This window comes from Drosophila santomea, unplaced genomic scaffold (genome assembly GCF_016746245.2).
Source record: "Drosophila santomea strain STO CAGO 1482 unplaced genomic scaffold, Prin_Dsan_1.1 Segkk83_quiver_pilon_scaf, whole genome shotgun sequence".
Lineage (NCBI taxonomy): Eukaryota > Metazoa > Arthropoda > Insecta > Diptera > Drosophilidae > Drosophila > Drosophila santomea.
This window is the reverse complement of record NW_025319019.1, coordinates 758,204-899,938: the sequence shown is the minus strand read 5'-3', so window position 1 is coordinate 899,938 and position 141,735 is coordinate 758,204. Positions and strand designations below refer to the sequence as shown.

The 141,735-nt window shown below is 40.9% G+C and overlaps 1 protein-coding gene across 12 annotated transcripts; it reads right to left on the bottom strand.

Moving 5' to 3' along the window:
- Window positions 1-30,216: 30,216 nt before the first annotated feature.
- LOC120457837 (sialin) lies at window positions 30,217-121,443 on the bottom strand. 12 transcript variants are annotated; one of them, XM_039645339.1, is made up of 9 exons: window positions 121,203-121,438; window positions 121,052-121,077; window positions 120,714-120,785; window positions 83,670-83,902; window positions 81,794-83,612; window positions 80,411-80,497; window positions 37,081-37,238; window positions 35,949-37,019; window positions 30,217-30,516 (listed from the first exon to the last, which is right to left on the bottom strand). In XM_039645339.1, the coding sequence occupies exons 6-9, from the start codon at window positions 80,490-80,492 to the stop codon at window positions 30,316-30,318; spliced, it is 1,512 nt and encodes a 503-aa protein (XP_039501273.1). In that variant the 5' UTR covers window positions 80,493-80,497; window positions 81,794-83,612; window positions 83,670-83,902; window positions 120,714-120,785; window positions 121,052-121,077; window positions 121,203-121,438; the 3' UTR covers window positions 30,217-30,315. The 12 variants fall into 12 exon arrangements, 11 of the variants coding, with proteins under 11 accessions (XP_039501273.1, XP_039501275.1, XP_039501277.1 ...); XM_039645350.1 differs by having other exon boundaries at window positions 30,459-30,516; window positions 36,901-37,019; window positions 81,794-83,902; window positions 121,203-121,443; XM_039645341.1 differs by lacking the exons at window positions 81,794-83,612; window positions 83,670-83,902.
- Between the last annotated feature and the right edge of the window lie 20,292 nt (window positions 121,444-141,735).

Sequence of the window (141,735 nt, the reverse complement as noted above, 5' to 3'; positions counted from 1 at the left end):
TTTGTCGCCCAGACTGACCCGGGGTATATCGTGCCCACTGCTCCTGGGACTGCGTGCCTAGCTCTCCTGAGTCCTCACACCTTCTACACGTGACTTGTGTCGCGGCAGGGTCTTTGTTGCGGCTGTACTTGTGCTCTTCCGCAAAGGCTTCCCGTTCCCTGCGCAGTTCCTCGTACTCATCTGCCAGGATCATGAGGGCCTCTAGGTCGTCCACGTGGTAGGATCTCAACGCTATTCGGAGGTCTGGCGTGCAGTTCTCCTTGATGAGCTCCAGCGTTTCCTTCTTCCCATACCCAAGGGGTCTTATCAGGGTCTGCATCTCGACCATGTAGTCCTTGAATGCCTCCCTAAAGCCTCGCTTCCTTTGCCTCACCTTGTCCGCGAGCTTCGTGAAGTATCCCCTGGGCAGGAAGTACGTCTGGAAACTGTCTATGAACTCGGCCCAAGTCCTCCAGTGCTTGTTGTTGGCTATGTACCATTTCAGAGTCTTTCCCTGCATTAATTCCGGCATGGCTCGGGGAATCATGTTCAGGTCCAAACCGTACGTGTTTGCAGACCACTCCACCTGCTCCAGGAATTCAAGAGGCTTTTCTTCTCCGTCAAAACAAAAAGACCATTCTCTAACTTGCTTCGCCACTTTTGCGTAGTCCGGCAGGCTGGGCCTGGGTCTTTCTGTACTTGTCCTCCTTTCTCTGCTCGTCTCCCTCCGCTGACCTTCCCGCTGCATCTCCTCCATGCTCAGACTTGCGATGAGGTTTACGCTTGGATCTGGTCTGTCTGGATATGCCGCCTCCAATTCTGTCCAGACTGCTGTGAGCTGTGGGTCGTTTTCCGTCTCTGCGTAGTACTCCGCTAGGGCCTTTCGCATGTCCTCTGTCCTTCCTGACAGCGATATCCTTTTTAAGACGGTAGATCCAACTTCTACCAATACAGCTTAATTTGTGTCTACTACCGGGATAATCACGTTATTTGGGCGCCAGATGTAACGATGTACGGAATACGTGCGACTAGCTCAGTAGAGTTTGTGAGTTCGTCCCACAAAATTTATAGAATAACGTGATCACCCGGTTACCAGCAATAACACTCGCAGTTTCGTTCTTGGATCTTTATTTGTGCTTGGACTTACAAAGGAATCTGATTATCCGGCCTTGGTGCTGGATGGATTGTCCACCGGCCTCGTTCCGCTGTCTCGCCGCTCCTGTCGTCCTGAATGTGGCGGACCTTATTTGTTGGGCGCTCGTCGCTTGGGCTGAGAGTTGTTGTCTTACGCAGACTCACGGCAGCTAACGGCTGTGGTTCCCAAGGCAAACGCCCGTGGAACAGCAACACGTCAACCCCACGTCTGGATCGGGCTGGAGGCGCCGGTATCACGCCTGTTTGGATCGGACGGACACACCTAGGCGATCGCCTGGTTCAAGTTCGCAGTCTCCTACAGAGTTCTCCGGGTCTACACCACAATCCCTGCCGCTTATCCTGTGCCCTCCTTGGTTTGGCTTCGCCTGTTGGGCGCTTCTGGGCTACTCGTGCTTCGTCGTACTGGACCTCAGCTACCTGCTGAGACCTTCTCGTCCCGAACGTCTTGACGTAGCGATCTTGCTCCTTGGTGACTATCACAGTCGTAGCTCCTCTGCTGACTTCGTTCTAACGTTGTTGACTCGTACACTTGCTTTCCTTGACTGTCCGTCCCGCTTCCAGCGCTCGGCCTGTTTATATAGGCCTCCTCTAACGGTTTATCCCTTTGGTCTTCAGTCTCCGGATCCAAAGTCCACGATTTTACCGTTGGCCCGGTCCAAAGTTTGATGTGTCCCGTTATTTGCCTTTGAGCCTGCTGACTCTACAAACTCTCTTCTCAGTAAGTCCGGAGTTTCCACCCTCTCTCTCTCCATTTCCTTAGTCTCCAAACTCTCTTCCTCTAGAGTCTCATTCTCCAGCCCGGAGTCTCCAAACTCTCTTTCTCGGGGCTTCGCACTGCCGTTACTACGCTTTGCCTTGTTGCGCAACTGGCAACGGCAGGCCCTGCTCATGCAATCACCATCCGAATTTGTGCGGAGTTTCAACTCCTCACAGTCATTTTTTCGCAACATAATTTTTCTGTCCTTATACAGGCATTCAATACATCCAAATACAGTCCACTTTTCGACGCTTCACTGTGCCCTTACATATACATGCAAGTTATCAAACGCGTAAACATAGCACTCTATCCCATTTTATAAACAAATTTGAAATTTCATTCTAGGAGGCATTTCCTTTGTCTTTGTTTTTGTCATTGCCTTCGCCAACGCTTAGCTACCCTCTAAGATAAATAATCAAACTCTAAGAAACACAGCTTCCGCTTGGAGATCAAACCATGGTCAACTTATTGCGCTTCAATCAAACTTCATCGGTCAGCATAATTGAATTTCACAACGCAGAGAAATAATTTCGGCATCAAGCTTTTATTCTAAACATAATTGAAAGTTCATGAAGTTTCAAAAGAAAAGATTCTGGCCGAGGTTGATTGGGTCAGCATTTAGAATCCAGAAGGGAGTCTGTTTCGAGTTTGGATCGAGAACGATCTAAGATAAAATCCGATATTAGTGTCTTTTAATAATGTATAAGTTTAAAAAGATTATCACCAATAAATTTACTAAAATATTAAAATAAAATATTTTTTTAAATAATCTTTTAACAACAATTTTAATTGGCGTCCAACGTGGGGCGGTGTAATTAAAAAGTTCTAAATAAATATTAACGATAATAAGTTAAATATAAAACGGAACTTGCAACGACATCTAACAACTGTGAAAGTGGAAAAACTTAATTGGAAATTAATTAATGCAATAATACAATTAAGAAGTCAAAAGAAGAGGACTGAATACTTAGTACAAATTACAAGCACAAGATACTAAACAGAACTCAACAAAAACAGAACTCAACAAACACAAGTAAAACCCAACCAAAAACTAAGACTAACTAATATTAAAAATAATAATAAAAAGTCAACACTAGGAAGGAATGCAGAGTAGAGAGCAATCCCCCGCCACAGCTGAATGCAATAAATTTTTGAAGGAAGACCCCAACAGAAAATATTCAGGACAACTAAACTAAAGGAATAGTACAACGGAAAGTATCCTGAGCAGAATAAAATAATATTAAGTCTTTAAAAAATTAAAAAAAAAAATTAATAAAACAAGATCAAGATACAAGAAATACTATAAGGTCTTAAAAAAAAATTAAAATCTATTTTAACCAGTAATAAAAGAAAACAATCTGGAAATTTATAAAAAAAAATTTTGAAGACTTAAATTTAACAATAGCAACCGGTTCAGTACCAACCCTTTCTCCGGGTGGGATATGCAATTGCCAAGCACTCCTTTTCTATTGTCGAGTAGTTCTTCTCGGCTCCGTTTAGGGTCCGGCTGAAGTATGAAATGACCCTTTCGCCCTCTTCTGTGTCCTGTGTGAGAATTGCGCCAATCCCGTAGTCACTGGCGTCCGTTTGCAAGATGAACGTTTTCCCGAAGTCGGGGCACGCCAAGACTGGGTCGGTAACCAGCAATCTGAAAATGAAATTAATTAACCGATTAATAAGTGTACAATTGAGTGAAGTGACCAGAAATATTGAAGGGATAGAAGGACAGATAACCGCCAGCAAAAATGTAGTGGAAGATTATAAAATCCAAACAATCGACCCATCTATTAAATGTGATACTACCCTAGAGGTAGTTAAATCTTTACCAAAGCTCACAGGAGAAATAACCCAATATGTAGGCTGGAGAGAAGCGGCAGAAACCGCCATGAGTCTATATAAAATTCGAAGGGAACATTATTTTATCGCATTAACAATTCTATGTAATAAAATCATGGGAGCAGCACATGATGCTCTAACTAACTAACCATGGTACAGTTTTAGACTTTCAAGGAATTCTATTTTAATTTATAACGATAAAAGACTAATCCATGTTCTCGAATCAGAATTAAGCATCCTTAGGCAGGGACGCATGACCATTACACAATTTTACAACGAAGTAAACAAGAAAATGACATTACTGATAAATAAAACCATAATGACATATGGAAAAGACAGCGAAATAACTAAAGAAACGAATAAAACAATTAGGAGCAACGCTCTTAGAATTTTTATTTCTGGATTGAACGGTTCAATCTCAGAAGCACTATTTTTTCTAAATCCACCAGACTTATCAAATGCGTTGGAAAAGTGTTAGGAATTAGAGTCTAACAACTCTCGAGCCCAATTTGCAAATAGGTATTATGGATTTAGGAATGAAAATAAAAGTCAGGGAAATTGAGCCATTTCAAGCTTGAGTCGCGAAACGCCGTTGTCATTCCATAGTTATACGTAAGGGAGCCATTGACTATTTTGACTGCTGCGATACCAGCATCTATATTAATAGATCGTGATTACGCATAAGATTTTCCATGGTTGTTCTCATAAATGTCATGAATTCGGTCATGCTTTGTTGCAAGTTAAAGATCATTGTTTCAATATTGCCTTGTGGCTGTTCTGTTGGCTGATCAGCATTTACCCTGTTTTGTTCAGCGAGTGGGAATGGAGTTGTAGGATTTGTAGATGAAAGGCCTGATTTAAGCGCACTTGCAAATGTTACGTACCTGTTGGTCAGACTGCTTAAGTGGACATCAGGTGTATGTTTTGAGGCTATAATTGTGCTCGGCGTGCTTTGCCCACGCATCATAGTCACTTTTTGATGTAGCCGATTTTTTAGATCCTTATATACAGGGCAACCTCTGTAGTTTGCAGTGTGGTTACCTCCGCAGTTACTACACTTTTTCATGCCGGGGTCAGCTTTGTTTGATGGGCAGTTAACAGAGCTGTGAAGCTCACCACAAGCTGCAGGGTACAGTTCGAAGGGTACAATTAGTTTTTGTATGACCATATTCTTGGCAATTTGCACACTGTACGGGTTCTTTGCGCTTATGCGGCTCTTCAAAAGAGACTCTACGGTGTAAGAGATTTTGCAGCTTATAAATGGGGTGACTCTCGTTTTTCTTCAATGCCCAAGAGTCTGGCTCAAGTTCGACCTTGAAAAGAGGTTATGACTTTTTATCTTTGTTAAACATATTGATAATTGATTTCGGCTTAAAACCTTGTTCTTTTGGGGATTGTTCTCTTTGTTCTCCTTGTTCTCAGGATTTATTTCAGGCTCAAGGCCTTTAATAACTATTTGTAGTCCCTTGATGCTTTTTAACTGGTACGTATAAAAGTTTTTCTTGGCATCGTTGAGGTATTTGGTAAGCGCTCTGAAGTTTAAGTACTTCCGTTTTGACTTGCACTTTTGTTTCATGAATGTTGCCCTTTGGTCAGGGTAATTATGTGGAAACTGTCTTTCCCAATAAGGTCCATTATTTTGTTTACGAGGGCGCTGGGGTCTTCTTAATGTCTTTGTCAGAATTTGGCAGATCGTCTAAATCATCGGCCAAAATGGCAAATCGGTTATCATTGTTGGGCATGTTAGTTTTTTGTCTTGTTATGTCACAATTTATTTTTGATTTATTACCCATTGAAGAATTTTGCGGTCTTAGTCTTCGCTTTATTTGTATGTATCGATCTATACCAGTCTGTAGATGACTTGCAGTCATCGTTGATCGGGCGTGTACCGGTGAAGTTGTTGTTTTTGTCACAGCAGGTGTAACAGAGCCAGTTGATAAGCAAAGATTTTTAGCTTGCTCTTGCTCGGTCATTTCAACGGTCCCTTTAAAGGTTGATGGAGAGGAAGAAAGCGCTATCTCGCTTGTTGTTGGTTGGTTGACCGTACGACTAATTACGCGTTGTTTCGTTGCAAAGAGAGGCGACGTTGGTCTTGCTTAAGTTGACGCTAGGCCCGAAGGTCTTTCTGACTCATTTTTTTTTATTATTTCTTCTTTCTTTTGTTTGGAATAAATTTATAAAAAAAGAAGAAAAGTAGTACGATATTTGTTGCTGGGAGCATCACCCCGGCGGTTTTTTTTTTGATTAGTTAGCGTCTTTTTGCACGAGATTTCTTTTGAATTTTGAAATTTTTACGATTTGCGACAAACGGATAAAGTCTGGCATCACAGTTGGTCTGGCAACGCCACTCGGTTTGTGCGCTCGGTTGGCAGCACTATCAGCTGTTCAGTTAGCCGGGCCTCCCGCAACAATTGTATATATTTATACAATTGGCCGAAAAAAAAGAAAGTGTGGAATTCACGTGCAGCAAACGGGGGATGCAACTTTGCACACTCTTTGACTATTTCTGACGGCGACGTCGTTAGAAATAGTTAAATTTCGCGCAGCGTTGAAAATCACGTCCGGTTTTAGCGGGAACTCATCAATTTTTACATGCGGAACTGGGATTGGAAATACAAGAGAGAACTCTATAGTCGAGTTCCCCGACTATCTGATACCCGTTCCTAAGCTAGTGAAAGTGCGAAGGAGAAGTTTCAGAACTGACAGTTTTTGGCTGTTTGTGGGCGTTACAGTGGCAACATTTTTTTTTGTCAAATTGATAAAAATTTACATTACTAATAAAAAAAATGAAAAAAACCAAACCAATCAAAACATTTTTCAAAAATGCGGGAGTGGCAGCTTGAGCGTTAGAGTGGGCGTTGTGTCTGTGTTTCTGGAGGCCGCATGCTTAATATAAACTTTCTAGCTTTTATAGTTCTCGTCGTTCATACGGACAGATAGACGGACAGACGGACAAACAGACAGACGGACATGGCCAGATCGACTCGGCTGATCCTGATTCTAGTCAACAATATATATACTTTATAGGGTCGGAAACGCTTTCTTCTCCATAGCCGAACCATCAGTATCGGAATATCATTTTTTTAAATTTATAAACTCTTATAATATGAGAACTATTAATAAGTTTTAAAATCTTAATACTAGTTTATTTTGTCAACAGAGAGATAAAAAGAAATGGCGATTAGTAATTGACTATCGTCAAATCAATAAAAAAAGTTTGTCTTACAAATTTTCAATCCCTAGAATTTATGATATTTTGGATCAACTAGGTCAAGCTAAATATGTGTCATGCCTTGACTTAATGTCAGTGTTTCACCAAATTGAGCTAGAAATGAGTTTAAGAAACATAACTTCATTTTCAAATACAAGCGGATAATACCGTCTTACACGATTATCGTTTTGTGTGAGGATTACGTCTAATTCCTTTCAAAGAATGATGACCATTGTATTCTCTGGGCTTGAGCCTTCACAAGCATTTCTCTATATGGACGATCTGATAGTCATAGGATGTTCCGAGTAACATATGATTAAGAACTTATCAAATGTATTTGATCAGGGCCTTACACGAAGTTTAGTGACATCCAAAATTACTCAGTGTCCCATGATGCAGATGGTCCAAGGCGTTTTGTTGCATTTTATAATAACAACAATTATAGAACCTTTTCTAAAAACTTCGCCGACTAAAAAATCGATAAAAAACAAGAGAGAACGCTATAGTCGAGTTCCCCGACTATCTGATACCCGTTATTCAGCTAGTAGAAGTGCGAAGGAGAGTCTTCCACACTGACAGTTTTTGGCGGTTTGTGGGCGTTAGAGTGGGCGTGGCAAAAAGTTTTTTGGCAAATCGATAGAAATTTACAAGACTAATACGAAAATGAAAAAATATCAAAACATTTTTCAAAAGTGTGGGCGTGGCAGCTTTTGGCTGTTTGTGGGCGTTAGAGTGGGCGTGGCACAAAGTTTTTTGGCAAATTGATAGAAATTTAGAAGACTAATACAAAAATGAAAAAATTACAAAACATTTTTCAAAAGTGTTGGCGTGGCAGTTTTGGGCGGTTTGTGGGCGTTAGAGTGGGCGTGGAAACATAAATCGACAAACTTGCGCTGCTTTTATGTCTCTGGAGTCTGTATGCTTAATCTCAACTTTCTAGCTTTTGTAGTTCCTGAGATCTCAGCGTTCATACGGACGGACAGACGGACGGACAGACGGACAGACGGACAGACGGACGGACGGACAGACGGACATGGCCAAATCGACTCGTCTATTGATCCTGATCAAGAATATATATACTTTATATGGTCGGAAGCGCTTTCTTCTGCCTGTTACATACTTTTCAACGAATCTAGTATACCCTTTTACTCTACGAGTAACGGGTATAAAAACTGAATTACTGTCAGCTTTCACCAAATATGACATGTCAAAATTTGTTAAGTTTGGCCACGTAATCGTTAGTGATGGTTTGAAAAGTATATACATGATGCTTTCAAATAATTCCCAAAATGTTCTGGTTTTTGATATACCCGTTACTCGTAGAGTAAAAGGGTATACTAGATTCGTTGAAAAGTATGTAACAGGCAGAAGAAAGCGCTTCCGACCATATAAAGTATATATATTCTTGATCAGGATCAATAGCCGAGTCGATCTGGCCATGTCCGTCTGTCCGTCTGTCCGTCCGTATGAACGTCGAGATCTCAGGAACTACAAAAGCTAGAAAGTTGAGATTAAACACACAGACTCCAGAGACATAGAAGCAGCGCAAGTTTGTCGATTCAGGTTGCCACGCCCACTCTAACGCCCACAAACCGCCCAAAACTGCCACGCCCACACTTTTGAAAAATGTTTTAATATTTTTTCATTTTTTTATTTGTCTTGTAAATTTCTATCGATTTGCAAAAAAACTTTTTGCCACGCCCACTCTAACGCGCACAAACCGCCCAAAGCTGCCACGCCCACACTTTTGCAAAATGTTTTGATATTTTTTTATTTTTGTATTAGTCTTGTAACTTTGCCAAAAAACTTTCTGCCACGCCCACTCTAACGCCCACAAACCGCCAAAAACTGTCCGTGTTGAAGACTCTCCTTTGCACTTCCACTAGCTGAGTAACGGGTATCAGATAGTCGGGGAACTCGACTATAGCGGGGGGGGTGACATTGGCACAAAGAAGTACTACTTGTAATAGGAGCAGGATTTTATTAATTTATTGGCTATTATTGTGGGAGATCAAGGGGATGTTTTCTTATTAGTCCTTTGCGGTTTTACTGTTGTCGACAAAGGGGATTCTAAGTTCCTTGTGAATTATTTGGTTTTCGTGATAGGGATGCGCGTTGGAGGCAATTCTCAAGCACTTATTCTGGAACATGTTTCCCGTAGGTCCAGATTGGCTTGAAAATTGCCTTGCAGACCAGGAGCTTGATGTTCTGCCTCAGTTTGGATCTTCTCCAATGCGCCATTGCATCTGCCTTAATCGTACATCGGCCTTTATGCGTTTGTTTACTAGATGAGGGCGCCATGTCAGACTGCGGTCCAAGGTCAGCCCTAGGTGCTTAGGCGTGGGCACGCTGCACGCTACGATGTTGATGATTTATATACAAATGGAGTTCTTGATTTAGATTAATTTTTTCAAAGGCTTGAAAAACAGACCGGTATACACAAAATCCGTCAACTCAAAGTGGCACCGTGGGGAAATATCTTTGATTACGTTTCTATTGATTATTTAAAAAATTGGGCTAAAAGATATTGAAAAAATGGAAGGTAACGCTTCCCAAGCCAGAGTTCCTAGTAAAGAATGTAAAAAAAAGCGCCTGTAAGTCATCGTCATGTAGAAGAAGCAGCTGCAACTACATTTAAAACCAAGATAACAACATTTTCCTGGATGATGGCACCAAGAAACGTCTTTACTGTTTGTCCGTATGAACGTCGAGATCTCAGGAACTATAAAAGCTAACTGCTCACCGGCAAATATTAGCCCTGTTTTTGATGCACAAAGACAAGAGCCATCAGAGCGGCGTTTGTAGTCGTAATTAACCAACAACTTTTGTTGACGTGTGCACTGTTTCCCGGTCGTAAATTCGATACCCTGCGCTAAACCAATTGTTGTCGAATTAGAAAAATGTTGTTTAAACATGTCACGTTATAGTCGAGTTTCCCGACTATCTGATACCCGTTACTCAGCTAGTAAAAAGGAGAAGTAGGCTAATACGGACGGACAGACGGACGGACAAACGGACATGGCCAGGTTGACTATAGATTTTAGCACGACTTCGCCTATAGATGCGAAACTATTAAAACTTTCATTAGCTGACGTATGTTACCAATTTTATTTTTCAAAATAGGCGTCGAAATGTTTAATTAATGTAAAATAAAGCCAAATGAAATGCAATTCCAAACTAGATATACGGTTTGTCAACGGTTATTTCGTTAATCATTTTAAAAATTGATCTCTGTTATTGCAAAGAAAGCGTTGCCTGTTTATTGCTATCGATACAAAAATAACTAAAAGTGCTTAGGCTTTAAGACAAAACTAATTAAAAACCATTTTTTTTTTTTAGCAGACCAAAGAAAAATTCATCACCCCATGGCTACACGCTATAATCACAGCTTGCCTAAGCACGGGCTATATCCCTATCCAATGGAGAACCTCTAGGATTGTTTTCCTGTCAAAAGCAGGGAAGTGCAGCCGTATGAGCTCCAAGGATTACAGGCCGATTAGTCTCACCTCTTTCTTAGTCAAGACGCTAGAAGAGCTGCTGGACATATACATCAAAAATGATGCAAGACGACTACTGTCATCCAACCAGCATGCTTACACGAAAGATAAATCAGTGGAAACGGCACTACACTCACTAGAAGCCACCATTGAGAAAGCCCTGCATAACCAAAAATATGCTCTCGGAGTGTTAGTGGATATATCCGAAGCATTCAACAACGTGACCACAGACGCTATTATAGACCGCCTAGAAGCGGCCAACACGCCCCTGCTATCAGTTTGTGGATAAGAAATCTTCTAAGCTGTAGACGGGTACAATCCGATTGGGGCACCGCCTCCATGGTGAAAGGAGCACACAGGGGCACGCCGCAAGGCGGGGTCCTGTCGCCTCTCTGATCAAGAGCTTCGAAGGGAAGGCCCCAAAGATAACAGCTTATGCTGACGACATTAGCATAATTATCACGGGAGTCTGTCCATCGACACTCAGCTCGATTATGGAATCAACGCTCAGGGAGATATGTGAGTGGGCGAAGAGGGTAGGACTCACCATAAACGCGTACATGACGGACATCATTCTCTTCACCAAGAGATACAAGGTGCCGCTATGGGTCCCCCCGAAGATTAACTCATCCAGGCTAACCCCGAAGACACAAGTCAAGTACCTTGGAATTGTTTTAGACAGCAATCTGACATGGAAGCCCAATGTACTAGAGAGGGTGAAAAAGGCCACCATAGCGCTATATGCATCCAAGAAGATGCTTAGCAGCACATGGGGCCTCTCACCCGCTCTAATGCACTGGGTTTCCATCTCTGTGGTGCGTCCAACTCTGATGCTTGGAGTCTTAGTGTGGTGGCAGGCTATGAAAAAGAAGACTTACAACAAGCTCATGGAGAAAACCCAGCGGCAGGCAGTGCTCTGCATAACAGGGGCGCTGAGGTCAACCCCCACAAAAGCACTTGAAACTATAGTTGCAGTTGATCCCCTAGACATCCGCGCGCAAATGATTGCAGGAAAGACTGCACAACGCCTAGTTGCATCAGGGAATATGTCTCTACAAGGACTCGGGTATAGTTCAATTGGTCGAGACATGAGCAGCATATCTGACTACATAGTCACCAGAACGTGACCGGATGTGAGAACAACGACATGCATGGGACCAGACGACTGGAAAACAGGTTAGGACCATGCCCAACACCTCAATATATACACGAACGGCTCCAAGATAGGAGGCGTTGGAGCGGGCATATACTGTAAAAATGAGGCTGTCGTATAAGCTACCAAGCAAATCCAGGCGGAAGTATTCGCCATAGGGAAAGCAGCAGAGCTTGCGCTGAGCATTGACCGCCCACATGAAGTGGTCAACTTGTTCCTAGACAGTCAAGCGGCGATAAGATCCATGCAATCGTCAGCGGTCAGTTCCGAAAGTGTACTGGCAAGCAGGGAGGCACTAGACATCCTTAGCACGACCACGTCAGTGAGGATCTACTGGGTTCCCAGCCACCAGGGCTTCGATGGTAATAAGACGGCAGACGAACTTGCTAAGGAAGGCGTTGGACTGGCGAAAGAAAGATCGCGAACTGAAAAGACGGGACGACGCACGAGCCAAAAGCAGATGGAGAAGAACTTCCACCACCTGAAAAATTTCAAAAATCATGTGCAAAGAGCGCAACGTAAAACTCAGTCACTACGTGCTGCATCTTCTAAGGAAAGACTGCAGACTTTTACTGGGAATTCTTACAGGTCACTGCCTAGCTGCGGCACACGCAGTCAAACTGGGCATTACCGACAACGCCAGATGCCGGAAATGTGACGGCCTTCCGACCTAACCTAACCTAAAGAAAAATTCCTGACTTGATAGAATTTGCAATTACTAAACAAGTCCCCCGCAACATGGTCACCGCCGAAGTACTAGCAGATTTAACATCATTTATATTCATTATTATCATTTATTTTTAAATATGCTATATCGCCCTCACATAGTCGACCCACCCTATACACTCACAAATTTTAGAGCAAACTGGCCAAGATATAAAAACTATATCTGTTTACACATAGAACTAACGCCGGCAAGGGAAGGGAGTGGAAGACCAACTACAAGGCACATGCTTAAAATAGCCACAAGCAGGCTTACCAATGCTCTTAAATAAGAGGAAGAAAACAGCCAACGTTCATATATCGGCTTTGACATAGTAACTCCAAAAATGCTCATTGAACTCCCAAAATGTGCTATTTTGCACATCTGCTTGATGTTCAACGCAATCGCCAAGCTTGGATACTTCCCTCAAAAATAGAAAAAGTCGACCATAGTAATGATCTCAAAGGCCGTCAGTCGGATGATGGACAAGGGGACTAACGTGTAGCTTCAAGCTTTACTAGAAGAAGGCGTCGTAGTTGTCTATACACCCGGAAATGAGACTATACTCTCCACGCGATGGCGGCTGGAAACAGGTCCCTTGGCAAGGTTATGTCTCTTCCAGAGGATGCTGGCAAATGGTAGTCGGGCGTCCCGGGCCAGACTAAGGTGTCACTCGACCCGTGCCGAGAGTCAGCCTGGCTGAGGGCCCGGGTCATAATTGTATGAGCTATTTAGCTCAGTCTCAAACGGAGTGCTCAGGGTACTTGGCGAAGCCAAGTCTTAGAAGCCTTACCCGGGCGGTGCAGATCTCCGCCTGGGTCTACCCTCCTTTCTGCGCAACTCGTGGGAATCACATGGAGTCATTAAATAAAAACAAAAAGGATTTAGGATCTCCCAAAAAACCTACCCAAACGGCCGTGACGACTGAGTCTGGCCGAACAACTTTCAAGGCAGCGAAGTTGGCGAGTGAGCCCACCTGCCTGGCCTTCACCCAAGGATCGGGTTTAGGTGAACCCCGTTTCAAATCTGAGGCGACTGAGTGCAAAGCCGCCCAAAGCCTTCGACATGGGAACATCTCCCGGCCCCAGTGCAATGATGCCCCATTCAGGCAGAGCCAAGGACGGCAAGCACTCAGTAGCTACCGGTAACGGCAATAAATTTACATATGCAGAAAAACGATCGGCTGGGCAAATCCTACGCAGCCAGGAGAAAGCGAGGACAGTGGCTCGTTCTGCAGAATGGACGAAGAAGGTGGAATGGGCACGATCCGTATGGCCAAACTTCGGCAAGGAAGCCCCAAAGCCATCCAAGCCCACAGAGGTCAAAAAGCGGCCTCCACCTAAGAGGGTCTCATCCGACGGCCGGTAAAACCTATGTTGTGTATGTGTGCATATTAGAAACGACGCGTTCTGCTTTAGGGTGAGACAACAACTGACTTTTTTATTTTGCTTTGCTGATCAGGAATGATTTTTGGTATACTAGGGTTAGTGTTGTATAACGTAGATATTAAGAGGATAAGTAGAGTAATTTCAATAGAGTGGTGAGATGTATATTTGAATTAACATATATAACACATCTCTCCCCTTAATTTAATGGCATTTTTTTGTTAGTATGGCGCTTCCTGAAGTTCGTGGTCTGATAGCGGTTGACTTCTTGGCGTGTCCGAGAGCTTCTACGAATCGGAATACCTGAACGGCGAGGCTGAGGATTCTTCTGAACGTTGGGCTGTGACTCTTCAGAAACTCGGCTTGGCTGAACATCCTGTGACGGTTCGGATATCGGATCTTCTTGTTGTGTAGCCGCTGACTGAGCTTCCAGCTGAGTTGTGGGCTGATTTGGGAGATCAGGTGCCCACCAATATGTAGTGTTTTCTTCCTTAGAATCCTTGATGGCATCTGGACCAAATCTTGGCTTGATTTGATTGATGTGACGCTTGATGACACCTGTTTTGGTACGAAGGATGAATAGCATATGTCCTACAGGCCGGTCGATGACAGCTTCTATCCACTTTTCCCCTCTTGCGTAGTTTCGAGCAAATACTTTCTGGCTTGGAAAATACTTCGTAGATGCTAGTGGCTTACTATCAGATTTCTTCTCTAATAGTTGGCTTAAAATAGTGCGAACTGGGCGACCGTGTAGAAGTTCTGCTGGAGATTTACCTTCTGCATTTGGTGTAAAACGATACGAACTTAAATATTTCGTAACGGCTGCTCTGACAGATAACCCATCTCTGATATTTTTGCCCACTGCTGTTTTGAATGATTGTACGAATCGCTCAGCAAGACCATTTGATGCTGGATGAAATGGTGCAGTGGTGATGTGGTTTATTCCAAAGTTCTTGCAAAATACCTTGAAACTTTCTGCTGTTAGCTGGGGACCATTATCGCTAACTAAGGTTTTCGGATAACCTTCTATGGCAAATATTGTTGTGAGTGCTGAAATAGTATTTTCTGTTGTGGTGGACGACATTTGCGTTATAAATGGGAACTGAGAGTAAGCGTCAACGCAAATTAACCACATTGAATTAAAAATCGGACCCGCAAAGTCGATATGTATTCTTTCCCAGGCGGATGTAGTGTTTGGCCAGCTAAAAAACTCTTTTGCAGGAGCTGGATTAGCCACTTTGCAGATGTTACAATCTTTTGCTAATTGGTTGATATCCTCGTCGATCCCTGGCCACCACACATGTTGACGTGCTAGTTGTTTCATACGTACGATTCCCCAATGACCATCGTGTAGGAAATTAAGAATCGTTTTACGTAGCTTGCTTGGAATAATAACTCGGTTTACTTCAGAATGAAGGCAAAGAAGGCTGCTGTTGAACGTGAGGGCAAATCTTCGGTTAAAATATGGCATTAATTCTCTTTCTACCTGTTCAGGCCAGCCATTGTAAACGTATTTATAAACTTCCTTTAGAATATAATCGTGTTCAATGTTTCGCTTGACTACATCGACATTTATCGGGCAAGATACTTCGACTATGTTATAGCATGCCTCCTCCTGATCAAATTTATCATCAGAGTTGACTGGAAGACGTGAGAGTGCGTCTGCATTTCCATGTGCGGTTGTCGAACGATATTTTATATCGTACTGATAGGCCATCAGAATTATAGCCCAGCGCTGGAGTCGGTTTGAAGTCATCGTTGGTAGATGCTTGCTTGGTGAAAATATCGTAACTAAAGGCTTATGATCAGTGATTAGGATAAATTTTCTACCGTATAGATACTGATGAAACTTTTGTACTCCAAATATAATAGAAAGTGCTTCCTTTTCTATTTGGCTGTACCTGACTTGGTGCACATCTAGAGTTTTAGATGCAAAAGCGATTGGCTTTTCTCTGTTACCCGGATGCAGGTGTGACAACACGACTCCTATACCGAATGAAGAAGCGTCGGTAGCTAAAACGAGCGGAAGGTCCTCGTTAAAATGTACTAGCTCTGTAGCGTTTAAAATATGTGTTTTAAGTGCTGTGAATGCCCGTTGCTGGTCTGTTCCAAACTTGAATAGTGTGTTTTTTCTGCGCAGCTGATTCAGCGGAGCTGCTACTTGTGAATAATTTGGGATAAAATTGCAATAATAGTTTACTTTACCCATAAACGCATCTAACTGTTGTAGATTAGTGGGCGGCTTCAATTCCTTGACAGCTTCTAGTCCTGAGGTATCCGGAAGGATGCCCTTACTGCTCACTCTTCTCCCCAAATATTCGATTTCTTCTTTGAGGAAGAAACATTTTTCTTTCTTACATTTTATACCATTCTCTTGTAGAATACCTAAAATTCTTTCAAGGCGAGCAAGGTGTTGCTCAGTCGTAGGCGCTGAGATAATTATGTCGTCGAGGTAATTCCCACAACCTTCTATGCCATTTAGAAGTTGCTCGAGATACCGTTGGAATATAGCTGGAGCGCTGGCTATTCCATACGGTAAACGTTGGTACTGGAAAAGTCCTAACGGCGTGTTGACAACCATAATTTTCTTCGTTGCATCATCTAGTTCCATTTGTAGGTATGCGTCCTTCAGATCGATTTTGGAAAAATGTTTTCCATGGCGAATGGCATGAAATAGAGTTTCTCGCGTTGGCAATGGGTATTGCTCGATGTCCAATTGGGAATTGACACCTTGTTTAAAGTCGCCACAAATACGTAGTGCTCCACCCGGCTTGGGTGCTAGTACTATCGGAGATGCCCAATTGCTGAATTTAATGGGTTTCCAAATACCTGCATTTGTGAGACGCTGCGCTTCCTCTTTAAATTTGTCCATTTGTGCAAACGGAATCTGTCGGCTTTTGTAGAATTTTGGAACCGAATTTGGCTTTAAGTATATGCTTGCCTTAAAGTTTTTTATAGTTCCGATAGCAGGTTCAAATACTTCCTTATATTTGGTGCAAAGGTCAGTCATTTGAGACAGCTGTGCTTCGCTTACATTTGAAATTTGCTGAATTTCGAAATTGAATGTTTTGAACAAATCCAAACCAAAAAGATTGTTTGAATTTTCCACGTTTGCCACGATGATCGTTACGTTTGCTGATTTGTTGCCACACTTTGCCTCAGTGTGCAGTTCACCCAAAACTGGAATTTCGCTTTGGCCAAACGCATGCAAAATACGAATACATTTTGCTAATTTAGGGCTGCCAACTTGGCGGTATGTTTGCAAATTCATCACCGACACAGTTGCACCTGAATCCATTTGAAACGGAACGATTGTATTTAGAATTTGAACATCAATCATGGTTTTATTGATTTCAAACCTAGCTAATTTTTCCACAGTGTATACCGTTTGGATAGTATCGGTGTTTTTGTTTTGGTTCTTTTTGTCACTATTTTCCATCTTCATTTTGCACTGTTTTGACATGCATACAACAGCTATGTGTCCCTTTCTTCCACATGTATGGCAAATGGCATCACGAAATTTACATTTTTCGCGCATGTGTGAGTTTCCACAGCCGGAGCAAGATTTGAGCGCGATCTTGCCTCCTTTTCCATCCCCACTGTTACGGTGTTTGTGATTGTTTTTGTGTACGTAAACTGCGTTCATGTCTACTGATTTCTTGTCACTTTCCTTGATAACAGCTACTGTTTTCATTGTTGCCTCGTATGTTTCGGCAATAGAAATTACATCTTCTAGCGATGGCTGAAGCTTTTGCAAAGCTGCTGTGCGAATTGCGTCGTATGGCGTATGCACTATTATTTGATCGCGGATCATCTCATTTACATAGTTTAATGTACACCCTTCTGATTGGCATACAAATTGGCATTCGCGAGCTATGCCACGTAGATCAGCTACCCACTCCTTGTGTGTTTGTGAGTCCCGCATTTGCCGTTTGAAAAATTCATAACGAGCAGCGACAACATGCCGTTTTTGCTTGAAGTGCTCCGTTAACTTTTCGGTGATTTGTACATATGTGTGTGTGTTCGGATTTTCACTCCCGAATAGATTTTTCACTAGTTCGAAAACATGTGTACCTACCCAAGAAAGAAAATAGGCTTTTTTCTTCTCTTCGGCTAGAACTGAGTACGCTTTAAAATGTTGCGTTAGCTGTTGTAAATACGTCTCCCAATTTTGGCTATCCTTACTAAAACTTGGGAACGGCGGACACACAACGATTTGTTCTCCTGCTACGGGAAAGTTACGTTCCCGTTCAAGAAATGCTTGCATCCATTGTTGTTGCTGCTGAAGTAATTGTTGCTGTTGAGCCAACAACTCTTGTAAATTACTTTGATTCTCCATTGTTTTTTCGTTCGATCTCTTGCAATAGACTACCGACACGAATTTCTGTTTTTTTTACTCGTCGCCAATAATTGTTGTGTATGTGTGCATATTAGAAACGACGCGTTCTGCTTTAGGGTGAGACAACAACTGACTTTTTTATTTTGCTTTGCTGATCAGGAATGATTTTTGGTATACTAGGGTTAGTGTTGTATAACGTAGATATTAAGAGGATAAGTAGAGTAATTTCAACAGAGTGGTGAGATGTATATTTGAATTAACATATATAACAACCTAACCTAACATAATTATCTCAAAGCCAGGAAAAAAATAAAACACAGCCATGTACCTAATGTCACTGGAGCGCCGTGATACCATCGGAACGAAGACATACACAGAGACCTAAAAATCAAATTAGTAATCGAAGTAATAACTCAGAAGAAAATGAAATAACAACAAAAGATGACCAACCATCCAAATCTCCACGCAAGAAAATTAATCCGAGTATGCCGTCAAAGCTGGCTGCAGCACAACGACCTCCCAGCCCGGCAATAAACTTATTAGGGCATTAATCAGAAACACTATCTGTTGGGCCAAACCCCAATTAAAATAATGTTGTTTATATTTGAATTCTGTGCCTTTTGAATGTTGTTAACATAATATACGTTGTATAATGCTGCCAACTCGTACTAGCGAGTGGCAGATGGGAAGAAGAAGTAGTCTCACTTCATTTCGTTTAGTGCGGGCGTGTTTTTAACAGTGCTCCAGTTAAACAATTCCAAAAATTAAAACAGTGAAGTGAACCAAACATAAAAACATAAGCGAAAAGACGCTCAGTGCAATGCCTGCACATATGGATTTTCTAACAAATCTATAAGTTATTAATCATCAACTAACTAATTACAAATATCAACAAACCAAACAAAAACAATGAGTGAAAACGAAGCTCGCGCGCAGCTTCAACGCCAGCAAAATGAGCGACGGCTCTCTTTGCAACGCTTACTTTTCCGATCGGCAACTCCCAACCCGCCAAACGAACACCTGCTTACAGCGAACGTCAAAGAACAATCTTGCTCTTCGTCTCCCTTACCAACAAAATCTGCTTACACCAAGCAAAGAGAACAGAACTTAGCTGTAACAGCAAGCACAAACTCTTCAATCGTCGCGACAACCTCAATAACTAAAACAACACCGATGCCGACTACCCGCTCAACACATACAAACACAACGAAAGCTGCGCAGACAGCAAAACAAACTGCAACAAACGAAAACGCAAAACCGGCCATACAGACTGGAATGGATAGCTACATCCAAATAAAACGAAAGCTAAGCCCCCAAAAAAATGTAAACAAACCAAAAATCTCACGCGCCAACGCCAACACAACTTTAGGCGAAGTACCGAACAATGCCAATAGGTTCCACATTTTGGCAGACACTATTGAAGACCTGCCCGTTGAAGCTGATGGAAGCGACAAAAATAAGCCAAAGCCACCACCAATATTTGTACGTGAGAAAAGCTCAAGTACATTTGTAAACAATGTAATAAAGCTCATAGGTGACGCAAATTTCCACATAATTCCCTTAGTTAGGGGCAACATTCATGAAACTAAAGTTCAGACCAAGTTTGAACAACACTTTAGAGCATAAACAAAGTATTTGGACGAAGGAGAAAAAAGCTATTACCCATACCAGCTAAAAAACTGCAAGGGTCTGCAAGTCGTAGTCTGTGGCGAGCTCCACGACAAAGCCAGCTGCAGTGCACCCAAAGAAGACTCAAGCAGAAAAAAGTGTGGCAACTGTGGAGGCAATAACACAGCCAACTACAGAGGCTGCCCAGTATACAAAGATCTCAAAAGCCGCATTAACCAGTGAAGTGGCGCTTGTCACAGTTTTGGGATAGTCCAAATGTAGCATTATCGGGGTTAGGAACTTGCTTTAAGTAGGGCCACCTACCCATTAACCTATATCTACCAATGCAGTCTGGGTTATATCGAAATTGCAAGCTTACACTGTAATAAATAAAAAACGCAACCTGGGCAACATTGGAGGTGATCAGACGTACAAGTGCGACCACCCAAAAAAAAAAAAAAAAAAAAACACACCCACGTTTTCTTGCTAATATTTTTCGTATTTCAATATTCTACGGTGAGTTACCGCCGGCTCCAAGCCGTACCACCAGAGCAGCGCGGCCAGTAGAGTAGCCGATGCACATCGATCATCAGAACATCTTTTTCGGCCAAAGCCATCGGATGACCTATATTCAAGTGTTGTGTGAATTAATCTACCCCCCCCGCAAAAGTTCAGTGAAAAATAAAACCTGTAGTGGAAAAAAAAAAAAGAGAAAAACAAAAATCATTCACATTAAGTAGTTCAATTTTTTTTTGGTTATACCACGAGGTGGCTACAAGGTGACAAAATTATGGGTTTACCGCACACCTCACAAAACATTACTAATACACTAATAAAAAGAAAAAAAAAACTAATCACCAACGATCGCCAAAACAAAAAGAATAAACTCAATTTAAAACGTTACGCAAACTACGAGTTTCTCTATACCCTTGAAAAAAAAATTATATATATAGTTTATATAGAATGAATTAAATTATAAATAAATTAAAACCGAGTGAAAGTAAGTGGTGGAAAGAATTGGCCATGCCATTTAAAAAAAAATAAAAAAAAATTTAAATAACTAGTAATATAAAAATAATCAAAATTAAAACCCTAATGGGTTAATCAAAAGTCAATAATACTCTAGCCATTCATCCAACATAATACCTCAATAATATATACATATATACATACACAAATTTTTCCGCAAACTTTTATCAAGACCAAAACATGCAACGATAAAAAGAAATTCGCCGGAGAAAGTACTTTCGCCGTGGAAGAAAATAACATGTAAGTGATATCTTAAAATTTGTCTCTCTTGCTGGCAACGCAACGATATATTGTATAAACAAGGCATTGCATTTTTTTTGTTTTGGAGGATGGCTCTTTAAGTTTTTAAATTTTGCAGTTATATATATTGAATATATTCTCTCTTTTGATCGTCTAATTCGTTGCGAAATCCAAAACCCAGGCCTGACCTACGACAACATGTTACTTCATGGTACAGTCGAGGATCGAAATATTGTGTACACCGAGCCTCTCTCGTGTATGGGTACAGTCGAGGACCGAAATATTGGGTACACCGAGCTTCTCTCGTGTATAGGTACAGTCGAGGGTAGCATCATAGTGCCAACTTAAAAACAGCATGGTACAGTGAAGCCCCAGAATATAATCATACTATAAAAAGTTAATGAATAATATCAAGAGTACATAATTTGTATAATAACTATGGTAGTAAATTGAAAATAATTTAATTTTTTTCTTCTTATTGAACTATCTTACATTTATATTATATTAGTACCTATGCGAGTGGTATAGGTTATTTTGAAACATATTTTCTTTTCAGTCACTGTATTTTCACTCATACTTACATATATACAACGACTATTACAATGAATAAATAATTTTGGAATAATTTATTTTGCATTAATAAATAAAATAGGATAAAACTATATATATATATATAATAATATATAAAAATAATAATCGCCCATAATAAGAATTAAAAGAACAAAAATAAGGTTAGGTAATTTCTTGGAGTTTAATTTTTTTTTACTTTTTCTTTCTATTATTAATATATTCCTATTTTTCATGTTATCTAATTAGGATTTTAGGTTAAAAATTTAGTTAAGCAGGAACAACAAATGGAAGGTTTTGGCTTAATTAATTTTAATGAATAAATTTATAATGAAGTCCGAATATAAGTTATTTATCTGGGATTATGAACAGCGGATTTGATGCAGTTACCTGAATTCTTAGTGGACCAATGGGATCGCCAATAAACATGACTTTGCTCGTGGCGATCATGGAAGGGTGGGGTATCGACCACTCCAGAACCTGGGGTACGCCTTAAGATCCACTAGAATATTTTGTTTGAGATTTCCTTTCTTTTTAATTCTATTTTTTTTCTTTCCGGTCTATCTTTCTCTTTTCCTTCAAGATTATTTGTTGGCTATTCGCACGCGATTTTAGTTTATTTGTTTTAACTTTTAAGAGCACGTAGTATTGCAGTATTTAAATTCTAACCCAGCCCATTGCCGACAACATAGAGCCGGAACCAGCGCGTGCCCCTGCTACCACTACGACAATTACATCTGCTCGCAGTATAACTAATCTTCGTTATATGCTACACCTGCGCGTAGCCACTGTACGCTCACAAAACGCACCGATCACAAAAATAGCCCCCAAAAACAACCCATTAGTTATACCCGTTACGCGTTGAGTAAAAGGGTATACTAGATTCGTTGAAAAGTATGTAACAGGCAGAAGGAATCGTTTCCGACCATATAAAGTATATATATTCTTGATCAGGATCAATAGCCGAGTCGATCTGGCCATGTCCGTCCGTCTGTCCGTCTGTCCGTCCGTCTGTCCGTCCGTATGAACGCTGAGATCTCAGGAACTACAAAAGCTGAGATTAAGCATACAGACTCCAGAGACATAGAAGCAGCGCAAGTTTGCCGATTCATGTTGCCACGCCCACAAACCGCACAAAACTGCCACGCCCACACTTTTGAAAAATGTTTTGATATTTTTTCATTTTTGTATTATTCTTGTAAATTTTTATCGATTTGCCAAAAAACTTTTTTCCACGCCCACTCTAACGCCCACAAGCCGCCTAAAGCTGCCACACCCACACTTTTGAAAAATGTTTTGATATTTTTTCATTTTTGTATTAGTCTTGCAAATTTCTATCAATTTGCCAAAAAACTTTTTGCCACGCCCACTCTAACGCCCACAAACCGCCAAAAACTGTCAGTGTTGAAGACTCTCCTTTGCACATCCACTAGCTGAGTAACGGGTATCAGATAGTCGGGGAACTCGACTATAGCGTTCTCTCTTGTTTTCTTCTCTACCGCAGCCAGATCCTCACGCGGTCCAGAACGCGTCATATGCAAGCGCCCTAAGATCAGTTCTAGAGCCCCCAGCCTCCAATGCGCCATGTTCACAAGCCAAATATGTGGACTTCAATTCGGTACAAGACAAAAAGCCAATGGAACAACAACAAAACAATTTCGAAGCAATGATGGCTTTTATGTCTTTTATGCGGACAACCATGCAAGATCTAATGCGAAATCAAAACATGTTGATACAACTGCTTGTATCACAACAATCAAAATAATCATCTTCATGGCCTCGCTAAGAATCTCTACGTGGAACGCCAATGGCGTTTCACAGCACAAACCTGAGCTAGCTCAATTCCTACTCGAAAAGCACATCGACGTAATGCTACTTTCGGAAACACACCTCACAAACAAATATAACTTCAACATAAGAGGATATATTTTCTACGGAACCAATCACCCTGATGGTAAGGCCCACGGCGGGACCGGGATTTTGATAAGAAGCAAGCATATCATATTGAGACTGCCAAAAACTATCTACAAGCAACATTATTAAAAATTCATTTGGATAATGGTAACCACCTTACTTTAGCCGCTGTTTACTGAAGACCAATTTATGGAATTCTTCAACTCACTTGCTATAAAATTATAGCAGCTGGGGACTGTAATGCCAAGCACACACACTTGGGGTCTCGACTCGTGAATCCAAAGGGAAAACAGCTCTACAACGCAGTTATAAAAGCAAACAACAAGCTCGACCACGTTTCTCCTGGCACACCTACATACTGGCCTACTGACCCCAAAAAACTACCTGGTCTAATTGATTTCGCAGTCACCAAAAACATTCCCCGTAATTTAATAAGCGCCGAGTGCCTCTCAGACCTATCATCTGACCACTCTCCCCTCTTAATAAATCTGCTCCGACACCCAGAACCAGCAAACCTCTCTTATAAGTTGACTTCAGAAAAAACCAACTGGCTCAAATACAAAAAATACATAAGCTCACACATTGAGCTTAACCCACCTCTTGAAGCTGAAGCTGCGATTGATAGCTTTGTTAACTCACTGGAGTCAATCATCGTTGCTGCAGCTCGCTGCTCAACGCCGCAAACAGTAAGCAAAATTACAAATCACAAAAAGACCAGCCTGCAAATCGAACAACTTGTTCTCGAAAAACGGCGCCTACGGCGAGAATGACAGTCCTCCAGATCACCGTCGGCAAAACAAAAGTTAAAAGACGCCACACGCACTTACAAAAGCTTTAAAGCAAGAAGAAGAGCTTGCCCAATGTACTTATATTGAAAAATTATCAACATCCAGTAAAAAAAACTCACTGTGGAAAGCTCACCCAACTCTTGGCTCATCCACAGTACCAGTGGTCCCTATTAGAAACCACACAGGTGTTTGGGCCCTTAGCGACAAAAAATAGAGCAAGCAAATTTGCCACTCATCTACAAAGTCTTCCAACCGAATTCTGCAACAAACACGTTCGAAATTCCGACCGCAACAGACGACTCCCAGCGTCATCATGCACCAGTTGTGTTTCGCTCAAACGAAATCTCAAAGAACATCTGCACCCAAAAAAATCTGCAGGGTGCGAGCTAATTACCCCTAAGATGATTTTCGAGCTGCCTTACTGTGCCGTATGCAGCATTACCCAGCTCTTCAACGCCATCAACAAACTTGGCTACTTTCCAGGAAGATGGAAAAAGTCAAAAATAATAATGATACCAAAGCCGGGAAAAGATCACACTGTTCCATCGTCGTACAGACCCATAAGCCTTCTATCCTGCTTATCGAAACTTTTCGAAAAATGCCTCCATTCCTGATCACGCACAACACAATACCAGGCAATAACACAATACCAACACAATAACAAGGCTAAGCAGCTTATCACGCCTACTTCGAAACAACTTGCCAACCCAGCAGTTTTTTTTTTTTTTTTTTTAACTTATTGCGTTATTTATTGGATCTTCTCTTATTATGAGACTAACAATAATTATTCAAATCTTATTATATAAATTAGTTTAAGTACAATATTAAATAGTTGTATTAGTTAGAGACGGCCCTAGGATTTCTTAGCTGGGCTGGAGAATCTTTGCGCTTTAGTCTGCTGTGACTACAAACACGCGTGAGCGACTTCGCGAGAGGATTTTCGTGTGCGGCGAGCTTTGCTTGATGTTTACACTTTCTCATCTGGATTTCCTCGAGGTTTATGTTGAGGTCTCTATGGATGCTTTCGCTGCGTAGGTACCATGGTGCCCAAGTGATAGTTCGCAGAATCGCTGACTGAGCTCGCTATATAATTCAATGTTGGTTTCGGACGCGTTTCCCCATAATTCACAGCCGTATTTTGGACGGGTTTCAGCACGGTATTGTAGAGAAGTACTTTGTATTCCAGACTAAGCGGAGAGTTGTAATTAATAAGCCAGTGGAGATTGCCTGCTTTAAGCTTCATATAAGTCCTTTTAGATTCTATATGTCGCCGCCAGGTGAGGCGTCTATCTAGGTGAACCCCGAGATATGTTACTACGTCTGATTGTCTATTCAGTGTGAATGTTACATGTCTGCTTTTGGTCTCGTTTATCTTAATGCGCCAGTCCGCAAACCATCTCTCCACTCTTTTAAGATGACAGTCAAGTTTTTCTGTTGCCTTTGATGGGCATTTGGATCGGCTGAGTATTGCGGTATCGTCAGCAAACGTAGAGGTTGTGAGCTGATAGTTTGTAGGCATGTCTGCTGTATATAAAGTGTAAAGAACGGGGCCCAGCACACTTCCTTGGGGAACTCCAGCATTGATGACGCGGTCGTGTGAAGTCGAACTGTTTCACCTGATTGAGAACACTCTTTTGAAGAGATAAGATTCGAACACTTTGTGGGTATTCTGGGGAAGTAGTTTTGTTATCTTGTACATTAGTCCTTCCAGCCAGACTTGGTCAAATGCTTGGTGCTCAAAAGCAGTACGAATTTCGTTTGTGATGCGATTGACCTGTTCGATCGTTCCATGATTTTTGCGAAAACCAAATTGATGGGATGGTATTGTGTTTCGCATTCTTAAGTAGGGAGCTAGGTGTTTTAAGAATGCCTTTTCAAACAGTTTCGAGAGACACGATAGGAGACTGATTGGTCTGTAGGATGAGGGTTGCGTTTTGTCTTTGCCTGGTTTGGGAATCATCACTATGACCGCCTTTTTCCACCTTTGGGGATAGTATCCAAGTTTCGTAATAGCGTTAAAGAGATTGCATAAGGTCAGAACCGCACACGGTGGGAGTTCTATGATCATTTTTGGTGTCACCAAGTCGTGTCCAGGTGATTTTTTGGGCTCAAGATCTTTTATTATAGATGCTATCTCACGTTGACTAAATGTTATTGGATTTATTGGTGGCTGGATTTTAATTGCTACGGGTAGGACAAATGAGTTGCTAGCAGTATTTGGTTGGAATACGCCTTGAAAGTGATCGGCGAATGCACTTGCTCTATCTTGTTCGCTGCGTATCCAGCTTCCTGAGGGGCCTCGCACGAACGACTGTTTCTGCTGGTGGCTGAATATTTTTGTGTGCTTTCCACAAAGGGTTCTTCTTGCTGGTGGGCGATAGTTGTTCGATATATAGATGCTGGGCGTTTGCTTCCTCAAGCTTAAGTGCCCTGTGCCCTTTGGGGATCTGTGATTCTGCCATTCTCTTCTTAGTCTTCGTTTTTCAAGTACTAGCTGTTCGATTTCGCGAGTTGTCTTGGTATGATTTGTCATTTTGTGTGTGTCTGGAGGGGTAGAGGCCTTGGCTGCAGCAACAAGATTTTCCTCCATCGATTCGGTCAGGCGGTCAATATCCTCATGGGTAGACACTGTTTGAGTTGGTACCATGTGAGTACAAACATATTTCGTGTACCTTGCCCAGTTGGTCCTGTTGCCTGTCAGCCTGTATGTGTGCTCAGTTGTATGTGGTCGATGCCTGAAAGCAAGTAAAACTGGTGAGTGATCTGATGATAGTTCTGCAAGTGACTCAGCCGTAATATTATTTTTAGGGATCTTTCTTGTTTTTGCGAAGTCAATGAGATCCGGGAGCTTATTTGGATCTGCTGGCCAGTATGTAGGCCTACCCGGAGTGACATAATCGAGCTTATTTCGAGGCTTAATGAGCGCGTTGTAAAGTTGTTTACCCTTTGGGTTTAAAAGGCGTGAACCCCAGTGCGTGTGCTTGGCATTGTAGTCACCAGCCGCTATAAATCGCTCACCGAGTGAGTTGAAAAATTCCAAGAATTGGTCCTCAGAAACTGCAAAACGAGGTGGGCAGTAGACTGCGGCCAGAGTGACGGGGCCGATGCTAGATTGCATGCTTATGGAAGTGGATTGCAGCTAGTCCGTCTCAGTTCTATTATGAAGGTGGTGTTTGATGCGACCTCTGATAAGTATGTCAGTGCCGTCATGGGCTTTTCCGTCCGGATGGTTAGTGGCGTAGAATAGGTATCCTGGAACATGGAAGTTGTGCTTGTCTGTTAGATGTGTCTCGGAGAGGAGCATGACGTCAATATTTTTTTCGGATAGGAACTGGGCAAGTTCGAGTTTATGCCGTGAAACGCCATTCGCGTTCCACATAGATATTTGAAGTGTTGATTTTGATGACACGAGAAGCTGTATCAGCATATTTTGGTTTCGCATAAGCTCTTGCATTGTGGTTTGCATGAATGTCATAAATTCTTTTAGGGTTTGCTGGAGTGAGATCATCATCGTTTCAATGCCAGTTGATATATGCTGCGTTTGATCGTTCGAAGTAGTTATTTGCTGTTCTTCCCGCGTAGTAGTTGACTTTTGTGTTATTGGATTCACGCTTTTAATTCCCGATCTTAAGGCAGTAGCGAAGGAAACGCTAGGATTGGTACGATGTGTAGGAAGGGGTGCCGTGTAAGAGGGGCCGTTTGTGGCGGAGTGTGACTGATGTGTGTGGCCTGAGCTCGTGTTGATTCTCCGTGTTTGTTAAGACGGTTCTTTAGTTCCTTGTATACTGCACAGCCACGCCAATTCGCTGTGTGACTTCCACCGCAGTTGCTGCACATTTTAACAGAGCTGTCTTCCTTGTTCTTATGACAGTTCGCTGTGCTGTGGGCTTCACTACAGACTACGCAGATAGAGTTCAGTGTACAGTAAGCCTTAGTGTGGCCATATTCTTGGCAGTTAGTGCACTGCACTGGGCGGTTGCGCTTGTGTGGCTCTTCTACTGTGATACGCCGATGCAATAGGAGCTGTAACTTGTAGATTGGGTGAACTTCATTTTTTTAGTACCTGACTCTCTGGCTCCAACTCGATTTTGAACATTGGTTGTGGTTCCTTATTTTTGTTAAGTATGTTCATGACCATTTTTGCATTAAAGTTCTTTTCCTTGAGCGCTTCTATGATTTCAGTGGTCGAAACAGTTGCCTCAATCCCTTTGAGAACAACCTGTAGGCCCCTTGCGCTTTTTAGTTGGTATGTATAAAAGTTTTTTCCTGTATCGTCCAGGAATTTGGTTAGGATACGATGGCTAGCCTCGGCGTGAGTTTGAACTTTTGTTTCATTAATGTTCCCTTTTCTTAGGGGGATTAACCCAGCAGTATTTTTTTTTTTTTTTAGGTCCGCTTTTATAATACAGTTCAAGAAATGTACTGGTAATTAGTATTTACACTTAAGATTTGTTAACTTGTTGTTAGTATTCGGTACAGAAAAGATACAACAAATAAAAGCTCCAAACTGGAAAAAAAAAGTTGAAGTGAGGAGAAATAATCAAGAACTGTAATTAGAATTTATACTATTAAAACTAGCACCATCCTACTCAAGAAAAAAGCTCTTGTTTTTACTTGTGCAAGTTTTTTAGTTAATTTTGGTGATAGTTGTGGTTATGCTCGCCCCCATTTTTACTTTGCTCCAAGTCTCGCACTCGCATTTACGACCTTTGCCCTGCCAAACTATCGTACATTCTCGCATCGCGTTCGCTACCGGTCTACCCAGCGTGCGCATAGAATTGTCGCTCGTGCATTTGAGCACAACTCATAGCAGCGCAGCTACCGGCTATATTCAAGGGTCTCCCGCTGCATCCCTGGACGTCGTCGGAGTGGACATACCATCCTCCAAATGTCATCGCCATAGTTGGAGTCGACATCTCGGTCCCACATCTATACATCTATAGCCCCCAGGTGCACCCACATACATAACCTGCCACAACACATCGGTTGCGCACTAGGCTTGGCGAATGTAAATTTTCCAATACATCTCGTCGTCTCTCTCGCTCGCAGCAAGGCACTGCCAGATCGAAATAAATAAATACTCGCTTCGAAATAGAAAAACTATTTATCCACGTCTAGGTTTGCGTTCAGGAACAACTTGGACCAGACGCAAACAGCACCGGCATTCATGAATCCAAGCTCCCGCTCTTATCATTGCCGGCACTTGACGGCAAATACTGTCTGTCCTTCAATTGCACAACACAAACCTGTAACGTCTGTTCACAGACAGACCACAAGACCTTTAGATGCCCAGAACTAATCAATATCGATAATCGACTCAATGCAGTAAAGCGCCACAAGCTATACATTAATGTCGTTCGCAAGGATCATCTTGTAGCCAACTGCCCGTCGACGCGAAGTGGCATGAGTGGCATCATGTGCATTACCGCATCACTCGCTGCTTAATCGGCCGTTACCAGGATCGGCCTCAGCTACCTTGTCACTCAAGCGGAGTCTATACAAGTTTCGGATGCAGTCGCACATACTCACACGGAATCTCGTTCCGATTGTGTCATCCTGGCCACGGCACTGATTCTGGTCAAGGATGTATATGGAAGCTACAAAATAGGAAGAGCGTTTCTGGATTCATGTTCTCAGGTGAATTTCATATCCGAGAAGTTTGCCGAAAGGCTTCGCAAGTAAAAGCAACTTCGAGACTCGGAGCATTGGTGAGACACAAACGCGAATCAAACAACATGCAACCACCAATATCAAGTCGAGGCACAATGAATTCGAGTTTCTCCTTGATTTTTGTGTGGCATCGCACATCAGCTATTTTTTTTTTTTGCCACGCCCAATCCAACTCTTAACTCCCACGCCCACACTTTACAAACGTTTAATTTTTTTTTTATTTCATTCTTGTTTTTCCCTATTTCTTTCAATATGCCAGAAAATTTCTCGTTATCACTCCACTAGCTGAGTAACGGGTATCCGATAGTAGGAAAACTCGACTAAATCATTCTCTGTTATTTTTAATTAATTTGTTTGATGTCAATATTAAATCATTAAAAATCAATACAATAAAATATTTGTGATATTTTATTTCAATAACAGCGAACATATAACAGTATATCAAATCTTGTATAAACAGTTTATTATTCTAAGTGCGATATTTTTAAATTGGTCCAACGGTATTATCGAAATTATCCTTTACTGTCGATAAAACCTTTCCTTCATCTGAATCATCATCATCTACTGGTATCCCTTTATTCCACGTCTGTATTTCTGCAGTCCCGAAACATTGATAGATTAGATACGTCAGTATTGAAATAATTGCGGACACCTCAAACACTCTTCGCCATTGATCAATAGAGTCCTAAAATACAGAAAAATAATAAATTAATTTAAATAAGAAATCAGAAAGGAAGCACACGGATTTTAAGACGCTGACAATAAGTACATTGCAAGGATATGTTAAAAAAATACCACGGTCCCTTTAACTATTTTTATTTAATCATGGCCAGATCAACAAGATTTGTTAGTAGGGTAATTCTATTCAACATATACTTCCCAGAACGCTTTCGTCTTTTTAAAGCCTACTACAAACAAGTATACATAGGAGAATAAATTAATGTTAATGGACACAAAATGAAAATAAAAAAGGCTATTTCAACCATTTTCTTTCCATTTTTTAGACTCGATATGACTAAAAAAACAACCAGTCCAAATTCACGATGGTATATTTTGTTTATTCTTTTTTTTTTTATTATTCCACAAGGGTTTCGACCTACATATGGACTATACATATATATAGAAAGAATATTTTAGCAAATAAGACTACTCGGAGCTTTAAGTAGAAACTGACAAACGATCATTGCTGTTGATACTGAACAAAAATATATGTGTACTTTATATGCTCCAAAATGTCTTTCTTACCTCTTTGTTAATTGACTGAAATCAATATATCCTCCACAAGGGAAGGTAAAGCATACATTTTTTGTTGTTTCTTTTAATCGAAACACTGTCAGCGTCCGACTATTGAAATATAATGCACTCCAGTGAGTTTTAGGCTAATCTAGTATTGCTGTTCACAAAAAATTATATTCAAAAGTGGTTTTTGAAAGCTGGTACGAAAGAAAAAGTCTATAACAATTGCATGCGTTTTTGAATTATTTTTGAAATTCATTTAAATTTTATTTGTTATAAAAAGGGTACAAATGTTTCTGTACTTATTAGAACCGTATTATGTTCGTACTCTTTGCGACTTAGTGGAGTTACTAATTTTTCCCATAAAAAAATGTCGGTAATATTTAATTTTATTGATCATTATGAACAGTGAAAACTCGCAGTTACTCGCAAGATTCGTTGACGTGTAGGAAACAAGTAGAGGAAGACGCTTCCGACCGTATAAAGTATAAATCAATTTAGGAATAACGACTACGAAACGCCCAAAACTGTGAGGCCCACACTTTTATTTTATTTTATAATTTGTCTTGCTAGTTTCATTTCAAACCAATTTGTTCATGCAAAATCGTAAACCCACATACCACAAAAAGTGCTAGCTTCTTCCCATTTTTATTGGTTTTATTTCCTCGCTAGCGCCAACTGTTCCTGATATTTCCGCAGCCACTCGACAAACGAGACCCGTGGCCTCCTGTTATTTGCTTCCTAATGTCAGGAAAACGGTCGGACGGGCATACCTCAAGAAACCTTCATCTCTCCGATCTTGTGGAGTCGTCCTAAATGACCTCCTAATCAAGCTCATACACATGACATGCAGATGTACGGCCTACGCAGATGACTCAGTTTTCCTGATTATAAGTTTCTACAGTCCGGGTCTTGATGCAAATCTACCTGGCTTATATAGTGTTCAACTAGACTGGTAGCAAAATATCTTGGCGTTATCCAGGGATAAGGAACTCCGAGAGAAGCATGAAAAAAGCGTGTGCGGCCTTCTACATCTGCAAAGAAAATTCGAATGAAGAGCAAGAGTGCAACCTTACATCTTTTACTGGTTGTACACAGCTGTCGTCCGCCCGATTCTTACCTATGCTTTGCTTGTTTGGTAGGATGCAAGCAATAACAAAATAACGCAATTAAAATCTTTACGGGTGTCTTTATAAACTAACACACCGAGCTGGTGGATATCAAGGCAATCTGTCTGGACCTATGCTCATTTTTGGGGTCAACTTAAACTCTGCAAAAACATCATTTAACTGGTACGTCTAGCTACTTGTTCCGCAGACAAAACCTTCCCACAAGCTACCTATTAAAAAATTGTAGAACTTATATATTAATTACTAAAAGCCTACCATTGATTCTTTAAAGTTTTTTTTTTAATTTAAACCTAATTAATGTTAATCTCTCCAAAAACTGTTTGTCCTATCTAACAAATATCTCATTACTTTTGGGATAGGGTTCCAAAGAAACTTGTATCGCTTTTATTCTTATTTTCTGCATTGTTATACTCTCAGTTTATAAAAACAAGTATAATTATTGATAGGAGTAATCCGTTTTTATTTATATATTGATTTAACTAAAACATAAATTTCGTCGCTTATTTTTCTGTTCACAATTACTTTGTTGACCCCTACAGAATCATGAAAAATCTACGAGTATTGCATATGTTGTTTTCAATTCTATTGGTCACCTGAGAAACTAACTGGCCTAACGGTGTTGTGAGGAGAGGTACTTTATATTAACAAATCATGGAAAAATCAATTCTTTAAAAAGCCTTTGGAAAATCTTTTTTGTTATAATTTAACAGTCAAATAACATGGGTAATCGTTAAGAGAAATGTAATTCTTGGTACATGGAATTTCATTATTCTTTTATGTATGTAACACGTTAATGCCAGTTGGCTTTTAATTAACAAAAACATTCGAAAACTAATTATAAGGATGCTAATTACGGGCAGGAATAGAGCTCATTCAGGATAGGGTCCTCTACAGAATCCTTTATAAATGTGGCCCGATAATTTTGCGTACCTGCGGTCATCATTTGTCTAGCCGAACCACTGGAGAACAGAACCACAGTGATACGGTGTCCCTCATTCGTGATCGTTATTGTTTTTTACGCTGCTTGCCATTCTCTTTCCAATCGGCTGCTTCTGTCCTTCTGCCTTTTTTCGGTCAGCGGTTTCTTCAATTCGGCTCTCGTTATTGTTTTTGTATGCTTATTTGGTTTCCTTCGGTGCTTAAAAATAGTCTTAAAACTGGTGTCGCTTACGTACTACATAATCCATTATATACTACTGCCACGTCTCGCATCCGCCAGCAGTTCCTAAATTTTTTACTGTAGATATGCCAACTTTGTTCACACAAAAAAGCGTCATACATATTAACGGAAAAGCTGCCGGAGCATCTAAACTCGCCTTCGGTAACCTATGCATATGCACATCGATGCCAATTATCACCCTAACAAACTAAAATAAATTACATTGTTTCGAAAATTTAGTCTTATTATTAAAAATACCTAATATAAAAGTCTATTATCTCAGCATTAGAAAATCGCTTGGATATTACCAAATCGGAGAAATTGTTCAGTGGTTATGAAGCATGCTGATAACCGTAATTAAGGGTTTCAGAAGTGCATTAAATTAATATTCTATAACAATTAGCTAAATTATTTTGATTTGTTTTGTATTTTACTATTCAGGTGTACAGATATCCCACATGCATATTATTGTGCGCTTCTCTTTGATGTAGGCTTCTCCTTGGTGAAGTGTTTCTTGGATTAGCGATTTACGCATCACACATTATTTTTGCATTTGACTGATGGTCTGTTCTGCTATCGCAAATTCAGTGTTGAAATTCCGCTGATAATCTATTAGAGGATCTCATTAAATACATTGTAATGCGATTTACAGCTTTTCTTTTAACATGATTAGCTGCTAAAGACGGCAATCTGCTTGTTTCCATATAGATTTACATTTTTTGACAGCCAGTGTTATTCACTCATTGCGCATAAATTATAAACCTTTTTATTGGCTTACATGTGTGTAACTCACAAAGCGATGCTCACAAGGATATATGCCCCACCAACTTTGTTGACACTTGGGGTCGTCTTTAGGACATAGACACAAGGTTTTCCGTAAAAAGATATCATTGTTCTATTTTATAGCGGGTAACATCGAGTTTACCACGCGAAACATGGATCATTTCAACAAAAAGGTTGACTATTCACAACTAAAAACGGGGAATTTTTGCGTGTGTTTTTACATAAAACAAAAAAACTTAATCAAAACTAAAAGTTTTAATTAATTACTTATATTTGTACCCGCCATATACCTTTTTGTACCATAGTAGTTAAACGCAGAGTAAGTTTGTTGCCACGCCCACTCTAACACCCACAAACCACCTGTAACTGACACGACCACACTTTTGAAAAATGTTATAATTATACCCGTTACTCGTAGATTCGTTGAAAAGTATGTAACAGGCAGAAGGAAGCGTTTCCGACCATATAAAGTATATATATTCTTGATCAGGATCAATAGCCGAGTCGATCTGGCCATGTCCGTCCGTCTGTCCGTCTGTCCGTCCGTCTGTCCGTCCGTATGAACGCTGAGATCTCAGGAACTACAAAAGCTGAGATTAAGCATACAGACTCCAGAGACATAGAAGCAGCGCAAGTTTGCCGATTCATGTTGCAACGCCCACAAACCGCCCAAAGCTGCCACGCCCACACTTTTGAAAAATGTTTTGATATTTTTTCATTTTTGTATCAGTTTTGTAAATTTCTATCGACTTGCCAAAAAACTTTTTGACACGCCCACTCTAACGCCCACAAACCGCCAAAAAATGTCAGTGTTGAAGACTCTCCTTCGCACTTTCACTAGCTGAGTAACGGGTATCAGATAGTCGAAGAACTCGACTATAGCGTTCTCTCTTGTTTTAATTTCTATTGGTATGACACAAATTCTTTCGGGATCGGGATATATTAGAAGAGGCGTGGAAAAATGTTTTGGTTTACCGATGGAAAATGGGTAAATAAATAATAAAACGAAAAACACTAACACATTTTTCCATTCAGTTTGGGCGGTACATAAACCAGTACATTGGCATAACAATTTATGCCCTCCTTGTTGTTAAGCTGCGAATAAATATTTTTTTAGTTTAAGGCAGTTGGTTCAATGCAGCGCCAGCTTTGAAGAAGAGTTATTAGCACTGGTACGTCCGATAGCGTTTTTGTTTTTATTAAATCGCGAAGGATATTTTTTGTAGAGCATAGTCCAGATTTGCATGATTTTTAGAAGTACATAAATTGGTGTTTGTAGATTGTAAACCCTGCCTTACATTAGACATTTTCTTTGCATTACCTCCACTTTCACGATGTCCATATACAAAGGCCCCAAACTCTATAAATACTTAAATTAAACTTAAAATAAATTAAAAGGTTATGGGATTCTAATATAATCCATAGGTCCACCCTGTACGCAATTTAAAAAGCAGATGCGTTCTAATTTAACTGTGAACTGAAATATTGGGATTTTTCGAAAGTGTGGGCGTGATAGTTTTTTATACGGTATGTTTTGTCTTCTGAAACACGATTACGATGCATCGTTGTCAACTATCGAGTTTTTTGGTTCCCGAGCTTTCGGTAATCATACAGGCAGAAGGACATTGATTTTGATCACTATAGGGTCAGCCAATCTCATTGTTAAATTGAAGCGAATATAGTATACGTTTTTACTCTAGGAGTATAAAGTGAAATAAATAGCATTACCCTTTGACTGCGTTGTCTTACATCGTTAGAATACTTATTGTGTTTTGTGATTACAATTTTAAATAATATTCTATACTTTACCTCTTGTGTGACGATAAATCCAGCCGTCAGTGGAGATATAAAGGACGCAGACATATGAATTGTTTGGCAAAATGCTAAAACAGCGGCGGAATGACCATGATTTGGCGCTAAGTCAATTATATTGGCCATAGCTCCAGCATAAGATGCAGTAATAAATATCACCGCTATAAACCATACCGTTAACAAAATGTACACATTGTCTATATAACCGATACAGTATATTAACACCCCTGGAATAATTTGTGATAGAGCAGTAAATACTTTTCTTACATTAGAAAGACTTAAAACCTTATACAATACTATTTTGTCGGCAATATAACAAAAAAAAACTGATGATATATATGAGCAAATAAATGGAACTCCAGAAAGAAAACCATTTGTTTCAAAATTAAATTTTAAAACACTTCCCATAAATGTCGGACCATTAACAATAAAAATGTAATGAAGAAATATTCGACCAAAAGTTGTTACAGCAATTGCCCAAGCAGGTATGGATTTGAATATTTGCAGCCAAGGGACTTTAATTTTGACATTGCTGTTTACCTCGTTTCTTACGTTAAGTTCTATATAATTTAATTCATCTTCAGCAATACGAGGGTGCTCGCGTGGTGTATTAAAAGCAAGTAAATACCATAGTATACACCATCCAAGCCCTAAAGTACCAGTAGTATAAAAAATATAAGGCCAACCCCATTCTGATAAAATAAATCCGCACAACGGATACGTTAAACCAATACCAATGCTAAAACCTTGAAAGCTTGACATAAAACGTGAACGTTCCGTAAGGGGTATCCAATATCCAACTATTGCATACATGGCAGGCCACGTCAAACCGGAGGCAAATCCCTGAATAGACCGTAACACAATAACAGCTATGTAATGTAATTGTCCGGCTGACGGCATCATAAAACTACATAAAGCTGTTGCTAACTGTGACCATCCAAATACGCACTTGGTTCCAAACAATTCTGTGGCAACCCCTCCAACCACCTGGGATAACACATAGCACCAATAGAAAGAACTTATAATAACAGATTTCACTATTGTTCTTTGGTCATCAGTGCCACTACCCTAAAAATGTTAATTATTATATTTTGCTGTATGTACAAATATAATATTTTTTTTATATTACCAGAATTTGCTGCGATTCGTTAACAGATTGCTTTTTTGTTGAATTGTCGTTCGACATCATTGCTACCAATGCAAAATTCATATCATTGCGCATCATAAAAGAGACCAGAAAGCCAGACCACGACAGGAAATAAAGCACCAAACGCGCTGGAATTTTGTCTGAAATTAAATAAATTAAGTATACACATATTTATACCAGTTACTCGTAAAGTAAGGTGTATACTAGATTCGTTAAAACGTATGTAACAGGCAGAAGGAAGCAATTCCGATTAAATAAAGTATGTACCCTCTATATAAATCAGAATCAATAGCCGAGTCGATCTGGTCTATCCGTATGAGCGTCGAGGAACTAAAGCTAGAAGGTTGAGATTAAGCATACAGATTCTAGAGACATAGATGCAGCGCAAGTTTGTTCACCCATGTTGCCACACCCACAAACCGTCTAAAACTGCCACGCTCACACTTTTAAAAAAAGTTTTGATATTTTTTAATTTCTTTGGTAGTCTTGTAAATTTCTATCGATTTGCTGAAAAACTTTTTGCCGCTCCCAAAACTTTCACGCCCACACTTTTGAAAAATGCTTTGATATTTCTTTATATTTCTATTAGTTTTGTAAATTTGAATCGATTTGCAGTGAAAATACTTGCACCGCCCACCCCAACGCCCACATACCGCCCAAAACAGCTACGCCCACACTTTTAAAAATGTTTTTATATTTTTCACTTTTTCTCTGTATAGCAAAACATGACGTTATTGACGAGTGGCTCGACATATCGTTGTCGCTAATAAATCATACTCGAAATTCTCTTGGTCGTTTTACCATGTGGTTGCTTTTTGGACAGAATACCATTGGCTTGATGTTCTTCTGAACCCTAAAACTAAATTTTCAGATCATATTTCGTCTACTAGGTCAAAGGAATTTTATGATCCCTTTATAACTTGTCCGTCCGGTTCTTGAGTATGGATAACCTATTTGGAGTCCACAATACGGAGTTCACTCGGACTGCATTTCATCGTTTCAAAAAAACTTCTTACTGTTTGACTTACGACGCCTAAATTGGGATGCAATTTTTTATTACCTTCTTATTCCAGTAGACTAATGCTAATAAATTTATCTTCCCTAGCTGACCGTAGAAAGACGCTTGGAACAGTGTTTATCTGCAATCATATTTGTGGTGAAGTTAATAGTTCCCACTCGATTGATCGGCTAAACTTTTCAGATTCAAGCAGATTCTCTAGAAATTACGAAACCCTAATTTTAAATCAATTTAGATCTAACAATGAGTGCATGACCCCTACAAAGAATTATGTTCTGACTTTAAAATTGTATCATATTATCTCTAATTATGACTCTCTGCCGCTCTGAAAGGGATTATTATAAACTTATTTGAACCATAATTAGATCTAGCTTAGATTTAATATTTTCTCGATTCTTCTTCTAAAGTTGGGTGGCGTGACCCGTTACTTGGTTAATAAAAGTGCGAAAGATGAGCAATAAAAAATTAAATGCTTTAGCTTGCAGTATGGAGCTAGTTTTATAATATTAAAGCAACCTATTAACTTTTTCCATATTTTTTGCACTGCGTAAGCATCACTGAAATCTACATGCTTTAATCCATAGAGCTGATACTGGTATGGGTAATTATTTTTCTATGCCTAATGCAAACGGATAGCGTTTGCCAGAGAAAGGAATTCCATCCTTCACCCTACTAAAGGAGGTACACATATCTTTTCCAAAAACGTACAGCAGCTTGACAAGCGTCGGTTGTATGGATTCGGCCATATCGCACCCTCCTTCTTGTAAGCTTTCCGATCATTGAGCTAGTCTGGATTCAGCTAGGTATTTAATTTAGTTGCCTTGACTTGCATGAAAATGTCAGACAATCGCAAGCTTATATGACGGTTGATGGACGCAAACGAAGGGTTGTCGGGGGCACACTGGATTTTCCTTGGGGAGGGTCCTAATGTAAATTACTCGGCCAACAGCTCCTATTTACTCACCTGCCAGACTCCCAAACTATAGAGCTTATTACTAAAGCTGTTTGTCCGGCCTCCCTGACACTCCCCATAGGCATACTCGTATGTATCATAAGCATTTGGTGTGAATGAAGCTTTGGTATCCAATGGTCATGTTGTACGCTGATGTAATGAAGAACACAAAGGAATAGTTTTTTGACCATTAAAAGCAAACGAAATGCATTTTGAAGCCACGGCCTTTACACATTAATTGTAGTAATATATTTACGCCCAGAGGATAATTATTTTAATGGTTTGATTGCAGTGACTGTCGAAGAAAAATAATTATGGTAATTTGATAGTGTGGGGGTGGCATTTGAGAATTTGGCAACAAAGTGCTTCTATGCAAATCGATTGTGGTCACCCTCATTCTACATCCGATACAACGATCGCCCCACAGTTTACATTACAGCACCTGGCAGCCTGCTTGGCTAACCCGATGACCAGAAGACGGCTTAAGCGAAGACACCATGGCGATCTCTGGACAAGAAAACCCAATGTCTCTAAAGTCCTAAAGCACTAAATCATCAATTGTAATAAAAATTGTTTTCTCTGTTTCTGTATTCGCGTCATATTTTCTTAATTATTTATTATAGCATTAAGTTGGTTGATTGATATATATTAATAAAAAAAAAAACAAAAAGTCGGTTAGGGTCAGGGCTTGGAATGGTGGATTATGGTGAATTGAATTTTTTTGAACACTAAATGCGAAGTCAAAAGAGTGCTATCTTTTGTCTTCGACGTTGGTCTGTAGTACCCAGCATGATCTGATGCAGCGATCTCCCAAGAACTGTGAACGCCGTGTATTCCTTGCTCTTGTCATCCAATTTGATCTGCAAGAACGCAAACTTCAGATACACACTGGCGATATAGTGCTGGTCGATCCTGAAGAGGATCACCATCAACACTGCGTAGAGGGTATCCGTCCTTCACCCTCAAAGTGTTCAGCTTGCGGACATCCAGACAAAACAGGTCTTTCCCTGATTTGGACACTACTGTCGTGCGATTGCTCCACGGATTCTTGCTTACCTCGTGGACTCCCAACACCAGAATCTAGTCCACTTCATTCTCAACGACCTTTTGGAGCCTTTTTTCATTCTATTTGATGTTCTCTGGACTGTTAAATACTTATTGCTATCATCACTGTCTATTGAATTAACTTCATCCATGTCATTCAGTTCGTTTGTATTAGCGCTCTCCTCATCATAATCTTCATTTTTATTTATATCACCACTTTCATTACCATTCCGTTTGTTTTTCTCTAGGCAAATTAGTTTGGTTTTTCCTTCACCAACTCGAACATGTCTTCCGTTATTATTAATTTTTTTGTTTAGTAAAACCCTATTTCCGATTTGTTATCCCATTTGCTCTTTCTGGGTACTTCTGAACCTCTAACAAAAACTCAACTTCCGTATATTTTTAAATTTTATACATTTGGTTGTATACCAAAAAATATTTCGCACGGGCTTTTATTTACTGCAGTGTTTGCAATTGTTCGTTTTTTTAAATAAGCTACTGTGTTCATAAGTTCTGGCCAATATCGCCTATGTATGTTTGCCTCCCACATCAAGCACCTACCAATGTCCATTGCCGATCTATTGTATCTTTCTGATACGACTTTTAATTTATGTACATACGGTGGACATGTAAGTAGTTAACTAAATTCCCATATATTTTACAAAGTTTTATATATCTCTATTTATATATTCTTTACCGTTATCGCATTGAATTTCTTTTATTTTTTTATAACTTAACTTATTATACCCGTTACTCCTAGAGTAAAAGGGTATACTAGATTCGTTGAAAAGTATGTAACAGGCAGAAGGAAGCGTTTCCGACCATATAAAGTATATATATTCCTGATCAGGATCAGTAGCCGAGTCGATCTGGCCATGTCCGTCTGTCCGTCCGTCTGTCTGTCCGTATGAACGTCGAGATCTCAGGAACTACAAAAGCTAGAAAGTTGAGATTAAGTATACAGACTCCAGGGACATAGACGCAGCGCAAGTTTGTCGATTTAGGTTGCCACGCCCACTCTAACGCCTACAAACCGCCCAAAACTGCCACGCCCACATTTTTGAAAAATGTTTTAATATTTTTTCATTTTTGTATTGGTCTTGTAAATTTCTATCGATTTGCAAAAAAACTTTTTGCCACGCCCACTATAACGCCCACAAACCGCCCAAAGCTGCCACGCCCACACCTTTGAAAACTGTTTTGATATTTTTTCATTTTTGTATTAGTCTTGTAAATTTCTATCTATTTGCCAAAAAACTTTTGGCCCACAAACGCCCACAACGCCCACAAACCGCCAAAAACTGTCCTTCGCACTTTCACTAGCTGAGTAACGGGTATCATATAGTCGGGGAACTCGACTATAGCGTTCTCTCTTGTTTTTAACATAATTTACATATTATTTTAAGCAGCTCCCATTTTTAGATCTATTTTTAAAACAATAAATTCTCGCGCATTTACTAAAGTCGTCAACATTTGTCAAAAAATATTTTTCTTCACAAAAACCCACTTCATTTCGTTTAGTGCGGACGTGTTTTTAACAGTGCTCAAGTTAAACAATTTCAAAAATCGAAACTGTGAAGTGAACCAAATATAAAACCATAAGCGAAAAGATGCTCAGTGCAATGCCTGCACATATAGATTTTCTAACAAATCTATAAGTTATTAATCATCAACTAACTAATTACAAATATAAACAAACCAACCAAAAACAATGAGTGAAAACGAAGGTCGCGCGCAACGTCAACGCCAGCAAGATGAGCGACGGCTCTTTTTGCCACGCAACAACGCTTACTTTTCCGTCGTCTCTGCGGAATCGAACCGCGAGCGGTCAATCACCCCCAACCCGACAGCTGATCCTTCTCTCTTAACACGCGACAGTGAACGCTCTTGCTCCCCGTCGCCGTCGCTACTATCTATCGGGCCGACGCAATCCGACCGCCCGCGATCGGCAACTCCCAACCCGCCAAACGAACACCTGCTTACAGCGAACGTCAAAGAACAATCTTGCTCTTCGTCTCCCTTACCAACAAAATCTGCTTACAGAATCTGCGACAACCTCAATAACTAAAACAACACCGATGCCGACTGCCCGTTCAACACATACTGTAGTATGCGCATATGTAATATTAAGAACATTAAAATACAATAAGCATACAAACGCATAGCAGCACTTTGTTTCTATGTTTATGTCAATAAACTCCAGCATTCCCACGCCGACCAAATGCACAATACATATGTGCATAACGAACTCTCGCGATAAGCATAGATATATAAGATATACATAAGAGAGCCGCTCCGCTGCTGGCGTATCCGGCAGCGCAGCTACGCGGTTTAGGCTTAGCCGAAATATACTTAAGATTGAATATGCAGATACTTGTGAACCGTTGAACGGGCAGAACCATTTCTGCCCTAAAAAGAAATCTTAATAAAGAATCAAAACTTATCACAACACCAAACCTATTAATTGTGGCATTCACTACATGGCGACCGTGACAGTCGTCCAACGTTGGATAAACTAATGGAAGAGCACAAATACGTTGGACACTGATGAAACTGATGGAACCGCAATTCAACTGAGAACGAATCTGAGTGAGTAGATTTGTATTGAGATATGGGAAAACACCGTGGCGGTCTAAAGACCAAGTTAAACAAACGTATAGCTCACGTAAGGTGTCTAATATACGGTCAACAAACGCCACCGGTTTGGTCGAAAGCTCTAAAGCTACATGCAGAGCTAGACCACTTCCTGCAATACCAGCAAGAATTGAAAACCCAAAAACTCGAGAAAACTCACTCAGAAAATACATAAAAATATAACAGTCATTAATGAAGTTCCAAAACCGACAGCATGTCCAGCACCAGCACCGGCACTAACAAAGCCTAAGAAGACCTGCCCACAGGACTGCGAAGGAGTCTGGAGTCCTCACTGCCTGGGGACTTGTGAGCAGCCCTCAACATCATCAGCAGCCCAGATATAGACAGCAGCGAGGGAGTGTCAGCGTGCCACCCCCGGCGACGCCCAGCTGACACCAGCAGATTAACAACATCAGCAGCAGTAAAAAACTAAAATATATTAATTATATAAAAAAAAATTTGTAAGACACATTGTAAAATGGAGCATATACTATTATGCCCTGTTAACCCAATATGGCCCGTGAAGCCATAGCTAGCATCAGGCAGGCAATGATGTAAAACATAATCAATTTTGCTAACACGCTAAAATTTGGGAAGGAAATAATTACAAATATAAATGTCCATAGAGACAAATAGAATAAGCAAAACTGAAATAATATATAAAAATAAAAAAAATTTTTTACAAAACTTTGAAAATAGTATACCCAAAATGGGTTTGATAAGCACTAAAACTGTTGACTCCACAGCAAATGTTATAAATAAAGTGAAAGTCCAAAATGCAGACTTGTTCTGGATAACCATATTACTAATTGTAGTTGCTCTAATTATGGTATCCAATGCATTAATAAAAATATACAAACTACATAACAAGTGTCTCAGAAAACAATACAGTAGCGCTGCAAACGGCTTAGATAATATTTAAGGAAAGTTCACTCATACGTCGCACTCAATTATGATGAAATATAGAAGTTTAAAAAAAAAACGTAAAATTGCTTTTATCTAAATTAGAACACAGAAATATATATCAATAGCCAACCATAAGTGTAGCTCAAACACAGCGCACTATAGATAAAGTCTATGAACATGACCCAGATTTTATAAATAAAGCATTGAATATTATAAGTAATATTCAAATGTCTATAAATGATTTCGAAAATTTATATATGAGTACATACGAATTAGCATACACCTCCCCGTTATACCCTTGTAATAGTTACACAAGAGATATGTTGGGTCAAAACCCAATTAGAATAATCTTGTATATTTAAATTCCGCGCTTTTTGAATGATGTTAACATAACAGCTGTTGCGCACGGCTGCCAACTCGTACTAGCGAACGATTGGCAGATAGGAATTAGTAAAAAGAGAGAATAGAACAAAAACAGATAAAAAATTGAAGTTGAAGATATAGCCACGAGGAGTTTAAGTGAGGAGAAATAATCAAGAATTGTCATTAAAATTTAACTATTATACTAGCACCATCCGACTTATCATTTATACTCAAGAAAAAGCTCTTGTTTTTACATTTTGGCGACCGTGACAGGACTTGTGCTACGTTTTAGTTAATTTTGGTGATGATTGTGGTTACGTACGTTCGCCCCCATTTTTACTTTGCTCTAAGTCTCGCACGCGCATTTACGACTTTTGCCCTGCCAAACTCTCGTACATTCGCGCATCGCGTTCGCTGCCGGTCTACCCAGCGTCCGCATAGGATTTTCGCTAGTGCATTTGCGCACAATTACACGCAGCGCAGCTGCCGGCTATACTCAAGGGTCTTCCGCCGCATCATTGGACATCGTTGGACATCCTCCAAGTGTCATCGCCATAGTTGGAGTCGACATCTCGGTCCTTCATCTATACATATTGCCCCCAGGAGCACCCCCATACATAACCTCATTCTGTCGCAACACTCTAGGTTGCACTCTAGGCTTGGCGAGCGAAAATTTTCCACTATATCTCGTCGTCTCGCTCGCTCTCACAGACCTTGTCAGGCAAGGAATTGCCAGATCGAAATTAAATGAAGTAAACAAACATCTGCAAAAATGTCTTCGCTGGAGCAACTTAAAGCTCAACGAACGAGTGCTCGAAAAAACCTTACACGTATGAGCAAATCAGTGGAACCTGGTTTGAATTTATCTCCGTTGGAATTATCTTGCCGTTTGTCGATTTTGGAATCGTATTTTAAACTTGCTTTATCTACCCAGGAAGCCATAGAACAGATGGAGCCTGCTGAGGCGCAGCGCAATACTCGCTTCGAAATAGAGGAACTGTTTATCCACGCCAAGGTTTGCGTTCAGGAGCAACTTGGACCAGACGCTAACAGCACCGGCATTCATGAATCTACGGTTAATTTTGGGCACACATTTGCAGTTAAGCTCCCGCGCTTATCATTGCCGACATTTGACGGCAAATACTGCGAGTACCAAAACTTTATCTTGTCGTTTAACCAAGTTATTGGCCACCAGCCATCCATGTCTAAGATCGAGAAGTTCAACCAGTTGTTAAACTGTCTTCGAGGACCAGCCCTTGAAACGGTTCGAGCTTTCCAGGTGACCGCAGACAACTACACAAAGGCTCTGGACCGCTTAAAGCAGCGCTATGACAACCCGACTCTCGTATTTTTGGATAACATATCGTCACTCTTCGCATTGCCAACTGTCGCCAAGTCAAATGGTCAGCAGTTGCGCAGCCTAATCGATAATGCATCCGCATTATACAACTCGTTGCGTTCGTTGAGCACCGAGCCACAGATTTGCGAGGCCATGCTCATCTCCATAGTTATGGGCAAAGTGGACCAGGAGACTAAGAGGAAGTGGAATGAGTCGCGTTGCCTTCGTGGGACAAATGCGTTGGAGTCGTTGAACGTCATTGTCAATATTTGGAATCGGATAAGAAGCCTCCTGCTGAAGCCCCTATGAGTCAACCAGGTGCCCATAGGTCGCGCTCGCAGAGGAATCAGGCAAGTCTGTCCTTCAATTGCACCACACAAACTTGTAACATCGGTTCACAGACAGACCACAAGACCTTTAGATGCCCAGAACTAATCAATCTCGCCCTAGATAATCGCCTCAATGCAGTAAAGCGCCACAAGCTATGCATTAATTGCCTTGGCAGGGGTCATCTTGTAGCCAACTGCCCGTCGACGCGGAGGTGCCACTCATGTGCACTACCGCATCACTCGCTGCTTCATCGGCCATCGCCAGGATCGGCCGCAGCTCCCTTGCCACTCCCTCAAGCGGAGCCTGTACAAGTTTCGGACGCAGTCGCGCATACTCACACGGAGTCTCGTCAAGGATTCTGGTCAAGGATGCATCTGGAAGCTATATACAAAATAGGAAGAGCGCTTCTGGATTCATGTTCTCAGGTGAATTTCATATCCGAGGAGTCTGCCCAAAGACTTCGACTGCCACGGAGCAAGCTCAACCTCGAGATTCGTAGCATTGGTGAGACACAAACGCGAATTAAACACCATGCAACCACCAATATCAAGTCGAGGCACAATGGATTCGAGTTGCTCCTTGAATTTTGCGCGACATCCCACATCGCTTATCATCCAGAATCGTAAATTGACATTTCTGCGTGGAACCTTCCGCAGCACTCAACTCTTGCTGACGAGAGCTTCAACAAGTCTCGTCGGATCGATCTGCTTTTGGGGACGGAAACCTTCTTCGATATATTGGCAGTCGGCCAAGTTAAATTAGGAAAGGATCTGCCCGTACTACAAAAAACACTACTTGGATGGATAGTGTCTGGTCGATGTCGAGCTCATCCCAGAACACTCCATCAGTACTCATCTATCGCATTAACAGAAATTGACCAAAAAATGGAACGGCTATGGCGCATCGATCATGTGGAGCCTCCTGAGATCAAACTTACGCCAGAGCAGCGAAACTGTGAGGAGTTCTACACCAAAACGGTACGACGTAATTCAGATGGTCGATTGGAAGTACGACTTCCATTTAAAGATGAACCTACCGTTCTCGGAGCCTCATTGCCAAAAGGAGATTCCTCTCCCTCGAACGCAGCCTATGCAAAAGGCCTGAGGTAGGGGCCAAATATGTTGAATTTATGCAGGAGTTTCAAAATCTGGGACACATGAGTCCCGTGAGCCATCCACAGTTAAACACTCCGCATTATTATATTCCGCACCACTGCGTGCTCAAGCCTAATAGCACATCAACAAAGCTCAGAGTGGTTTTCGACGCATCTTGCAAGACGACGTCCCAGAAATCGCTCAACGACATTCTGATGGTCGGACCGACCATTCAGCCAGATCTTTATACACTACTCCTGCGTTTTCGGATACATCGCTATGCCATCACTGCTGATGTGGTCAAGATGTTCCGCCAAGTCAACATGTTTGCTGAGGATCGCAGATTCCAATACATTCTTTGGAGAACGTCGCCATCGCAACCATTGAGCACCTTCGAATTGAATACTGTAACTTATGGCACAGCGGCTGCACCGTATCTAGCCATACGCAGTTTGTCATATCTAGCCGACAAATTCATGGACAAATTGGAGATTGGAGCTAAAGCCATCAAATCGTCTTTCTATGTGGATGACTTCCTAGGTGGAGCGGATACGGTAGAGGAGCTACATCAAATCAAAAGGGAAGTTACAGCGATTCTACAGGATGGCCAATTAGAACTCGCAAAATGGCATTCAAATCACTGCAAGTTTGTCGATGACGCTACAGTCAAACATTTGCAGTTGGACGACGAAATGCTAACCAGCACGCTTGGCCTAAAATGGGACCAAGTACGGGACACATTCATGTTCTCGTTCTCGCCAAGATTCGATTCGAACCACGTCACCAAGCGCTCGGTTTTGTCCATAGCCTCTTCGCTGTTTGATCTGTTGGGATTAGTTACTCCCATCATCATAGTGGCAAAAATTATCCTCCAGGAGCTGTGGCTCCTAAAACTACAGTGGGACGAGTCAGTACCCCAAGGCATTCATACAGCTTGGATGTCCTTGCTTGCATCGCTTTCGACGTTGGAGTCTGTAGCAATACCACGATATTGCCTCCAATCAGCGATACATACCTTTCAAATACACGGCATTTGTGACGCCTCCATTCGAGCGTATGGATGCTGCATCTACGCTCGCACAATCGGATCAGATGGGCTGACCAAGGTACAGCTAATCACATCGAAGTCCAGAGTTGCTCCCACCAAGAAGCTATCTCTGCCGAAATTAGAACTGTGTGGAGCACATTTGTTAGCACAGCTCTACAAAAAAATCATTAGAATCTTCGCTGACAGAAAGCCGACTTCGTTCTTATGGTGCGATTCTCAAATTGTTCTACATTGGAATCGCCAACACTCGGCCACCTTATCAACCTTTGTCGGCAATCGAATTGCCGAAATTCAAGAACTCACGTCAGATTGCCACTGGAGACATGTTCCTACTCACTGCAACCCGGCTGATATCTTGTCCAGGGGCTGCACTATCACCGAGTTGGAACAATCGATATGGTTCGAGGGACCTGAGTTCCTAGGCCAAGATCATCAACATTGGCCAAAGGACAGTCGAGACAACAGTGACATTGATATGGAAACTGTCCAACTGGAGAAGAGAAAATCAGCCTTTGCCGTACACACGACTAGTAATCAACTGCTTGAAGGAATCTACAAGACCAGTTCGCATCATCGCTGCCTACTAGTTATCGCTTGGATGTACAGATTTACTCAGCGCTGCCGTAAACTAACGCCATTCCAATCACCTTCGCCGACGCCAGCAGAACTGATGCGGGCGCTACATTGCATCGTCTGGAATATTCAAACTATTCACTTCGCTCAAGAGATGTCCTCGGTCCTGAAGGGCCATCCGATTCGCACTAACCTTAAAAATCTTAGTCTCTTCCTCCAGGTTACAGATGGCTTCCAAATGCTAAAGGTCGGAGGGCGCCTGGAGCTAGACTACCCAGAAACCCAAAAGCATCCTGTGCTGCTCCCAGCTAAGGATCCATTTGTGTCACAGTTCGCTCGCCATCTTCATCTACAGAACTATCACGCCGGGCCACGGACGCTCGTCGCTTTAATTAGAAAACAATTCTGGATAGTGAATGCAAGGGACTTGACGCGACAAGTCGTTCGCTCATGTATACATTGTCGCCGCTATCGACCAACTCTCGAAAGGCAGCTAATGGGCCAACTGCCTAAAGAGCGGATCACACCATCTAGACCATTTTCAAGATGCGGAATAGACTTTTGCGGACCAATCAACGTCTATTTGCGCATCCGGGGTAAGCCGCCTACCAAGGCCTACCTAGCCGTCTTCGTTTGCTTTGCCACGAAGGCGATACATGTCGAAGTGGTATCGGATCTCACGACGGATAGCTTCATTGCATCACTAAAGCGTTTTATTGCGGACTTCCCTCGGACATATTCTGTGACAACGCTACAAATTTCGCAGGAGCTAACAACAAGCTCGAATCGTTGAAGCAGTTTCTGTTTAAAGACGAAACAACAAAAACAATCCACTATTTCTGTCGCTCAGAGTTCATTAACTTACACTTTATTCCACCCAGGGCTCCACACTTCGGGGGCATATGGGAAGCTGCAGTAAAAAGTGTCAAGGGACTACTCAATCGCACTCTTCGAGACACCAGGTTAACCTTCGAGGAGTTAGCCACTGCAGCTGCTGACGTCGAGGCGATCCTGAACTCTCGCCCGTTAACGCCGCTCTCATCAGACCCAAACGACCTGGCCGCTCTCACGCCTGGCCACTTCTTAGTGGGTGACGCACTCCGAGCTCTACCTGAACTTCCACCAATCGACGACAATCTGGACAAGTTGGATCGATGGAAAAGCGTCAGCGCACTAAAGCATGACATCTAGAGTCGCTGGAGCCACGTGTATATAAACGAGCTCCAAGTCCGCACAACCTGGACGAAGACTTCACCAAATTTGGCTGTCAACGACATGGTCATCGTTCACGAGGATAATCTTCCCCCACAACGGTGGCCTCTTGGGCGCATAGTCAGCACGATCGCAGGAGCGGACAACATCGCGCGTGTAGCCGACGTACGCACTGCCAAGGGAATCATCCGCCGCCCTATATGGAAACTCGCCTTATTACCTGTCTCTTGAAAGTCAATCGCATACTTTCAAGGCGGCCGGTATGTTGGGTCAAAACCCAATTAGAATAATCTTGTATATTTGAATTCCGCGCTTTTTGAATGACATAAAATCAATAATTGTCATTAAAATTTAACTATTAAACTAGCACCATCCGACTTATCATTTATACTCAAGAAAAAGCTCTTGTTTTTACAAGATATATATCAAGAGATATAACATCTTTCTTAACCAACAATGGCTCATATCGTTTCACGCGATTGCCATTTGATTTAAAAATAGCGCCTAATTCATTCCAAAGAATGATGACTATAGCATTCTCCGGAATAGAACTGTCTCAGGCATTCCTTTATATGGATGACTTAATAGTCATCGGTTGTTCCGAAAAGCATATGCTTAGAAACCTCACTGAAGTTTTTGATAAATGCAGGGAATTCAACCTAAAGTTACATCCCGAAAAATGTTAATTTTCATGCATGAAGTCACATTTTTAGGACATAAATGCACAGACAATGGAATTTTGCCGGATGACAAAAAATATGATGTCATTCAGAACTACCCAGTTCCACATGATGCGGACAGCGCTAGACGTTTTGTAGCATTTTGCAATTACTACAGTCGTTTTATCAAAAACTTCGCCGACTATTCGAGGCACATAACAAGATTATGTAAAAAGAATGTTCCATTCGAGTTTACAGATGAATGCCAAAATGCATTCATACATTTAAAATCGCAGCTAATAAACCCAACAGTCTTGCAGTACCCAGACTTCAGCAAAGAATTTTGAATAATAACAGATGCAAGCAAGCATGTGGCGCAGTTTTAACTCAAAACCGCAATGGCCACCAACTCCCAGTTGTTTATGCATTAAGAGCTTTTACGAAAGGTGAAAGCAATAGGAGTACAACAGAACAAGAGTTAACAGCAATTTATTGGGCAATAGTACATTTTAGACCGTACATTTACGGAAAACACTTCACTGTAAAAACGGATCATAGACTATTGACATATTTATTCTCAATGGTCAACCCCAGTTCTAAATTAACAAGAATAAGGTTTGAATTAGAGGAATATAATTTTACGGTAGAGTATCTAAAGGGCAAAGATAATCATGTAGCTGATGCGTTATCAAGAATAACCATCAAAGAGCTAAGGGAAATTACTGGAAATATATTAAAAGTCACTACAAGATTTCAAAGTAGACAAAAATCCTGCGCAGGAAAAGAACAATTGGATTTGCATGAGCAAACCAAAGAAAAAGCTTCAGAGCCCAACGTATACGTAGTCATAACAAATGACGAGGTACGAAAAGTAGTGACATTGCAATTGAATGATGCGATATGTTTATTTAAACATGGAAAGAAAATCATTGCAAGATGTGATGTTGGTGATCTTTATACTAATGGAGTTCTTGATCTAGATCAATTTTTCCAAAGGCTTGAATCGCAAGCCGGTATATACGATATCAGCCAACTCAAAATGGCACCGTGGGAAAAAATCTTTGAACACGTTTCAATAGATGAATTTAAAAATATGGGCAATAAAATATTAAAGAATTTAAAAGTAGCGCTACTTATCCCGGTGACCAAAATAAATAATGAAAAAGAAAAAGAAGCTATATTGTCTACACTACATGATGATCCAATACAAGGAGGTCATACAGGCATTATAAAAACCTTGGCCAAGGTCAAAAGACATTTTTACTGGAAAAATATGAGTAGATACATAAAAGAGAACGTAAGAAAATGTCAAAAATGCCAAAAAGCAAAAACAACAAAGCATACAAAGACCCCAATGACTATAACAGACACACCAGAACATGCTTTCGATAGAGTTGTCGTGGACACAATTGGTCCACTACCTAAGTCAGAAAATGGTAACGAGTACGCAGTCACTCTCATATGTGATTTAACCAAGTACTTAGTTACCATTCCAATAGCAAATAAAAGCGCAAAAACAGTCGCTAAAGCTATATTTGAATCTTTTATTCTAAAGTACGGTCCAATGAAGACGTTCATAACGGACATGGGAACAGAGTATAAGAATTCAATAATTACTGACCTATGTAAATATTTGAAAATCAAAAATATAACATCAACAGCCCATCACCACCAGACAGTTGGAGTGGTCGAACGAAGTCATAAAACTTTGAACGAGTATATACGGTCCTATATATCGGCGGACAAAACCGATTGGGACGTATGGTTTCAATATTTCGTATACTGCTTCAACACGACCCCATCTATGGTACATAATTACTGTCCATAAGAATTAGTTTTCGGTTGAACAAGTAATTTACCAAAACATTTTAATAAGTTACATAGCATAGAACCAATAGAAGCAAGAAAGTAAATATAGGTTAGAAGTAGCATATGCTCGAGCAAGAAAACTGCTTGAAGCACATAAAGAGAAAAATAAGGGAAATTACGACCTAAAAGTAAAAAATATAGAGTTAGAAGTAGGAGTTAAAGTTTTATTAAGAAATGAGGTAGGCCATAAATTGGACTTTAAATACACAGAGCCCTATAAGATAGATAGCATAGGAGATACTAATAATATTACGTTACTTACAAATAAAAACAAGAAACAAATAGTTCATAAAGATCGATTAAAGAAATTTCATTCATAACTGATTTTACACTTATATTTTTCTTAATCATTTATACAAAATTTTTATTTCTTATTACAAAATTCACTTTTATAATACGATTGTTCAAGCTAAGCAAAAATATATAAAAAAAAAATAATAATAAAAAAAAAGATATAATATGCATTCATTAAATAAAATAACTGCACAAGGTTACGTTCTTTTTCAAAAGGAAGGAGATGTAGTATGCGCATATGTAATATTAAGAACATTAAAATACAATAAGCATACAAACGCATAGCAGCACTTTGTTACTATGTTTATGTCAATAAACTCCAAGACGGATGTAACATGATCGTCCACTTGAAGGCTACAAAGTATAAGTGCATGGTCAGCATTAGGCTTAGCCGAAATATACTTAAGATTGAATATGCAGATACTTGTGAACCGTTGAACGGGCAGAACCATTTCTGCCCTAAAAAGAAATCTTAATAAAGAATCAAAACTTATCTCAACACCAAACCTATTACTTGTGGCATTAGTAAAACCCTATTTCCTATTTGTTATCACATTTGCTCTTTCTGGGTACTTCTGAACCTCTAACATAAACTCAACTTCCGTATATTTTTAAATTTTATAAATTTGGTTGTATACCAAAAAATATTTCGCACGGGCTTTTATTTACTGCAGTGTTTGCAATTGTTGTTTTTTAAATAAGCTACTGTGTTCATAACTTCTGGCCAGTATCGCCTATGTATGTTTGCCTCCCACATCAAGCACCTACCAATGTCCATTGCCGATCTATTGTATCTTTCTGATACGACTTTTAATGTATGTACATACGGTGGACATGTAAGTAGTTAACTAAATTCCCATATATTTTACAAAGTTTTATATATCTCTATTTATATATTCTTTACCGTTATCGCATTGAATTTCTTTTACTTTTTTAATTTTATTTAACTTATTTTTAACATAATTTACATATTATTTTAAGCAGCTCCCATTTTTAGATCTATTTTTAAAACAATAAATTCTCGCGCATTTACTAAAGTCGTCAACAAATGTCAACAAATATTTTTCTTCACAATAACCCACTTTATTTCATTTAGTACGGATGTGTTTTTAACAGTGCTCAAGTTAAACAATTCCAAAAATCGAAACAGTGAAAAGAACCAAATATAAAACCATAAGCGAAAAGACGCTCAGTGCAATGCCTGCACATATAGATTTTCTAACAAATCTATAAGTTATTAATCATCAACTAACTAATTACAAATATAAACAAACCAACCAAAAACAATGAGTGAAAACGAAGGTCGCGCGCAGCGTCAACGCCAGCAAGATGAACGACGGCTCTTTTTGCCACGCAACAACGCTTACTTTTCCGTCGTCTCTGCGGAATCGAACCGCGAGCGGTCAATCACCCCCACCCGACAGCTGATCCTTCTCTCTTAACACGCGACAGTGAACGCTCTTGCTCCCCGTCGCCGTCGCTACTATCTATCGGGCCGACGCAATACGACCGCCCGCGATCGGCAACTCCCAACCCGCCAAACGAACACCTGCTTACAGCGAACGTCAAAGAACAATCTTGCTCTTCGTCTCCCGTACCAACAAAATCTGCTTACACCAAGCAAAGAGAACAGAACTTAGCTGTAACAGCAAGCACAAACTCTTCAATCATCGCGACAACCTCAATAACTAAAACAACACCGATGCCGACTGCCCGCTCAACACATACAAACATAACGAAAGCTGCGCAGACAGCAAAACAAACTGCAACAAACGAAAACGCAAAGCCGGCCATACAGACAGGAATGGATCGCTACATCCAAATAAATCGAAAGCTAAGCCCCCAAAAAAATGTAAACAAACCAAAAATCTCACGCGCCAACGCCAACAAAACTTTAGGCGAAGTACCGAACAATGCCAATAGGTTCCACATTTTGGCAGACACTATTGAAGACCTGCCCGTTGAAGCTGATGGAAGCGACAAAAATAAGCCAAAGCCACCACCAATATTTGTACGTGAGAAAAGCTCAAGTACATTTGTAAACAATGTAATAAAGCTCATAGGTGACGCAAATTTCCACATTATTCCCTTAGTTAGGGGCAACATTCATGAAACTAAAGTTCAGACCAAGTCTGAAGAACACTTTAGAGCCCTAACAAAGTATTTGGACGAAGGAGAAAAAAGCTATTACACATACCAGCTAAAAAGCTGCAAGGGTCTGCAAGTCGTACTAAAGAGCATAGAGCCTGATGTAACACCAGACGAAATAAAGCTTGCGCTACAGTATAAAGGATTTACCGCAAAATCAGTCTTCAACATCTTAAACAAAAATAAACAGCCGCAACCACTCTTCAAGGTGGAACTTGCACCAGAAGCAAAGATGCCGAAAAGAAACGATGTGCATCCAATCTACAAACTCCAATTTTTACTACATCGTAGAATCACTGTAGAAGAACCTCACAAACGTAACAATCTGGTACAATGTATAAACTGCCAAGAATACGGCCATACAAAGTCTTACTGAAAGCTGCGCCCAGTGTGCGCAGTCTGTGGCGAGCTCCACGACAAAGCCAGCTGCAGTGCACCCAAAGAAGACTCAAGCAGAAAAAAGTGTGGCAACTGTGGAGGCAATCACACAGCCAACTACAGAGGCTGCCCAGGGAGAGTGTATGTGAAGTGTTTGATGACGGACGCGTCGCGTTAGCGCTCCCGGAAAAACCTAAAAATTTCCGCGTTGAGCCAGCGTGGACGCGCCAATGGGTGACAGCGTGCATTGGCGTCACGGCCCCGCGGAAGACTGCTCTCCAGAGGTCCATGGACTGCCAGCCGGACCCAATCTCCAGGCCCATGGGACAGGTCAGGGTGAGAAAATTCGAAGCTTTCTCTTCCGGTTTTTCTCTTTCGTCTGCTTTTCCATGTGTGCAATTAGAGATGCACTGTCACACCAGCTGATCTCACTCTCAGCTGCTAAACCAGTGTTGGAAAACGGCTCAGGCTACCGGTCTGGCAGCGCTGCACAGCCGAAGGCGACCCCAACCACAGGTGGTGCTTCTAGGGAAATGCTACTGATCAGAAGCAAATTGCTACATAACTAGCCAAACGATCTCGTCTCTAAACGTAGCATACTTTCCTGGGCTGCTGACGAGAATCCTTGCCAGCAACGCATGGAATCCTTGCGAAAATAGCACCAACAAGATGGGGCTAGGTATAAGAGGTGTCAAAGGTCAAGGAGCGGACCAACAGCCAACCCCGCCGCTAACGCGGTACACCGAAAAACGGGGCTCTGGCGACCGAGCAGGAGCGGTATAACTCCCACCGAATAAAACCCTTTCCCCTTCACACCCCTCTCACCAAAAATCCACGGAGCGTCTGACCCAGAGTGGGCGGCTACGTGGTCTGCGTCTGCGCCATAGTGGCCGGCAGTAAATCCAACCCTGGCAGAAGGGATAAATCTGCAACATAAACCTGGCAGTAGGGATAAAATGCATCCAAGTGAGGAATGTCGGTAACTAACATTACTACTCCAGGTGGCAACCACTTAGTTGGAAATCCACCCGTGGTTAATCCCACGGCAGGGGCACGGATTCTGGAGGCCCCAAACCACGTTCTAAACCAACCTGGCGAGGTGGTGGCAAGCTTGGCCGCCTCGACAGTGATCGCAACAAGCAAACACTATAGCGAAATGGACAACGCGGGAGCTTTTCAAAGCAGTAAAAAGATCTTGCGTTCGCCGATCCTACCAAGATCACCTGGGCCACCACAGACTGGTGGGTCAGTCCTGGCCGAGATGGGAGATGGTCAGGACACGCCGAAGCGGGCAAGGACCCCGAGAAGCCCCTCCGGCTCGAGCCGCAGTACACCTCCAAAGAGTACGAAGGCGGATGGGCAAATCCGCTGCGCCGACAAGCTATCGGAAATCGGACGGGTCCTGGATCAGCTGATAAACCTGACCAACGTGAAGCAGGTGAGGCACATAAACGTGCAGATGAAGGCGATGTTCGCCAGGATGAAGGCCCTCCAAGAAGACGCCAGCCGGGGGCTGGACATGGAGGACGAACAGCGCCACGCCCTCCCAGGGTGCCCCAAGTGTGGGGACAAACGAATGAAGACCGAGCAAAAGTCGCAGCAGACCACCCCCAGGCGAAAAAGGGACAGTTTCGTGCAAACGGACCAAACGGCAAAGGGAAAGAAGCCGGTGGATAAGAGAGCGAGCCCCCCAAGACAGCAGGCGAAAGCAGCGGAGCAAATCCCGGCGCAGCCAGCGGGAGTCCCAAGCCGTGGGAAGCCGGACACGTGGACGAAGGCGGAGACTAGGAAGAAGGCACGCCTAGCGCGGAGACCCGACGCTGTCATAGTCGAAGCGAAGGGAAAAACCTACAGCGAGGTCTTGGCTTTGGTCACCAGGCGAAGCGACGGACAACTGCAGGAGTTGGGAAGGAACGTGCACAAGGTTCGCTGCACAGCAAGTGGTAACCTCCTGCTCGAGCTAAGCAGGGATGGAGAGAAGAGCGCATCGCTAATGAAGAGCGATCTGGAGGCGGTGCTGGATGGAGTCGCATCTGTGCGAGCTCTGACGCAAGACTCGAGGTTGCAATTCCTCTCGATCTGCGACTTGGACCCATTAGTCGCTAAAGAGGACCTGTCAACGGCGTTGGTGGACCAGTTCCAAGTTGAGGCAAGCTCGATTAAGCTGAAAAGCCTCCGACCTTCCTTCAGGGACACCCAAACGGCAGTAGTGGGCCTGCCGTGCAGCGAGGCACAGGCGGTCCTTGCCAAGGGTAAGCTGAAGGTGGGATGGACAGTCTGTAGAGTCAAGGAGAGCGACTCCAGACCCAGGTGCTTCAAGTGCCTTGAGCTCGGCCATATTGCAGCGCGTTGCAAGAGCACTGCAAATCGCAGCGACTGCTGTCTCAAGTGCGGACAAACCGGGCACAAGATTGCTAGCTGCACTCAAGAGGCCAAGTGCTTCCTATGCACCAGTGCCAGGAGAGCCGACGCTAGGCATATTGCGGGTAGCAGGAGATGTCCTATGAGCACCAAGCCACCGAGGAAATGAAGATCGTCCAGATTAACCCAAAATCACTGCGAAGCGGCGCACCATCTGTTGAGCCAAACCATGCGCGAAGTCCAAGCCGACGTAGCGCTAATAAGCGAGCCGTATAGAAAAACCCCCGGGTCTGACTACATATTGGACGGTACAGGAAGCGCCGCGATCCTAATCAACGGGACAAGCCGGCCAAGAAACATGCGCATTGGCTCATTCTTTGTAAGGGGGCTGGTTGGCGACCTGTGCCTGTACAGCTGTTATCTACCGCCACGCCTTTCCCTTCCGGAATTTTCGGCAGTTATTGATGAGCTGGCTAACGACGCAAGAGGAGAGCGAAACGTGGTCATCGCTGGGGACTTCAACGCAAGAGGGCGTACCCTTCAGGAAGCCTTCGCGTCTATGGACGTAGCTCTTCTGAACACGGGAACGGAGCACACCTTCAGCCGAGCTGGAGCAGGATCGGTAGTAGACCTGACCTACTGCAGTGGCTCGCTTTTCCAGCGCGCACAATGGTCCATCAGCGATGCCTATACGGCAAGTGACCACAAGGCGATTATCTGCGACATCACCAGCAGAGGATCTTTCACAGCCCCACCAGCGAAGAGGCACTTCAACCCAAAGACGCTCCAGCGGGACGCGTTCCTGAGGGAATTTGGGAGCCCCGACATCGGTGAGAACGCAGCGGCAAGCGCAATCAGCCTGACTAGAGCAGTCGAGAGGGCATGCACAGCAAGCATGAGGGTGTCAAGGAGCCACCACCGCCACCGGGAACCAGTCTATTGGTGGACCGACGAGATCGCGGAGGCTCGCAGAACCTGCCTTCGGGCAAGACGGCGGCAGCAAAGGGAGCACGGCCACCCCAACAACGAGACTCTGAGGCAAGAATACGCCGACAATCGAAGGGCCTTAAAGAGACTCATCAAGCAGTCGAAGAGGAGATGCTTCTTGGAGCTATGCGACTCAGCCGAGCAGGACCCTTGGGGCTCAGCATATAAAATAGTGGTTAAAAAGCTAAGCCAGGCGAAACCTCTAAAAGCAGGCGACGCGGCCACGATGACAGCGATCGTGGAACACCTGTTTCCAATGGTGCCCTCGGATCCGCAACCTCCTCACGCGGCTCCAGGCGACTTGTCGCAGATAGCGCTCCGACCGGAGGAAATACGCGAGGTCGCAAAGGAAATGCCTTCGGGGAAGGCGCCAGGGCCGGACGGTATCCCTGATATCGCCGTCAAGCTTGGAATGTACGAGCACCCGGAAGCATTCGCAGCCGTCTTCAACCAGTGTCTCACGGAAGGCTTCTTTCCAGAGCGCTGGAAGAGACAGAAGCTGGTACTGCTCCCAAGCCCAACAAGCCGCCCGAGGACCCATCCTCATACAGACCGATATGCCTGATCGACCACATCGGCAAGGCTTTCGAACGCTGTATCAGCCTCAGACTGCACGAGGCCATCTCCGCTGCAGGGGACCTCTCAGAAATGCATTTCGGCTTTAGGAAGGCGAGATCGACAGTGGAGGCCATAGCAACGGTCAAGGAGATCGCCTCGAAGGCAATTGAAGGCACAAGATGGCACGGAGGCAGCAAGGAGTACTGCTTGGTGGTAACATTGGATATAAAAAATGCGTTCAACACAGCGAGATGGGGCGTCACCATAAGAGCATTACAGCACCTAGGGGTACCGGACGCTCTGGTGGGCATAGTCAAGGCCTACTTCAGCGACAGAGTGCTACTGTACGACACAGACGGAGGCACACTTGAGCACAGGGTGACCTGCGCGGTTCCCCAAGGTTCGGTTCTCGGGCCGCTGCTGTGGAACGCAATGTACGATGGTGTGCTACGGCTGCCACTACCAGGGAGAACCAAAGTGATTGGCTTCGCTGACGATATTGCCGTGGTAATCGTGGCAAAAAACGTTAATGAAGCCGAGAGCCTCGCGAATGCAGCAATCGGCATCATAGTGGAGTGGCTCCAAGCGGTCGGCCTGGACATTGCTCACCACAAAACGGAGGCAGTGCTTATATCTAGCCGCAAGCAGGTAGAGACAGCCACCATCCGAGTCGGAGACACCACGGTCACGTCGGCGCGAGCAATTCGATACCTAGGGGTCTTGATAGACACTAGGCTAACGTTCAAGGAGCATCTGGCGGAAGCGAACAGGAAGGCGTCGAGCGTCGCTAGGGCTCTAGCGCGAATAATGCTCAACTGCAGGGGCCCAAGACAGGGACGCAGAATACTCCTACAGTCCGTCTGCAGGGCAACAGCCCTGTACGCAGCCCCAATATGGGCGGAAGCTGCGGAGAAGAGGTCCTACATAAGGGGCCTTGAATCGACGCACAGGCTGTGCGCCCTAAGGGGGTGCTCCGGCTTTCGGACAATCTCAGACGACGCAGCCCAAGTCATAGCGGGAACTCTGCCCATAGACTTGCTGGCCTTAGAGGCGAAGGAGATACACCACGAGGTGAAGAAGATTGTGGGACAGTGCAGCTCGGCCCAGAAGCGAGCCATAAAAGCCAACGCCAGAACCAACAGCTTGGAAAGGTGGCAAAGACGGTGGCAGCAGTCGACGAAAGGAAGATGGACCCTTAGGATCATCCCGGATGTGGTCGCATGGACGCGAAGACGGCATGGCGAGGTGAACTTTTGGCTCACCCAAATGCTTAGCGGGCATGGATGCTTCAGGAGCTACCTGGGTAGGTTTGGCCACGACGACGACAGCCACTGCTCAGAATGCGGCGTCGACGAGACGGCTGAGCACATCATCTTTAATTGCCAGCGATTCGACCGCGACAGGGAAGGCTTCATGGAGGACGTAACGGACCCTTCTACCCTAGGGGAGCGCATGATATCGGATCAGACGTTCTGGGATCAGATCAGCAACTTCGCTGCAGTGGCGATGAAGAGGCTGCGGGCAGCGGAAAGAGAGAGAGCCGCTCGGAGTCAACAGGATCCTAGCTAGGGAAAAATGAGCGCATCCTGGCCCTGCGAAGCATAGCCTCGCGGTAGTACCGCAGGGACTCCAGGATTTATCGCACCTCACAACACCTTCCAACCCCCCCCCCCCCCCTACACACAACACCCTCCAACCCCCCAACACCATTACTACTTGTACATATAAATATCCACCCACAACAATAAACATGATATATAAAAAAAAAAAAAAAAAAAAAAAAGAGACTGCCCAGTATACAAAGATCTCAAAAGCCGTATTAACAAGCGCGTAGCCACTGTACGCTCACAAAACGCACCGATCAGAAAAATACCCCCCAAAAACAACCCATTAGTTTTCTTCTCTACCGCAGCCAGATCCTCACAGGATTCGTTACCAAAAACGCGTCATATGCAAGCGCTCTAAGATCAGTTCTAGAGCCCCCAGCCTCCAATGCGCCATGTTCACAAGCCAAATGTGTGGACTTCAATTCGGTACAAGACAAAAAGCCAATGGAACAACAACAAAATAATTTCGAAGCAATGATACTTACCTTGCAGCAGAGCATGGCGGAGTTTATGGCGTTTATGCGGACAACCGTGCAAGATCTAATGCGCAATCAAAAATGTTGATACAACTGCTGGTATCACAACAATCAAAATAATCATCTTCATGGCCTCGCTAAGAATCTTTACGTGGAACGCCAATGGCGTTTCACAGCACAAACCTGAGCTAGCTCAATTCCTACTCGAAAAGCACATCGACGTAATGCTACTTTCGGAAACACACCTCACAAACAAATATAACTTCAACATACCAGGATATACTTTCTACGGAACCAATCACCCTGATGGTAAGGCCCACGTCGGGATTGGGATTTTGATAAGAAGCCGTCTCAAGCACCACTGTCATATTGAGACTGCCAAAAACTATCTACAAGCAACATCATTCAAAATTCATTTGGATAATGGTAACCAACTTACTTTAGCCGCTGTTTACTACCCACCACTTTATCTGAAGACCAATTTATGGAATTCTTCAACTCACTGGGAGAACATTTTATAGCAGCTGGGGACTATAATGCCAAGCACACACACTCGGGGTCTTGACTCGTGAATCCAAAAGGAAAACAGCTCTACAACGCAGTTATAAAAGCAAACAACAAGCTCGACCACGTTTCTCCTGGCACACCTACATACTGGCCTACTGACCCCAAAAAAACTACCTGATCTAATCGCAGTCACCAAAAACATTTCCCGTAATTTGATAAGCGCCGAGTGCCTCTCAGACCTATCATCTGACCAATCGCCCCTCCTAATAAATCTGCTCCGACACTCAGACCCAGCAAACCTCTCTTATAAGTTGACTTCAGAAAAAACCTACTGGCTCAAATACAAAAAATACATAAGCTCACACATTGAGCTTAACCCACCTCTTGAAGCTGAAGCTGCGATTGATAGCTTTGTTAACTCACTGGAGTCAATCATCGTTGCTGCAGCTCGCTGCTCAACGCCGCAAACAGTAAGCAAAATTACAAATCACAAAAAGACCAGCCTGCAAATCGAACAACTTGTTCTCGAAAAACGGCGCCTACGGCGAGAATGACAGTCCTCCAGATCACCGTCGGCAAAACAAAAGTTAAAAGACGCCACACGCAAACTTACAAAAGCTTTAAAGCAAGAAGAAGAGCTTGCCCAATGTACTTATATTGAAAAATTATCAACATCCAGTAAAAAAAACTCACTGTGGAAAGCTCACCCAACTCTTGGCTCATCCACAGTACCAGTGGTCCCTATTAGAAACCACACAGGTGTTTGGGCCCTTAGCGACAAAAAATAGAGCAAGCAATTTGCCACTCATCTACAAAGTCTTCCAACCGAATTCTGCAACAAACACGTTCGAAATTCCGACCGCAACAGACGACTCCCAGCGTCATCATGCACCAGTTGTGTTTCGCTCAAACGAAATCTCAAAAATCATCAAAGAACATCTGAACCCAAAAAAATCTGCAGGGTGCGACCTAATTACCCCTAAGATGATAATCGAGCTGCCTTACTGTGCCGTATGCAGCATTACCCAGCTCTTCAACGCCATCAACAAACTTGGCTACTTTCCAGAAAGATGGAAAAAGTCAACAATAATAATGATACCAAAGCCGGGAAAAGACTCATAAGCTTTCTATCCTGGTTATCGAAACTTTTCGAAAAATGCCTACTGTCTCTGACTATTACTCCATTCCTGAACACGCACAACACAATACCAGCACACCAATTTGGCTTTCGTGAAAAACACGGAACTATTGAGCAAGTTTACCGCATAACATCAGAGGTACGCATTTGAAAAACGGGAATACTGCTCTGCGATATTTCTAGATGTTTCGCAGGCATTCGACAGAGTTTGGCTTGACGGTCTGATGTACAAAATCAAAACAACGCTTCCAAACAACACACATAAACTGCTAGAATCGTACCTCTACAACAGGAAGTTTGTAGTGAGGTGCAACACTGCGATATCCGATGTCCCACAAGGCAGCGTACTAGGCCCAACACTATACGTCCTATTCACAGCAGACATCCCTACAAGCAGCAACCTGACAGTTTCAACATTTGCGGATGACACAGCTATTCTCAGCCGCTTCAGATGCCCAATCAAAGCATCATCTCAGCTACCCATTTACCTGGTCGACGTGGAAAAGTGGTTATCCGACTGGCGTATAAAGGTGAACGAACAAAAATGCAAGCAAGTAACTTTCACCCTTAACAGGCAAGATTGTCCACCGCTCACGTTGAACAACGTCGTACTTCCAACAGCAAACGAAGTGACGTATCTGGGAGTACACATCGATAGAAGACTAACTTGGCGCCGACACAACGAAGCCAAGAGAACTCACTTAAAACTGAAGGCCAACAGCCTTCATTGGCTTATCAACTCCCGCTCACCACTCAGTTTGGACTTCAAGATGCTGCTCTACAACTCAGTGCTAAAACCCATCTTGACTATCGGCTGCCAGCTATGGGGAAATGCCAGCAACATCGATATCGTTCAGAGAGCCCAGACGAAGATATTGAGAACTATCACCGGGGCACCGTGGTATGTTCGAAACGCCAGCATTCACAAAGATCTAAACGTGCCACCTGTAAAAGACGAAATTGCGGAAAAAAAGGAAAAGTACCTTAACAAGTTATCAACGCATCCTAACCAGCTCGCGAGGAGTCTAACAAGGCTAAGAAGCCGATCACGCCTGCGTCGAAACGACTTGCCAACCCAGCAGTGGCCGTGCTGCTAGCTCAGACTTTTCAGGCGTAGTTTAACCCGTACCACACACAAATACATATATTTTAAATGTACGATGAAAACCTTAAGTTCTGGTGGCCGCAGATGTTGTAAAGATCTACTTGTATGTTCTTGTAAGTTCTCTTGTTTTAATAGACACTAACATAATTATGGACTATTTCTTACATTAATCACATTTTTTTATCAATCCCTCATCAGCGATGACCCTTGATCGTCGACTACTTTAGGAAGGGTCATAGCGAAACGTCTAGGAAGCCTCTGAGGTCCACAAAACACTGCGGAAACGTGCCCCGCAAATGGGTGGTGCTTAATAAGACGGAACTACAATGGACGTATTTAAACACATAGGGTCACCTAATCCTAAGGAGCTCCAAGGGATAAGACGACTATTCGTATTCATGGAACGGACTCACTGGAGGTATTGGGATCGCATCGGGAAAGATAGTAGATTGAGATCCTGACTCCAGAATGCCTTATGGCGAGTAAGTTCCCAAAGATGGCTTTATTCTTAGCGGCGAGGTTATGGCAGACTTGCCCAAAGAAATATGATTTTCCGACTTCCAACGTAAATTTATCCGGTGTTGGCACCCCGATATTTTAGGGACCGATATAGAAATAATTGTCTTTACGCGAAACTAATCTTTTAAACTCACTGTTTATTAATTTCACACACGGATAAAAAAAATTAAAGTTGCCCGAGCTGCAACTTAATGGCTCGTTAGTAGGGCTGCGATTGAACTATGATTTGCATTTCATGCTGCCCGCTATATTCCCAATCCTCTCCTTGGGTCATTGGTCATAATCCAGGCAATTTAAGATAAATCCCGGAGCGAATCGGGATTATTCAAGCAGTCGATCGCCGAACGGCATTCCCAAAGGGTGGCGCCACCAAAATCATCAGCCCTATCGTGCTACCTATCGAGAAGGCCCTATTAATCAAATGCAACATGTTTCTTTAGTTTTCTTTCTCTTGTTCTCTGGGTACTTTCTCATTTCACTTTGTATACAATCTCACATTTCATTTCTGTATTTTCGATTTTATCAGGCAGACCACCTAGCATTTTATTCATAGAAATTCTATTAAAAATTTTGAATATTTACGCGGCCTTGTTCCCTTTGCCATTTTTCTTTTTCAGCTAATTTAGTTAAATTTTTATATAGTTCATTAGTTTAATTTTTTAGCATGAAGCTTTTTACATTATATAAACTATTTGCAAGTGACAACAACTCTCTTTTTTCGTTATATATTTTTGCATCATTATTTCTAGCTACGACTGTACATTTTCAGTTATCTTTGATATGCTTAGCGAATTTTGATGTATGCCTTATACAAAGTATATGTACATTTTCTTTGTTGTTTGTTCTAAACTGTGTTTGTACATTTCCAATCTTGGTCGCTTGTAATTGTTTGCCTTCGTCTACTTTAACAATAATCGTATTTTTCAAATTTACACAGTGCCTAAATAATCTACAATTGTTTATAATGTGATCAGTGCATCCACTATCTAATATCCATTTTACTTCAACTTCGTTGCTACTTTCGCTGTTATTCGATTTTTATAATTTTTTTATCATTCTTATTGTCCATGACTGTACGCCGTCGCTGTTTTCTTGTTGTTCCTGAGTAATGTCCACGTACAGTTCCACGTCCGCAACCACTTCCATGATGTTTACCTCTGCCTCGACCGCCTCTTTGATTCGTATTCTGATATCGCCTACAGTCTTGTTTTTGTTTTCTGTTTTCGCCTATCGCATTTTGCTCAGCATGCCAGCAGTCTCTCTGAATCTGGTCTGTTTTGCAACATAGCAGTCTGTTTTAGTTTTGGTGTTAAATGTGCTTACGTTATTTCGCCTCTCCACTGGACATCAGGTCGAGCCTTTTTCTTTCACTTTTGATTTTACATACTCTACAGTTCGTTTTCGTTTTAACATATGGTGCTTTTAACCCACTCTAACGCCCACAATCCTCCAAAAACAGTCAGTGCTGAAATTTCTCCCTCGCACTTCTACTAGCTGAGAAACGGGTATCAAATATTCGGGTAACTCGACTATAGCGTTCTCTCTTGTTTGACTTTTAATCTGCTGCCTTTGACTAGTTAGTTTATGTTTTAAAATTTTTTTTTTGTTTAATATTTATCAAAAGTTTTCTTATGGCATTAGTATTTCTTAACAGTTCGCAATTTTAATATGGTTATTCATTTTTCTATGTCTTTTACACTTTTTCTTTTGGTCGCTTCACTTGGCTTCACTTGAACAACATTTATTTTTGTGAAACTTGGATTTAGTTATAGACCTAGGATTAATTTTATAAACCTTCCTCTGCTACCATGTTTAGAAACTTCACCAATTGTTCGGAAATAAAACACACAAACGACGGAGAAACATGCTCTATAAAAAAACAAGAGAGAACGCTATAGTCGAGTTCCCCGACTATCTGATACCCATTACTCAGCTAGTGGAAGGGAGAAGGAGAGTCTTAAACACAATTTTTGGCGGTTTGTATGCGTTATAGTGGGCGTGGCAGAAAGTTTTTTGGCAAATCGATAGAAATTTACAAGACCAATATAAAAATGAAAAAATATCAAAACATTTTTCAAAAGTGTGGGCGTAGCAGCTTTGGGCGGTTTGAGGGCGTTAGAGTGGGCGTGGCAAAAAGTTTTTTGGCAAATCGATAGAAAATTACAAGACTAATACAAAAATGAAAAAATTTCAAAACATTTTTCAAAAGTGTGGGCGTGGCAGTTTTGGGCGGTTTGTGGGCGTTAGAGTGGGCGTGGCAACATGAATCGATAAACTTGCGCTGCTTCTATGTCTCTGGAGTCTGTATGCTTTATCTCAACTTTCTAGCTTTTGTAGTTCCTGAGATCTCGACGTTCATACGGACGGACATGGCCAGATCGACTCGGCTATTGATCCTGATCAAAAATATATATACTTTATATGGTCGGAAACGCTTCCTTCTGCCTGTTACATACTTTTCAACGAATCTAGTATACCCTTTTACTCTACGAGTAACGGGTATAAAAATGCTTAAATTGCGGAAACAATCCAGACATTAACCATCAGCTTTCATAAAAAATCAGGAATTAACAGCCATTAAAACCACAGAAAAAGTTGACCATAAAAATGCCCAACGCATATGTTTCGAACAACACGCCCAAGTCAATAGAATTATTCTTTATAGCGCAAACCTTTCCATCCCCCAAACCTCACCCAACTCAAATCCATACAGGGTTCCATGGTGGTATAAACACCTCGAACAATTACGAAAACAAAAACAACTTTCCTGGAAAAAATTAAAATTAAAATTAAACATTATCGACTATAGTCGCAAAAATGCAAAATTTAGGTTCGAATTAAAAAAAAGGAAGCTTCTAACTCTTTCACCTCAACCATCCAACCCACCACCCCCTCATCCAAAGTATGGGCCAACATAAGACACTTCTGCGGTATTAACCCAATAAAAACAAGAGAGAACGGTATAGTCGAGTCCCCCGGCTATCTGATACCCGTTACTCAGCTAGTGAAAGTGCGAAGGAGAGTCTTCAACACTGACAGATTTTGGCGGTTTGCAGGCGTTAGAGTAGGCGTGCAAAAAGTTTTTTGACACATCGATAGAAATTTAGAAGACTACTACAAAAATGAAAAAATATCAAAACATTTTTCAAAAGTGTGGGCGTGGCAGCTTTGGGCGGTTTGTGGGCGTTAGAGTGGGCGTGGCAAAAAGTTTTTTTGCAAATCGATAGAAAATTACAAGACTAATACAAAAATGAAAAAATTTCAAAACATTTTTCAAAAGTGTGGGCGTGGCAGTTTTGGGCGGTTTGTGGGCGTTAGAGTGGGCGTGGCAACATGACTTGCGCTGCGTCTATGTCTCTGGATTCTGTATGCTTAATCTCAACTTTCTAGCTTTTGTAGTTACTGCGATCTCGACGTTCATACGGACGAAAGTTTCGAAAAAATAAATATCGAAATAACCTACATAACTATACGCCCTCCCCAATAGCCCAAGCTATAGAAGAAAAGAAAACATATCTTGAACTTATCTCAGCCTTACAAACATTAAAAGGATTTGATTTAGGACTAGAATTTCACACAAATGAGCATAAATAGCTCCCACACAACAAAAAACAGAATAACAAAACTATTTTATCTAATTTTCAACAGCCACATACCACAAATCTTCAAAACAAGCCTAATCATCCCAATCCTCAAGCCGAACACCGACAAAACTAAAACTTCCTCATAGCGACCCATTTCTCTAAACTGTTGTATAGCAAAAACGCTAAATTAAATAATAGCGAAAAGACTATGGTAGCTGGAGACACATAACAACCTTCTTCATAAAAATCAATTCTGATTTAAAAAAGGCAAATCGACTTTGGACTGTCTACTTTATGTAGACTATCTCATAAAGAAGTCAAAACTGCATACCTCCCTCATCACTCATGATTTTTCAAGAGCCTTCGATCGAGTAGGTGTGCACTCCATAATCCACCAATTGCAGGAATGGAAAACAGGCCCGAAAATCCTACATAAAAAATTTCATGAGTAACAGGAAAATAACGATCCGCGTCGGTCCGCATACATTGAACCCACTACCCCTATGCAACAGAATCCCCCAAGGTTCACCCATATCCGTAATATTATTCCTCATAGCTTTCAATAAACTATCTAACACCATATCCCTACACAAAGAAATAAAATTTAATGCATACGCCGACAATTTCTTCCTTATAATAAATTTCAATAAAAACACAAATACAAAAATCAGCTTAGACATCCTATTAAACGATATAGAAAATTGGGGCTCCTACTCAGGAGCATTGCTATCCCTATCCAAATGCAAACACCTCCACATATGTAAAAAGCACCACTGTACTTGCAAGATTAGCTGCAACAACATCCAAATTCCTACAGATACTTCCTTAAAAATTCTAGTAATGACCATAAACAACAAATATAAATGGAACACACACATAAACTTACTTCTACCCAAACTCTACAATAAGCTAAATAATAATAAGCTACTAGATGTCGCGAAGGCAACGGTCATAGCCAAATTAGAGTATGGTTAGTTTCTATACGGTCACGTACCCAAAAGTATTATAAACGAAATAAAAACACCATTCAACTCCGCAATCCGTCTAGCCCTCGGAGCCTATCGCTCCACCCCAACAAATAACTTACTCTACGAATAAAATATTCCCTCTTTAGAAATGAAACGAGACCTTCAAATAGACTAGCTATCACAAAAACTAATTTCTTCCAAAAACACACCAATTTACAAGTTCGTTAAACATAAAAAATCAAAAAAGAAAATAACACCAATATTAGACATATTACCCTACAAACCAGTAAAACTTTATAAACACAGGCCATCATGGACCCTCCCCAATCTAAAAGGCACATCACTCAGAATCCATAAGAAACAAGAAACATCTCCAGACCAAACTATATGAACACACAAACAATAACCTTAAACCTCATAATTTCATATTCACTGACGGTTCAAAAATTAACTGCACAATAACATTCACCATTACAACGGAAACAAACATCTTGAAATACGGTATACTGCCTCCATATTCATGTTTCGACTCCCTATCAGCAAAAGACTCAATCCTAAATACCCATAATAACAAATTTTACCACAACAGAATACGACCACTAATAAGGCAACATGCACCTTAAATTAAAATAATGTGGATTCCCGGTTATTCAGGTATTACAGGAAATGAACTAGCTGATCGAGCTGCAAAATCAGCAAGCAATATGCTACTTATCCTCACCCCAAACATAAATAACACAGACATAAAAACATCTTTAAGATGAACTTGCGACAAAAAAGAAAGAAACCCTAATAAACTGCAGTCAATGGTACCAATCAATTAATATGAAGAACTCACACACCTGCTATTACCTTAAACCATCCTACAAACCAAAAAAACCATATTTGGCAACACTAACCCTCTAGATCTTCTTAGCAAACCCAACCCGGATAACATACAAAAACTCATACTTTTCCTCAAATCAACCAAATTATACAAAAAAAACTCTGAAACTAATAAGACAAATGTACATACCAAGCACAGCAATTATTTAGCCATTAACTAGATTAAGGTACAAACCCATCGTAAACCAACATAGCCATAGGCCCCTGCAGCAAGTGCTATACCATTAAAGTTATTTTAGTTTTGTAAACTACTCTATCTAATATAATAAATAAATAAATAAAATGTAATTTAAAATTACATTATGCTTTATCAGAACAGCTGATCAAGACATACACATTTATTCCAACAAATATGTCGCAGATCATTTGAATTTAACGACATTTTTAGCAATTGCGTCTTTCTGCTTGGCACGCACCATGCAGGCGCCTTTTCTATTCTTTTAATGCGCGGCAGACAACCGTTAGAGTTTCTGCCGAACGTAGTCTGGTCGCGGGAGTGAGCGGGGGGAAGTAGAAGTCTGCACGAAAACGAGAAGCATACAGAAATATGCAGTGTGCATTAGTATTGGTGTATGCGGACTGGAATAAGTCTCCAAAATGTGTTGGTATTGCATGTAGAGTTAAGAACAACGCAAAATTCTGATTTTGTAAAGAGAGAATTGGGTCAGTCAGTCTTCGATCATTACGCCTAACAGACATGCCTCGCTCACGCAACAACAACAAATTTAGTATACCCTTTTACTCTACGAGTAACAGGTATAATTACAAGATCAAAACCAAATAATTTGTATTAAACTGAACAAACTTAAAACGAAAATTTTAATTTTGAACAAAAAAAAAACAATATATGAAAAGTAGCCAAGTTAGTAAATTATTAATTAGTGCAAAATGTTGGTTCACAAGAAAACGTACAATATATACAAAATACATTTACAAAAATGGTCCATTTACATAGATACTACTTATTTCTTTTCAAATGTCATAAATAAAGTAGAAAAAACTAATATTTACTTTAAAATTATATATATACTATTATTAATAATGATTGGTTTTTGTGCTAAAATTTGTTTTATAGTTGATTAAGAATGCGAAGGCGAGAGGTATAACTAATTCTCGACACTCGCTGTACCCAATCAATTGGTGATTTGGGATCTTACTCTTCTACAAAGTTAGGAATAATGAAACTTGGTTTTAAGGAAAATTATTGGGAGTTTGTCTGCCGGTTTCCCTCCGAGGAGGTTTTCATTCCAATGCGGGAACAGATCACGTGATATCTATTTGCACAGATCGGGCAATGCTAGTCAGTAGTCGTAACCTTGAACTCTATTAAGAGGACTTACAAAAAAATCTAGCAGAAATTTTTTCCGGTTGTTAAGAAGAAGGTTAATGTAGCCGCGTGGTTAATGTAGCCGAAGGTTAATGTAGCTGTGCTTTTATTGGAAATTTGGAAAACTATTTCTATCTCCATTTTTCGAATGTATTTCGAATGGTACGTTCCTACCTCTTTTCGTTGTAAATTTTTATGCTGACAATAACAATTTCCAAGTTTCTTTTTAATTCCGAACTTAACAAATCCTAATTTTGAAATTCTGCGCTAGTTTGCTTTGGACAAAATTTCAACGGAATGTATCATGTCCTTGCTTAAAGGAAATGGGCTTCGCGCGCAGGTTAAAGTGGCTCACATTGCGATCGTAGGCACGACCAATATTGGCCTGGATGTCTTTTCAAATAATGGCTAAACTACCCGCTTGGGAAACATGATATACTAGTAAAGTTCCTGTCACACTCGGCCGTATTTTTCTGTGGTGAGTTTAAAGTGGTATATATGTATATATATATTAGGCGTAAACCCCAATTCAGTAAGAAAGGCGTTGCATTCCGAAGCTTTGAATTGTGCTATATTGTCGCTTATTGTCGTTTCGTGAACTGTTTTGAAAAGGTAATCTATAATTGTCGTTGAAGTACATTTTTTTAGGGGGTGTAACCAATGATATTTGTTAAAGTGTTCTACTACTATTAACAACCCATCGTTTCCTTGCTTCCCGGGGATACGGTCCGAGCAGTTCATTCAAATGGTCGATACGATGGACAATGCTCACCCATAGGTGGGCGTAAAGCCCCAGGGGAACATCTAAACTGCGATGGATTCCAGATAGTGGCCGGAGTAAGAATCGGAGAACAAGTGTCCAGTTATGGACACAGAAGCATCACGAAGCAAAATCCAGAACCGAGATCTAAGGGAGCAGGGAAAGTGGACCGAAACCAGGAAATAGATTACGCTCGCCAATGGATCTAGGGACGATGGGAATGTTCGACGCAAAAATCCGTTTTGGGGGAAGGTTGTTTACAATATAGTTCATGATACTGGAAAGGGTAACGGGTGGAATCCTGCTAGGAATGGATTTCCTATCAAGAGCTCACAGCTTACTAAGGTACGGAAATCTGGAGCTGGAGATAACAACGGCAGGCAAGGACAAATACAGGGAGGACCGAAAAGAAGGAAGCATACCGGAGAACATGGAAGAAGAGCCGTCCGAGGAAGAAGTACAGACCATCCTAGACAAGCTTTGTTCTCTTAACATGCGTCACGGGAACCCGGGCCGAAATAGATTACGGTGTAGCTTCGCTATGATCTTCAGCATTCCGTGTGCCTGACAAAGCACTTTTGCTCTAAATGTTTCAAGAACCTAGAGTTGCCAGGCCTGTTTATCGTGAAACTCCGTTCCGCCCGCATGTTCTGTACGAATTTACAAAAATATATCTTATTTAATTTTGGGTAATCTTCGCTATACGTAAATTTAGCTTTTAATGCAGTGTATGTGTCCTATATATCTGTGCTGTACGATCTGCAATTGAATTAACTTTCGCTTTCGAGAGTTATGCATCGATGTTAGACTTTGCTAATATAAATAAACCATTATCGTTCAAAATCACTACATAAAAATAAAATTTCTTTGCTCGAAAAAAGCTAATAGAAAAGCTTTTTTGCTCAACATTTGGTGACCCCGACGTAATTTGTGCATAAACAATACATAGTGCAAATCATACAAAGCTGTTTGGATCTTTAACTATAATTGACTCGATGTTGAGTGTATATTTCATATATATATATATATATGATTATATATTATATATATATATATGATTATATATTATATATATATATGAAATGGAGTGGGCGGAATTAATTGTTGTTGCTGCGGCTGCTGCTGCTAAATCCTCCAGAAATTAAACGCCCGGGATCGACTTCAATTATGCACTTTATTGTAACACTTGTAAATTAAGACTAACTTAAAACTAACATTGGAAATGCCGCGGGACCGCGGAGTGGTGAATACCTTGCGGGAAGGAGGGAGAGCGAGATGAGAGAAGGAGAGCGCGAGCAGCGGTGCTTGCGAGCCGTGGAGGAGCTTTGAGTACAAGCATTGGCCGCTTACACTGCCGCTCAACTGTTTGCGCCCTTCTGGCGTGAACAATATATATGATTATATATTATATATAATATATATTATATATTATATATATTATATATTATATATATATTATATATTATATTATATATTATATATTATATATATTATATATTATATATATATATATAATATATATTATATATTATATATATTATATATATATATTATATATTATATATATATATATATAATATATATATTTTATATGGTCGGAAACGCTTCCTTCTGCCTGTTACATACTTTTCATCGAATTTAGTATACCCTATTTCCTCTACGAGTAACGGGTATAATAACCGAAGCTTCCGCTATTTCTTTTTTGCGCTCATCTTCCCGCTTGAATTTAGTGTCAGTGTTTCTGCCGCTTTTTTCTTGTTGCTGTTCCCGCTGATGCGACATTTTTAAGGCTCAATGCGACTGATATTTATAATAGATCTGCATTAATTTCCGTTGACGAGTCCGTTTTTCATGTGAGGTTGGAGGTGATCGATGAGCTTTAGCAAATTCTCAACGAGCTCAAAGAACTTTATTTTGAGGAAATTGAAAGTGACTTGTCGTGACTCTTAAATCCTCGGGGCAGGGAGAGATTTTAAAGCGCGCCTCGCAAATGCATTCGCACTCTATCTTTGCTGACGGCATTTCTCCGTGTAATTGTAGCCATCAGCAGCGTTCAATCCGACAATCGTCGTTTGGTATTTCAGGCACACATCACTGAGATTCTGGGGACATGGGCAGTGCAGAGTGCTTCCGTTTCAATGCTTCTCGAACTGTCTGATAAATTCGACGGTCATATTCGTGAGCTAAATGGAATGGGCTCAACGGGACAAATCGCTGGATGCATTATCGCCCAAGTAAATGTCCGAATGCTGGATCCATCGAGTCTAGCGAAATGGGAGGAGCATTTAGAATACCCAAAATCTTCAAACATTTAATTCCAACATGGGAATCCATGACATCGTTTCTGGAGCAGCGACGTCATGGCAAGCTATGAGCCAGGCAATCAGGTGGGAAGCAACAGAGCATCTGATTTACGTAGGTCTGTCCTTCTATCCAATACTAGGCTCAGCCCTGCGACCTGAGCCTTCCGCAATGCTTCCCCAGCTAATCGATTTCAAGACTGACTTTTTGTTTAATTTGCCTTAAGTGTGGTCATCAACTGAGGAAGTGCAACTTCAGCACACTCTCCTTCATCTGGGAAACTTGGCCTCGCCTTTATCACATGAAAGTTCAAAGCCTAGAGAAAAGCTTGCTTCTGAATTACACCATGCAGTACAACCCTCTGCGTTGCTTGGAACTGCTGCTGCGCCTCTTGCACAGGATCTCAGTAAAGATTTTGTGCTTGTAGCCACTGCCATCGTATTAGTGAAGAACTGTTTAGGAATCTGCGTTCCTTGCCGTGCTCTGCTCAACTCTGGATTCGCAGATCAGCTTCAACTTAATAGGACAAAATTGGCAGCATGTGTTACCGGAATAGGCGATTCTAGTTTTGAGACAATTGGTTAAATATTTTAATTCGATTTTGAACGTCTAACTACTCAACCTACATCACTGCTGTTATTGCTTTCAATATCCTCGAAAGTCAGCCGTGCTTGAGCATTGACTGCAAGAAATCCCCTTACTTGCTTCAGATTTAGGGAGCTGGCTGGCTTATTTAGTACACACGAGATGTTTGCTGGGTCGGTACAAATACCTCCACTACTAATGACGTACCCCAAATAATTGATGCTTGTTACTCGAAACTGGCTTTTGTCCACGTTAAGAGTAAGATTGGCAAATGTTATAGTTCATGTAATAAATGTTCTTCTTGTCTTAATGATAATGGTTAGTTCTTTCTCGTTTTAACTCCTAAGACAAACTATCCATAAGGTTAGGATTGTTTTTAATATTAAGGTAATGCTAGGCCAGATGAGGTCGCTATATTTATATTTTAAGTTAATATTTCGTTATGGATTCGTCTAGTATTTTAACTACGGTTAATGGCCTATTTTTTAATTATATTTTTTTTCAATCAGCCTCCCATAGGGTCTAGAAACAACCACTTTCACTAGCTAATTTTACTAATCCTTTCCGATGACGGTCCTATTGTTTTTTTTTCATAATTTATCCTAGCAAAAATCAAGGAGTGGCGAAAATGTGAAATCAGCTTCAGTCTCCTTGTTTGATTCGATCAGCACGAAAGCAACAGCGAACAAAATCAAAAGTAGAGGAAGCCGACTTATAACGCTGAGACTACCAACGCCGCAGTATCGAATGCAACACCTCATTTTGCGACTTTTGATTTTCGCAATTAGCAGGTAATGCTTTAAAAAGCTAAAATACTGCGAATATTCCTAGTTTGACTGCAGATTTTTAAACACTGCTTGAAAGGCACTGATATACATCCAAATTTTTGATTAGACTTCGACCAAATTTGATATTTTTAAAAGCAATTGGTTAAAGGAGGCCTCTAAAAGCAGGCCGATCTAGACAGACGAGGAGAATCAGAACGCAAGTGAACAACGTGAAGCACTTAATCAGCAAGAGAGATAGGGCCGTTAAAGTCAGCAAAGCAAGTCGGCGAATTGAGACTCAAGAACCTGAGTTCCTCTAAGGCAAAACAATAGAGTTGAAACGCCTTGCTACAACACCAATCAAGATCAGACCCTGGTGTTGATCCATCGAGTCCGTGCCTCGCTATAGGCGCTGCGGCGTAAGCTTGGCGAATGGCTGGATTGTCAGTGGGAATTATACAGGCGTCTGGCGGGACCGGCCGCGACAGAGCAAGGGACAGGAGGTTGCGGCCAGCACAGGGGAGGCCTAAGGACAACAGCCCATCTTTTACCCCAGTCCAGTACCCACGGCAGTACCTGGGGAAGTTACCATCAACCATCAGAGGAAAATCCCGCAGCACACATATAAATCCAATTGGACTAGGAGAAAGATTAATGTACATTGGAATTACAAAACTACAAACGAGTTACTGGTAACCATGCAAACATGTTTTTAAATGCGGTAGGACAAACAAACAAAATCTTTTGAGCGAACCGCACGTACTACATAGCGAGCAGACCAGCAAAATCGGTTCGATACGGTATTTAATGGGGCCTCGTGGTGTAGTGGATAGCGCAACTACCTGTCAAACACGAGGTCGTGGGTTCAAACCCCACCCATGACGAGAGCATGGCCACACAAACTTTCCTCTCAAAAAAAGATACTTTTCTAGTTTTTTTCTTCCATCCATAATGCCTAATACAACAACCTTCGGCAGCTTACTTTTGCCCAACCGCCTCACCCCCTTTCCACGCTATATGGAGTAAAACGGAGTCACCAAGTGCACTCTGTGTTCTGCGAGCAGAAACAACACGCAGCCGGGCCTGACGGGCGTTACCAGACTGTTCTCTTTTCTACGACTAGCAACATCACCGTAGACGCCACTCCCCGATGACGTTAGGTGGCAGCCCCACCACTGGGATAAGCCGCATCTGACCAATCACCAGATCGGTCGAAAAACTTAATCGATTACCGAAACAAATACGAGAGAATTAAACATAAACGGCCCCCCAAATTCGATGACGACCAAAAGCATATCAAAACGGACACGAATTGGACAATGGAACGTTAGAACTCTAAGAGAACCATCTAGGTTAGCACAGTTCGAGGCGGAGATGGAAAAACTCCACATTGCAATAGCTGGAATCAGCGAGATGAGGTGGGCTGGCAGTGGGGAAACAACAACATCAGATAGCAATCTAGTCCTACACAGTGGCAACAGCGACGGCAGCAGATATGGAGTGGGAATTTTCGTGTCCAAGCGCATAAAGAAGGCACTGGTTTCCTGGGAACCCATCTCTGATAGAATCATAACCGCTAGGTTCAGATGTAGAGCTAGATACATAAACATTACTCAATGCTATGCCCCGGCGGAAGACGCAAACGACGACACCAAGGACGACTTCTATGCTGCCCTTACAGCAACCCTCAACAAGCTACGGCAAGGTGACATTAACATCCTCATGGGTGACTTCAATGCAAAAATTGGCCCCAACAACACCGGACTAGGATCTGTCATGGGCCAGCATGGAACTGGGAGTATCAGGATACCCTCTGCACCCCAGAATGTAAGAGAAATCGTGAATGCAATAAAGAAGCTGAAGCACAACATGGCAGCTGGCGAAGACAACATACCAGCCGAATTGCTTCAAGTTGACACCCAACTGATGGCTGAAATATTGCATCCACATTTCTCATGCATATGGGAAGGCGAGACGGTGCCAGCCTCCTGGAAAAGCGGAATCATTGTGAAGCTTCCCAAAAAAGGCGACCTTAGTGACTGAAACAACTGGAGAGGGATAACACTGCTCAACACCAGCTACAAGATCTTAGCTACACTTCTGAACGAACGCCTCCAGGAAAAAATTGAGCCAACAATTCGAGACGAAGAGGCAGGCTTCAGACCACACAGGAGTTGCGAAGACCAGGCAAATACACTACGCATAATAACCGAGCAAGCTGTGGAATGGAGAGCCCCGCTTTACCTCCTGTTCATCGACTTCAAGAAGGCAATTGACTCAGTTGAAAGAGCAGCAATATGGCGAGCACGTGCAAGAAAACGAGTACCTGCAAATCTCATCGCCATCATCAAATCGATGTATGAGGATGCCAATCTGGCGGTACTCAACAATGGAAAAACTAGTGCACCTTTCGGCAAGGATGCCCGCTGTCACCACTCCTCTTCAACAACGTAGTCGACGAGTTAATGAGCGAAGTATGCTCTTCCAAGCGCGGAATTACGTGGAACCTCACCAGACACCTTGAGGACTTGGACTACGCAGACGACATCTGTCTCATAACGCACAGACTCGACGACATACAGAGGAAAAGTGACGACCTCGTCAGGATAGCCAGCAGCGTAGGGCTCGAGATAAACATAGCGAAAACAAAAGCTATGCGCTTCCACCACTCTAGGAAACATCAACATAAATGGGAACCCAATCGAGTTCATTACCAGTTTCCCATACCTCGGCACCATCATATCCAACAGTGGTGGAGTGGATGATGATGTCTCCAGTCGTTTTGGCAAAGCCCGCTCAGCATTTGGGAGATCATACCGCATATGGAGAGACCGACAAATCAGCCGACGAACAAAGCTCAGGATCTACAATGCGTGTGTGAAATCCATACTGCACCATAATACTATAGTGAGACATGGCTCGCCACGAAGAAAATAACGCAGAAGCTACAGGCTTTCAGCAACAAATGTCTGAGAGTCATATGTTGGGTATTTTGGCCAAACAGAATAGCCAATAGGCGCGTTACAGACGAGTCCCGATTCACATACAAATAAGGAAGAAAAAATGGATGTGGATAGGGCACGCTCTCAGAAGAAACCCGAGTAGCATAGTGAGGATGGCACTAGACTGGAACCCCCAAGGAAGCAGGCGAGTAGGAAGGCCAAGAGCAACCTGGAGAAGAACCGCTCACTAAGAACTAGCCCAAATAAACACCACATGGGCAAGTGCTAAACAGAAACAGGAATTAAAAAAAAAAAAAAAAAAAAACGGTATTTAACGAGTGGGAGGAAGCGTTTCTGATCCTATTAAGTTTGTTTAGCCACAGCAATATGAGAACTTCAGTTCGACGTAGTATCATCTATGAAGTCATGCGTTCAGAAGCGCTTTATTGTGAACTGTCTTACGCGCACACATTAAATTCCTTAAGCCTTTAGCTATCATAAGCTAAACATTTTTAAGTCCATATGAAATACGTTTCGGACACAGGCCGACTTACTCCAATCAGATCGCCATGTCGCGCACTGCCCTTAGCTCATCCCTTATTATTTATTAATTAATATTTATTTATTTATTTATTAATTAATTATTATTAATTAAGACAATTATCAAGTAGTCTCTAAGAATTGCCCTTGATTTTATTGGACGCCACAATGGTAAATATATGCGCAATGGTATTGTAAGCATTTTTACCTGCAGCGAGAATATCTTGGCTACCATGCTAAAAAATTCATAAGTGCAACCCTCTGGGCTCATAATACATAAACCTCAAGAAGGAAGACGCCTGTGTAGCCAGCACTGCTCTCGTTGGGCGCTCCAGGCCCGACACGATTAGTCACCTGTGACGATCTTATAAACGTCTTTTGAAGCACCGCAATCATATTTTTCACCATTTCTTTACACCAATCCACACGATCCTTTTTTTGAGCGATTGTCAAATTGTGCGGCATCCAACGAGAACAAACCTTTTTTACGGCCAGGTGTTCATGCAATATCGAATGTATGCTGGTGGGAGAAATGCATAGGCATGCCTCTATCTGTAGGTATGTTACATGACGGTCTTGCATTATCAGTTCCGTACGGCATCGATGTTTTCTGGCACAACTGTTGTTTTTGGACGACCTTCATGGAACTCGTATTTGAGCGAGCGTCGGCCACGATTAAATTCGTTGTACCAGCTTTTCACAATGCTATAGGATGGTGCTTCATAGCCAAACAAATTTTAGTTAATCGATACACTCTTGTCGTGATAATCCACGTCGAAAGTTGTGAAAAATGAACGCACGAAAATGTTCACGAGTTAATTTCATATTTTGGCCCAGATGAATTTTTTTCCCAGTAAATAAAACCATTCTCGATTAAATGGTATTATTTTCTTATTTCTTCAGTCTACCTTTTGAATAATTTACTCATATTGTTGTTGTTATTGAAAATACAATAACACTTTTTTTCATCGAAAAGAGAATAAAATTCTCTCTTTAAAAAAATATATTGCTGTTCGAATTAATAGTGGTTTGGGCTTAAAGACTAGTTGATTTGTCCGTCGGTAAGAACATCGGAAACTATTAAAACGAGAAAATTGAAATTAAACATGCAGACTCTAGTGATACTAATGCTGCGCAAGTTTGTTATATAACCTTGCCACTCTACCGGCCACAAACAGCGCAAAACTACGACACCTGCAGTTTTTATAGTGTTTTAATATTTTCTCATTTTTTAATACTTTTCTAATTTTTTACAAAAAAACGGCCGCATCCGCACTTTTAAAAAATGTTTCGATTTTTTTTCGTTTTACTATTTGTCTAGCCAATTTGTATCGGTATTCCGAAAACATTTTGGCCTGAAACGCAGCGGCTAAAAACCATCGAAAACATAAAAAAAAATTTTGATTTTTTTTCCTATATGGCCAATAAATTTCCTAATAGTTTAGTTATGGTTATTTGATAGTCGAGGAACTCGTCTATAGCGGTCTCTTGATTTTTATTGATTAATACATTTAAAATTTATTAAAAGGCTTACCACGAAGTTGCCTGGATGGGGGAGCTCTTTCAGACAGAACATCATCTTGCGGCGAAGTATATGATCCACTCAAATTGTACATTTTACCTTTAGATAAAAAAAATTTGTTTATTACATACATACATACCAGGAATATAATTATAAATTAAATGGATTTTATTTAAGCAAAGGACCGAGATAGAAATGTTTGGTATTATCGATGAGCTCCTGCGCTAATTTTTATTTATAATACCTATACAAAGGGTATACCATGTTAATCAGATGTTTTCTACGCAATGGAGAACAAAATTGGCAGCCATATATGTATGCATTACGAGATTTTATTGTTGTAATTTTAAAAACAATATTTATATTATATTATATAATAATAATTCGGCTTTGAGTCGACACCGCGCACGGCGGCGCTTATGTTCTTATCTCTGAAGCTTGATCGACATAACAAAGTACAACAATATTTGTATTTCTAAAGCTTGCCCTACTACCCAAGACTAATGACCTAGGCTTACGGCTATATTTTCTGTTTCATAAATTTCTGCTGTGTGATTGTAACTACGCCCCTTCTAAGCCGAAGGCTTTCCACAGACTTTTTATAGTTGACAAATCTATTTGAAAGCGGATCTTAAGTAATAAATAAAGTTCGATATTTTGCCAACTTGGTCTTGCGTTAAACCATCGAAGGAATGTTAGATCTGTGCATCTGGATGATCCATGAATTTCGTTAACCCTGTTGATTCTCCTTGTCATGGGTTCGCAGCAAGGTTCCGGAAATGATCGTAGCTAACTTAGAAAACATCTTATCTTTATTGTAGCCGACTACTTGTTGACGATGATGTTGGCTTAACTGATTGACCATCCAAATGGCGTGTGATTGCAGATATTATTCCGTTCTTCGTTTTATTAACCAAGTACAAAAATAGTTAGTAGTTAATACATTTATATATTTTAATTCCCTCTTCTATGCTACATAGGATGTAGTTTCAGTTTTAATACAAAAATTAAGTCTAAAAATTTCTTTTAGTGATATTAGTAAAAGGCTTATTGATTGCAAGTATTAATGTTATTTAGTTGAACATATTGAGAAAAGGGTTAAGATAACTTTAGTAATTTTTTTTATCAGGAATTCGAATTCAAATCTAACTAGAGTGCACTCACTAAATACAACACTCACTCGCTATACTGAGATCATGTTGTTTTGTTTTGGCTTTTTTTTTTATGGTACTTCAAGGAAATATTTCTGGTTGCGTGGATCTTAACTTTTTAAAACCATTCGTGTCTAGCATTTCATCACGTACTTTAAACTGTTAAAAAAAAAAGGTCGCGGAAATAATAAAATATTTTTAAAAGATAAATGTAATGATAATGTCATGTTTGTATTCTGCTTACCTGGCGATGGTCACACAAGGAAAGGTAGTATCACTTAAAAAGTAAAGATAATGATATTCGACGAACATAGCGTAGATTATCTGTATAAACGACCCTCCATTTTATGAGGACCGTTGTCCCGAGGTCTGCTTTCATTATTTCTTTCTTATACCGTGGGGTTGGTTTATTTCCCAAGCGATTGTTTTGTTTTACCAAGACGGTTTCTCCTACCTCAAAGGTTCTGTGTCGTCTTGTCATGTTTTCTCTTCATAGCTGTTTTTCTTGAGCTTCATTAACTATTTCTACTATTTCGCTTGTCATTTAGGGAGGAGTTCAATAAATAGTGTCGATCGGTCTGTTATTAGTGACTGAATGCACAGTTTTATTTAGTAGTATTGTATTTTATTGTTGCCTAAAGATTTAGGTTGATGCCACTTTCAAGTTTCAGGCATCGAGCTATTTTTAAAAGCGTGCTGTGTGTGTGTTTCCACCTGTCCGTTTGACAAACTATGAAGTGGTGGTGTGTTCGCTATCTCAACATTGAAACGACTTATTAAAAGTGACTTGATCGACTCGGAGTTTATCGACGGCTCATTGTTACAAAATACTGTCTTTAAATGGGGAAGTTCATTAATTGCATAATTTCAGGTTCTAAATCCGTTATCGAGAGCCAATGGGTTGCACAATAGCGAATGGCAAGTTTATCAATACATGTCAGAAAGAAGTTCCTGTCCATGGAAAATATATCAATATGCAATGTCTCGCCTACATGCTTTTTAACAAACCAAGCAGTTAGCTACAAAACTATCGACTAATTGTGAAATTTTAGGGAAAAAGAAGTATTGAAGCATTTGTTATACATTCTCCTGTGCTGTCCTAAGCGCTCTGTTTGCTCCATAGATACTATTTCCCCTTGCTCGGCTTTATTAAAACGATTTTCATAGTGTCGGGTAGTTGTTGCTGGAAACTCAAACACAATACTATTTTGAATGATACCCTGTACAGTTAATTCGCAGTGTATTGCATTCACAACACCCGGCTTAGCCACATCACGAATTCTTCCGAGTAAAGTCTCTTTGTTTAGAAATTGTATTATATGCCTTGATATGCTCCCGAAAATAACAAAAGTTCGAGTTTAGTCTGCGGTGCCCCTTATCTATTATTATTAGGTTTCTGAGGCAATTAACCGGCTTGTCGATAGTTTCGATTGTATAAGTCGATGAAATTTCGCTATGTATTGTTGCCATGTCTGACTGGGGCTCGTTTTCTATAATATAAAAAGCCTGCCTGGATAGTGCATCGGCAACATAGTTCTCATTCTTTTTCTTATAGAAAATTGTATGCATAATGTTCGTCATTAAACACCTTCCATCTCTTGATTTTTGCATTTCGATTCCTATCTGACACGGCGTACGTTAACGGTTGATAATCTGTAAAAATGTTTAATGTCTTGCCACCATATAGATAGTTCCTAAGATATTTTAAAGCCCAAGCGATGGCCAAAAGCTCCCGTTCACTTGTTGCAAAATTAAACTGTCTATCCTGTAAAGTTCTCGAAGTTATTGGAACAGGCTTGCCATCCTGTGATAAGACTGCACCCAGACCAAAAGCCGAAGCGTCTGTAGTTATGTCAAACGGTTTTCTATAATCGGAATACAATAACATTACAATTTTTAAATAAAGAACATTTTGAAGTTTCTCAAAAGCAGAAAATTGTTTTTCATCGAAAGAAATTGGTATCTTTTTAGGCTGGCTTGCAGAAACTTTTCAGTTTTCTCCCTTCAGAATTAAAGTCAGCGGTCTAGCAATAGAGGCAAAGTATTTAATAACTTGCTAGGCCCTAGAACGATCGAACGCTAAACAGATTATTGGGTTGAATATATTTCTGAATAGTTACTTTGCTAGGACTGGTTGTGTACCTCCACTAGATACCGTAGATCCGAGATACTCGACCCTTTCCTTGATGAAAGTCGGCTAATCGGTCTCTAAGCATTGTGTGAAATTTATTAGATATTTGACTTGGTACCACGATATCCTTGTATGCAATTTTTTAAAGCCCCGGTGTCAATCAATAATTTTATGGTTCTCCCTGCTATCTTTCTTTCTATGTACGGTAGCAGCGATTTGTGGCTAAAAAATAAACATGATCGTAACTAATTAGTTCGTGGAAAAAAGTTTTTTTTGCAAATCGATAGAAAAATGATAAAATATCAAAACATTTCTCAAAAGTGTGGGCGTGGTAGTTTTGTGCGGTTTGTGGGCGTTAGAGTGGGCGTAATAATAATAATATATATTTTTTTTTATATGGTCGGAAACGCTTCCTAATGCCTGTTACATACTTTTCAACGAATCTAGTATACTCTTTTACACTACGAGTAACGGATATAACAAAACCATTAATGTACATTTGTTGTTTATATAAAATATTTTATCTAAAAGTATGTACGTTAATGTTTTCTTACATTGCCTGCTATATTTTTGATTTATGTAAAAAGGAAAGGCACACTTTAATCAAACGGTTCTTACGTAAAGCAAAAGACGTAAACGCTAGAAGTTATTTAGTTATTTCCATTTTGAAACTAGAAATTTTTTCAGATATGGGTTTGTATTTTGCAAGAATGTAACACATTATTAAAAATATTCATAAATATTTAATTTCAATTTTATTATGAATTTTTCTTTTCTTTTCGTTTCTTTTTTTTTTTTTGTTAACATTATTAACAAGAGAGAACGCTATAGTCGAGTCTCCGACTATCTGATACCCGTTACTCAGATAGTGGAAGGGAGGAGAGTCTTAAACACAGTTTTTGGCGGTTTGTAGGCGTTATAGTGGGCGTGGCAGAAAGTTTTTTGGCAAATCGATAGAAATTTACAAGACCAATACGAAAATGAAAAATTTTAAAACCTTTTTCAAAAGTGTGGGCGTAGCAGCTTTGGGCGGTTTGTGGGCGTTAGAGTGGGCGTGGCAAAAAATTTTTTTGGTAAATCGATAGAAAATTACAAGACTAATACAAAAATGAAAAAATATCAAAACATTTTTCAAAAGTGTGGCCGTGGCAGATTTGGGCGGTTTGTGGGCGTTAGAGTGGGCGTGGCAGCATGAATCGACAAACTTGCGCTGCGTCTATGTCTCTGGAGTCTGTATGCTTAATCCAACTTTCTATCTTTTGTAGTTCCTGAAATCACAGCGTTCATACGGACGGACAGACGGACATGGTCATATCGACTCGGCTATTGGTCCTGATCAAGAATATATATACTTTATATGGTCGGAAACGCTTCCTTCTGCCTGTTACATACTTTTCAACGAATCTAGTATACCCTTTTACTGTACGAGTAACGGTTATAATCTAATATAATCTAATAATCTAAAATCTAATATACATAGTTATGTTTGTACATTATCTATATATTGCAGATGGTTGCATTTCCTCCTCCAACAAGGCTACTAATACTGAAATTCAGACGTATTGTATTTTAACAAAATAAAAAATAAAATATTAATTGACTGTGGTATACTCTTCGGGAACACTTCCTTTACTTAAATTAGAATACAATAAACATTTTCCTAATAATTAATTCGGATAATTATCCAGAAACCATCCCCAGTACCGTTTACGAAAGTATTGTAATATATGTAAATGTTCTGGAATACTTGTTTCGGAATACATTTCAAATAATACATTTATTTGTTATATATTGTTATATATATATAGTGACATATTCACATAGCCAGTACATGTGACTATGCTGAATATGCAGATCCCACGATATAAACACTTGCACCCGGAGTAAGCGATGCCGCTCTCCCTACATACAAACACATACTACCACAAGCGGGAGAGCTTGCTCCCATCCTGAATAAATGTAAACTAAGGGCCTCATAAGAAATATTTTATCACCTGAATCAGTCTTAAGCTGAGAGTTAATAAATAAAGTCTTGAAAAATACTTTTCTTCGATCTTTTTATTTAATATTCTTAGCGTTGTCTTTAGTCAGCGGGACGAGACAATAATTCGGCTCAGTGTAATTAAAAACATTTTACTGGCGCAGTCGGTAGGATACAAAAAAGTATCCGAAAAAAAGAACCTCGATTGGAAAATAAATTAAATTTTATAATCCGGTTTATAATCCAATTCGGTTGTCCAAAAAACAAAGTGGAAGTGAAACAAAAACTAAACAAAACCATTAAGTCCAAAGGCAACTAGAAGTTAAAACCAATACAATAAACAAATTTAAATTTAATTTAAAAAAACGTTGACTCTTAAATAATTAAAAACAAAAATAATAAAAATAAACCAAATAAATATTATTTTTGTGTACTGAAACAAACTTAAAAAGTTACAATAAACAAATTTAAATTTAATTTAAACAACCTTTTTACTCTTCAATAAGTAAAAACAAAACAAAAAATAAGTAAGAACAAAACAAAAATAAATAAATAAAACCAAATAAATTTTTTTTTTGTTGTGTACTTAAACAAAATTAAAATTTACAATAACAATGTCGCAACCAAATATTGCCGCACCTCAAATCGTGGTACTAAGCGATAACAACCTTGCCGAAGCCCGTCGGCAACTAAAAGATGTCATGCCATTCAAAGGAGATCTAGAAACCCTCTACACCTTTGTCAGCAGAGTGGACTACGTAATTTCACTCTACCCAACTAGTGATGTGCGACAACAGAGGATCCTACTTGGAGCCATCGAAAGGAACTTGGACGGCCAAGTAACAAGATCTTTGGGGCTTCCGTACATCGAAGATTGGCCTACCCTCAAATCTAGACTCATCGCAGAATTTAAACCCCAAACACCGAACTACAAACTACTGGAGAACTTCCGGGAGACACCTTACAGAGGAAACCTAAGAACATTCTGCGAAGTAGCAGAAAGACGACGTCAATTGCTGATTTCGAAATTACACCTAGAAGGTAACCATTCGGATTTTTTAATTTATGTTCATGCTATTAGAGACTCTATCAAAATACTAATAAGAAAACTACCAATACAATTATTTACTATTTTGGTTCATCATGATATTGCAGACTTAAGATCTTTAATTACAAAATGAGGGATTTATGAAGAACTTATTAATTTTGAACTGAATAAAAATCCTGAAAATCGGAATAAAAACTCAAATCCTAATCAGAATTCTAAAACACACAAATTTAATACTAATAATACCCAAACTCAATATCGACCAAGGCATCCACAATATCCTCAACCCTTCCAACCTAATTTTAATCAATACATGCAACAATTTAGACCCACCTATACCCAGCAGATACCCAACAACCAACCTATGTGGCACGCACCTAATTATTTTGGACCAAACCCATACATGAACCCACAACCAATTATTCACAAAACCCCTTTTCCACAACATTCCAATAAAACCCAAAATCCTCAAACAGCAAATTTTAGGGGAAACACAAACCCTCAACTACAACAACCCTCCACATCTAAGACCATCGGACAGCGAACAATCGAAAATGTCGATTGACGAATCGAGATTTCAAGACGCGCACGAATACGAACAGTTTCAACCAAATTGTTATGAACAGCAGTATTATGACCTCAATCAATACCATGGGTTCGTTAATGAAGACCAAAAATATGTACAACCCGTCCAAATAAATGACAAACAAAATCCAAACGAAAATTTTCGGTTAACAGGTTGCACAGGTTGCACCTACAAATGCCTTATAGATACAGATACAGGATCCACAATAAATATGATCAATAGAAATATATTTTGTCTTCCTATTCAAAATACTAGATGTGAATTTGTAACATCAAATGGCTCAATTACGTTGAACAATTTGGTTATGTTACCCAAAAATAGTATTTTTAAAACAAATGAACAATTTTATGTACACAATTTTTCTAATAATTACGATATGTTAATTGGCAGAAAATTGTTGAAAATGCGCAATCATTTATAAATTACAAAAATGCTACAGTTACCCTTTTCGATAAAACATACAAATTAATTACTTCAGAATCAGGAAGAAACCAAAATTTTTACATTCAAAAGACACCAGAACCAATTAAAAATTCAGGTCAGGAACCAATAAATAAAATAGATTTTTCACTGTTTCGATTAGACCATCTAAATCAGGAGGAAACCTTAAAGCTGAAAGGTTTGTTAAATAAATTTAAAAGTCTTCAATATAAAGAAGGAGACAAGCTAACATTTACAAATACCATTAAACACGTATTAAACACAACACACAACTCCCCAATTTATTCAAAACAGTACCCACTTGCTCAAACGCACGAAATTGAAGTCGAAACCCAAGTACAGGAAATGCTTAATCAGGGTTTAATTAGAGAAAGTAATTCACCATACAATAGTCCTACCTGGGTAGCACCAAAAAAAACGGATGCTTCTGGCAAAATTAAATATAGAGTAGTAATTGATTACAGAAAAATCAATGAAATAACTATTCCCGACAGATACCCAATACCGAACATGGACGAAATCCTTGGTAAATTAGGAAAATGTCAATATTTACAACTATAGATTTGGCAAAAGGGTTTCATCAAATCGAAATGGACCCAGAATCAATATATGTATTGCTATATATAATAAGCAACAACTACAAAGATATTTATACCCGTTACTCGTAGAGTAATAGGGTATACTAGATTCGAAAAGTATGTAACAGGCAGAAGGAAGCCTTTCCGACCATATAAAGTATATGTATTCTTGATCAGGATTAATAGTCGAGTCGATCTGGCCATGTCCGTCTGTCTGTCTGTCCGTCCGTATGAACGCTGAGATCTCAGGAACTACAAAAGCTAGAAAGTTTAGATTAGGCATACAGACTCCATAACATAGACGTACGCGGGAATTTACAGCTCGCTGCAGCACTGATACTTGCCTGGATCTTCCGATGAAAGCTTTGATATTATTGATAAAACTGTGCGATTCACCCTTTCGATCTGTCCGTTTTCTCGGGGAACACCGCTTTCCTTCATATGCTTTGCAGTGCGCACTGGGTTGCCAAAAACTACCGACCTTTGTAGGGACAAGCCATATGAACTTCGTGAGTGAATCTACCATCGCAAATATGTATTTATATTGCTTTCCAGTTGCATCCATGGGACCAAGATGATCAACATGCAACGTATGAAGTGGCTGATCACCTTTGTCGATACAATATAGAAGTCCTATCTTTTTTCCAATCTTCTTCTTAAAAATAATGCATCTTACGCAGTTGCTTACAACCTGCTAAACCTTTTGCTCTAGATGAGGAATCCAATAGGATTGCTGAACACCATGGACCGTTTTTTGAAGAGCAAAGTGACCTGCGTTGTGGGCGTCAACAATAACATATTTTTCCCTCGCTTTCGGAATTACAAGAAGATCACTGCCTTTCACCTCCTTATATACAAGTCCACCTTTTATCTTATATCCCTCGTAAGAACCGCTGGCGAGAATTTCCGTAATTGCTTTTATCATTTCATTTTTTCCTTGCGCATTTTTAATACGAGCTGCAATTTCCATGGACGAGAGCATAACACGGTTGTGATATCGACTAAGTCAACTTGCTTTGATCGTTCGGCGATGTTCAAATGCAAACTCGAATTTCTGCAGATAAATAATCCACTGCGTTACTGCTCTTGGCACATCCGTCTTCTGGTGGGTTTGCTTGAATGCAGCGCAATCTGTTATTAATTTGAATGGTGTTCCCAGCAAATAGTGTCTGAATTTCTTATCCGCTAGATACACGGCTTTTGCTTCGAGAATGTAACTGTGTTGGCGAGACTCAACTTCGGTTGTCTTCTTGCTCCAATACTGGATTGGGTGAAGTCTGCAATCCGACTTGCATTAATACCGCTGCAAATGCGTCTTTCGATGCGTCCGTGTGTAACTCGTTTTTGGCTCCTCTGGTGTACAGTTTCGAAACAGGCTCCTTTGTCAGCGCATACTTTAGCCTCTGAAATGCTTTCATCTGAGGATCAGCCATTTCAAAACGAACATCTTTTCGCAGCAGATCCGTTAATGGGCGTGCAAACTGTGAATAGTTGAACACAAATTTTCTGAAAAATCCGCCCAATCCCAAAAAAGCTTGTACTGCTCTGACGTTCTTCGGCACCGAAAATTTGCTAACTTCTGCAGTTTTCTCTTGCCCAGGCCACAAATATACGTTTTCGATGTTATGGCCCAAGAAGGAAATCTTTGTCTGCAAGAATTGAAATTTTCGCCACTTGATCTTCAAAAAAAACTAGTGCCATCTTTTCCAAACAGTGCTTTGCAGTCTCGGCGTGAATTATTATATCATCCATATATAAGTCTAGAGCATCCTTGTTCATCAGCTCCTGAATAATGTGGTTCACATAGCGAATAAAAACAGCCGGCTAGTTTCGAAATCCAAACGGCGGTCTGTTGAATTCGTAGAGTCCTGATTTGGTGATAAATTCAGTGTATTTCTTGCTCTCTTCTTCTATAGCAACGTGAAAGAAGCCATTCTCCAAATCCATCACGGTGAAATACTTCGCTTATTGCAGTTTTTCTAGAACGTCCGGGACGGGAAAACACTGAAACAGAGTTCAGCTTCCGAAAATCAACGCAAATGCGACGTGTGCCATCCTTTTTGTTTAAAAGAACCAGGCGACTAGCAATGTTTGATGTAGACAGTCGTATAATTCCAGCAGATAACCATTCGCCAATCTGTTTTTCAACACCTTTTTCTTTGGCAATTGCGAATCGACTCGGGGGCTGACGAAATGGGATGATCTCGCCATCTGGAACAATTCGCAGCTTAACTGGGACTTCTGCAACCGAATCCGTTGCCTTATAGTTTTGGATCAGCATCGACACTTCTTTTGCGGAACATCGATTTCATCATTTGTATTAATATTATAAATACTCATCTGATTTGGTTCCTCACAAGCTCTCTCTCCCAGCGGGGAAGAAAACTTATACCCTTCTGCCGACAATGAAAAGTTGAACTTTGAAACGAAATCGAATCCAAGCAGCGCGAAATCGAATCCTTTACGACAACAAACTTTTGCTTAACATCAGCAAAAATGCATCCAACTGTGCTTGTTGTTTTCTTTCCTAATTCACGCAACTTCGAATCGCTTTTCTCCAGGACGACATTCGGGATTTTGTTGAAGATGAACTTTCTCAATATAAATACATCGGCTCCAGCACCAGGTATTCAACTTCTACGTCGTTAAGAGTGACCTTCTTCATGCGATTCGAACTTCGCACAACTTGAATACCAGCAGCTGATCCAGGACAAATCTTAGACATGTGTCCCTCTTTGTTGCAACTAAAGCATTTCTTGGCAGCCTTGCAATCTTTACCCAAAGGATCTGCGGACCCACAGTTAAAGCAATGATTCTTTCTATCGTTGAACTCGAGCTGCTTCTTCTGGTTTGGTGTCCAATTACCATTGCTTGACTGGATCGACTTATCTTCCTTTTCGGCTACGCGTTCAAAATCCTCATACTGCTCCTGCAGCTCTCTACAAAATTTACAACTATAGAGAGTGTACTTAAAGTCGCTCCTCATTTTTAGGCCATCCACTATATAGCGTATTACCGAACGTGCATCTATGCTGCCAAGTGATGCAATCTTGCTCATCTGCAAAAGATACTCGTAAAATGATTCCTGCTTTCGCTTTTTTCGATCACGGAGCTGCTCAAGAACATCTGCGCTGCAGATTCATACCAATGCTTGACTGGTGTGGATTCACCGTCAAACTCAGGAATGATTTTTCAAAGCTTTCCGCCGTAACTGAGCAACTATTATTGTTTTTATCGTCGAATCCCCTTTTTCCGTTGAGGAGCTCGACAAGATCCTTCAGCGTCCTTGTGTTTTCGACGATATAGTAATTTTCAGTAGCCCCAACTGCTGCATTGGAGGGCGCTCCACTTGCTTTTTCGAGCTTCTGATTGTCGTTATCCAAATCAGTCATTTTACGATTTTTCACTGCAGCAGCCACTGACCTTGTATAGTACGGCTGACTTCCTTTCGCAAACGGAATTCTAGAAAATTCTTGCTTTATTGTCTTCTCACTTACCGTTATTCTTCCCCGCTTCTTGTTTCTTTTAAGACCTCGGGACAGCGTGATCACTTGCACTTTTCAGACTAGGACGAGCTAAATTATTATGCTCAACTCGATTTATTATTATAACGTATAAGTAATAATTGAACAAGATTGTTCGGCTCTTTTTGCTTTCTTAACTTTTTCTGCTTCGGCGTCACTTCCCTGTCTCTGCTGATTCCTCCTTCTCCTCTTATCTCGCTTCCTCTTGCTTCCGCGTTGCTGCCCTTTTTTTCCCAATGTCATAGCGCCTTATGTACTCTTCAGCTGCTGCGGTAATGTTAATGCTAAAATGCTTAATCCTCTGCTGATATTCTGATGCTGTGCCAGTAATCTGCGGCTTTTTCTGCTGGTAATCTGCTGCTTTTCTGCTGCCTTCCTGCTGCTTTTCTGGTGACGCTCCGCTGCTTCACCATCTTACATATATGTATGTTACTTGTTTGGTCAACGGCTATATACATAATGTATCATACATATATATATCTAGATAAGATATATAATATTTATGTAATTGGTTCGGTCAACCGCTTTATATATATTTAAATAATACTTAATAAATATATAATATATACATAATATATTTAAGATATTGTGACGACCGTGGCTCGAGGTAGCACAAACACACCTGAGTCTCCACTTAACAGAGTCCCTTGTATATATTTTCTTTTGCTCCATTCAATATTATTATTATTACTTACTAGCCGTCAGTCGGGTAGTGCTAGAAGAACGTGCCGTAATTGTCCATACACCCGGAAGTGCGACTATAGTCTCCACGCGAGAGCGGCTGGAACCAAAAGTAGTCGGGCGTCCCGAGCCGGACTAAGGTGTCACGCGACCCGTGCCCAGAGTCAGCCTGACTGAGGGCCCGGGTCACAAAATAGCTCAGTCTCAAACGGAGAGCTCAGGGTACCTGGAAACCCCCTGTTCTAAGAAGCCTTACCCGGGCGTCGCGGATCCTCGCCCGGGTGGACCCTCCTTTCTGCGCAACTCGTGGGAATCACATGGAGTCATTAAATAAAAACAAAAAGGAGTCAGGATCTCCCAAAAAACATACCCAAACGGCAGTGACGACTTCTTCTGGTGAATGGATGAAGAAGGTGGAATGGGCAAGATCCGTTTTTCCAAACTTTGGCAAGGAAGCTCCCAAGCCACCCAAGCCCACAGAGGTCAAAAAGCGACCTCCACTAAGAGGGAGCGCTCCCAGGACGTTCCCTCCGACTCTCGGCAAAGCGGCAACGCGTACAGCCAGAGCGATCTTTTGCGGAGATTGCGAAAAACCGCATTCTCCTAGGCGTGGTCGACAGAAACGACCCGAGTGGCAGGATTCCACGAAATAAGTGGAAGTGGGTGGAAGCAGCCCTAGCCACAAAATGCTTTGAAATTTTAGCCAAAGAACCTGGCCCCCCTCCTGTCTTCAAAGACGTGCGATGGTGGCGGCGTCAAGGTGATCGCCTGTGACGATGAACGCTCTGCGGAGCTGTACAAAGCCGCAGTAAAAGAGTTGGGGGAGGTGTATGAGGGCGCCGGACTTGTTGCTCTGAGCTGGTCCGACGTACCTTGCCGACACCGTGCAAGGATATGGATCCCGGCATCCATCAAGGCGCCGGACCAGATCCTCAGCATGCTGCAGCGATGCAACCCGCACCTTCCCACCTCGGACTGGCGAGTGGTGCAGGTCGACGAGATGGAGGGGCCAACAACCCAGGCCATCCTCATCCTAAACAAGGAGTCCCTAGCTCCCATTGAGGCCGCTCACGGGGAGCTAAACTTCGGGTGACCATAAAGGTCTATAAATCGGACTCCGCCAAGATGGATCAGGAAGGCAGTGGATGAGTGATCGAGGAGATTGCCTCCGAGATCGAGGCATCGGAAACCGAGTCCGGCTACTCGACCGATGCCTCAATCCTCCACAGCCTTACAAACATGGGTCCAATGGGGACGGACCTAGACTTATCGGACGAAGAGGGAGACGATACAACCGTGGTGGAGATGACCACAGCACATGTCCGTGAGGCTTCTGCAAATAAACCTCCACCACAGTAAGGCAGCTTCCACTGCTCTTCAACTCCATCTGGCTGAAGATGGAGTCGACATAGTCCTGATCCAGGAACCTGGATAGTGGGAGGAAAGGTTTTAGGATAAGGGACTAAGGAATATAAGCTTCTAACAGTTCCCAGCTTTCCCAGGTAAAGTAAGGCCCTGCATTTTAGCCAAAAAGCACCTTAGCAAAACATAGGCCTCCTTATAGGCTGTGACGCAAACTCCCATCACACACAATGGGAAAGTACAAACACAAACGACCGCGGTGAGTTCCTTTTTAACTTTATCTTTCGTTCAAATCTCTTCATATGTTATAAAGATATTGACCCCATCTTTATCATTAAGAACCGAAAAGAGGTAATAGACCTAACTCTCGTCTCAAACCACTATTAGAGACAGTAACTCACTGGAGGGTGCTAGATAAGCACTTTTTCTCGGACCACAGGTATATAGAAACGACCCTCACAACCAACCCATCAAAATCAGCAGTTTTTACAAACCCAAGGAAAACAGACTGGCAAAAATACAAAAATATTTTAAGGGAACAAATTCCCATTGGATCCTCCTCCATACCCTCAAACAATATCTAGTCTCAACGAACTAGTTTCAATTTTCACAGAAACCTGCAACTATGCACTAAAAAGGCCTGCCCCAATAGCAAGCCCAAAAGAAAAAGAAAACATCCCTGGTGGTCAGCAGAACTATCCCACCTCCGAATAGGCAAGGCAGGAAATGAGGAGGCCCTGTGGACCGCCTACAAGAGGGTCCTTGCAAACTACAAAAAAGCCATCAGGAAAGCAAAGCTATCCTCGTGGCATTCCTTCTGATCAGAAATTGAAAATACAACTGAAGCCCATTGGGCCATACACAGTTTTAAACCATACAAATCTGCAGGTACAGACAAAATCATACCCGCACAAATCCAACATGCAGGAAATATAGCCATAAACTGGCTTCTTGACAATTTTAAAAGGTCCCTACTTCTTCGACACCTACCGCAATCGTGGCTAGAGTCCCGAATTGTCTTCATTCCCAAAGCAGGAAAACCATCACACACGACCCCCAAGGATTTCAGACCAATTAGTCTGTCATCCTTCCTACTAAAGACCCTTGAAAGAATCATCGGCCTGCATCTGAGATCAACTCTCAATCCAAGTCTCATTACAGACACGCAACACGCCTACAAGAAAGGGAAATCGAAAGAGACTACACTCTCTCGTCTCCAAGATAGTCTCGATGTCCCAAAAGGAATATGCACTGGTAGCTTTCCTGGACATAGAAGGAGCTTTTAACAACGTCATCCCAACGGCGATTACCGGAGACGGGTGGAACGCTACTCGGTGGGACTCATAAACCAACTGCTCACCTGCACGAAGGTTATGTCTTCACTAGGCGCGTCAACCCTCACTAGGCACGTCAGCAGAGGCACTCCGCAAGGAGGCGTCCTCTCCCCACTTCTATGGAACATAGCAGTCAACTCGATACTATGCGACATGGAAGGGGGGGCGCTGCAGGATAATAGCCTATGCGGACGACGTTGCTATTATGTTCACAGGTAAATACCTCCCAACGCTATGCGATCTCATGAGCGAAAAACTCAGTGTTTTGTCCAGCTGGACCAAAAGTAACAGAAAAGTAACGGACTAGGAATTACCCCTCAAAGACCGAGCTGGTTCTCTTCACTAGGAAATATAATGTACCAGACTTAGTCCCACCTATCCTCAACAATTGAAGACTTTCTTTCAGTATCAGCGCAAGGTACCTGGGCGTAATACTTGACAGAAAACTAAACTGGAACTTGAACCTCACAGACAGATACAAGAAAGCTTCAACAGCATTCTTCTCGTGCAAGAAAGCAATAGGGCTCAAATGGGCATGACACCCTATATAGTAAGCTGGATATATACGGCCATCGTCAGACCAATACTACTGTATGGGGTCGTGGTATGGTGGCCGGCTCTGAAAAAGAATTCCAGCACAAAAATGCTAGCAAAGATGCAAAGAGCCGCGGCACTCTGCATCAGCAGTGCTTTCCGCACCACCCCAAACGAAGCGCTAAATGCCATACTCAACTTCCCAAACCCAAAACTAGCTGGCATGGAACAGGCTACAGTAGCGGCAATCAGGCTTACAGATACCAAACAGTGGAACCCACAAGAAGCGGGTCACTCATGTATCCTAAAATACATTCAAATAGTCCCCTACAGGTCAGAATACTGCATTCCAACGGAGTACATACAAACACCGTTCAACACAATCATCCCAGAGAGGGACGAGGGGAACTCACAAACACCTGGCCACCAATTTGCTATATGCTTCTATACGGACGGGTCAAAACTACAAAACAGAGTAGGACGAGGAGTTTACTCCGAACAGCTAGGCCTACCCATCTCGTTTAGACTCCCCGATCATTGCAGCGTTTTCCAAGCCGAAGTAGCAGCAATAAGGGAGGCCCTAAAACACTTAAAATCACTAAAGCCGGAGAGCTCACATGTAAACATTTTCAGTGACAGTCAAGCAGCTATCAAATAGATTGGCTTAATCTCAAGTCACTCGAAAACAGTATCGAATTGCCGATCATCTTTACACGAGATGACACAACAATTCGTAATCAGCCTTATATGGGTACCCGGACACAGGGACATAGAAGGCAACTCCATCGCAGATTAACTAGCTCGAGAAGGCACTACTGAGCCACTCATACAAGAGATGGAGGGCATGAGTATGCCTTTAGCCACTTGTAAACTACTACTTTGGGAAAACCTAAACCGTAACAAACAGACAATATGGGAAAACACCACACAAAAAAAAAGACTTCCTCAATTAGGAAGCAGATTCCTGATAGATACGTTCGACCTGTCCGACACCGATCCACATTGGATACAAAAATTCACCAGCCCCTCTGGCTGGGTAAACTGCTAACTTCACACGAACCTCGACGGGCAAAAGGGGAAAACTTACACGGTATCACAATGGACCTCTAATGGTCTAAGTGCGTCGGATAACCGACGGCCGGTAAAACCTAAAGCTAAACCTATTATTACTTACTCATTGTGACGGAGTCCGTCGCATACTTTCAGGACAAGAAGTCCCCCTAAGTATTTAGTTAGGAAAAGAACCCACACGATCGAGGGGACCCGATAGCACAGAACGAAGCTCAAATACGATCGCTATCGTTTTCAGCCAGCCTCTTGTGATTCCGTCATCCACACCCTCGCATAGCAACGAATAACCAGCTATCAAGTAAGCGCTAGATTCATTTAGGACAGTTTCCTAACTGTTAATAACTGTAAATAAAGAAATTCTGTGAACATTATCCTCCGCATTTTTGTATACCTTATTGCATCCCGTATTCCGAGTCCTAACTTCTCATACGAACCGCCGCCGCCAGGGCGTCGATTTTATTTCTACACGGACGTTTATTTCTACACGTGACTGTAAGAAAGCTCGACCGCCAGGTGGCGCACCACTCATTGAGAGTGATAATACGAAGTTAAAAGCCGAATTACTAGCCTTTGCCGAGTCCGGAGCGACATCGCCGCGAGTATGTCTACAGGAGGTACGCGAAGAGCCACAGAAGATTTAGGACTTCACCATCGAAAACGGATAACTCTATCGACACCTCGGACATCATCCCGACGACCAGGATTATATCCGCTGGAGTGAGGAGGATATATCGGCATACTCCTGGGATGTTCCGAGACGTGCGACAAAACGTGCGTCAATGCCTTCCGTGCAAGAAATAGGTTGAACAGCGGTAGCAAGTATTAAGTCAGCGACAAGTCACCGACAAGTCAGCGAACCGTTTGGAAACCTACCTCTTCCCAAGATCCAAGTAAGAATATACTGTCCTCTTCTTTTTAGACTGTTCTACCAAATGGGTCAAATTAATTTCCTTACGGATAGTAACCACTCCCATCCTGATATGGGCCTTCCGCTAGCGAATACTAAGTCACTTCAGAGCACCGAGAAAACTGGTGTGCGATAATGGCACCCAGTGTACAAGCGAGGCGTTCAGAGACTTTCCCCAAGACATAAAGGTAGAGTTCTAATTTACCGCTCCACGAGAGAGTCCGACTGAGCGAGACCAAACAAAACACGTGGGATAACATACTTCCGGAACTGTCACACGCGATTAATACAAGCACGAGAGCCTCGATTACCGGATCTTGGTACTACCACATAACAATCGGAACAGCAACCTCACCTCAATGCCCACCGGAGAGCTGGCCTAAAGGACATCTTCGAAATCGTCCAGAATAAGGTGAACCAAGGTGACTTAAAAGAATTCTACGAATCCTCTTCCACAGGTTCCGCTGACGCTGATGATGACGACGCAGAAGACCCCATCGGCGACCATCCCGAGCCATGCACCCGACTTCTGAGCGAGCGACTTCACCCTCGCAAATGATCCCCTGCGCTAGGGCACGAGCCCACCGGACAGCGTCGGACTGACACCCGCACGAGGATGAAGACCCCCCACCGCACACCCCGGTCACAGATACGACGTCTCCGTACGAAGGAGACTACGACCAGGACGGAGGCAGGACCTACGATCTGTGTAGTCGTAGATCCCCACCCTACGTGCAGTCGTAGATCCACCTCGTCCACACCACCTACCGGACGATCTGTATAGAGGCCCCGTTTTGACCGTTGTTATTACTCTTAATATTACGTTAAACACTAGGCTAAGGACACGGAGTCGTTCGAATATTTTCATTTCCTCCACTTATTATTGTTATAATTACATACTCATTATTATTACTATTATGTTAAGTTAAGGACACGGAGCCCCCCAAATAATAATTATAATTTAAAATTGGCTAAGTATTTAGTTAGGACAAAAGACCACCCGTGCTTTCGATACAAATGTCGATCGAGGGGACCCGATAGCACAGAACGAAGCTCAAGTATCGCTATCTTTTTCAGCCGGGCTCTTGCGTTTCAGTCACCCAGCGAGTGCAGACATGTTTTCTTGGAGCGAGTAGCAGACCCACGTGTTTCGCAATGTACCCGCGACCGCGTACGTGAGAACAACGCATAACCAGCTATCAAGGGCAGTTCCCTGCGTATTGCCTATAATTTCAAGAAATGAGCCCTAAGAACATGCGTGGCGTGACACAAAACTTTAGTCTGTGCTACAACCTACAAACATCTCAGTCGTCGCCAGCATCTGCACCATCACCAGCAACACCAGCTCCTTGACATGATACCACGCATTCTAATATAAATAATTCCTGTAAAGAACACCGTAACGGTTTTGGTGAGAGATGTGACACGGATTTATCCACCGGGCACAGCCCATCGGGATTTGTGTTCTCAAAACAATTTCATAAGAGATTTATTTTTACAACGGTTGCAGCTTAGCCGAAATTCGATTAACTTTATTGTAACCGACGACTGGAGGGAAGTGGGACTTCATCATGCGCACAAATTGATAAGATTTTAGAACTTGAGTCGTTTTGTTAAAGTTTGTCGGTAGGTCTGAAAATTTACAATTTGCGTTGGTGCAGCGTTGCCACTCGATGATCTTATTATTCTTGCAGTGTGACGTTTTCTCCTTGAAAGGGTGGGTGGGCGTCACGCCAGCTCCTCGGCTTCTGACTTCCGCAGTTCCTCCTGGCATGCATGGCCGCTCTCTGCCGCCGAGTCACTGGTCCTATCCAGTCGCCATCTCCTTCTTTCTCCTTGATCGTCCTCAGCGCCATAATTTTCCACCTGATCATGTTGCTTTACGCCACTGATGTGTACCGTACGTACATTTCTGTGCTTCCGGTGGCGAATCTTACAGATCACTGGCGGTGCGAAATCCACAATTTGGTACGGACCATCAAACCTCGGACCCAGTTTGGCCGCAAATCCCTTGGCCCCTTTCGACAAATGGTGCTCTTTGGCCAACACAACGATACCAATCCGTGGCTCCCATTTCATTTTTTGCAGGTTTAAGTGTTTTGCCTGGTCTTGGGTAACGCTCTTCAGGTTTCTCCGCACTATTTCAAAGATCTCCTTCGATGAGAAACGTTTCCTTCCACCGACTCTGGTCTCTGCTGCTTTATTCCCATGCCGTTGAGGAACTTCTTGACCGCCCGGCTCGTAAATTGTACGCCGTTGTCTGGGACACCACTCGAGACTCCAAAACTCGCGACTATGCGTTCACTAAACGTTTTTTGCACGTTTCCGCCGTGGCTGTGGAAGGAGCAGCACCAACAACATATTGTTTCCATGCTTCGCCCTCGGCAATGGTCCGACGACAATGGGCACACACTGTTGCCCAAGGCTCCACCGGGATTTGTTTCAACATTTACATCGCTGCTGTTGATTTAGTTTGTTGTCACGGAACGCACAGCTTCTAGGTCACCACATCTTCGTCCCGTGCTCTATGCGGAATCTTCCTTCCCAAACATAAAGGCATGCTCCGGTAATTGTAATTTTTTTTTCAAATTCGAGTTGCGCAAATCTTTTGATTTCGTTTAAAATGCTCTGGTTTTCGCAAAATTTTGTATATTGTTTTGCTATCAGAATGTTTCGTTTCTTATCCCATCTTGCTGCTCAAACACCTTTTTATACCCGTTACTCGTAGAGTAAAAGGGTATACTATATTCGTTGAAAAGTATGTAACAGGCAGAAGGAAGCGTTTCCGACCATATAAGGTACATATATTCTTGATCAGGATCAATAGCCGAGTCGATCTGGCCATGTCCGTCTGTCAGTCCGTCCGTATGAACGCTGAGATCTCAGGAACTACAAAAGCAACATTTTGTTTGTCAAATATGAGGTAGGTCAAGTATGAGGTAGGTCAAATATGAGGTACGTTCAGAAATAAATTTGTTATAAAATAACTGAGTGGCAGAATGGTCTTGTGCGGATGTAGAATAAACATCAATAGAATAAACATCATTTGGACTCAGCTTTGTCCTCTTTCTCTTGCCTTCCTTGCACCGTATCTGGTGTCTCCTTGATAGCGTATGTGCCACCACGCTTTACTGACCCTTCCTGTACGCAATGGTTTACGTATGCTCGGCTAACTTGATGTTCCGGCCATAGTGCGAAATCCCACGAGCTCTGATTCCAGGAATTTATCCACGTCGTCTTTTTCGCAGTCCTTTTGGACCACTGCGACCGACATATTTTTTTTCGAGCCACCATCGTGGATCCACAACAAGTAGTTCACTCGGACCGCATTAAATCGGCTCAAACACATTCTTACATTTTACCTTACGGCGCCTAAACTGGGATGCAAACCCTATACTACCTGGCTATTTCAGTAGACTAATGCTAATTAATTTACCATCCCTAGCTGACCTTAGGAAGACGCTTGGATCAGTCTTTATTTGCAATCACATTTCTGGTGAAGTTGATAGTTCCGAATTGATTAGTCGGCTAAACTTTTCTGATCCAAGCAGATTCGCTAGAAATTACGTACCCCTAATTTTAAATCAATGTAGATAAACCTATAAGTTACATGACCCCTACGCAGTCGATGTTCAATTATGCGCAGTATAAGGATATTTCTTGTCATTTGGACTAAGAACCCGATCCAGGTAGCTTTCAAATATGGTGCCGTGATAACGTACTAAACTTTAATGACCTTCAACCCAAGTCACGCGAGGAATAAATAACATGCGATAAAGGTCTTAGTGTGCTTTCATAAGGAACTGAAAAACTTTAATTTTAAACTTTTTGTTTGTAGTATTAAGACAAAAAGCTTGTAGGACGCAAAGATAGCATATTAAACAGCCTTTATATATATTTATACACTTTACATATCAGCTACCCCTACTAGTTAAAAAGTTAAAGTTAAATGTGGCATTTTATAACGCTTATTCATTTTATATCGCTTATTTCAAAGTTGGTAGAACTAAACTTATTTATTGATTTTTAGAACGGATACAAATTTTCGTAACTCTAAATTATATTTCTTTATCAAAAAGACAAATAGCACTTTCTTTTTGAACAAAATCTTTAAACAAAGCATAGGGTTTTAAGAGAGGTGTAAATCGATGGGTATTTTTTTACTTCCCACCAGCCACATTTTCCCTGCATATTTTATTAACCATATCATTCTTTAGTCCTTCAATTTTTTCTGCTTTTAAGCAACCTTTTGGTTTTTTACAAATTTGGCAGTAAGGCAACATTTTGAGGAAAGATACCCCCCCCCACGTCAGCAGGAACAAAAAGTGAGCCCTTCCCAAAATAATTTCTTTAAAATCTGCATTAAAAAATATTAAATAAAATATTATAAATAGGAAGAAGAAACCCATTAAGTATATATAAAACATTAGATATATTATGGCATAATTTTTTTTTTTTTTTTTTTTGCAAAACATTGTTATTTCAATACATTTCGTACACTCTATAAAGTCTGTACAACGTAAGAAAGAATACGAGCTCGCGCACCTTTGCTTTCGTCCCAAAGCTTTGTGTTGCTCCTTAAGTACTCCTTTTATTTTGGCTAAACGGCTGATGAGCTTACCAGTTCTTGACTATAGAAATCAGAATTTATTCCCTAGCGATTCAGAATCTGAAAACGTATAGTGACAAGCGACCGATGCACGTCATCGAGCAGGAACTCGGACAGTATTTTTCTTTACTCAATTAATAACGAAAATCAGGAAAAAATTCTTTATCATAAAAGGCTCATTTTACCAGGTATTTCAACATATCCATGGGATAATTGGCCTTGACTTCTTACAAAGAGCAAGAGTGTCGCTGTGACTAGCTTTAACTAGGGCACAGAAATTGAAAATAATTTTAACTTTACTAACGTTGATTTTTCAGATGCGGCAGTGCAGTTGTGTTTCTAAGAATGCTACAGGCCAGGAAGGATTTCTTCTACATAAGACGTAGGTGGTGGCTTCCACCAAAAATCTGTATGAGGGACCATTTACATAGGGGCAGCCAGCTTCGTCAACAAAAAAATTCAATAACTATTAAGAAGTGGCATGTACAAATAACGCCGTACAATAACCCAAAAAAGCGTCGACGAAGAGAGTAATCGGAATTTACGTATTCGTAATAGACTTTCGCAAGTTAAACAAGAGGACGATATCCGATAAATATGCCATATCACAATAATATTAGGAGCCCAAGTCAAAGCCAAATTTTTTTGACTTTAGATAAAGCCTGCCAATCACCAAATTATTCGTGCAGAGAATTCTTTTTAAGAGAAGCGTAAGCTTTCTAGGGTTCATAGTCACCAAAAATGGAACGACGACAGACCCAGAAAAGGTCAAGGCCTTAAAAGATATCCCTCAACAGGTAATGTCATTCCTGGACCTTGCCAGCTATTACAGATGCGTTATTAAAGATTTCACATGAATAGGCAAACCTATCTCAAACATTCTCAAAGGGGAAAATAGAAGCCTCAGTTGACACAGCACCTAAAATATTCAAGTGCTATTTTCCGAGAAACAGCGACATGCATTCCAGAAGCGGACGGTATGCTCAGGTACCCCGAACATAAAACGGATTTTGATCTAGCGACGGATGCCTCAGGGTACGGCATTGGCGCGAGGCTTTTCCAAGTAAGGCGTCCGATTGCAATAAGCTCAAGGTCATTGAAGGACAGGGAAATGAATTACGCCACAACTGAACGGGAACTTTTAGCCATAGTATGGGCAAGGGCCAATCTACGGCACTACCAGTACGCGGTTAAAGACATAAACATTTTTACCGACCACCAGCCTCTGACCTTATCGGTTTCGGAATCCAAAATAAAGAGATAGAAAATGCGCATCGATAAACTCGGTGCAGTTGACTTCTATAAACCTGCAAAGATAATTTGGTCGCTGATGCGCTTTCCACAGAACTCAACACCATGATGAGCTAGTGGAATCCTGTGCAGCTACAATCCACAGCGAATAGTCGCTGCAAAGATAATTTGGTCGCTGATGCGCTTTCCACAGAACTCAACACCATGATGAGCTAGTGGAATCCTGTGCAGCTACAATCCACAGCGAATAGTCGCTCACCAATGCTATTGAATCCACATACAAACCTTTAAATTGCTTCCGAAATGAAATAATATTATAAGACGCGCAATCCCGTCTGATGAGCACCTTTATATTGTTTGGAAATAAAAAACGGCACTTAATCGGCTTCTCAGACAAGGTAGCGTTGCTGAAAAAACTAGCCGGCACAATCATTATGACTGCAAAATTCTGGTACTGCAACGAAAGGGTCACAGACATATCTGCAGTTGAGGGAGATCCTCACCGCCGAGCACGGGCTCACAAGTCGGCACAAGAAAACATTAAACAGTTACACTCCGAGTATTACTTCCAAAAAATTCAAAATTTCAAAACTGGCTAACGAAATAGTTACAAATTGCAGGATATGCGCGAAAGTCAAATTCGACAGATGTCTAAACATGTGTTTAGACATGATAAGTAGACAAACTATAAATATTTTCTATTTATGGGCTGCAATAAACATGTCACTGGACAGCATAAGTGGCAACTACATTTAAGTACGATTGCAGCGGCCTATTGCCGATAAGCGCGGCACCTCGCGGGAGGTGATAAGCGCGGTCATAGGCCACAAACATAGATTTAAGATAAAACTCAGCTGCATTTACAAACGCAGCCTGCGGCGTCTTACAAGCGCTGCATTATATAGTTAGATTCAAACACCCCAATTGAACTCATTAAGTGTACGCACTAGTTTATAGTGTGAGCAACAGACATCTTTTGAAACAAAAGATCAGGGATTCGCCAATACGCTTTCATGTGTAAGAAATGCTAGCCAAAGACATTATTTCAACAGATAAAAAATATTTCCTAATTTGCATCGACAAGTTCTCCAGATTCGTCATCGTACAGTAAGTACCCTCAAGAACTATCGATGAATCAAAACGGGTCCTCTTACAGATAACTAAAGACTGTCCAATGCAAAAGTAATCTACTGCGATAATGAACCATCGTTAAAACCGCACACGATTACATTAGGGTTTTAGGGACACAGTAGAGGTGATCCAGCTAGCCACCACCAGATACAACAAGTCAATCCGTCATCAATATGAGGCCAGCGGATGTATGAAATCGTCAACGACCCACAGCAGTTAGTCGGTAATACAATTACGAACGCTCAAAACGCAATATAAGAAATGGACTCCCGGAAAAATAGTCTTAAAAGTGTGTAGAACAAAAGTATAAGTAAAGACCAACAGAAGGCTTGGCAATAACTCTGCTAGCCTTAGTAGTTAAAAGATAATGTTAAATGTGGCAATTTATAACTGTGTCCCGCAAAACTAATCGCTTATTTCAAAGGTTGTAGAAGTAAACTGATTTTTATTGATTTTTAGCAAAGATACAGATTTCAGGAACTCTAAAATATATTTCTGTACCAAACAGACAAATGGCAAATCCACTTTCTTTTTGAACTTTTGGCCAAAGCATCGGGTTTTAAGAGAGGTGTAAGTCGATGGGTATTTTTTTACTTCCCACCAGCCACGTTGGCCGCTTACGATTAATGTACGTTTTCATATTTGCCCTTCATTTTTTATTAACCATATTATTCTTAAGTCTTAAAATTTTTCGGCTTTTAAACAAATCTTTCCGAAAAAAAGCGAGTAATTGACGAGGCCAACTACATCGACAGCGTGTTTCTCCTTACCTATGAGACCTTATCGATTCATTGCGCGTACACCACATGGTAGCTAGAAGATATTCTAAGATCAGCACTGAAGATCGTGACAGGAACACCAGACGCAGATTTACTGATATTCAACTCATCAGTTCCGATAATAGACAGATAGACATTAACAATAGAGTACAGGATCGGATTATTAACCTTATCACAGCAGTCAAATTCTGAAATCAGCCAAAACTTCACAAATTGCAAAACTTAATGCTTGTCAACATAGTCAGTCCAAATATCCTAGACCACGCAGATTTAGCAGACGTTTGGCTTAAGGAGCCAACCAATAACATTTTACACTTTGTCATCAAATTTCCTAAGTAAAGTTAGCATTTAAGAAAATCACAATCTTCCCCATCGTCATGTAATTTTACGAGCAATAACGTAATAGCAGAGTGTAATGGAGAAATCCATTTGATTAAAGACGTTCGATAAGACAATTGTTCTGTCAATTGGCATCGGAGAGCTCATTCGCAACGATCGCGCGGCGCAGGCTCGTGTGGACAACGGATCTAGCGTCTGGAAACGGGGATTACATCTCATTACCACCGTTAAAATTTATTTATAAATTATATTATGACTGAGTCCCTAGGCCAGCAGGCTATGAAAGGCAGTTACCCTTGCAATACAATCTTTCGGCTATGACAGCGGCGAGGAATAACAGCGAAGCTAGTTTACAAGCAAGCATAGAAAAATGCTAATTTGTGTATTGCCTTCGTACAATCTTCTTGTGCGCTTCGTCGCTACATGCACTGCCTTCTACAGTGATTTTAGAAAATTATAGAATGACGAATATTTTTTTTAACGCCCATTGCATATTAATTGTATATTTCTTTATCTTCAAAACATAAGGCTTAGGACACCTTTCAAAAGAAAAGAAATTTAATTTATTAAAACTAATAATTTAAATTGCAATATATATTTCTTGAAAAACATCTAAGAAAAAAATCAGAAATAATTAAAGCAGCGTACTTAGACCAAATGAATGGTAGTATCTCCAAATTTTTGGGGATTAGCATTGTGTTACCAATGCTCGGAAAGAACACACCACCCTCTGCTGCAATGCTGGTAAGCAATAGTCGTAAGTATTTGTCAATACCAAAACACAAGTAGTTAAATAAATTTGGCAGTCGGTTTGTAGAACATATATATATATTTTTTTAAAGTAATGCCTGGGGTAATAAAAAAATGTTTAAATGTTTTAAAATGTTTTTGTTTTAACTATATAAAAACCATGTTTTTGCTCTTTAAAATGAAAACTTAATGATGAAAATCAGTTCATTCGTTCTTTTTATTGTCCATTAAGCAAATGTGAAAAACATGGTTTCGAGAAAATCTCGTTTAAAGTTTGCAGTCAAGGAAAGACTAACTAGATTAATCCCAACTTTATTGCTTGTTTATTTCTCAAGATCTCGACGAGCATACGGGAAGACATGGCCAGATCGTCTCGGCTTTCAAAAAGCTTCCTTCTACCTGTTACACACTTTTCAACAAATCTAGTAGTCACTTTTACCAAAAACATTAGAATAACAAAATGCGTAACGGCCATACATTAGTATTAAAGTCTTGGTAAATTTCGTTGTTATATGATCTAATAATATATTATAATTTGAAAATTTAATCCGTGACTATTTTTTAAAGTTTTTTTAATATTCGTTATTAAAAATCGACGCCTAAATAGCTACCTATTATGTTCATTTCAGTACTTTATTAGAACTAAGTAAAGTGGGAAAAATATGACTGCACACAGGTAGTTGAGAGTATACGAGTTAATATAAGAGAGCCTTGCTTCAGTGCGACTCGAAGTTAAAGGATTGATCTTACTCTAAGGGTGTCTTCGTTAATTAACGATATAAAGAGTAATAGAGATACAATCCCATCATTTTAATACATTTCTCATGCTTAACTTGATTCAAATTCTTTGTTAATACATCTGACATCATGTTTTCCGTTGGAACATAGTTAATTTCAATTATCTTTTCCTTATACAATTCTCTAATATAATGATATTTAATATCAATATTAAATGGAAAGTGAATGGAAAGTGTAATTTTTTACTAAACACTGTGGCGCTTTGATTATCGTCATAAATCTGGACCACCTGCAGACTTCGAAATCCATCTCATTTATCAGCTTTCGCACATAGGCCGCCTCCCTCGCCGCAGTCACATACTCCGCTTCTGTGCTACTTTGGGCAACCATCTATTGTTTTTCGAAGCCCTTGTAAAGACAGCACCAGCAGCAGTGTACTGGTACACCAGTACGCTCGTAGTGCAACTTCAGGTCAGCCTCGTAGGTATCTCAGCACCCGCTTTGCAGCAGCTTCATTCTCCTTATGTAGGTCTGCATCCTGCTGTGCCAGTTTGGTCACAGAATGCAATATATCAGACCGAGTGGTTATTGCCAAATACATTAGGGATCCGATTATAACGGGTGTTTTTTTTAGAGGTATAGAACTTTAAGTTGGCATTACTGTTCAAGATGGCGACCGATTTAACAGCTGTCAAGTGATTTATTCTCAGTTTGGTTTGGCAATTCGTCATGAATAGACTCACGCCTGAACAACGCTTGCAAATAGTGCAATTTTATTTCGAAAATAATGGTTCTGTGCGGAATACGTATCGCGCACTACGTCCATTTTATCGTCGACAAAATCGTCCATCAGAGCAGTTAATTCGATTAACCATGGACCGTTTTCGCACCGCGTTTACTCTTATTGATAACTCGCATCCCCAGAGACGCCGTACGGTGCGTACAGAAGAAGCTATTGCTGCTGTAGAGCGTAGCATTGAGGAAGACCCGAATGAGTCCATCCGCCATCGAGCACAGGAATTGGATCTGTGTCCATCCACTTTATGGAAGATTTTGCGGAAGGATCTTGGTTTGCGTGCTTACAAAATCCAACTCGTGCAAGAATTGAAACCAAACGATCATCAAGCAAGGCGTAGATTCGTCGAATGGGCCCAAAACGAGATTGCTGTTGTTCCCGATTTTCATAAGCGAATTTTGTTTAGCGATGAAGCGCACTTCTGGTTGAATGGCTACGTCAACAAACAAAACTGCCGCATTTGGAGTGAAGCTAATCCTCAAGTGTATGTCGAAACACCGTTACATCCAGAAAAACTGACTGTTTGGTGCGCTGTATGGGCTGGTGGAATCATTGGTCCGTACTTCTTCAAAAACGATGATGGCCAGAACGTTACAGTCAATGGTGATCGGTATAGAGCCATGATTACTAACTTTTTCATTCCTGAATTGAACGACCATAATGTCCAGGAGCTGTGGTTCCAACAAGACGGCGCAACGTGTCACACAGCTCGTGCCACAATCGATTTATTGAAAGACACGTTTGGTGACCGCCTAATTTCACGTTTTGGACCTGTGAATTGGCCTCCAAGATCTTGTGATTTAACACCGCTAGACTACTTTTTGTGGGGCTATGTAAAGTCATTGGTCTATGCGGATAAGCCACAAACGCTAAACCATTTGGAAGACAACATTCGCCGTGTTATTGCCGATATACGGCCAAATATGTTGGAAAAAGTCATTGCAAATTGGACGTCCAGATTGGACTACATCCGAGCCAGCCGTGGCGGTCATATGCCAGAAATCATATTTAAAATGTAATGCCACAAGATTATCTTTCATGTCAATAAAATTCATGTCAATCGAATAATCCATCGTTGTTTTATTGCAATTTAAAGTTCTATACCTCTAAAAAAAACACCCGTTAGAATGAGAGTCAACTTTATCCACCCTCTGGTAATCGACCTTGTCACATTTTACTTGGAATCCGGCTTCTAGAGTTAAACCGTTTGGCTTGCAACCCTGCATCTTATAGTCATTCAGGAGCCTCTATGTACTGCTTATGAGCAATCCTTATTCCTCCAGTCTCGGATATTGTTCATAGATAAATCCTTCTGGTTGACAGTAAACAGTAGCATGTAGATCACTGTTCAAGTAGGCAGACGACACGTCCATTTGGTGCATGAAAAAACCATTTTCCACTGCCAAAGCGATGACAAGTTTGATAAACGAATAACGCGCTACAGGAGAGAACGTCTCCGTAAAATTAAAGCCATATCGCTGAGGGCATCCTTTAGCAACTAGTCGAGATTTCAGTCGCTCAACCTGGCCCGTCTTGTCACGCTTCACTGCAAACACCCATATCGATCCGATTGCTTTTTGACCCTCTGGGACCCAAAGTCCATGGCGCATTGGCTTCAAGACTGTCTATCTCCTTCTGCATAGAAGCCTTCCATTCATCAGAATTATCCATTCCCATTGCCTCGTTCACACTCGTAGGGACGGGGACTTCTTCAGCATACCATATTGTAATGCTTACGTGGCCGTCCAGGCAGGCCGGTGTACACTTTCTTTGGTCGCCCAGTACCTCAGGTGGTTCAGGTTCATCAGGAGAAAGCTTTGCTCCTTCTTCAGCCGACAGGTTCATCATCGTCTTGATTATTAGACAGGTTCTGGATTTCATCAAACACGTCAACTGAAGTGGCTTTCAGCTTGTCAAGTTGAACGTTGGAAGTACCTGAATCTTCTTCGGTCCCAGCACAGTCCCAATGGTCATTCTCAAATACAATGACGTCCCGAGTCACACATATGTTTCGCTTGCTAGGATTATACAAAAGATAAGCTTTCGAAGTTTCAGAGTATCCTACCAAAACATTTTCCTGGCCTTTTGAAGCGAACTTCTTTTTCTGGGGTTTGTCTAGCACGACAGTCCTAGACCCAAAAGTGCGACACAGTTGGCTTCTTCCCTGTCCATGATTCAAATGGAGTCCTTCCTGGTAAAGTAGACGTCTCGGCGTGATTGCGTAGATAGGCAGCAGTGTTAATAGCCCCTGCCCATACCCAACCACCAACACCAGCGTGCAGCATCATACCTCTAGCCATTTCTACCAGAGTTCGGTTAGCACGTTTAGCCACACCATTATGCTGAGGGGTGTTTGGAGCCGTCAACTGTAGCTTGATACCATTTTCTGTCAAGAAGAACTGAAATGCATTACTTGAGTATTTACTCACGCCCGTTGTCGCTTCTCTCGGCTTTAATCTTCTTGTTAGTCTGATTCTCTGCAAATACTTTAAATTTTGCTAGAATTTCATCTCTCGTCTTCAGGAAACAGACACATATCGAGACTTGTCATCTATGCATGTAGCAAAATAGTGTGCACCTCCTATGGAAACAGCTTGAATAGGAGCACATACATATATCGGTATGTACCAATTCAAGCCTTTCGGTGGCACGACTTTCACTTGCTCTAGAAAACTTCTTCAGGCATATTTTGCTCTTTGCATACGTGATACATTTCATTTCAGTTCTTTTGTACCACTAAATTCTTGTTTTTTCAAACCATATACCATTTCTTTATTGAACATGTTCTCAAACTGAACATGTTCGCAAAACATGATTGTTTAGCACCATTTGTTTCTTTAAAAAAAAAAAAAAAAAATCATTTTGCAACTCAGCAACCAGAATAATTTTGTTCTCTTTGTTTTTGATAACCGCACTTTTATTTTCCAATTTTACTTTGAACCTATTTTCAATTGCTCGCATTACCGACATAAAATTGCATTGCAAGACTTTTACGTACAGTACGTTAATCAGTTCCATAGTAGAATTTTTCCAGTTTAAAAAACCTGTTCCTGATGATCGCAGCTTCAATGTAATTATTTCTAGCCAAGAGAATGCGTTCTTTATATTCCCTTATATTTTTAGATAATGCTCTCTCAGAGCACAAATGAGCAGTGGCTCCCGAGTCCAAGCACAACATGTTTTTCGGCAATTTGTCTAGTTGAGCGAAAGAGCAGAATACAGAATATGATTTCGGGTTTGCGCTCTCACTCACTTGCGATTTCTTCTTTGCCTTGCACTTTGCAGCTTTGTGTCCGCTACCTCCACAATTCCAGCATGTAACTGTTTTTTTTTTACCGTTTGCTGCTTGCTTGTGCTCTCTTTGTCCGTTTCGTTTATTTTCGCTCTTCTCGCAGCATTCGTGGACCGAATTCCAAAAACCGTTTGCTTAGATTTTTCTATCTGATTCTCTTGTACTTTTCGTCTTTACCCTTCTTCGTGCAATTTAATTTTCAGCATACTTAGTGATGGCGTGATACTCATCGCGTGTTTCTAGGGCAATCAAGAAACCTTCAAACGACTGAGGCAAACTTGACAATAGTAGAACACTTAGGATTTCTTCTTGGACTGGAAAACCCACTTCTTTGAATTTTTCCACCATGTTATGTCTGTTTCACACAGTCTAATTGGCAACAACTGCATTAATAAGTAAATACGACGCGCTGGTCCCGTAGGTGTTTTTATTTTTCCCAGTTGTTGCCATGCTTCTTTAGCGGTTTCACAATGCTTTATCTGGTTAATGTGCGATGTCTTAACACATAACATTATACTCGCAAAGGCTTTTTCATCCTTTTCGTCAAAAAACGCCTTTTTCTCGGCACTATCGTTTTCCACTTTGACGACTCGACCACACGTGACATTCCATAAGTCCGAATGTATTAACACACTTTTCATGTGTGCAGCCCACGCATCATCTAATTTGTCTATCATATGTATATACGAACTTATTTTGTGAATCACAAATATTCACAATGACAATATCAAAAAGTCCAGAATATTCTACAAACTCAGAAATATTCACTTTTACAGTTTTGCAGTTTATTTTACTCGCGATGGCCTGGGCGCATAACCTGTTCATTTGAGTACTTTGTTAGAACTAAGTCAAGTGTTAAACAATATGACTGCTCACAGGCAGTTGAGAGTATACAAATTAATATAAGAGAGCCTTCAGTGCGACTCGAAGTTAATGGATTGATCTTATGCTAAGGATCTCTTCGTTGTTTAACTATAGAAAGAGGAATAGAGATTGCGTTGCTCTTATAAATATAATATATAATATAGAAATTCAACAATTTACATATGTATAGTTCTACGTTTATTATTAATAATATGTAATAATTGGTACCCAGGGAACAACACAATTGTTAAAAAGTCATACAAACATTTATTTATATGACCTTCGTTTCGACTTTTATAATAAATTTCTTTTTGATACCATCTTAGATTTGACAAACAAAATGTAGCCGTCGGCAACAACAATTTACGATTTGGTAAGGGGTCAAAGTACGTCGCCAAAAGCTATCCCGAAGATTGCCATACTGTTCGTAGACAGGCAGATAAAAGTACTTATAAAATATAAACGAATTCAATAATTGATTAAAAGGAGGGCCACACGTGTTCTTTGTAAATAATGCTATATAATTTAATTACTTAAATGGTCAAAGTGCAGTAAAAAAGTAATTGCGAACATCGGAATTAAAACTGTGAAAAAGGTGGCAGCTCAAGATTTTCTCAAGCAAACATTTTGGGAAAACCAGAGAACCCAAAAACGAAATCGTACGATTTGGCCCAAATCTAAATCGAAAAAATCTTACGATTACCGGAGCATGCCTTAACATCTTTTTAGAGCAGAGTGCGATTTTTAATTGATTTTTCCAAATCTAAACGTTTTTTTGTCAACCAATAAGTGTTAAGATCCATTTTTAACATAAAGATTCGATTTGTTAATAATAAGTGGCATACATTAACGTAAAATTAGATTTTTAAATTAGAACGCGGCCGTGAGTGCGTCGCTGCCCGCTGCTGTCTCGTCGCTGCGCTCAGTGCTGAGTATCAGTGGCAGACTAAGAACACTTGAGGCCCGGGGCGGGTTTAAGTCGGGGGCCCCCTCATTTAATTTTTATTTCATTTTTTCAAATAATTAGGGGCCCCCTTGATCACATTTTTTCACAATCTTAATATATTCTATACATTTTCCCATTTTTAAAAGCTTACTCTTATATATTTATTCATATACGTACTCAGCGTATATAATCTTAATAGTACTAAAAGTTTGTCTTTTTAAAGACTTATAATACTATTAGTTTAGTTAAGTTGGTTCTAATAATAATAATTTAAGCTTAAGTCTTTTTATAGACTTTTTCTTAACTTAATATTATTTCGCTTTTTTTCAAAGTTAATTTTAATCTACTCTACAAATTCTATAAATTAATATAAATATAAGAATTATACTTATTAAAATAATAATTTTTATATTTTTATACATACATATGCTGCAAGCGTTAGTCTTTATAAAGACTTATACTTCTAATACTATTAATTAAATTATATTGATATTTAAAATAATAATAAAAGCTTGAGCATTTTTAAATACTTAATCTTATATTATTATTTTTCTCTTAAGTATTTTTTTTGTGTTCAATAAATAAAAATTTCTAAATATTTGCAATATATATTTATATATATTTTATTAGGTCGTGTATATAATTCTTAGAAATGCCTCGTTTAAATAGACCCACTGCTTCTTAACGTGCAAGAAGGCAAATGTTGAGAAATAGGATAAATAGGGAAAATGAAGGCTATGCAGAGGTGGAGAGAGTGGCAAGTACAGTATCTCAGCGTAGGCGTAGGGAAGACTCGTTAGTCAGGAATGCAGAACAGGGCGTCAATACAGTGTCGCAAAGGTCGAGACGCTTGAATCGTCCTGTTCGTGCGATTGAGCAAGAATCTAACTATCTGTTTCGTTCTCAAAGGCGGTTAGATCCAGCTATTCGCGCAGCTGAACAAGCAGTCCATACTCTGCGACGCTTTCAAATGCGTATAGACCCCGCAATTCGTGACGTTGAACAAGCAGCTGATACTCGACGTCGTTCTGGAAGACGGCAAATAAGTGAGAATCGAGCTGCTGAGCAAGCAGCCGATACTCGACGTTGTTCTGAAAGACGACAAAATATCGAGAATCGAGCTGTGGAGCAGGTTCAAAATACTGCTGGCCATTGGGAAAGGCGCTTGGATCCTGCTCTTCGCGCAGTTGAGCAAGCAGCCGATACTCGGCGCCGTTCTGTAGGACGGCAACTCAGCGAGAATCGAGCTGCTGACCAAGCAGACGATACTCGACGTCGTTCTGAAAGGCGACAAAATATAGAGACTAGGGCTATGGCGCAGGAACAAAACACTGCCAACCATAGAAGAAGGCGCTTGGATACCGTGTACCGCGCGGGTGTGCAAGCAGCAAATACCCTTCGTCGAGCACTGACAAGAGATACACAGGAACGCTTATTAGAAAGAGAGCGTGATAGGGCTAACAGAGCTAGGGCTAGGGCTAGGATCGCAGGATAGTCGAGCAGGCGAGAAATACACTTGCTCGACGAAGCGCACTATTAGCTGCTCGACAAGCAACGATCGATGCAATTAGAAATATAAGTGAAAGAGTTAGTCAGTATAGAATCCTTAGTGCTAATAGGCAATCAGAAAATCTCCGGAATGCACTTCGAAGTCAGGAGATTAGACTTGATATAGCTCAGGAAAATAGGACTATTAGAATCAGACCTATTGAAATAGAAGCTCACATAGCTACATTCAATAGGAATGTTAAGCTTGGTCCAGATCAGATTTGCTTTTGTTGCAAAGGATTGTGGTTCCCCAATCAAATAAGAAAGCTTTCTAGGTCTTATTTGGAAGAACATTGCGAGTTCAGGGAAGAGATATACCAAAATGCAAGACATCTTGCTTTCGCTGGTAATCTTTTTAAGTTTTGCAAAACTTGTCACAGCAATATTAAAGCCGGCCGAAAGCCCAAAGGGCCCATTTCAAATGGCTTAGATTTCCCAGAAATTCATAACTCTTTTAGGGGCCTTACTCCCTTGGATGAACGACTGATTTCACCTCGCCTTCCATTTATGATTATTAAGTCAAGGTCATGAGCGTAAAAGTGCTATCAAAGGAGCAGTTGTTAATGTCCCTATTCCAGTAAGCAATATCGTGACGTCTCTTCCACGAGCTTTCAATGAAGCAGAGTTAATTCAGCTCCACCTCAAACGAAGATTGGAATACGGACATGATTTCATGGCAGAAACCATACGGCCTGCCAAAATGGCTGACGCTATTTACTTAATACTGAGCTTAATAGAAAGCACAATGTGTCAGTTAAAGAGCAGTGGATCTCTGACTTCACATCCGATACTGTTCCATTCGTAGCATCTCAAGCTGATGTAGCTTTTGTAGAGGGACAACTAGACATCCAGCAGGAGGATGAAAATTCGGAGGCGCGTAATTCTGATCAGAATACTTTGCTTGAGAATAACCAGACAAATAATGTAGGAATGACGAGAATTACAATAGCTCCAGGTGAGGGCCAAAAGCCTATCGACGTAATTCTCGATGCTGAATCTGAAGAACTGGCATTCCCTAGCATATATGCTGGCATAAAAAGACCATCTTCAGAAAGCTACACAACCATAGTTGGATCTGAACTTAGGAATGTAGATAGACAAGGTTGTCGAACTGATAAGTTATTCTTCAATTATAAGAAGTTGGAATTAATAAAAATTCGAAATAATATTTCAACTTGCTTACGTAAGCGGAGTACCTCCAGTGCCATTACAGCTGCTAACGTCCTGAATGAAGATTTTATGGGCAACGTCATTTGTCATGGCCATGATTCGCCAATTTGGGCTGCCAACTTTTTTCATAACTTAATCGGCCGCTGAAACTAGGTGACCAGAGCAGTTAGTACTGCTCAAGCGCAATGTAGATAGGGTTAATATAAATGAAGAAAAAACTTAATACTTGCAGTTTAGGGAAAAGGCGCACCTTATAAGAACAGACCCAGTGACGTGCGCTAAATATTTTGATTACAGATATAGAAAAGTTTTAAAACTTATGAAAAAGACTGGGGGTGTCTTTGGAAGTAATTTCGTGACTACTTATTACTGGAGAGTTGAATTTCAACAGAGAGATTTGCCTCATATTCACTGCATGTTTTGGCTGAAAGATGTCCCAAAAGTGGATTTAAGGAATAAAGAGTCTATGTGTAGTGTAAAAGCCTTCATCGATCAGTTTGTAACTGTGGATGTTACAAACCCAGATTTGGCTCCGTATATGGAATACCAAAAACATAAGCACGTGCATTCGTGTCTTAAAAAAGTGCGGGGACAATCTATTTGTCGTTTCGGTATTCCATACCCTCCAATGCCCCGGACGGAAATATTAAATCCACTTCCCGAACCAACAAAATTCTCTTCATCACGATAACTTTTAAAAAATTCGAGATTTTCTACTTCGCAATCATGGAGATGGCTAATTATTTAAGCATATTTAAAAATTTTCTTTCTCACAACCATGTGAGTCTCAGTTACGAGGACTACTTTTATGCTATTAGGTCTAGTTTGAAAGAACCACAGATTTTTCTGAAGAGAACATTTGCAGAAATTCAAGTAAATGCTTATAATAAAAACATTCTTTTTTTGCAAAGGGCAAATATGGATATCCAGTTAATTTTGGACCCTTTTGCTTGCAGTAGCTACATTATTAATTATATTAACAAATCCCAACGGGGTATTTCGAAGTTAATGCGAGAAGCAGCGATGATATTAGAAGTGGCAATTCAAGTATTCGTCAAAAGCTACAGTATCTTGGTCACAAGTTTATTTCAGGCACTGAGATATCTGCCCAGGAAGCCGTATATTGTTGTCTGGGAATGGCGTTGTCAGAAGCAAGTAATAAGTGCGTTCATAAAAACACCTTCTCTCCAGAACAACGAGTTCGTATGCTTAGACCTACACGCGACCTTCAAAATATGCCTCAGATCTCAACTGACATATTTTTGAAAGGACTGCTGGATAGATACGAACAAAGACCAGATTTTTAAGTTTTGCAAAACTTGTCACAGCAATATTAAAGTCGGCCGAAAGCCCAAAGGGGGCATTTCAAATGGCTTAGATTTCCCAGAAATTCAGTCAATAGGTCAGGAAGCCGTATATTGTTGTCTGGGAATGGCGTTGTCAGAAGCAAGTAATAAGTGCGTTCATAAAAACACCTTCTCTCCAGAACAACGTGTTCGTATGCTTAGACCTACACGCGACCTTCAAAATATGCCTCAGATCTCAACTGACATATTTTTGAAATGATTGCTGGATAGATACGAACAAAGACCAGATTTCCATGAAGGCCTGTGTTTAACCGATTTTTTAGAAAATGATGAGTTTTCGAAAAGCCGTAGAAGTTCTCGTCAGAGGGCAAATAGTGACGATGACACTGAAGAAGGCCATGACGTTTTAGGAGATGTATATTTTCCGTTCCGAGATGGCAGCGGATTTATACGAGAAAGAAATAAGGCTAGTATTATTAGGTATAGGCCTTTTAATATTAATACAGATAGGATAAACTATTTTAGATCATTAGTAATGCTTTTTTCTCCGTTACGACACGAACAGGTAGATTTAATTCAAAGAAATTGCGAGGAATTTTTTTAAAGGTTTTAAAGGGAGAAAAAAACAGGTTTTTACAGATATTTTTTGGGCGTACGGTGAAAGTAAATTTATTTCTGATTATTGTACATTAAAGAGTAGTAATTGAACTATATTCTGTGAAATATTGGTTGAAAAATATTGAAAATTGACCGAATGGCAGCAATTCTTCGCAGGCGCCTCAGAAAAAATACATTTTGCGGTGCACGTCATACCTCAGCACTGGATAATCTGATATGAAATACCCAAAGTTTTTCCATCAATTTTTATGTCCCTCTAGGTATCCCTGTCGAGTTTTTCCATTTTTTGTATAATTTTTGAACTTTTTACAAAACTTGAAAGTGAAAATACCGATTTTTGGCCAAAGTTCATGACTATTTTTGTTAATAATAAAAAAATTAAAATCAAAAACGAAAAAATCTCGACAGGGTTACCTCATAAATTATGTAAGGAAATACTGTAAAAAATTTGAGATCGATCGGTTGAATAGATTTTGAGATACAGAGTGCACCGACTCAAAAAACATCGATTTGAGAAGAACGTGTTTAAAGTTTTTGTTGTTGTCTTCCCCGCTGAGGGATTACAGCTCAGGTAGTCGTTCGAGACCCGCCTACTTCCAAAGCTATATCTTTGTGAGTTTTGCTCCGATTGACTTCCTATTTACAGACAACAATCTTGAGTTACTATACTTTCATAATATGCAATAAAAAAAAGCACTTTTTTTTGAACCCTCTAAACCTGAGTAACGGGTATCAGATAGTCGGGGAACTCGACTATAGCGTTCTCTGTTGTTTTCTCTGTAGTTGACATTCTTTGGACTTTGCCAACTCGATTTCAAGTTTTATTAAATGTAAACACCGAGAGACCGATGGTTTTTTGATATTTCTAGATGGCTCAAGAAATATCCAGCTGCAATTAAAATATATAAGACAAACGTTTTCAAACACCAAATAAAAAAAAACACCCAAAGTAAAGAAAAAAGTTTTAACAGTATACAAAATTTTTAGAAAAACTTCCTCCGAGGAAATAAAAATCATCGCATAATAAAACTATAATTTAATGGTAATTTTTGTGTTTCCTGTTTATATCCTTGATGTTTATTAAAGAAAGCACAGCTCCTTTGTAAGGAATCAACCAAATTCTGCCATTTCTTCAGTGGAATTCGGTTCTAAGACCTTTGTAAGTCCTACACTAGTATCACCATTTGATAAGTATATATTAATACATATTCGTTAAATACATATCAAGGGAATCTAAAATTAAAGGAACATATTTGAACATAAAAAACGTGAGAAACAGCTTCTTTATATTTCTATAATGTTTGAAAGCAAAACAAGAGAGAACGCTATAGTCGAGTTCCCCGACTATCTGATACCCAATACTCAGCTAGTGGATGTGCAAAGAAGAAATTTCAACACTGACAGTTTTTGGCGGTTTGTGGGCGTTAGAGTGGGCGTAACAAAATTGATAGAAATTTACAAGGCTAATACAAAAATGAAAAAATATCAAAACATTTTTCAAAAGTGTGGGCGTGGCAGCTTTGGGCGGTTTGTGGACGTTAGAGTGGGCGTGGCAAAAAGTTTTTTAGCAAATCGATAAAAATTTACAAGACTAATACAAAAATGAAAAAAAATCAAAACATTTTTCAAAAGTTTGGGCGTGTCAGTTATGGGCGGTTTGTGGGCGTTAGAGTGGGCGTGGCAACATGAATCGACAAACTTGCGCTGCTTCTATGTCTCTGGAGTCTGTATGCTTAATCAACTTTCTAGCTTTTGTAGTTCCTGAGATCTCAGCGTTCATACGGACGGACAGACGGACATGGCCAGATCGACTTGGCTATTGATCCTGATCAAGAATATATTATATATACTTTATATGGTCGGAAACGCTTCCTTCTGCCTGTTACATACTTTTCAACGAATCTAGTATACCCTTTTACTCTACGAGTAACGGGTATAAATACCGTAACACAAGTCTCTTGTTCGACGGTTATGGCAGTACCAAGTTCCCCAAAAGTGGGAAATCTAAAATTTCTAATATTGACCTGCTGAACAGTAAAATTTAGATTAGGATTTTAAAATAACGCTTTGTTGCGAACGGCCAGAGAAAATATTTCATTTGGAAAAATCTTGTTTTATTTGTAAGTCGGATTTTAAATATAAGATCAATCAATGCGTTTTGTTAACAAAAATTGTTAATTTTTTTTTCCGTAACGTTACCCTTAAGCCACAATTATGTTTTTAGTTAGTTAGTTATAGGTCATTAGTTTAACCTAAACTTGTTTTTCTCCAGAATAATATATATTTTTTTCAAAGTCTTGTTATGTATTTCCGGTACCTTTCGATTATACTATCAGTCGTTAGGATCCACAAAAAACTGTAATTTCTTTTTATGTATATAGTATACACATTCGAAAATTCTCCTGAATGCATTAAAATTTGTGTCAAGTAACAAATTATTAATAATATTTATAAATATTTACTTTGAATTTAATTATGCTTATTTAGTTTAAATTCAATACATCATTTAATTTTTTTCGGCCTTTTATTAGTTGGAAATTTCTATTTTTAATTTTTTACGGCTTCTTAGTTAATTATTAATCCTAATCCTAATGTAATTATATTATATCTTTTAGAATTTCAAATATGGTAGTTAAATAAAATTAAATATGTATTAATTAATGAATTGTGATTTTGATCATTATACTCATTCCGAAGTATTCTGGATAGCTTATTTTGTTCGTTAGAAAAGTTTTCAGAAAAATATTCTGAAAAGGAATGTTTTCAGAATAATTGCAAAAGAAATATTCTTCATTCATGCCCAGCAAAATTAAATAGTAAATTCCTACTTGTGAATGTATGTACATACTTCCAACTGGGCACTCCTGGATCAAGATTTTGAGGCTGTTGCATGAATCCTAATGGTTATTGTATTGCCGTGCTGAAACGGGAACGTGACTGGTAAATTCAACTTTTTGCACTAGGGTCGGTCATCAGGAAGATAAACCGATTAGTTAATACAGTTCTAGTTAAATATAAATTTGGAAAAAATCCTGATAATCACTGCATAAAGCTACATATGTACATATTTGATTGCAAGTGCAGTGTTGCTTAAACATAATTATGTATATATTTTAAATGTCAACCAGGACAAGTGTTTAATCAATGCAAACAATAGGGCAATGTAATTTGTTCGGCTTACTGTACCTTATTGCATTGTTTCCCTCGCAGCGCTTTTAATTTGTTAAAAAAATTTTTAGTTGTTCAGTTTGGGTAGTTTTGGTTGCGTATTAAAAAAATTACACAGCTCATAGTTAAAACTGATTTAATAATTGACTTGTTTTTATGGGAATATTACCTTTTTCGGGTTTTCTTCAAGTCTTTTCATTTACAAATGCAAATGATCATTTGGGTTTGTGTTGTTAGTTTTTTAATGTTCTCAGATGTATAAATTATTCTGAAAGAAATACTTCTAAAACTGATACGTATTTCTACGCATGCATAAGACTCGGAGCAAATAATAGAATATTGAAACAAACTTCTATTGTACATTCATTGGGTATCGTAGAATACATCAAATGCATCTTGGTGGAAGTTCCCCAAAAACATGCGTTCAAATAGCGGCAATATCCTTGTCGAAATTGGAATTAAATGTGTTGAATTTTAAAAACCGTCGAAAATGGAACAACGAAATATGAAATTGACTTTGACTGTGGGACTTTATACAAATGTTTCATATCATTATATTCTTAAAATTCTTTAAAAATACATAATAAATTAAATTCTCATAAAATAATAGTCTTATATTGTGACTATAAAACTAAGTTTGAAATATATCAATCCCATAGAGCACACACATATCTAATTACGTTATTTAAGCACGCAGTCGATTTGGCTCTGTTAGTCCGTCCGTATGAACGTGGAGATTTCAGGAACGAAAAAGTTGAGATTAAGCCTGCAGACCCATGTTGCCCCGCCCTCTCTAACGCCCACAAATCGTACAAAATTGCCACGCCCACACTTTTGAAAAATGTTTTTATATATTTTAAAATTTTTTTGTTAACCTTGTAAATTTGTTTGCCATGTCCACTATAACGCCTACAAACCGCATACACCTGTCACGCTCACACTTTTAAAAAAAATTTGTAATATTTTTTAATTTTAATATTGTTTTTCCCAATTTCTTGTTTGTACTTTCACTAGCTGAGTAACGGCTATCTGATGGTTGGCGTTTTTTGCGTTTTTTAAATAAATAATAGTATTAAATTGTTCTTAAATTAATTAATTCAGTCATTTCTAAGAAAATAACTAAATAATCAAATGTGAATTGAAAAAAAACAATGTACAAATATAAAAATAGTTAACGTCAACATAATCGGCCAGTCAATGGGCTAATATTCTTAAAGAAAAATAAAAAAAAATTTAAGAAAAATGTAATAAGTGTTTAAAAACAGATATTGCATGGCGAAGTTTCCCTATTCGTTTTTGGTGTAGCGTGTAAAACAGTGTGGCCCATGATACATGTATAAGCATAAGCTTATAGTAATATGGTGGTGCCCACGAGCACGACTAGCAAATCAGAGATGCTCTATTATGATTTCGAGCACTGTAAATCAGTGGAGTCCAATTCCTTATCCCACGAGAATTATTTGTGAAGCTTCAGCAAACATGTTCGGTTTGACGCGTGAGTTATGATGTATCCGCGGGGAATACGGGAGTTGCTGAATTTATTGGAATGGTTGCCCACCAAAATAAATAGACCGTCTCGGTTGCTTTTCAAAATCAGAATGAATTATGCTTCTTTATTTGGTTCTTTAGAATGCAATGTGTTAGCCCTAAACTGCTGACTGGCTGTAAAGTGGAATTGGAGCGGATGCGACCGGCAACTTTGTTGGTGTGGTGTTTGTTGGTCTGGTGTTTGTTGATTCGGCACTCCGGGTCATCCGATCCGACGACTCTGCATTCCAAGTGGGTCGTCCAACTTATTCTCCGGGTCTCTCGCTCTCCGGTTGTCGAGGCGGCTTTGGTGGGGGACCGCCGAGGGTAGCTTCTGAGGCGGTAACTCCTCCCCCCCCAGTCTGAACTACCGACCATAGCGGGGCTATTGATGCTATAGTATCCGCTGGAGCGATGGTGGGTGTGAAGGTGCCAAGGGGTGTGGTACTCGGCGAGAATATCTTTGTCTTCTTGGGGAATCAGGTCATGGTGAGTATCAACACCATTAATACCCCGAGCATCGTGTATGTCGTGGTTTTTGTGGATTGTGGTTCCCCACTGTATCCTGTTGACTTGGATATTGGTTTCCAGATCCTCCATTTTTGGATTCCCAGTTCTTGGGTCGTCTTGTTTTTCCTGATCTTTTGTATGTGGGGTATGTCCAGTTCCAGGCTGGCTGTACCCAGTCTCTCCGCTGCTTCGTACTTCACGTTGTTTATTAGCGTCTTGCAGTGGTTGAATCTGATCAGTACCGATCCATTTATTGTTTTCTCAAATCCGCAGTCCGTATGTACCTTGATGTTCTCCCCGTTGAAGATGGCGATGTAACCGGCCTCCGGTTCGAATATTGTTGTGATGAATCCAATGTCTTTTGTCGTGCACTCCGCCTCCTTTCCACTCAACAACCTAGTTATACATTTCGCATTCTCCTGACTTACACTTTTATCATATTTACATATAAAAATGTTTCTTAAAAATAGACATTTGTTCTTATAATAATGAATTTCATTCCCATGAATCGCCACATAATTTGGAGTTATCACAAATTCTGTGTTATTCATAAGGGAGTGGAATTAATCTTGTTAGAGAGAAAATTTCTTTCTTGAATAAAGGTAACCAAATTAAAAATAATATATCTGTATTGTTCATTATCGCATTTAATTCTAAAAATTCATACATATGTTTGTCCGATACTAATTGTATTTCCTGTCTTTCCAATTCTTTAACGCATCTATCTATTTCCTGTTTGTTGAATAAGAATTTTGAAATTATTCCTAGCTTTGCCAGTAATAAACTTTCTGCGACGTCGTTTAAGTTTATCCCTAGTATATCTATCGTGAGGGAGATTCTATTTATGTATTCTAATCTGTAAATTCTCCTGTCTTCTTCTACCAATGACTTACTAACGCCATTGTTGTAATTATTAATGAACGTATTTTCCCTACTCTGCTCTTCATTAATATATTTAGTTAAATTTCTGAACATTACATTGATTTTGTTACCTGTTCTTTCTTGTGCATTTATATTTTCCCTCAAGTTTTCTTCCTCTTCTCTCATTTTTCTTATCTCCTCTTCTAGCTTTTCTGCGTCGTTCGCATCCAAGTTTCCTGTTATTGCCTTGACTACTGACCGTAATCCGTTGATCAGTCCCCTCGCTCTCCTGTGTCTGGGCCATATGCTCTCTAGCCTATTTCGCGTCATCTGTAGTTTATTTTGTAATGACTTAACTAGGTCCCTAGTTTCGGGCTCGTCAACTATCTCTTTGAGTGTTGTTTCTATTCCTTCTATTATTTGTTTATATTCTTGTAGCCTCACGATGTGCACCAAGGTTTTGTGTGTTTGAATTATTCTCGCCGCTCCCATTTGTATTTGGGCTAGCGGTTCATTTCCCTTCAAGTTTATTACCTCGAACTTGCTCTCCTCGGCCATGGTATTTGACCACCTGTAAGTAATATTATTGGTTGGGCTTGTTAATTCTTTTGATCTTTTCTTTATGGATTTTCTGTGGTTTAGTAGATGTTATGGTTAGAACATTATCCACCATCACCTTGTGCTTTGAGAATCTAGGGGTGAGCTTATCCCTTCTATTCTCTTTCCTAAATATCGTGTTCCCTACCTGTACCGGTTCTGGTTCTTGCCTATCTGTATTTGCAACCTCAATTCTTCTGATTTTTCGGTTCTCGACCCTTTCTTTTATTTTGGGGTAGATTTCGGACTGGAATGCATTGATTTTCTGTAAGTAGTCGTGTTCATTGGTGAATGACACTTTCGTCAGAAAATCATGCGTTTTGCCAGTAAATAATTCTTGAGGCGTCAGCTTTGTTGCTGAGTGGATGGCGTTGTTGTATGTTATAAATGCCTCACTCAGTATTTCGTCATGTCTAATCTCCAATTTCTTTTCTTTCTTGCTTTCTACGATTAATCGGTAAATTTCCGTAATCGTAGAGTGTAACCTTTCGACCGTAGAGTTGCTTGAAGACTGCTGAAAGGATGTTGTATGCAGTTCGATCTCGTACTGCCTACAAAAATCCTTAAAGAGATTCGATGAGAACTCCACTCCCTGATCGCAAACAACCTTTTTAGGTATTCCGAACAGAGCCATGAAGTTCTTCATCGCTTCAACGATGTTGATACTCTCCTTGGCCGGGATAGTTATCCCCCATGTATATCTTGAAAATTTGTCAATAATCGTGAATATGTTCTTCTTATTGACAAAGTACAAGTCAATATGCATTATTTCCATGGGTCTTTCTGGGGTTTCGGTTACGCTATACTTGATTTTTTGGGGTCTTCTATCGTACTTTTGGATCTGACAACTGTCGCAGTTGTTGATAGTCTGCGTTATTGTTTGCCTCATCTGAGGGAAAAAGATTTTTCTTTTCAGATGTGCTAATGTTTCCTCTATTCCCCTGTGATTACTTTTGAAATGGTAATCCTTAACTACTTCTTCTTGTTGGGTTTTTTCCTTTATGTCCGGTAGTAAGGTTGTACACCTTATTGCTCTATATAACTTGCTAAAGGCGAAATATTTGTTGTATACCTCTTGAATGGTTACTACCAGTTCTTCCGGTATCAGCAACGCCACTGTTCTTTTTGGCTTTAATATTTCTTTAAGCCAATCGTTTCGTCATTGAATGTATTCTCTGACCATATTATTCTTATCTTGTTTCTGAATGGGACTTGTTTTGTTATTTTGGCTATTTTCCCTTTTTCTAAAACCACCTGTATGTTGAATTCATTTAGTGGTTTTTCGGAAATTGGGAATCCTAGCTGTAGGTCCTCTTTTGCGGAGTGTATGGTCTCTCCGTTGGTTGCTACTTCTGAGGCGTTTTCGACGACGTTAAGCTCCGGTTGAACTCTGCTTAACGCGTCCGCCACTACATTCAAAGAGCCTTTTTTGTACGTTATTTCGTAATCGTACTCTAACATTTGAAGCCTCCACCTCACCAGTTTAGAGTCGGGCTCTTTTATACTCATTAGCCATGTTAGTGGCCTGTGATCTGTGACTATCTTGAACTTGGTGCCAAACAAGTAGTGTCTGAAATGTTTTATTGCCCAAATTATGGCAAGCATTTCTTTTTCTATGGGCAACATTTGCCCAACCACTCCCCGAAGATATTGTTCATTAACCTCTGAAAGGTTGCGGGGGCGTTGTTTAAGCCAAACGGCATTCGCACATACTCAAAGTGTCCTCCCTCTGCGGAGAAGGCCGTCTTTGGTATGTCAGCTTCATGAACCTCGATTTGGTGGTATCCGCTAGCTAAGTCTAGCGTCGAGAAATATTTGGCTCTGCCTAAGCTATCCAGTACGTCGCTTATAATTGGTAACGGATATCTGTCCTTTATCACTTTTTCGTTCAGTTTTCTATAGTCTACTACCATTCGCCATTTTCTCTCGCGTGAGGCATCCTTCTTTTTCGGCACTAGCCACACCGGTGCACTCCAGGGCGAATGGCTGTGTCTAATTATTTTCTGATCCAGCAGCTTCTCTAACTGCTTTCTGACCTCCTGTCTTTCTTTAAACGCGTATCTGTATGGCCTAGTATAGATGGGGATATCGTCCTTTGTTCTTATCTGGTGCTTGACCGCGTTTGTAAAGGATAGGTTATCTCCTTCTTCATGGAATATCTTTGGGTGTTTTCTACAAATTCTGTATAGTTCCCTGAGCTCTTCCTTGTTCAGATGTCCTGTTCTTATTTTGTCGAATGGGACGCTACCGCCGCTGTCCCTTGTTCCTTCTATGTTATTTAGTTCAAAATTCTGGGTGGCTTTATATTCCACCACGTGTATCGGCTCTTCTAAAAACAATTCTTGGTCCTCTTCTGCATAGTTTGTTACTTCCACCAGACTTTGTTCTGACACTGCTCTGTAAATGCCTTCAGAAAACTCTAGGTCTTCTTTTATTATAGTTCTATTTAATAAAAACTCTCCATCCTGTAATTGTACCGGAATAGATATAACTTTTTTCGACTCGGCTTCTATTGTATACAGTTCCGACGGTCTATATGACGCAAAATGAATTTTCTGTTTCATATTTGCTACTTTCAACCAACCGTCCTGTATATCAATAATCGCCTTTAGTTGTTGTAGTACGTCTATTCCGATCAACCCTTCGAAAAACGGATGAAATGTGAAAAGAAGCATTCTTATTTTACTCTCTCCTCCTAGTTCCGCAAACATCGGTAACAATGCGTCTCTCTCGATTTCATGCGTCTGGGTGATGGTCTTAATAGCTATCGGGTCTTTTAGTTTTCTTATGTACCGTGGTTGCGCTAACTCGGGGCGAATAAATGAAAATGTGGATCCTGTATCGATAAGCAATTTTATATATTTTTGTGGTGTAATTTTAATCAACAAATAAGGCAGTGTCGAGTGACCCTTCCTCGTCCCTAAGTATCCTGTTGGTTGTTTGAGGCTGCTTGTGGAAAATTTGGGCCCTCCTCTTGAATGTTGTGGAGTTGCCCCCCGACCGAAGATCTGTTGTAGTTCTTATCAGAAGTGTTGGTTGAATGGTATGACCGTCTTGAATTGTTGGAGTTGTATGATTGTCTTGATTGCCCAGAACTGTTTGAATTTCTGGACATCCTTGATTGTCTACTGCCTTCTGCGTTGGCTGGTGACTGAATCGCTAACTGCCCCCTGCCGTTGTTATTGTTATAACCATTATTGTAACTATTATTGTTATAACCGTTGTTATACCTGTTCCACTGCCTGTCTCGGTTTGTATAGCTTTGGTTCCATCTAGAATTCCCGTTTTAATGGTTGCGGTATGGCCCCTGGTACCCTGAGGACTCTCCCTGGTTGAAGTTGTCTACCTTGAAAGGGTTGCCCATCATCGGGTATGGAAGCCCGAATCCCGGCCAACCATTAAAGTTTGGCATGCCGAAAGGCATTGGAAACGAAGGCTGGTTATTACCCCACTGATAGTGTGTCCAGGGGGTTTGCTTCTCTGTGACTTCCTTGTCGTTGAGGTTGCTCTCTCTCCTGTCCCTGACTCGGAGTTTCTTTAGTGCTTTTGTCTACCGACTCCGTTGACCCTTGTGGTTTTGGTTCCGGTTCGGTTTCTTCTAGAGCTCCTAAATTCTTTTCCTTGCAAGCTATCTCGTAGGCTTTTGCTATGTTCGGGACTTCCATGTTCCTAATAGTTACCCCAATCGACCCTTTCAAGGCGGAGACGAAGGCGTTTAATGCCATTTCTTCGTACCATTTGCTTGACTTGGCTAAGCTCATCAATGCCTTCTTCAAGGTCATAACCTTGTATAGCGGTTCTAATTCTAACTTCTTCTCCTTTATGTGCGTTAACTCCATTATCAGGTCCTGTTCTGATCTCTTGTCCTTGAAATGGGTTTTCAGAATCCTTTTAATTTGGTCCCAATTCAGTTCCGACTCATCTAGATCTAAGACTCTATCTGCCGCTCCTACTATCTTACTCCTAATTGCTCGGAGTGCTATGACTCCTATATTGGATCTCTCCTCTCCTTTAATTAGACCCAGTATTTGCTCAACTGCTGCTATAAATCCATCTAGCTTCCCTCCTTCACCGTCATACTTGGGAATGATCTCTACCAGATCTACTATCTTGATGGCTTCTAATACGCTTGTCGTCGCCATACCTGTTTCTTGGTCTGACATTCCTATCTCACGTGTATATTCTGTGTAATAATGTCGTTTCTTATCACTATTAGAGAGATGTGTTTAATTCTAAATGGTAGGGTGTTGTACTTAATTCGATCTTATAAGTTAGTAATCAGTATTAAGATACTCTGTGTAGCTCGTTAAGTGTGGTTGAGTGTGAGTTAATCTTCGAGTTTCCGTGTGTGGAATGGAGTCTGGAATTAATCATTATGAGTAACTTTGACATTCAAAATTTTCCTTAGCAAAATGAGGTTTCGTAATACTTGTCGCCTTTTGTTGTATGCATCTTATTATGTTTTCCTTTCTTTATTTCTTCTTTACGCTCAACACCTCGCATGCTGAAGCTAGCCCCTTAGCTGTGCGATACAGCTTTGGAACCAAATGCGGACAGTCATTGCTCGGTGTCCCCTCTGACTTGTAATATTGATTGCGATCTACGCCAACCATCCCTACGCTAGGCGACCGCCCTGTGCGTTACAGTGCGCCGTCTAATACATGTGGATGGCCACGACGTTAGTTAATTATAATATTATGTTTTCCTTTCTTTATTTCTTCTTTACGCTCAACACCTCGCATGCTGAAGCTAGCCCCTTAGCTGTGCGATACAGCTTTGGAACCAAATGCGGACAGTCATTGCTCGGTGTCCCCTCTGACTTGTAATATTGTGTGCGATCTACGCCAACCATCCCTACGCTAGGCGACCGCCCTGTGCGTTACAGTGCGCCGTCTAATACATGTGGATGGCCACGACGTTAGTTAATTATAATATTTTATTTTTCTCATTTTCCGGGCCCTCGGTGTTTTTCTTAATCCGTCCCTGTACTTGTGTGCAAGGTTCGATGTTGTGACTCTGTGCGAGAACGTTCGACCGAACCTCATGCCACGGCCACGGCAATAGTTGTCGACGGTTCGACGCGCCGACGAGGTCGAGCGAACGAACGTCGGCCGCTGCCATGCCGAACGACACGGTCGATCGCAGTTGGAGTTCGCAGTCTCGTTGGGGGCTTGCCATCGAACCGCGTCCGATCGAACCTAATGGCGGCACACCCGGCTCGATCAACCTACCGACCGTCAGCAAACGCCGGTGGTTGTCGCCGGTACGATGTGCCGAAGAAGGTCGAGCGAACGAACGTCAGCCGATGCCATGCCGAACGACACGGTCGGCCCAACTTCTTTGTGCTCACTATTTTCTTTGCCACTGTCACTTTGATTTAATTTTATTTAAATTGTCCATTTCGACCTGCACCCAACTCCGGCAATTATTTATGTGTTTCGTTTCTTTGCTAACCGTTAGTTTCTATTTTCACTTTGGTTTTCTTTCTCATGCCATTGTTTTACAATTATTTGCGACGTTTCTTATCGGCACCTCCATTCCACTCACTTCACTCTACTCACTTTGTTGCTTACATCAATAGTATGGTTAATGTTATCTTAAACATCCTTGGTTTGTATAATTCCTTAGTTCTCCTCGGTCTTCACGAGTCCCTCGATGAATCGTCCTTCGGCCTGAGGTGTAACGACTGCGCCAGTTATGATGTATCCGCGGGGAATACGGGAGTTGCTGAATTTATTGGAATGGTTGCCCACCAAAATAAATAGACCGTCTCGGTTGCTTTTCAAAATCAGAATGAATTATGCTTCTTTATTTGGTTCTTTAGAATGCAATGTGTTAGCCCTAAACTGCTGACTGGCTGTAAAGTGAAATTGGAGCGGATCCGACCGGCAACTTTGTTGGTGTGGTGTTCGTTGGTCTGGTGTTTGTTGATTCGGCACTCCGGGTCATCCGATCCGACGACTCTGCATTCCAAGTGGGTCGTCCAACTTATTCTCCGGGTCTCTCGCTCTCCGGTTGTCGAGGCGGCTTTGGTGGGGGACCGCCGAGGGTAGCTTCTGAGGCGGTAACTCGTGCATACGAATATTAAATCAATTGCTGTTCAACCGTCAACAAAGTAATGACGAATACACAAAATATGATTTTGTTAGCATTTGTTGGACAATGTCCACAGGGTTTAAGGATTGGCATAGGGTAAAAGTGCGTGTGTTGTTGGGATGTGGTGGCGAATGAATAGCCGCGAACTAAATTTTGGGTCCAGAAGCATGCTACAGATAATAAAAGCTTTAAGCAAAGCTTTGGGCGTATGAAATAACGCAAACGTGTTTCAGCTTAAACGCAGGCAACCCAAGTCGGGCGTGCATAAAATACGTGAGCTGCATTTTTTTTTCGGTCGGACAGACTTTTTGGCAAATATTACAGATAACTCATAGCTTCGTTCCTGAAGATTTTGTAAGCTCGGGTCCCAATTAGGAAATTTTCGCTGCTGCTGAACCTGAACATAAGTCGCTGCGTCCGTTCCCGTATTAAATTTATTTTCTAAATCGAGATCCGGTGAAGTGTATAAGCATTTTAGTTGCTTCCTCCGCATCCAAAATTTTCAATAAGCTTTAATCCCACGACCAGATAAATATTTGGTTAGAAAAGGGTTTAGGCGGAGCTTAAGCAAATTCAAGTGAATAGAGAAAAACTTCCTGTGTCTGTGTACAATGCGTATCTCTTTTTTTGTCCAGGTCACGGAAACAAGTGTCATCGAAGGTGGCAAGTTTACTGTCTGGCGTCGGCCAGTACTAAAGTACGATAGGTTAGACCTGGGACACCCCTAATTTTTCATCGAAACCATTCATTCTGCGGGTAAATAATTTCGGAATAAGCGTTTGGGTTATTGGTTGCTTACTGTTGAAATTTTAAAATCGACAGATTGAACCCAGCAAAGAGGAATTGACTTCGGATCCCGAGAAGCACCCCTAAGCGGGGCATGACTGGCTAGGAAGCGAACAGAGGCATTTTTAAAAACTTTTAGTTCAGTTAAATCGGCCAAAAGCACGGCTGCGCAACATTCTTCTGTGGCCTCCTACGCCGTTGCGGGGAATTTTCTTGGTGACATGCGGCTTAAAATATTTGACCCTGAAATGACTTGCGTGCCCTTACAGACTTATCCTATATTCGGTAGTGAACTTAACCAAAGAGTAGACCCGATCAGTGGCCAAAAGCAACGTCCGTCGTCCGACAGCTGTGTATGCGCGAATTTTAAATGTGAACTTTTGCTGAAACTAGAATCCGAGAATAATGAGAAGAACTGTCTTTTGGATTATATGAAACAAAAACAAATAATTTTTTTTTATTTTTTAAGTAATTTCCAATGAAATTTAAGTAAATTGTAAATTTCTCCTTATCAATTTAAAGAATGGGGTAAAAAAAAGAAAATTTCTCTTTATCGCTTTCGTTTAGACCGAGAACCGCCATTAATGTTCAGCCACCGTCGAGTGAGATCGATCTTTCACCGATGGAAATGATGCGTGAGGGTTAATAAATAATAAATAAATAGTTTTTTTTTGTCATGGAAGCTTAACAAAAGCCTAAAGAAGTTTTGAAAAGTTCTGAAAGTGAAACCTGAATTGACTATCACAAGAAATAAAGTTCATGAATTATCGCTACCTAAAATTATACTTTATTTATTGAAATTTATGAACTAGCAAAACATGAAATCAATTAACTTAGCCAATCAAATAAATTGAACTTAAAAAAAAACATTATAATTAAGATAATATATATAATTACATAATCGCAATACTCAAATGTAAAAAAAATATAATTTTAATTTACTGAATGATTACAATATTTTTATTTGAGAAGAACACCGACCGATTATAATTAGGCCTCAAACTGAACTGATTTGATTGACGTTCTAGCCTCGGCTTCGAGCTTTTCTAAAATGGACTTTAGACTTTAGGGTTCTGATCATATGAAGAGAGAAAGCTAGAAAGATTATGTGATTAAGCATACAGACTCCAGAGACATAGAAGCAGCGCATGTTTGTGGATTCAAGTTGCCACGCCCACTCTAACGCCGTAAAGCTGCCACGCCCACACTTTTGAAAAATGTTTTGATATTTTTTTATTTTTGTATTGGTCATGTAAATTTCTATCGATTTGCCAAAAAACTTTTTTCCACGCCCACTCTAACGCCCACAAACCGCCAAAAGCTGTCAGTGTTGAAGGCTCTCCTTCACACTTTCACTAGCTGAGTAACGGGTACCATATAGTCGGGGAACTCGACTATAGCGTCCTCTCTTGTTTTATACTTGAATTTGTAATACAATTTTTAACAGCCGAATACTGAGTTTCCAAAAATTGCAATGTTGCAATGTACTCTGACATTCAGGACACCAACCAAAGCAGCCTTTTGCCACACGTCAGTCGGAAAACATCTATCAAGCCAACACATTAACTGGTGTGCCTGTTAGCACTGCCAACTCCATAATTGGCACTGCCAAAGATATAGTGTCTGAACCACAATCGTCAAAAGCGTCTCTTTCAACACTTTCTCGAACGTCTCTTTCAACGATTTATCGTCTCTTTTAACGATTTGGCGTCTCTTTCAACACTTTCTCTAGTTCGAATCCACGACCATGTCTGTAACTTCACTTTCAACGTTTTCACTCTTATTGGAATCCACCAATGCGTTTTCAATACACATATCCAACTCTCCGGGAATCTCTTCTGTCGGCATACTTCTCAAGGCTTTAGTGTAGTTATAAGTCAGTTTCCATACACATCACTAGGTCGACCGTTCAAGACATTTAACAATGTTGATGCTGGGGTCTCGTTGCCTTCAAATTGCTGCAGAAATAGTTCTTTGAACTTACTCCATGTCACTCCAGAAAAGCATATTTGCGAAAGCCAATTAGAAGCACTGCCCTCCAAAGATCTGCTTAGAGCTATTAGCAAAGCACTGCCGTCCAGAGGATTTTCAGTGAAGTTTAGATCTCAATTAGATTGCGATGCTGTAGTTCCAAAAGTGAACAAAAACTGTCTTTGGTGATGGTTTGGTGTGGAGGCGATCCTACTTCTGATGTCGGAGCATGATTATTATTTTCGTTCACTACATCGATATCGTCGATGCCACGGTCAGCGCGTTTCCTAGGCATGCTGAACTCTCAAATAAAGACTGTGTCATTTCGCAGCATAACGGACCCTGGCACTCCAAATCTACGCGACTGCGTTCTTGCATTTTTGTCGCGTCGAAGTTCACTGGAATTCAGGCCCGAAACTACTCGAAGCTCGCCACACTTCTTACAGCCATGTCGCGCATGTACGCAAAACAGAAACAACGTTAGCCCAGGCATCGAACGGATACAAGACAAATTCTAGAGAATATAGAGAATTCTGCGAATTGCTTTACATTTCCTCATTTATTTAAATTAACATTAACGTGGTATAATGGTTCAGCATGACAAATATAGTAAAGCAGCGTAATATAATATAAAGCGCCGACATATATAATCTATTTCCCTACCTATCTAAAAAAAAACGTAATGATAGCCTTAATTACGGCATTATGCGAGCACAACAACCTCTGTGTCTCCGCAAAAAAAAAAATCGTCTTCTCTCTGTCTTTTCACTAAACTTCCGGTTTAGTTCTAGCTTGTAATTTCTTGTCTTGTTAATAATGATGTGTAGTCCGTGTCCAAGATCTTGGTAAGAAAGACCACCAAAATGGCAGCGTGCCCCAGCAGAGCAGATCCTCCTAAAGGAGACGTTTCACACTACATATGCTAGAAGTGTTTTTGTGGGCGGGTGTTGTTTGTGTTGATGTTTTTGTACCATGTGTTTAATTTGCTTAATAAGGTTCTGTTTTCCTTTTGTAATTATTGTTTTAGAAGATTCTTTATGCATTTTATGATGTTGTTGGAGGTGTATATAGTTGGCATTTTATTAGCCTTCATTGCTATTTGATCACCTCATTTACGTTATGCCCTGGGGTTCATAAGACTTTTATCTTTGGTTCTTTTATTTGAATTTGTCACCTGATTTGTGTGAGGTATTTGTTGTTGAGCGTTGTGTTGAGTAAAGCTTCAATCGCTCGTACAAACTTTCCTCTCCAAAACTAACTATTTTATTGCGTTTTCTGCTGTTGGGGTAGATGAGTAGGGTGGTAGTGTACCGAAGTGCAGATTTTAAGTTTCGGTGGTGATGCCGAATGATATGTTTTGTTTGGAAACGTCTGTGTAGATAAATGTGTGGTTTTTTTAGGTTTATTTTTTTTCATAAAAAATTTTCGAAATATTTCTGGTGCAGTGTTGTCGTTATTTGCTGTTGTTAGATTTTCGGGAAGTTTCATTGGTGGTTATGGGTAGTTTCATTGAGTTGTAGGATATGTTGCGTTGTTGTGTATGTTGAGTTGACATGTTTTTATAGCGCGATCTTATGTTAAAATGTGTTTTTTATTTTTTGGTTTTATGTATTTTAATATTTGTGTATTTTTGGCTAGTTGCAGGACTAGCCTGACTGCTGCATTTTATGTAGATTTGAATTTGGTCATCGTACTTTTTTGTGCGTTTACATTTGTCCGAAATCTGAAGACGATTTTCTAGATCAGTATGGCTTTTGTGATGTTCTGTTGGCTCTTCGTGTTGCAGTTCATTTTAAGGTTGGCCAGGCATTTTATAATATTAATTTGTTAAAAAAACATGGTATGAGGGAGTTAATGTGTGTGTTCGAGCTGTATATGTTTTTTATTATTAGTCCGAGAATATTTATTTAGTGATTAAAAGTTTAGTATTCTTGAATATTGGGTTATAATTGTTCAGTGACATCTGTTGAGTCAAACCCCAATTATAATATTTTTGTTTAAATTTAAATTCCGCGCCTTTCGAATGTTGTTAACATAACATCTGTTGTATGATGCTGCCAAAGCGTACTAGCGAATAAGTGGCTGATAGGAAGATAGAAAGAAGAGAATAGAACAGATTGAAGACGAAGTCTGAAGTTGAAAAAAGCCACGAGACGTGGAAGTAAGGAGAAATAATCAGTAATTGTCATTAAAATTTATACTATTAAAACTAGCACTATCCGACTTATCATGTATACTCAAGAAAAAACTCTCGTTTTTGTGTTGTTTTGCCGACCGTGACAGAAATTGTGCTAGTTTGTTAGTTCATTTGGTAATGGTTGTGGTTATGTTCGCCCCATTTTTACTTTGCTCTAAGTCTCGCACGCGCATTTACGATATTTTCCCTGCCATCGTGTTCACTGCCGGTCTACTCAGTGTCCGCATCGAATTGTCGCTCGCGCATTTGCGCACAACACATAGCAGCGCGGATGCCGGTTATATTCAAGAGTCTCCCGCTGCATCCGTGGACGTCGTTGGAGTGGACATACCCTCCAAGTGTCATCGCCATAGTTGGAGTCGACATCTCGGTCCTCCATCTGTACATCTATAGCCCCAGGTGCACCCCCATACATAACCTCATTCTGCCGCAACACATCGGTTGCACTCTAGGCTTGGCGAATGAAAATTTTCCACTACATCTCGTCGTCTCGCTCGCTCTTAAATACCTTGTCAGGCAAGGTACTGCCAGATCGATAATGAATAATGTAAACAAACATCTCCGAATGTATTGGCTGGAGCAACTTAAGGCTCAGCGAACGAGTGCTCAGAAAAACCTTACACGTATGAACAAATCAGTGGAACCTGTTTTGAATTGATCTCGGTTGGAATTATCTTGCCGTTTGTCGATTTTGGAATCGTAATTTAAGCTTGTTTTATCCACTCCGGACGCCATAGAGCAGATGGAGCCAGCTGAGACGCAGCGCAATACTCGCTTCGATATAGAGGAAGGTTTGGATTCAGGAACAACTTGGACCAGACGCATCCAGCACCGGCATTCATGAATCCACGCTTAGTTTTGGGCACACATCTGCAGTTAAGCAGATGCAGTGACGGCAAATACTGCGAGTACCAAAACTTCGTCTTCTCGTTTAACCAAGTCGTTGGCCACCAGCAATCCATGTCTAAGACTGAGAAGTTCAACCAGTTGCTAAACTGTCTTCGAGGACCCGCTCTTGAAACGGTTCGAGCTTTCCAGGTGACCGCAGAAAACTACACAAAGGCTCTGGACCGCTTAACATCTGTTCACAGACAGACCACAAGACCTTTAGATGCCCAGAACTAATCAATCTCGCCCTTAATGCCTCAATGCAGTAAAGCGCCACAAGCATTAATTGCCTTGGCAGGGGTCATCTTGTAGACAACTGCCCGCCGACGGGAAGATGCCACTCATGTGCATTACCGCCTCACCCGCTGCTTAATCTGCTTAGTCACCAGAATCGGCCGCAGCTCCCTTGTCACTACGTCAAGCGGAGTCTACACAAGTTTCGGTTGCAGTCGCACATACTCACACGGAATCTCGTTCTGATTGTGTCATCCTGGCCACGGCACTGATTCTAGTTAAGTATGTATATGGAAGCTACAGAATAGGAAGAGCGCTTCTGGATTCATGTTCTCAGGTGAATTTCATATCAGAGGAGTTGGCCCAAAGGCTTCGACTGCCACGAAGCAAGCGCAACCTCGAGATTCGTAGCATTGGTGAGACACAAACGCGATTCAAACACCATGCAACCACCAGAATACTCCATCAGTACTCATCTATTGCACTAGAAAAAATTGACCAAAAAATGGAACGGTTATGGCGCATCGATCATATGGTTACTCGCGATAACACACTTACGCCAGAGCAGCAAAACTGTAAGGAGTTCTATACCAAAACGGTACGACGCGGCTCAGATGGTCGATTGAAAGTACGACTGCCATTTAGAGATGAACCTACAGTTCTCGGAGCCTCATTCGACATCGTTAGAAGAAAATTACTCTCTCTCGAATGCAGTTTATGCAAAACCACAATGCAACCACTGCCGATGTGGTCAAGATGTTTTGCCAAGTCAACATGTCAGTCGAGGACCGCAGATTCCAATACATTCTTGGGAGAACTTCGCCATCGCAACCATTGAGCATTCAAGTCCATTCAAGTTTGTCGATGACGCTACAGTCAAAAATTTGCAGTTGGACGACGAAATGCTAACCAGCACGCTTGGGCCAAGTACCAAGTGGGACCAAGTACGGGACACATTCATGTTTTCGTTCTCGCAAAAAATATCCTCCAGGAGCTGTGGCTCCTAAAACTACACTGGGATGAGTCAGTAACCCAAGGCATACATAACATTCATACCTGGAGACCTTTTCCTACCCACAGCAACCCGGCTGATAACCTGTCCAGAGGATGCACCATCACCAAGATGGAATAATCGATATGGTTCGGCCAAAGGACAGTCGATACCTTTTTGAAATGGAACTGTACAACTGGAGAAGAGAAAATCAGCATTTGCCGTACACACGACCACTAATCAACTGCTTTAAGGAATCTACAAGATCAGCACGCATCATCGCTGCCTACTAGTTATCGCCTAAATGTACAGATTTATTCAGCGCTGCTGTAAACTCACACCATTCCAATTGCGGTCGCCGACGCCAGCAGAATTGCTGCGGGCGCTACATTGCATCGTCTGGAATTTTTAAACCATTCACTTCGCTCAAGAGATGTCCTCGGTCCTGAAGGGCCATCCGATTCGCACTAGCCTTAAAAATCTTCCTCCAGGTCAAAGGTCGCTAAAGGTCGGAGGGCGCTACCAGAAACTCAAAAGCATCCTGTCCTGCTTCCAGCTAAGGATCCGTTTGTATCACAATTCGCTCGCCATCTTTTAATTCGAAAACAGTTCTGGATATTGAACGTATATTTGCGCATCCGAAGTAAGCCGCCCGCCAAGGCCTACCTTGCCGTCTTCGATTCTTTGCCACAAAGGCTATACATGTCGAAGTGGTATCGGATCTCACGACGGATAGCTTCATTGCATCACTCAAGCGTTTCATTGCCGGATGCGGACTTCCCTCGAACATATTTTGTGAGAACGCTACACTTTAGTCCGTCCAGAGCTCCACACTTCGGAGGCATATGGGAAGCTCCAGTGAAAAGCTTCAAGGGACTATTCAATCGCACTCTTCGAGACACCAGATTAACCTTTGAGGAGTTTGCCACTGCAGCTACTGACGTCGAGGTGATCCTGAACTCTCGCCCGTTAACGCCGCTATGATCAGACCCAAACTACCTGTCCGCTATCACGCCTGGCCACTTCTTAGTGGGTGACGCACTCCGAGCTCTACCTGAACTTCCACCAATCGACGACAATCTGGACAAGTTGGATCGATGGAAAAGCGTCAGCGCACTAAAGCATGACATCTGGAGTCGCTGGAGCCACGTGTATATAAACGAGCTCCAAGTCCGCACAACCTGGACGAAGACTTTACCAAATCTAGCTGTCAACGACATGGTCATCGTTCACGAGGATAATCTTCCCCCACAACGGTGGCTTAGAACAGATTGAAGACGAAGTCTGAAGTTGAAAAAAGCCACGAGAGCTGGAAGTGAGGAGATATAATCAAGAATTGTCATTAAAATTTATACTATTAAAACTAGCACCATCCGACTTATCGTTTATACTCAAGAAAAAGATCTTATTTTTACAACAAACATGTTCTCTACAAATATGCAGATGCTGGCATTTCGTTGCGGACAGGGATGTGCCTGAGTATCTTTCGAACTTATTTATTTTACTAAATTGTTGGTTAAGGTAGGGCTTTTATTGTTGATAGTTTATCTAATATTGAGTATACTCGATAATATGCTCTTGAGAAGTCAAGAGAAATAAGTAAGGTATGTTTGCTAGTGTTAAGCGACTTCGTAATGAAGTGATCATTTAAAGTCGATTTGAATTTTTTAAATCTTAGTTGATGTGTATGTAGAAGTTTTTTGTTTATTAGAAAACATCAACCTTCTGTTGATCGATTGTTGCCACTTTCCGGTAACTTTCGAGGCGCCCCCTTCCCTAAGCACATGGTGACGAGGAGGAAATAAGTCGTAGGTAAGTTTTCTCTTTTAATACATTTTTGCAGCATGGCAAGCTCTTAAATGCCGCTGCTCCTTATCTAGTGTCTTAATTTTTTTTTGTGCGTGTCATGTATGTTGTCCCCGTGAAAGTTCAATGTTTCTTTTTTTTGTATAATTTTAATTTGGCCACTCCCACTTGACTTAAGACCCGGATCCCCGCCGTCGGCACCCGCACCTGAAACGGGTGCCCGGGGTTGTAGGGTCTTGTCAGGATGGGCCTATTTACCGGTTCCTTCGGCGGGCAGGGTGGCCAGTGCCGTGGCCGGGGTGTGGGTGGGATTCCTGACACCCATACGAGTGATAGGGTTGGTGACGGCTTTGTCTGTCTCCGACTCCAGTCGACTACTCTTACGGTACAGCTCCGCTACGTCGTACCGTCTCTTTCCTTCTTTCGGGAGACAATAAGCAGTATCTCTGTTGACTCTGTTGAACGGTTGCCTTGCCTCATTATCCTTTCTTCGCACTAGATCAAAGATTTCCTTATCTTCTCGGCGTTTCCTTCCTGCGACTCTGGTTGCCTTCCTGTACATAGCGTTTCTCTGTCGTACAGTGCGTCCGGTAGCCTCGGCTAGCGTCCTTGTGTCAAAATAGCCGGTGAGCTGCCCATAAACTCTGATACGCTGGAATTTACAGCCAGCATAATTTCGGGCCATCTTTCACTCCCATTCCTCTGGTTCTGCTCGGCATTCATTGTCTTTACAGTGCGGTTCGCTCTCTCCGTTGGATTTTCCTGCGGGGTGTATGGTTCCGTATACTGTGGCTTGATCTCCATGTCGTTAAGGAGCTTCTTGAACGCCCGGCTCGAAAACTGCACGCCATTGTCCGTAATCACCACATTCGGGACTCCAAAACCTCGCGACTTAGCGTTCCCTAAACGCTTTCTGCAACGTTTCCGCCGTGGTTGTCCGCAAAGGCACCAATTCCGTCCATTTAGAAAACGTGCGGATCAGCACCAACGACCTTGGCAATGGTCTGACAAAGTTGGCACACACTGTTGCCCAGGTTTGAATCTTGGTCTTCGCATTTTCGAACGTACTCCTTGCGTCTCTCTGCATTCCCGGCCAGTAGTACCGGGCTACCATCCGCGCTATGTCTGAACTCTGTTAGTGATTTTGTAATGATCGGAGTCCGTTTGCTCCACATTTTTGGTAGCCATAAAAGGATTTTCTAATTTGCCTTTCTGTAGTGGCCCTTTCTGTATCTCGTGTTGACTTCGTATACCATTCTGCAACTGATTATTTTGTTTTCTTTGTTTTGTTGGGTGTCTAATATTGGTTGTCCAGTGAAGAGGAATATTTGTGCTCTGTCCATTGGTATCGTGTTTGGTCTTGTGATAGTATATGTTATGTAATAATTGTAATGCATTTTTGTGTTCTTTATATTACTTTTATTGAAATAGAGATTCAGTATGATATCAGTAAAATTGTAACTTCTGTTAAGACTCATTAATATTCAATTAGGACATGTTGAAGGCTCTTTGACGACTCTTTTACGACTGCCTTGTACTTGGTCTTGAAGAGTCCAAGCTAGCCAAATGCAATCCGTCTGCGCCGGCAGAGAGGCCGTCGGCAGAGACGTTGCTTTGCTCTTATGTACTTAACTTTGGCAGCGAGAGCGCCGCTGTCTAAGAGAGTCATGTGCACATAAAGATCGAGCAGTCGCGCATGCTAATTATGCCGACTCTGCACTTCTGGTCTGAATAGCATTCTTGTGTGGTCAGATTGCTGAGCACTCAAGATATGCCTGGGAACTGAAAAGTCTTACATAAACATTGTTGCAAAAGTGCTACAATGTGATTGTTCCCAATGTTCTGATTTGATACAGTGCTTATTCGATATGTGTGCACATTACATCTCCCTCCTTTTGGAAAATAACGTAATTTTATGAAGTTATTTTATAATTAAAAAATTTTTTGTTAAGTTGATTTACAAAAATAATTATATATATATATATATATTTTTTTTTTTTTTTTTTTTTTTTTTTTTTTAAGGAAGTAATTTTAATGTTAAGGAAATTTAAGGAATATTCTGTACAAACATACGTGTTCTTGGGTTTTTTTTTTTAAATTCAAATTTTTGTTTATAATCGTTCAACCATCAAAGATGATAAAAGAAAAATGTTTTCTTACATTCAATGCACTTATGTGGGGTTAACTCTTTTCTCTATATACATATATATTTTTTTGCTGGTGGCCACCATATTATTT

What these genes read in the sequence shown, in the direction of transcription:
- LOC120457837 (XM_039645339.1), bottom strand. Translation starts at nt 80,492, where the DNA reads ATGTACAATTTGAGTGGATCATATACTTCGCCGCAAGATGATGTTCTG. An exon ending in ACGAATCGCAGCAAATTCTG is followed by an intron (nt 37,020 to 37,080) that starts GTAATATAAAAA and finishes TAACATTTTTAG; the next exon opens with GGTAGTGGCACTGATGACCA. An exon ending in GATTTATCGTCACACAAGAG is followed by an intron (nt 30,517 to 35,948) that starts GTAAAGTATAGA and finishes TCTGTATTTTAG; the next exon opens with GACTCTATTGATCAATGGCG.